The sequence below is a fragment of the Pyrus communis genome, chromosome 13 (genome assembly GCF_041283825.1).
Source record: "Pyrus communis isolate YQ-2024b chromosome 13, ASM4128382v1, whole genome shotgun sequence".
NCBI classification, from domain to species: Eukaryota; Viridiplantae; Streptophyta; class Magnoliopsida; order Rosales; family Rosaceae; genus Pyrus; species Pyrus communis.
This window is the reverse complement of record NC_142577.1, coordinates 30,598,601-30,720,274: the sequence shown is the minus strand read 5'-3', so window position 1 is coordinate 30,720,274 and position 121,674 is coordinate 30,598,601. Positions and strand designations below refer to the sequence as shown.

General features: G+C 36.1%; 14 protein-coding genes, 3 long non-coding RNA genes and 4 pseudogenes across 21 annotated transcripts; 2 read left to right on the top strand and 19 right to left on the bottom strand.

Moving 5' to 3' along the window:
• Nucleotides 1-1,766: 1,766 nt before the first annotated feature.
• On the bottom strand, nucleotides 1,767-3,259 carry LOC148692100 (uncharacterized). The gene is made up of 3 exons (XR_015954718.1): nucleotides 3,138-3,259; nucleotides 2,937-3,034; nucleotides 1,767-1,876 (listed from the first exon to the last, which is right to left on the bottom strand). It is a non-coding gene; the product is annotated as an uncharacterized LOC148692100 (long non-coding RNA).
• Nucleotides 3,260-6,078: 2,819 nt separating this feature from the next.
• On the bottom strand, nucleotides 6,079-10,405 carry LOC137737639 (DEAD-box ATP-dependent RNA helicase 32). Its single transcript, XM_068477180.2, has 7 exons — nucleotides 9,917-10,405; nucleotides 8,747-9,343; nucleotides 8,020-8,211; nucleotides 7,757-7,912; nucleotides 7,203-7,627; nucleotides 6,761-6,915; nucleotides 6,079-6,569 (listed from the first exon to the last, which is right to left on the bottom strand). The coding sequence occupies exons 1-7, from the start codon at nucleotides 10,283-10,285 to the stop codon at nucleotides 6,229-6,231; spliced, it is 2,235 nt and encodes a 744-aa protein (XP_068333281.2). The 5' UTR covers nucleotides 10,286-10,405; the 3' UTR covers nucleotides 6,079-6,228.
• Nucleotides 10,406-11,762: 1,357 nt separating this feature from the next.
• LOC148692099 (pentatricopeptide repeat-containing protein At5g13770, chloroplastic-like) lies at nucleotides 11,763-13,811 on the top strand (annotated as a pseudogene). Its single transcript, XR_015955212.1, has 2 exons — nucleotides 11,763-12,203; nucleotides 12,300-13,811. The product of XR_015955212.1 is annotated as a pentatricopeptide repeat-containing protein At5g13770, chloroplastic-like (transcript).
• A 962-nt stretch (nucleotides 13,812-14,773) lies between these two features.
• LOC137738246 (lignin-forming anionic peroxidase-like) lies at nucleotides 14,774-16,223 on the bottom strand (annotated as a pseudogene). The gene is made up of 2 exons (XR_015955213.1): nucleotides 15,875-16,223; nucleotides 14,774-15,684 (listed from the first exon to the last, which is right to left on the bottom strand). The product of XR_015955213.1 is annotated as a lignin-forming anionic peroxidase-like (transcript).
• A 5,967-nt stretch (nucleotides 16,224-22,190) lies between these two features.
• On the bottom strand, nucleotides 22,191-22,796 carry LOC137736404 (uncharacterized; annotated as a pseudogene).
• A 519-nt stretch (nucleotides 22,797-23,315) lies between these two features.
• On the bottom strand, nucleotides 23,316-24,685 carry LOC137738208 (lignin-forming anionic peroxidase-like). Its single transcript, XM_068477840.2, has 2 exons — nucleotides 24,343-24,685; nucleotides 23,316-24,171 (listed from the first exon to the last, which is right to left on the bottom strand). Exons 1-2 carry the CDS (start codon nucleotides 24,574-24,576, stop codon nucleotides 23,419-23,421), a joined length of 987 nt encoding a protein of 328 aa, XP_068333941.2. The 5' UTR covers nucleotides 24,577-24,685; the 3' UTR covers nucleotides 23,316-23,418.
• Nucleotides 24,686-27,812: 3,127 nt separating this feature from the next.
• Nucleotides 27,813-28,555, bottom strand: LOC148692098 (uncharacterized). The gene is made up of 2 exons (XR_015954583.1): nucleotides 28,283-28,555; nucleotides 27,813-28,029 (listed from the first exon to the last, which is right to left on the bottom strand). It is a non-coding gene; the product is annotated as an uncharacterized LOC148692098 (long non-coding RNA).
• Nucleotides 28,556-29,383: 828 nt separating this feature from the next.
• On the bottom strand, nucleotides 29,384-29,982 carry LOC148692097 (defensin-like protein 2). Its single transcript, XM_088682196.1, has 2 exons — nucleotides 29,824-29,982; nucleotides 29,384-29,716 (listed from the first exon to the last, which is right to left on the bottom strand). Exons 1-2 carry the CDS (start codon nucleotides 29,885-29,887, stop codon nucleotides 29,517-29,519), a joined length of 264 nt encoding a protein of 87 aa, XP_088538322.1. The 5' UTR covers nucleotides 29,888-29,982; the 3' UTR covers nucleotides 29,384-29,516.
• A 1,130-nt stretch (nucleotides 29,983-31,112) lies between these two features.
• Nucleotides 31,113-31,894, bottom strand: LOC148692096 (defensin Ec-AMP-D1 pseudogene; annotated as a pseudogene).
• Nucleotides 31,895-33,676: 1,782 nt separating this feature from the next.
• On the bottom strand, nucleotides 33,677-34,247 carry LOC148692095 (defensin-like protein 4). The gene is made up of 2 exons (XM_088683197.1): nucleotides 34,115-34,247; nucleotides 33,677-34,008 (listed from the first exon to the last, which is right to left on the bottom strand). Exons 1-2 carry the CDS (start codon nucleotides 34,176-34,178, stop codon nucleotides 33,809-33,811), a joined length of 264 nt encoding a protein of 87 aa, XP_088539323.1. The 5' UTR covers nucleotides 34,179-34,247; the 3' UTR covers nucleotides 33,677-33,808.
• A 2,223-nt stretch (nucleotides 34,248-36,470) lies between these two features.
• LOC148692094 (defensin-like protein 2) lies at nucleotides 36,471-37,089 on the bottom strand. Its single transcript, XM_088683136.1, has 2 exons — nucleotides 36,911-37,089; nucleotides 36,471-36,802 (listed from the first exon to the last, which is right to left on the bottom strand). The coding sequence occupies exons 1-2, from the start codon at nucleotides 36,972-36,974 to the stop codon at nucleotides 36,603-36,605; spliced, it is 264 nt and encodes an 87-aa protein (XP_088539262.1). The 5' UTR covers nucleotides 36,975-37,089; the 3' UTR covers nucleotides 36,471-36,602.
• A 7,877-nt stretch (nucleotides 37,090-44,966) lies between these two features.
• LOC148692093 (defensin-like protein 2) lies at nucleotides 44,967-45,549 on the bottom strand. The gene is made up of 2 exons (XM_088683165.1): nucleotides 45,407-45,549; nucleotides 44,967-45,298 (listed from the first exon to the last, which is right to left on the bottom strand). The coding sequence occupies exons 1-2, from the start codon at nucleotides 45,468-45,470 to the stop codon at nucleotides 45,099-45,101; spliced, it is 264 nt and encodes an 87-aa protein (XP_088539291.1). The 5' UTR covers nucleotides 45,471-45,549; the 3' UTR covers nucleotides 44,967-45,098.
• A 9,050-nt stretch (nucleotides 45,550-54,599) lies between these two features.
• LOC148692092 (defensin Tk-AMP-D1.1-like) lies at nucleotides 54,600-55,171 on the bottom strand. The gene is made up of 2 exons (XM_088683329.1): nucleotides 55,016-55,171; nucleotides 54,600-54,932 (listed from the first exon to the last, which is right to left on the bottom strand). The coding sequence occupies exons 1-2, from the start codon at nucleotides 55,077-55,079 to the stop codon at nucleotides 54,733-54,735; spliced, it is 264 nt and encodes an 87-aa protein (XP_088539455.1). The 5' UTR covers nucleotides 55,080-55,171; the 3' UTR covers nucleotides 54,600-54,732.
• A 938-nt stretch (nucleotides 55,172-56,109) lies between these two features.
• LOC148692091 (defensin Ec-AMP-D1-like) lies at nucleotides 56,110-56,430 on the bottom strand. Its single transcript, XM_088683586.1, has 2 exons — nucleotides 56,376-56,430; nucleotides 56,110-56,264 (listed from the first exon to the last, which is right to left on the bottom strand). The coding sequence occupies exons 1-2, from the start codon at nucleotides 56,425-56,427 to the stop codon at nucleotides 56,110-56,112; spliced, it is 207 nt and encodes a 68-aa protein (XP_088539712.1). The 5' UTR covers nucleotides 56,428-56,430.
• A 6,516-nt stretch (nucleotides 56,431-62,946) lies between these two features.
• LOC148692090 (uncharacterized) lies at nucleotides 62,947-65,025 on the bottom strand. Its single transcript, XM_088683269.1, has 2 exons — nucleotides 63,565-65,025; nucleotides 62,947-63,391 (listed from the first exon to the last, which is right to left on the bottom strand). The coding sequence occupies exons 1-2, from the start codon at nucleotides 64,901-64,903 to the stop codon at nucleotides 63,351-63,353; spliced, it is 1,380 nt and encodes a 459-aa protein (XP_088539395.1). The 5' UTR covers nucleotides 64,904-65,025; the 3' UTR covers nucleotides 62,947-63,350.
• Nucleotides 65,026-65,492: 467 nt separating this feature from the next.
• Nucleotides 65,493-66,047, bottom strand: LOC148692089 (defensin Tk-AMP-D1.1-like). Its single transcript, XM_088683268.1, has 2 exons — nucleotides 65,900-66,047; nucleotides 65,493-65,817 (listed from the first exon to the last, which is right to left on the bottom strand). Exons 1-2 carry the CDS (start codon nucleotides 65,961-65,963, stop codon nucleotides 65,618-65,620), a joined length of 264 nt encoding a protein of 87 aa, XP_088539394.1. The 5' UTR covers nucleotides 65,964-66,047; the 3' UTR covers nucleotides 65,493-65,617.
• A 4,797-nt stretch (nucleotides 66,048-70,844) lies between these two features.
• LOC148692088 (defensin-like protein 1) lies at nucleotides 70,845-71,424 on the bottom strand. The gene is made up of 2 exons (XM_088683182.1): nucleotides 71,260-71,424; nucleotides 70,845-71,176 (listed from the first exon to the last, which is right to left on the bottom strand). Exons 1-2 carry the CDS (start codon nucleotides 71,321-71,323, stop codon nucleotides 70,977-70,979), a joined length of 264 nt encoding a protein of 87 aa, XP_088539308.1. The 5' UTR covers nucleotides 71,324-71,424; the 3' UTR covers nucleotides 70,845-70,976.
• Nucleotides 71,425-74,361: 2,937 nt separating this feature from the next.
• Nucleotides 74,362-75,934, bottom strand: LOC148692087 (uncharacterized). The gene is made up of 3 exons (XR_015955091.1): nucleotides 75,709-75,934; nucleotides 75,349-75,583; nucleotides 74,362-75,245 (listed from the first exon to the last, which is right to left on the bottom strand). It is a non-coding gene; the product is annotated as an uncharacterized LOC148692087 (long non-coding RNA).
• A 514-nt stretch (nucleotides 75,935-76,448) lies between these two features.
• On the bottom strand, nucleotides 76,449-77,346 carry LOC137737923 (defensin Ec-AMP-D2). Its single transcript, XM_088682395.1, has 2 exons — nucleotides 77,086-77,346; nucleotides 76,449-76,969 (listed from the first exon to the last, which is right to left on the bottom strand). Exons 1-2 carry the CDS (start codon nucleotides 77,138-77,140, stop codon nucleotides 76,791-76,793), a joined length of 234 nt encoding a protein of 77 aa, XP_088538521.1. The 5' UTR covers nucleotides 77,141-77,346; the 3' UTR covers nucleotides 76,449-76,790.
• Nucleotides 77,347-78,334: 988 nt separating this feature from the next.
• Nucleotides 78,335-83,001, bottom strand: LOC137737237 (plant UBX domain-containing protein 7). Of its 3 annotated transcripts, none has more exons than XM_068476663.2 (11): nucleotides 82,919-82,985; nucleotides 82,685-82,804; nucleotides 82,363-82,487; nucleotides 82,148-82,270; nucleotides 81,374-81,527; nucleotides 80,942-81,019; nucleotides 80,783-80,851; nucleotides 79,911-80,054; nucleotides 79,672-79,768; nucleotides 78,951-79,222; nucleotides 78,335-78,860 (listed from the first exon to the last, which is right to left on the bottom strand). In XM_068476663.2, exons 2-11 carry the CDS (start codon nucleotides 82,784-82,786, stop codon nucleotides 78,696-78,698), a joined length of 1,329 nt encoding a protein of 442 aa, XP_068332764.2. In that variant the 5' UTR covers nucleotides 82,787-82,804; nucleotides 82,919-82,985; the 3' UTR covers nucleotides 78,335-78,695. The 3 variants fall into 3 exon arrangements, with proteins under 3 accessions (XP_068332764.2, XP_088538839.1, XP_088538838.1); XM_088682713.1 differs by having other exon boundaries at nucleotides 78,951-79,216; XM_088682712.1 differs by having other exon boundaries at nucleotides 82,685-83,001.
• Nucleotides 83,002-94,688: 11,687 nt separating this feature from the next.
• On the top strand, nucleotides 94,689-97,710 carry LOC137736509 (basic helix-loop-helix (bHLH) DNA-binding superfamily protein). Its single transcript, XM_068475772.2, has 7 exons — nucleotides 94,689-95,191; nucleotides 95,485-96,289; nucleotides 96,530-96,658; nucleotides 96,781-96,852; nucleotides 97,000-97,068; nucleotides 97,166-97,204; nucleotides 97,304-97,710. Exons 1-7 carry the CDS (start codon nucleotides 94,863-94,865, stop codon nucleotides 97,466-97,468), a joined length of 1,608 nt encoding a protein of 535 aa, XP_068331873.2. The 5' UTR covers nucleotides 94,689-94,862; the 3' UTR covers nucleotides 97,469-97,710.
• The last annotated feature ends 23,964 nt before the right edge of the window (nucleotides 97,711-121,674 follow it).

Genomic DNA, 121,674 nt, shown 5'->3' with positions numbered 1-121,674 from the left:
GGCCTTCCCGACGTCCAAATTCGTCCAACGAGCTACTCCGACGCTCCTGGGAACTGAAAATGGTATGGCTGAGCTCGCCTCGACCTCACAAGTCGAATGGTGTAGTTGGTTCCTTCGATCTGTGATGGTTTGAGTGTTTTTGATGTTTGTCCGTACGTCGAAGGAAGAAGAAGAAGAAGAAAGGGAGAGAGAGAGACACGGGACAGAGACAGAGAGAGGGTGAAGAGAGACAGTGTATGTGCAGGTGTGTGTGTGTGGCCCAACACATGCCACCACACACAAAACAACCCCACAACGTGACGAAAAACACACTAGGGGCAAAATTGTAATTTCATACGTACGTTTCGATATTTCCGGGACGGGATGTCACATGCACTATAATTTTTGTTTCAACGCAACGTTAATCAGTTAAATGACTTTTGTTTTGGTTGATTATTTTCATTGTATTAATTACAGAAAACTATGAGAATGTTGTAAAGAAAATGTACCAGTGAGAAAATTACTCCATGTGCCAGTGTGAATGTTTCTTTTCATTAGCTTAGGACTCGTCTGAATGTGCTCTTAAAATGATTGAAAACGTTTTAAGAAACAATATTTTTATGTTTTAAAAACACTTGAATTGCTGTAAGAAACATATAAAGTACTTCAAGTGTCTTTTTCAGAATTTACTTACATTTTTACTAAGAATCCTCTTTGTGATAATCCTATCCGAATCCTCTTTGTGAGGATCCTTTAATCGTGTCTATTCATCGTACAACGTGTAATCAGAAATCATTTTAAACTTTTCATTTAAAATTAAACACAAATAGTACATGACGTAAACTAACCGTACGATTTACAATGAACGGATACGATTAAAAGATTCCCTAGATTCTCACAAAGAGGATTTGGAGAGGATCCTCATTCTTTATTAAGGACTGATTTCAAAAGTAATTTTACCAAAAACGTTTTTAGTCATTTCAATAAGATTTTCCGTTTGGTACATGAAAGCGGGCCAAAAATCCCGGCCCAACCCATCGGGTCTTAGCCCTTTTCACATAAGGCAGACTTTTTCTCCGGTCAAAGCCAAGCTAGATAGGGCTGGGCACGGGCCGGGCCGGGCCCAATTTTGAAGGGACCGGACCGGACCTAGGTTCAAAGGGAACGGGGCGGGCCGGGCCGGGGATTACATTTTTTAATATAAGAACCGGACATTACCCGGCCCGGTTGAAACGGGCCGGTTCGGGCCGGGTCCACGGGTCCTTTTTTTTTTTTTTTTTTGGTTGTTTGAAAGAAAAAAAAAATTGTACATATTCACAGATTGCAATCTGCACAATTGCAAACTGCACAGATTGCAATCTGCACAAAACTGCACAGATTGCAAACTGCACAAAAAACTGCACAGATTGCAATCTGCACAAAACTGCACAGATTGCAATCTGCACAAACTTGTAAAACCAGCAAGAACTTGTAAAACCTGAGAGGGTTTAAACAAAAGGAATTTTGGAGCAGTGCAACACTTCTTAGCCACCTAAAATTTAATCAAATTGCTATATCAGAACCATCATCAAATTGCTATGCAGGAGAGATTCATCTCCAACAGAAACCACAGATGAATCTACAACAAAAACAACAGAACTGTAATATTATCCTTTCAAATTTTCAATATTATTTAAGAGCATCTATTACACTCACCTGCTATCTCGTTCAACCGTCAACTAAAGTTTGAAAATCCTCCCAACTTAATAAGGTACAAGATCATAAAAAGGGAATAGAACCGCAACCAGAAGTAGATCTCTTCAGTTTGATTGTAATGCAGCGTCCATTGTTCCAAAAGCCCCAACCCTATCTCGAGGAATCAGGCGTAGTTCAGAACCATGCTTGAGGAATACATTCCCTGAGAAAGCCAGTCAAAGGTTGTGTGAAACCAAGGGTCTAATCCATGCTAACAATAATGATGAATTCAGTACCACAATTATTCTAATTGACAATTTAATATCTATCTGTTTGGGGAGTGCACATAGTGACATTTGTTTTTTTGTGTACATGAACATACATCATAGCATAGCATTGAAACTAAGCACAACTAAATATTCTTCATAATGAGAATCCTTGAACTCCTATTTATACCCTGGAAATTGAGAGGTCTTGCAAAGTACGTTGCATAAATCTATACCATCCCTTGTGATTCCATCATACATTTACTTCTATGAGTCTATCAAATAAAAGCTAAAGCTATTATTGTTCACAGAAATCTTACTGTTTGTTAAAATTTCAATTGTCCAAAGATTGGACAGTATCAATTCTAATTTCATATTGGATCTTGGGATAGGAAAAATCGCACAGCAATTTAAACTAAAAAAACAAAACTCATTGTCCCTTGAAGTGACAAGGACTAAGATATTGGTATGTGTTGGGTGCACTTCAAACTGCCACAAACTTCATACAAAATGTAGGACATTTCATTTACGTTTCAGTTGAAGCAGAACAAATTATGCGCTCTTAATATTCTTGAGGAATTCTTGTGAACTCAATCCCATAAGACCAAATGATGAAACATTTTTCTAATATCAAATTCGAGAATGTCATCTGAATTCAATTCCCCATTTCCTTACCTCAGCTCTATACATTCCCTAATTTCAAATTTTGGTCTTTTTGTTGAGGTTTATATCGCTATTGCTCTACATAAATTATAAGCCCGAGCCGTCAGTTAAAAAGACCACAAGATCTAATCTTCATAAGCGTATTGCAATCTCATACTTTGGATCACAAAAAAAGGGATGCCCAATTTCCAGAAACCAAAAACCCTTATCGATTCCGATCAATGCCCACTAAACTCCACAAGCAAATCAATTGAAATTTCCAACAAAACCCAAATCATAAATCAGAAAGTCACAAACTTTACGAGCCAAAAATGAAATCAACAGCGACATGCAAAAGCCCAGAAGTCAAATTACCGTTGGTGATGATAGCGCTGGTTTGGGGAGGCACTTTGAATTCCTCGGCCGCGAATTTCAGCACGGCGGTGAAAGGGGCTGCTTCCGGCACGCTAAACCTAAAAAAAAAAATCACAAAAAATAGATTGAATTATAAAAAAAAATTATGGAAAATCGAAATAGGAATTGGAATAGAAATTGAGGGGGTTATGTTATACGAACACTTTGAAGAGGAGCTTCGGATCGGAGGTTAGAGTGACTTTGAAGGAGACCTTTCCAGATGTCGGACTTCAAGAAGAAAATCGAGGATGAGAGACGGAAAGGTCGAGGTCGATCGAGAGAGAGCAAAGACTCTATTAGGGTAAAACCTAAAACCAACGGTCATGATTGGAAGGTATGTCTATTTTCAATCTGGGCCGTCCATTTCAATTACAAACGGGCCGGTTCGGGGCCCCGTTTTTCTATAAATCTGGAACCGGCCCGACCCTAGAATGTCATTACCTAGGCCCGCCCCGCCCCGTTTCCCCTATTTAAAAACAGGACCCGCCCCGTACCCGCCCCGACCCGTCTATACCCGCCCCTACCCGCGGGCCCAAGACCCGTTTGCCCAACCCTAAAGCTAGAAGGTAAAACTTAGAAGGATGATATTGAAAAAAATCCTAAACCCTAAAGCTTAAAGGTTCGACCTTTACAAATACACATTAATAAAATCACCATAAAACTCAATGGATTATTGATAAAAGTGACCTTGACTGGGCTCTTGGGTCAACGAGGATTCGGCAAACTATTGAAGTTCGAATGTGAGGTTAAAACAATATGTGCATCATTATAAGGGTAGGTCGGTAGGTGGTAGATGATGCCTCATTCTTCTTCGAGGAAGAAGCATACTGGTTCTCAGTCACACTTCTTTTTTAATATCGGTGTTTTACTTAAAGAAAATTCCGATTTCAACAAATGCGTCGTTACGTTGTGTTATTGAGTTTAATACGTAAATAACCTAACCTTGATACTAAAAGAAATTTAAGATTTCAGACCAAACCAATTGTTAAAATAAAAAATAATAATCTAACTGCTTATGTATGTAATTATGTTTGATTCCAAAACTTAGGAATCAAACTCTCAACAATAAAAAATATCAAACGAAAAAAGTAACAATTTTCAAAATCACAATAAGAATCTTAGAAAGTTAAATCACCTCATGCTTGCACAATCTTTTGTTCCAAAACACACGTCAAAGCTAGTTCCTTTCCTTCTTAGAAAATAAGGAAAACTACTTGATAACTTTGAGTTTTAATAATAAGGATAAAATAAAGGGTAAAGTGAATAGTATCAGGATTGACTTTTTAGTATAAAAATATGGTTTTTTGTTAAAGTGAACAGTACCGTTAGCTTTTCGTTAAAACTCCCTAGAAAATAAAGCTCAAATTTTTTAGTGTGTCAAAAACCGTATGGTTCAATAATTTAAGAAGAGAGTACAAGCGATAATTTATATTGATATACACTAAAGGGAAAAAAGAGAATTTTAAGTGAGTATAAAAGAAAGACTCTAACCACATGGGAGAGAGCTTTTTGCTCACCATCCACAAGGGAGAGAGCTTTTTGCTCACCATCATAATTATAGTGTATGCTCATCATACACTTAATTGTTTGTCATGTGTCTTTTAACCTAATTCTAATTAACTTTCACATTAAATGTTATTTTTTCAATTTTGAAAAAAATTAACCAAAGTTAAGTGAATGAATACGTATCAGATGAGTAATGTTATTCATAGCATGTTTTTGTACCACATTTTCATACCATCTTAGGTGGCATTTGATGTGTACAGCCACATCCTTTGAATTAATCATATTTTTTAATTTAATTCATTATTTAATAAACTAATAATTAAGAAAAACTAATTAATTAAATGATGATTATGGTATACGATGAGTCATTCTCCTTCATTTCCTTGGGTTTTGCAAATTTTTCGAATGATGTGGCTATCCACATTAGATACCACTTAAGACGATATAGAAATATGATATAAAAATATTACATGAATAGCATTACTCGTATCAGATAATTAAATATATGACGAGTATATACCAATGTTTGGAATGATGAGCCAAAATACGAGCATTAAAAAGCTTTCATGTACTCAAAAACGTGTGTACGTTTGCTTGGGTTTGGTTGGCATTTAATTACTTATGACTTGTTGTTCACACTGATTCTCCCACATTTTTAACGAGGAGGCTACCAAGTTTCAACATTTACACGGAGAAGCTCGACGGACGATTGCCTTATGGGAATGCGGAATGCTAGCAACAGTTTTATTCCGACTTTTTATGTTCCATTTCTCACATACACTGTTACTCGAAGATGTGAACGGCTTATCATCCGTCAAAATAACTTATGCAAAATAAAATAATTAAATTTAAAATTGTTTAGTGATTTAACTATTATTTAATAAGGAGATGCACTATAATTTTTGTTTCAACACTAAAATTGTAACAACGTTAATCAGTTAAATGACTTTTGTTTTGGTTGATTATTTTCATTGTTATTCATTACAGAAAACTATGACAATGTTGTAAAGAAACTGTCTCAGTGAGAAAATTACTCCATGTGCCAATGCAAATGTTTCTTTTCGTTAGTATAGGATTCATCTGAATGTGCTTTTAAAATGACTGAAAACGTTTTTAGAAAAAAATATTATTAGGTTCTAAAAGCATTTGAATTGATGTAAGAAGCATATAACGTACTTCAAATGTCTTTTTAGAATTTACTTACATTTTTACTAACAATCCTCTTTGTAAGGAACTTCTCAGGATTCTAATAATTCTTTAATCATATCCATTCATCGTACATTGTACAGTAAAAATTCATTTTAAACTTTTTATTTAAAATTAAACACAAATAATACCTGATGTAAACTAACCGTACGATTTATAATGAACGAATACAATTAAAATATCCTCTGGATTCTCACAAAAAGAATTTGGTGAGGATCCTCATTTCACCAAAATCATTTTTTGTCATTTCAATAAGATTTTCTGTTCGGTACATGAAAACGGGCCAAAAAACCCTGCCCAACCTATCGGGCCTCAGCCCTTTTCACAGAAGGCAGACTTTTTCTCCGGTCAAAACCGAGCTAGAAGGTAAAACTTAGAAGGATGATATTGAAAAAAAAAAAGTATGATACTTCTAAATTCACCTTAAAATTTCAAGATCATTACATTTTAGTACTTTACTCAAGACACAGAAGGAAAAAATAAATAAAAAATAAAAAATAAAAAACTAGAAAACATCATTAAGCTTAACAAAGGTCAAAATTTATGAGTGCATGGAATTTAATAATTTGAGAGCCAAAGCTTCTTGTTCCTCTAAAGACATTGAGTCAGCAGTGAAACCCAGTTTCTTCTTACCTTCTTCTCTCTCACCTTCATCATCACTACCAAAGTATATCTTCGACTTTTTGCGGGGTCGATCCTCAGCTGGTTCTCCTTCTGAATCAGAAAGATTATCCTCCGAATCTTCTTCTGTGTTTCCTCTCTTCAACTTCATCTTATGCTTCAAACGTTTCTCACGGCGACGCTGGCGGTCTAGAACCTTGTCTTCCTTGTCCACCACCTTCATATCTTCCCTAAGCTTCTTATAATATTCGTTTTTCATGTCTGCAGCAAAAAATAAGATACGTCAGGACATGTTGTTCTTCAGAATAGGAGTCAGAAAATTCATAAATCTATTTGTTTACCTCAATTGTTCATTTCGAAATTAGGGCGTCACCCCAAGTTTATGCTATGCTTGTAATATTTTCAGTTATTCTGGTTTATATTTGATGTAATTCTAGAATCACAATACATACCATGAATTTCATCAGGCAGACCACTGTTATTGATATCAGCCAGCCTTGCTAATGGCGGTAGCGTGTTGCCTTCCTCATCAAAGACGACTCTAGTCCCCACTGGCCTATGGATATTGATCTTTAACTTCTTTTTCTTCGAAACCCGAGTAGCCGGTCTACAAGGAAAAAAAAAAAAAGTGATTGAACTCAAATTTCGCCAACAGATTGGGAAACAAATGGCACATGATAAAAGAGTGCATTAAGGTAGTCAGCATGGCATTGGTAATACATCCAAAACTACCACAGCTGGATGATATCATTTTAAGTTGGGAAGCACAGAAAACAGATTTATTACGAAATTGTCCATCCATTTGTGTATAATTTGCTTCTAATGTCAATCAGAATCTTGCAACTTAATCTTTAAGTTTAAATATCTATAAAATATAATAGACAAGCAACTTACATAATATCTCCGATTTTTCGTCCTTCCCCCTCTGCCTCATTTGCAGTAGCATTTCTTACAAGAGCGTCTTCCTCCCCTTCCTCTTCCATAAAATCACCAATATCGAGCTCCTCTTTTGGAAGCTCCAACCTATCCTCCTTGTCCCAACTTTCTGGTTCAACAAGGGGAGATAATTCAGGCACTTTCTTGGACTTGATTTTCTGGTTTGCAAAACGAATTTTAGGAGTCATTGGTAGACCCAGTGATGCTGAAAATTCTTCAATTGGTAAATTCGTAACATCAAAAATCTCTCTGTCCTTCTGCTTTTGAATAGACTTCACGTACGTGATAAATGCCCTTTTAGCCAGACCCTGAAGTGGATCTGGGTACTTGACTAGCAAAGATGCCAACAACCCAGACACTGGTTGCAGTTTATCCGGGTTAGCCTGAGAAATCAGTACAGCAGCTAATTTAGCATGGCCCACAAATTAAAATGGAAACAATAAAAATAAGTGGACAGTGGATTCTCCTACTCCCACCCCCGTCCTCCTAAGACGAAAGAAAGAATATTAAACCTGGGTGGACTTAATAGGTATTTTTGCCTCGTTTAATTTCTCAAGCATTTTTACTTCTGAAGGCATCAGAAATAAAAGTGATTGCCCTTTAGATTGATAACGAGCAGTTCGTCCAACTCTGTGTATGTAAGATGCAACATCGTCTGGGCAGTCCACCTACACATGGGGGAAAATATCTTTAAAACTGAGACCATAGACAACAAATTTCTTTTCCTTATATTTGTTATAACATAATAAGAATATTTTTGGAGATGACAACCCACCTGAACAACCCAGTCAACTGCCTTGTTGAAATCAAGGCCCCTTGAAGCCACATCAGTTGAGAAGAGAACACAACGTTTTTCAGAAAACTGTGAGTACGTTCCCATTCGTCCCTCTTGCTTCATCTTACCATGAAGACACTTCAAGGGTATTCCAGGACGGAGCTTTTTAAATGCTTCATAGACAAACTTTACCTATTAAAAAATGCAATTCAACATCATCAACAGTCGTAAAAATGGAGGTGAAACATGCACCCCACCCCCAAATATGATCCTGTGCCAAATTGGTTTGGGATCAAAACAGTACCACCTGAGTAAGTGAAGAAATTTCTTTCTAGTAAATGACTCGAGCCACTTAGGAGAAAGCTATATTCTTTATATATGTATGTGTAAGTATGTCTATAACTAGAATTACTGATATGATCAACATTTCCATGCTGGCTTGTGAAGGGAAAACAGGGTGAGTTAACAAAAGACATAAACATAGACCTCAATGCAGAACCATTAATTCAAACTCCAAGAGCATATAAAAAGTCTGCATCTTTCATTCAAGATTGAAGTTTATTGAACTATTTAACTGATTCTGTTGGGCGCACTCTCTCATTTCAAGGGCTTAAGCTGGCCTCTATCAATCAGATGAACTCGATGTTGAATATATTATGCTGAAATTATTAGGCATGACAAACTGGCATCTGAGCTACATAGACATAATTCAGAGACAAAATTGCACCTGTTTGCGGGTTGATAGAAACACTAGAATTCTATAATTTAGATGTGTCTTTATGAAGCTCCACAATACGTCTAATTTTTTGTCAAGTGAAACGATGACTGCCGCCTGCTGCAAAAGAGTAGGAGTCGCTGTCACAGCCTTCTCATGCACACTGAGATATTCTGGATCCTTCAAACTGAGTCTTGCAAGATCTTTAACCGACTTTGTTTGAGTTGCTGAGAAGAGAAACGTTTGTCTTTTTTTAGGTAGCTGTGAAATGATTGCATTCAGTGTGTCCTTAAATCCGACATCAAGAATACGATCTGCCTCATCAAGGACCAAAACCTGAAGTTGTGAGCAATCAAAATTTGGGGTTTCATCCATGTGCTGAAGAAGCCGTCCTGGAGTGCAAACCAGTATGTTCAGGTCATTTACGTGCTCCTTCTCTTCTTCAACTTTGCGACCACCAATTAGAAGGCCAGCACTAAAGTTATGGTGCCTCCCAACCAATTTTAACACATCAAAAGTTTGGTCAGCTATCTCCCTTGTTGGAGATATTATGATGCTGCCTACCCCATCCTGAGGTCCCCATCTTTCTCTATACAATTTTTCCACAAGCTGAAATAAAAGAAATGATACAGCATCAGAAAAGGGTTCTTTTTGTTACCAAAGAAGAATGCCTATCACTGACAAATGAAAGGAAAGTTTGCACAAATATATGTATGCACATATAAATGTCTCGATCATTAGCATGCTTAAGTGTGTAAACAGATACATATAAACTTAACCTAAACACATAACAACTCAGTTTCTTGTGGCACATTTGGTTTCAAATTCAACAAACTTAGTAGAAAAGAGGGAAAACCGAGGAAATTAACAATCATAATTGCGATAAGCATAACAGAAACTCAAGAAAAGTTCGCAGATCCAAATATGCAACAAACCAAGACCAAAAATTTTGTACCAACCAAAAATCAAAATTGTGAACAAATTTGAAGAAAATCCATTCACTTCCTCACAATTTCCAGCATCAATCATCTTCCTAAAGCACTCATTTTTCACACAGATCAAAAGCACTCATTTTTCAAACGGATCATCAAAAAGTGTAAAACTACACGCACCCAATTAAATTCTTTACACACACTGTCTCCGCAACCAAACCAACCCCAAAACAAAGCACGCCCAACTTACCGGAATAACAAAAGCCAAAGTCTTTCCCGACCCGGTCTTGGCGGCGCCGAGAATATCTCTGCCACACAGCGCGTGGGGCAAAGAAGCCCTCTGAATATCTGTCATTTCAACGTACTTGCACTGGCGAAGGGCGTCCTTTGTCTTCTTAGAGACGGGCAGCTGCTCGAATCTGGTGGCGCCGGCGTAGGGAGAAAAGAGGGTGTCACCGAGACGGCCGACGGGGGCGTCGGAGGGCAAGGCGGGGAGAGACATGGGGTTGGAGCCACAATCGGGTTTCTGGGATTCGATCCATGAATTTAGAAGCTCGATTTCCTGGAGCTCCGACAGGTCCTTTTGCTTACGGGAGCTCTTCGATTTGGCTTTTCTCATTGCGGCTGGATCCGGCGGCGTTGAAACTTTGGATTTCGGAGAGGGACGGATTCTTGTTTTAGGGTTTTAGGGTGACGTCCGTGAGGGGCGCTTTGGCAGCGACAAGGGTTTAAGGTGTTCTCTAACCGCGATATGGAAATTTGTAGTTTTTTTTTATTTACTTTTACCTATTTACATTGGTTGGTGATCCCATCACGGTCATTCATTTTTTGAGGGTCGGATAAATTTAAGCCGGTTTGGTACTGAGGTGATTCTAAAAAAATTAGTATAAAAAAAAGTTGGGCGCTGTTTTTGTGTTTGGTAAACATTCAGCTTCAGCTTTTTTTTACAGTTTTGGGTAAAAAAAAGCCAAAAACAAGAAGTTGCAAAACTCAGCTTTGAACCGACTTTTTTTCACATTTGTTTTACATAAAAGTTTATCAAACACTATAATACTAATTTTTTTTTCAAAAGCACTTTTACAAAAAAGTTTACCAAACATTTTGCTGTTTTATTTCACAGCTGTTTATTCTCACAGCACAGCAAAAACAGTTTTTTTTCAAAGCACAGCAATACCAAACCAACCCTTGGAGATATTTTAGCTTTTCATGACTTTTATCCTATGGTTTACCAACGTTAAAAATTGAATCTTATATGTGAAATACTAGCTTAAAATTCATTATCAAACATTACTATGTGGTGTTAACCATAATAATGAGATCAGTGCATTTTGCTCTTCGATCCGCTCTCCGGACCACGTGGCCATATGGCCCACAAACGCAAAAACATCCCTACCGTACAAAACCCATCCAAGATTTTCCCCAAGCAACTGATCACCATATTCATTGTTGTTAGATTAATTGGATTTAATTGGTTTAAGATAGAAATCTTAAAATGTAAACTAATCTAACAACAAAAATACCTTCTAAAAATTTGACATATCACTCCTCATCTAAGTTAATTGAACTTGAGATTTTTACATAGTATGTACTTACGACTCGTATATGAAAAGTTTCATTATATCACTCTCTCGCACAATATCGTAATATCACTTGTATCATAGTGGTTTATGTGTTTGAATCTCCCTCACACAATATCACAATACCGCGTGTAAGTAAGACAAGTATTTATTAAACATTTCCCACTAAAAACATAATATTGACTAAATGATCTTTATGTGTTTGAATCTCCCTCACACAATATCACAATACCGCGTGTATGTAAGACAAGTATTTATTAAACATTTCTTACTAAAAACATAATATTGACTAAATGATCGTCTTGGATTAGAAAAAAACCACATTTAAACTCTAAGATGAGTGATTTTCACACTCTTGTTGGTGTTATGTTTAAGAATCGATTGGAAGTCGCGTGGCCTTCGCTTTGGCAGGTATATCTCTATGTCATTGAACTATCCAAGTGGCGCATTACGAGTGGCTTATATGATTTAAACGCATGGCAAAAATCCAGTTGGGGATAAGGTATATATATACAGAGGCAGAGTCTCCGTCCCACTTATTTCACGCAAGTCTTCAACGGCCTTATCATCTCCTCCAATGTCCATCGCCAGTCCTGCTGCAACTTCAGCAGACTGGTCTTCCGCTTGCGTGATCTCATCCAAAAATCCTCACAAATTCCACGTCCTCGCATCATTCAAAACCCATTTATTCTCTTCCATTAATCCCACTTACTATAGCAATAATCTCCGGGTTTTCAATGCAAATTCAACCAATTTTCCCGTCATTGAATTGGACTTAAAGTTACAAAACTCCCCAGAAGAATGTCCAGCTCCAACGCTGGGTGCCGAGGACTTGAATGATTTCATATGTGGCTTGTTTCAGAATCCTCAGATGGAAGAATGCGCATACGATCACTACGAGAAAGCGCGAAAGAAGCCCGAATTCAGATCAAACAAATCGACAATGGAGCAGCTGATAAGGTACTTGATCCGTTCCAATAAATGGGGTTTGTTTATTTCGGATTTTGAGGATTTTAAGAATTATAAAATAGTGCCTGATGGTTATACTTTCTCTAGATTGGTCACTAGCTGCATTAGAGCTAGGAAGTTCAAAATTGTTAGGATTTTGCTTGATGTGTTTAGTGATCATGGAGATGAAGTTGCTGTCCCGGCTTTTGATTCAGCGATGAGAGGATATAATGAGCTTCATATGTTTAAAAGCACGATTTCCGTGTTTGAACGGATGGAATCCGATGGAATTACTGCGAATTCCGGATGCTATTGCCGGATCATGGAAGCTTATATGAAAAAGGGTGATTGCAGAAAAGTTAATGAATTGTTTGAAGAAATGAAAAGTAGGGAATTAGATTTGGTGCCTTTTTCAACTCAAATATACGGAATTTTATGTGAATCACTGTGCAAATTGGGACAGCCCTTTGAAGCTCTTGAGATTTTCCGAAGTGTGACGGAGAGAGGAGTTTATTTAGACTCTTCAAAGATTTACTCTGTGCTGATTTGTTCATTCGCAAGCATTCGAGAAGTAGGGATGGCTGAAGAGCTTTTTGAATTAGGAGAGTGCAAGAAATTGTTGAAGGATCCGAGTTTGTTTTTAAAAATGATATCAATGTATGTGGAAGAAGGGTTGACAGAGAAGACTCTCGGAGTAGTTAAGGCGATGAAGGGTGCGAATATCAGGGTTTCTGACAATATATGCTGTGCGGTTGTTAGTGGCTTCTCTAGGAAAAATCGACTCCTGACTGCTGTTAAATTTTTCGAAGATTTGGTGTCAATGGGCTGCCGGCCAGGGCAAGTGACATACGCGTCCATCGTCAATGTCTATTGCCGCCTAGGGCTTAACTCAAAGGCAGAAATGGTTTTTGAGGAGATGGAGGAAAAGGGGTTTGGTAACTGTGTAGTGGCATATTCTAGCATGGTTGTGATGTATGGGAAAACAGGGAGGCCAAGAGATGCAATGAGGCTCATGGCGAAGATGAAGAAAAGGGGTGTAAGCCGAACTTATGGATATACAATTCTTTGATGGATATGCATGGAAAGGACAAGAATTTGAGGCAGGTTTCGAAGATTTGGACGGAAATGAAGCGAAGGAAGGTAGCGCCGGATAAGGTAAGCTACACAACGGTTATAAGTGCTTACAACAAGGCAGGGGAGTTTGAAATGTGTATGAAATATTACCATGAGTTTAGGGTTCATGGGGGTGTTTTGGACAAGGCTTTGGCTGGAATGATGGTTGGGATTTTTTCGAAGACGGGCCGGATTGATGAGCTGGTGAAGCTTTTGAGAGATATGAAATCGGAAGGGACGGTGTTGGATGGGAGGCTTTACCGGTCAGCCTTGAATGCTTTGACAGATTCGGCCTCTTAAATCTTGATTCGATTTCGAAAATTTTCATTGTATAACTGTACAGATCGAAATCGAATTCCAGCGTTATGTAGAGATGAGACTCACATGTGTTTGTGAGCCCTACCTCTATTACAGAAGTGATACAAATGTGGCATGTACAATGTAGTAAGAGTAGCATTTTTTGCAAATATATATACACCAAGTGAGTAGTGCTACATTTACCATTTATTTGTATCATCTCTTAATAGAGGTAGGGTCTTCCAACATATGTGAGTCTCATCTCTATTAGAGAGATGATACAAATGATGGTACCACTAGATGATAAGAATAACATTTTTGGCACCAAATAATGTGGCTCTACACCATATAAATTATCACAACAAAATGCTATTCTTATCATCTCTCTAATAGAGATGAGACCCACATGTGATGGTGACTCCTACCTTTATTAGAGAGATAATATAAATAATAGTATAAATAGGTGGTAAGTGTATCACTATTCTTACCACAATTATTAATCAAATTTCATGTAGAGTCATATCGTTATTAATAGTTAAAATATATAGCACCATCATTCATAATTCATGAAATAAATATATGTCAAAAAAACTTCTTTCTATTATTGGAAAACAAATTTATTGAAAAATAATAACACTGTATAATTAAGGTTACATGTCACATCCCGGTCTCCAACCTCTCGGATATTGTCCGCTTTGGCATTCTGGGCCTGGACTATGTCGCAGCCACCCAGCTACCGCACGGTTTTGTTCTTGTGGCCGAGTGTTAGTCCGCAGACCACATCTCCCACCACAAAAGGCCTCTTCAAAGTTGAAGCACCAGGCATGGATATATAAGGCCCAAAGACCACGCCCTCACGGGCGATGTGGGATACTACAATCCACCCCCCTTAGGGAGCCCGACGTCCTCGTCGGCACACCACGACCGTGAGTCTGGCTCTGATACCAAATTGTCACATCCCGGTCTCCAACCTCTCGGATATTGTCCGCTTTGGCATTCTGGGCCTGGACTATGTCGCAGCCACCCAGCTACCGCACGGTTTTGTTCTTGTGGCCGAGTGTTAGTCCGCAGACCACATCTCCCACCACAAAAGGCCTCTTCAAAGTTGAAGCACCAGGCATGGATATATAAGGCCCAAAGACCACGCCCTCACGGGCGATGTGGGATACTACATTACATATGAATGAATCAATACAAAATAGACACTCGTAAAAAAAATAAAAAAAAATAAAAAAAAAATAAAAAAAAACTGAAAGAAATATTCGATATAGAGATTAAGTTACATTTTCATGTGTGGATACTCAATCTTGTGGCTCAAGTAAGTAAAAATTTAGTTGAGAGCACTGCAAATCCTTCTGACCTCTCCAGCTGAACCGGTGAGAGGATTAATGTCTCCCATTTTAATCATAGCGGTGATAAAATCAGCCTTAAAAGTTGCGGGCTTGGAACTGTACTCGGAGACGATGCTGTCTGTGGAACCTCCACTAAAAAGAACTTGATCCGATTCAAGAAGACCCTTCTTCTGAATCAAATTCTTGTAGTAATTGTTGTCAAATGAGTTCGGTGTCACCAACTCGAGCGGTGCCAAATTGGCATCGCCGTTGTTCGCGTCAGCTGGACAACGACGTTTGCGAGTAGTGGCAAAGTTAGAATCGATGTCACTTGCATTGTTCTAAATCCTGCCACGGAATGTAACGCACCGAGCCTGTCCAATTGTATGTGCACCTGACAGTGCAACCAAATCTCTCGCGTTGAGGCCTAAGTCGCCAAATCGCTCTCTAAGGCGGTCAAGGCTGTCTGTGAAAAGTGGAAGTGAACTTTCAGCTAGGCTTTGGCTTGCTGTGGTGGAATCTCTTCTTCCAAGTTTCACCGTCCAAGATGGACCGCTCACGGCAACGGATGCATCCCGAGCGGCGACAGCGAGAATATCTGCGCAAGATACAACACCAGGGCAGACCTTCTCCACTTCAGCTTTTGCTTTATCTATGACTTCAAAGCCTCTCACAGAACCGTTATTTTGAAATGCATCCTTTTCACTTGTGATAGAAGGAGCGTCATCAAGTAAGATTGATGCATCACAACCCTACAAATACAATTCATATATGCATCAAAAGCTAAGACACTCAATATTGCGCTACAATTTATAATTATATTTCACGAATAAGGTTAAAGTTTTATTAAAAACAACATGAAATGAGAACACCTACCCTAAAAATACATTGTGTGTGTGTATATATATATGTACGTATGTATATATGTCAAGTAATTAGTACCTGGACAAAGCAATCATGGAAATGGAGGCGGATTAGGGATGCGGCCATTCGCCTTTCACTGGAAACAGCTGTTCTTACGGCATTTTTTATAGTGGTAAGAGCGTTTGGACAGGTTTTGTCATAAAATGTAGAAGATAATTGTGCTTCGCTTGTTGTGCTCATGAAAACCAACATCACGAGTGCAACAGCCGCGACATTTCCATGGCCGGAAAAGAAAGGGAAAGACATCTTCATCGAGCTTAATTGAACTTAATCAATACAAGTAAGAAGCCACTAAATGAAAATATTTGAGGTGATGAACTGAATAAAGAATGAGATTGAATATTGAAGAAGTTGATGACGATTAAGCTTGTATGTCTTGTCTATATATAGTGCAGTTTCGTACGTACTCAAGCTGCTTTCCTTTGTCCAGGTCGCTATTTCCTGCGAACGCGTACGTCGCCTTCAAAATATACAAGAAAGGTATTCGTTTTTAATGGATTGTGGTTTGAAGTTTCTCTTGTTACTCTTAATATTACTAGTCAAAGGATGAAAAGTCGTCGTGTAATTAGTCTTATTTTACAGCTAGGTAATCTCTGTCCTGTTGCAAAATTGCATGGGTAATTAGAAATATTAATATAAAACGGTTGACGTGCGACTTTTGTGACCTCCATGCATGCATGCAATTGTTCGTTATATATGTAAAAGGTAGGTGCACTTTGTAGTTTCTCGGATTTGTTCTCTCTCTAGATGGATTCATAATTCTTACTTCATGCTCATAGGGTCGTAGCAGCCCACGCTTTTCGTTGTCCCAGAACATGAAATTTTGATTAAGACAAGACAAAATTAATTAAGGCCAAGTTTATGAGTAATCTTTTGTAGTGTATACAAGAGGTGGCCTTGGCTTAACACGTCTAAGAGATATAATTAACCCACCAATTCTTATTTCTTTTTCATATTACATTATGTACTATTACGAGTTACAACCCAAAACTTAAAAATTTAAAGGGTGCTTTAGATTTAATTGGGTCCTTACAATTCATGATTCCTAGATAAAACCTCATCTACATATAAACGTCCAATAAAAACCCAAATTTAAAATCTGCAGCCGCATCGGAACACTATTGACCTACTAATACAATTTATTTACACCCACGCCACTTTCCCAAATCCATAAATTTATTCGAAATTAAAAGTTGTAGAAGAAGTGAAATAAAATATATAAACTGTTGTATTGCATTAATTATATCCATATCACACCAAAAATTTACCTTATATACACACACACACACACACACACACACACACACACACATACATATATTGCATTAATTGGGAAGTAAATTAATTTGTTCCAATTATTAAAAAAAAATTATACTAAATCCGTATTATATATTTTGAATCAAATAACACTTCTCTAACTTGTAGGTAAATTATTTTTTATGTATTGTTACATATATTAGGCACGTTTTATTGTTGTAAATCCACTCTCCTGGGCAATGTGAGATGTTACAATCCACCCCCCTTAGGGGCCCGACGTCCTCATCAACACACTTCCGCCCAGGGGTTGGCTCTGATACCAAATTGTCACATCCCGGCCCAGGCCCCCACCACATCCCAGACTCGACTCCGCCGTAGCACGTTATTGTTCGCTTTGGGCCCCAACCATGCCCTCACAATTTCTGGGAACTCACGTACAACTTTCCAGTGGGTCATCCATCATGGGATTGCTCTTGCACGAACTCGCTTAACTTTGGAGTTCCGATAGATCTGATGCCAGTGAGCTCCCAAAAGGCCTCGTGCTAGGTAGAGATAAGAATATACATATAAGGCTTACAGGATCCACTCCCCTAGGCGATGTGGGATGTTACATTAGCCTATTAGGGGTGTTTTTTTGGTAAAAATATATAAAGTAATATGTATATGATTGTTTGTAGATAAAAGATAAAATCAAAAGCATGATCTAATTCCTAAGTTTATGCAATAGTTTGTTGTTGGTATACAATATTTTGCATAATTGGAAATGAACATTTCAAATAGTAGGTAGGTAAATTAATATGGTCTAATTATATAAATGCACACACACACGTGTATATATATATATATATATATATATATATATATATATATATATATATATATATATATATATATATATATATATATAGACACACATACCCACGTTTTGAATCAAATAACATTTTTGTACATGGTAGGTAAATTACTTTTTTTTTATGTATTATTACATATATTAGGTTTTTATTTTTTTTATGGTAAAAATATATATATATGAACTCATAATGCCATATACATAGAATTAAGCCAAAAATTGTCATATTTGATATTAATATGCAATGAATTTTTTAACATTAATGTCTTATTTTTCTTTTTGCAAAATCATTAACTCTCTCCTTACAATCTGTATAGAATTAATTGTGCGCATCAACTATGCAATAGGTGTGACATCCCACATCGCCCAGGGGAGTGATCCTTAAATATATATTCCCATCCCTACCTAGCACGAGGCCTTTTGGGAGCTCACTGGCTTCGGGTTCCGTAGGAACTCCGAAGTTAAGCGAGAAGGGGGCTAGAGCAATCCCATGATGGGTGACCCACTGGGAAGTTGCTCGTGAGTTCCCAAAAACAAAACCGTGAGGGAATGGTAAGCCCAAAGCGGACAATATCTACGGTAGTGGAGCGGGCCCGGGAAGTGATCCGCCCCGGGCCGGGATATGACAATAGGGGTATATTGGGCATCTAAAAAAATGTAAAATGGGTAAAGTAATATGTAATTAATGAATTCACTTAGGTGGATCCTAGTCACTGAAATTTTTTTTTTTGAGTAAAAAAAATTATGTCTGGTTTTATATGGAAAAAATTGAATTTGAGGGGTTAAAGTCATATTTTCAGAAATTTAAATGATTAGTTTAAGCTGTAATGTATGAAAAAGCTTTTAGAATTAAGCACATCGGTGATTTTAACAATTTCTAACAAATCATGCATAACTGGCAACCAATTAAGTACTAATTGTGGAGTGAGTGAGCCTTCAAACAAAAGTAATCATATGTTCACTTAAGAGCAATGTTGAGTAGGTCAACTTTTTTTACCAAAGTTACAAATTAACTATGTTGATGAGTCACCAATACAAAATAATTAAGCACGTTAATTAATATTTAAGTAATAATTCAATTGTCAATAACTACATCATATAATTTACGAAATGTAATCTAAATAGTTGATCTCCTTAGTCTTACCGGTTCACACCTAATGAAGATGAAGTAACTCTGCTCTCTGATGCGGCTTCTGAACTTGTATAAATGGTCAATTATGAAACAAATAGATATGTATTTAATGAGGCAACATTAAGCTTTCTAATGTAACATTAAGTAGGATATGGTCAAACATTTCAACTTATTAGTATACTTGTCGCTTTCTGACTTTTGATGCCTGCAGTCTTTTGTTTTCGAAATAAATATATTTATTAGACATTAAAATAAGAGAAGCTAAGAAACTGCATATGCATTAAGCTTTGTCCAGGTCTATAATTATTATTGGACCAATTCTCTAAAAATCAAGTAGTCAAGCATGCGATTTGTGAGCTGCACACCACAAAGTCAATCCACAAATTTAGAAGAGAGGAAAGCGATAGATTATGAGATTAACTAACTTTTTAATTAATATGATTCTCAATTTTTTAGGTGTTACATATCCATATCAAATGCAAGGAAGTCAAAAAATAGAAAATTTTGATTGGAAAATGATTATCAATCTCCCTTTATCGTCATGCACTTCTTTACTTTGTTTTTGTCACTTAATTCACTCATTCCTTAATTTACTGCATTGATTCAATTATGTGGTGAAAAATAAGAAAAGGAGTGCGGGAACAAAACGGGTCTAAAAAGTAACAACTTTCCATTTCAGTTCTTATTTCAGGTAAGTAAACACACCATAAAATATGAAGAAACTAAATTTATTATAGAAAAATCAAATGTGCTACGTCCACATGCAACGAATGATCACAAGAAACACTGTCACGGTGATTCGGTGGCTCCACCAAATAACTCACTTAATAATTATTCGTATTATTTGAAGAAACTATGCATTAAGAGAGGTGTATTCGATTGAGAAATTATGTTTTCAATTGAGATTTTGAGAGATTTTAATTCTTTTAATGAATATATTGGTATTCAAACAAGGTTTTAAGTGGTTTATGAAATTCAAAGTGAATTCTATCAAAATTTTAAGATAGTTTAAAAAAATCCTTAGAAATCTGGTCTATTCAATTAGGATTTTTAATACTAAAACCATCTTCAAATGATATGTCAAATATGCCAAATAGAATTAAAAGACATTCAAGTGTTCTCCAATGGATATGTCAAATATGATGTGGTAGTTGGGTCATTTGACTCCTTACTTTCTAGCTGTCTTTTTTGACAGCAAACAAAGAAGGAGTCAAATATTTTTAATTTAATTTTTTAATTCATGGGTCCCAAACAACCAATAGAATAAAAACTAAAATTAATTTTAATTATTTTTAATAGTTAATGTAACTCTGAGCCCAATAAAATAATAATATACATATTTGATGTCACATCCCGGGCTCGACTCCACCGTAGCACAATATTGTCCGCTTTGGACCCCGACCACACCCTCAAGGTTTTTTTTTGGGAACTCACACAAGAACTTCCCAATGGGTCACTTATCCTAGGAATGCTCTCGCCTTGTACTCGCTTAACTTCAGAGTTCCGTTGGAACCCGAAGTCAGTGAGCTCCCAAAAGGCCTTGTGCTAGGTAAAGATGGGAATATGCATATAAGATCACTCCCCTGGGCGATGTGGGATCTAACAATCCACCCCCTTAGGGGCTCGACGTCCTCATCAGCACACACATGGCCAGGGTTAGGCTCTGATACCAAATTGTCATATCCTAGCCCAGGCCCCTACCACATCCCAGGCTCGACTCCACCGTAGCACAATATTGTCTGCTTTGGGCCCCGACCACGCCCTCACGGTTTTGTTTCTGGGAACTCACACGAGAACTTCTCGGTGGGTCACCCATCCCGGGAATGCTCTCGCCTCATACTCGCTTAACTTCAGAGTTCCGATGGAACTCGAAGCCAGCGAGCTCCCAAAAGGCCTCGTGCTAGGTAGAGATGAGAATATACATATAAGGATCACTCCCCTGGGCGATGTGGGATCTAACAATGGTGTGCAAATGTGGTGGTTCTGACATATTTCACAAATGTAGGATCACCTTTAGGTATTGTTTAATTAGTACTTGTCCAATCGGACTGCACTTTGACTATTTATGCTCTGATTGTGTACTTCACACTTAATCTTGCACTAACACCTTATTTTAGCCAATACTTTTAGTAGTTTGGTTTTTATTTATTCGTATTTCCCTATATCATTTTGCTTCCACATTGTGCACATGGTTACATCGCTCTCACGTCATAGCCAGCATGCCCTGATTTAGGTCGGGGTGTGTCATTTGACACATCTATTGGAAAAAAGGATGAACTAATTAGCCATCAAATATAATTTTGACATATTATTTTTGACATCTCCTTTGGAAATGCTCTAAAGAAGTTTATAACATTCTACCTGTATTCAATTACTAATTTTGACATATTATTTTTGGAGTAAATTGTAGCAATGATCCCTCAACTTTAACTCAATTGGAGCAATGGTTCCTCAACTAAAAATCCATTACCATTGGTCCCTTAACTCATCAAAACGTGCAGCTATAGTCCTTCAACAAAAAATCCATTACAAATGGTCCCTCAACTTTAATCCAATTGGAGAAATAGTCCCTTAACTTTAACCCAATTATACCAATGGTCTTTCCAACATAACTCATTTTAACAAAATTCTGACAAAGTTGACTAAAATGACCATAGCTACATGTTTTGATGAGTTGAGGGACCAATGGTAATGGATTTTTAGTTGAGAGATCATTGCTCCAATTTGATTAAAGTAATTGAGGGACCATTGCTGCAATTCACTCTTATTTTTTTATATCTCAATTGGAGATGCTCTAAAGAAGTTTATAACATTCTACCTGTATTCAATTGTGAATTGATTTTAAATAATTACAAAAAGTTAAAGAATTAGAAAGAATTGCAGAGTTTTCGTAGCATATTTTAAACATTCATAAATCTCACATCTTCTTATGAAATTTCAAGAGAATTAAATCAAAATTCTAGAATTTCTACAAATTAATTAAACTCCATCAAAATTCATGGATTTATAAATTCACTCAAATTACAACAGATCAAAAGGGTCCCCAAAATTAAATAGAAAATCCAGTTTTTTTTTCATAAAAAACATGATCATGATCACAATCCAAAGGCACACGACATTGCAGTCAGAGCCGTGGTGAAAATTGGCCACAGACGACTGCTTCTAGACCAATCATCGGCACCACTGGCTGGGTGATTAGATTCACTGCAATCGTCATTAGCACCACTGAAGCATCGGGGCCTTGTTATTTTAGCCTCACCTCCCTCCGTTACAAAGGTACTGTAAGTTTTTCCGCTGCTGAGCAAAACGCACCAGAAATATGGAGCTCCACCATCACTGCCACTCGCAGCAGCTCCCACTTCAGTGTGGTTCTTAGCTTAGAGAATGTCCAAGACCTTGCTGTTTTCAATCAAGATTTTCGAAAATGCTTCGTCAGCGTGGACATATTTAGACTGGCAGCCAATTAAACGACCGGTGATTGGAGCGAGGGTTGAGGTTTGAACACCACGGTTGGGAGCAAATGTTTCGGCAAATGCAGAATCAGGAGGCTTCTTGGCGTCGGGCCCTCCTACAGCATCGCAGTCACCTTGGTACGCTTTTATGTACTGCAGGGCAATGCACGCCAAACCCTGGTTGTCGTAGAGGGATGATGCTTTGTGTGCAGTCCTGTTGCACCAAATGAGTAGTGCTACATTTACCATTTATTCGTATCATCTCTTTAATAGAGGTAAGGTCTTCTAACACATGTGGGTTTCATCTTAATTAGAGAGATGATATAAAAGATGATACAACTAGATGATAAGAATAACATTTTTAGCACCGAATAATGTGGCTCTACACCATATAAATTATCACAACAAAATGTTATTCTTACCATCTCTCTAATAGAGAAGGAACCCACATGTGATGGTGACCCCTACCTCTATTAGAGAGATGGTACAAATAATAGTATAAATAGGTGGTAAGTGTATCACTACTCTTATCACAATTATTAATCAAATTTCATGTACAGTTATATCGTTAATAGTTAAAATATATAGTGTCATCGATCATTCATAATTCATGAAATAAATATATTTCAAAATAACCGTTGGTAATCGACAATATAATAAACATCTGACTTCATTCTATTATTGGAAAACAAATTTATTGAAAAATAATACACTATATAATTAAGGTTACATATGAATGAATCAATACAACATAGACACTCGTAAAAAAAAAAAAAAAAAAAAAAAAAACCTGAAAGAAATTTTCGATATAGAGATTAAGTTACATTGTCATGTGTGGATACTCAATCTTGTGGCTCAAGTAAGTAAGAATTTAGTTGAGAGCACTGCAAATCCTTCTGACCTCTCCAGCTGAACCGGTGAGAGGATTAATGTCTCCCATTTTAATCATAGCGGTGATAAAATCAGCCTTAAAAGTTGCGGGCTTGGAACTGTACTCGGAGACGATGCTGTCTGTGGAACCTCCACTAAAAAGAACTTGATCCGATTCAAGAAGACCCTTCTTCTGAATCAAATTCTTGTAGTAATTGTTGTCAAATGAGTTCGGTGTCACCAACTCGAGCGGTGCCAAATTTGCATCGCCGTTGTTTGCGTCAGCTGGACAACGACGTTTGCGAGTAGTGGCAAAGTTAGAATCGATGTCACTTGCATTGTTGTAAATCCTGCCACGGAATGTAACGCAACGAGCCTGTCCAATTGTATGTGCACCTGACAGTGCAACCAAATCTCTCGCGTTGAGGCCTAAGTCGCCAAATCGCTCTTTAAGGCGGTCAAGGCTGTCCGTGAAAAGTGGAAGTGAACTTTCAGCTAGGCTTTGGCTTGCCGTGGTGGAATCTCTTCTTCCAAGTTTCACCGTCCAAGATGGACCGCTCACGGCAACGGATGCATCCCGAGCGGCGACAGCGAGAATATCTGCGCAAGATACGACACCAGGGCAGACCTTCTCCACTTCAGCTTTTGCTTTGTCTATGACTTCAAAGCCTCTCACAGAACCGTTGTTTTGCAATGCGTCCTTTTCACTTGTGATAGAAGGAGCGTCATCAAGTAAGATTGATGCATCACAACCCTACAAATACAATTCATATATTCATCAAAAACTAAGACACTCAATATTGCGCTACAATTTATATTATATTTTACGAAAAAAGTTAAAGTTTTGTTAAAAACAACATGAAATGAGAACACCTGCCCTAAAAATACATTGTATATATATGTATATATGTCAAGTAATTAGTACCTGGACAAAGCAATCATGGAAATGGAGGCGGATTAGGGACGCGGCCATCCGCCTTTCACTTGAAACAGCTGTTCTTACGGCATTTTTGATAGTGGTAAGAGCGTTTGGACAGGTTTTGTCATAAAATGTAGAAGATAATTGCGCTTCACTTGTTGCGCTCATGAAAACCAACATCACGAGTGCAACAGCCACGACATTTCCATGGCCGGAAAAGAAAGGGAGAGACATCCTCATCGAGCTTAATTGAACTTAATCGATACAAGTAAGAAGCCACTAAATGAAAATATTTGAAGTGATGAACTGAATAAAGAATGAGAATGAATATTGAAGAAGTTGATGAAGATTAAGCTTGTATGTCTTGTCTATATATAGGGCAGTTTCGTACGTACTCAAGCTGCTTTGGTTTGTCCAGGTCGCTATTTCCTGCAAACGCGTACGTCGTCTTTGTAGCTGTAGTAGTACCAATTCTGATTTGGTTGGCAAAATATATAAGAAAGGTATTCGTCTTTAATAGATTGTGGTTTGAAGTTTCTCTTGTTACTCTTAATATTACTAGTCAAAGGATGAAAATTCGTCGTGTAAGTAATCTTATTTTACAGCTAGGTAATCTCTGTCCTGTTGCAAAATTGCATGGGTAATTAGAAATGTTAATATAAAACGGTTGACATGCGACCTTTTTTGACCTCCATGCATGCATGCAATTGGGCAATATATATGTAAAATGTAGGTGCACTTTGTAGTTTCTCGGATTTGTTCTCTCTCTAGATGGATTCATAATTCTTACTTCATGCTCATAGAGTCGTCGCAGCCCACGTTTTTAGTTGTTCCAAAACATGAAATTTTGATTAAGACTAGACAAACTTAATTAATTAAGGGCAAGTTTATGAGTAATCTTTTGTAGTGTATACAAGAGGTGGCTTTGGCTTAACATGTCTAAGGGATATAACCCACCAATTCTTATTTCTTTTCATATTACATTATTACTAAGCTATTACGAATTACAACCCAAAACTTAAAAATTTAAATGATTAGTTTAAGCTGTAATGTATGGAAAAGCTTTTAGAATTAAGCACATCGGTGATTTTAACAGTTTCTAACAAATCATGCATAACTGGCAACTAATTAAGTACTAATTGTGAAGCGAGTGAGCCTTCATATAAAAGTAATCATATGTTCACTTAAAAGCAATGCTAAGTAGGTCAACTTTTTTTACCAAAGTTACAACTATGTTGATGAGTCATCAATACAAAATAATTAAGCTTGTTAATCAATATTTAAGTAATAATGCAATCGTCAATAACTACGTTATATAATTTACAAAATGTAATCTAAATAGTTGATCTCCTTAGTGTTACCGGTTCACACCTAATGAAGATGAAGTAGCTCTGCTCTCCGATGAGGCTTCTGAACTTATATAAATGGTCAACTTTGAAACAAATAGATATGTATTTAAGCTTTCTAATGTAGGACATTAACGAGGATATGGTCAAACATTTCAACTTATTAGTATACTGTCGCTTTCTGACTTTTGATGCCTGCAGTCTTTTATTTTCGAAATAAATATATTTATAAGACACTAAAATAAGAGAAGCTAAGAAACTGCATATGCATTAAGCTTTGTCCAGGTCTATAATTATTTTTGGACCAATTCTCTAAAAATCATGTAGTCAAGCATGCGATTTGTGAGCTGCACACCACAAAGTCAATCCACAAATTTAGAAGAGAGGAAAGGGATAGATTATGAGACTAACTGACTTTTTAATTAATATGATTCTCAATATTTTAGGTGTTACATATCCATATCAAATGCAAGGAAGTGAAAAAATAGAAAATTTTGATTGGAAAATGATTATCAATCTCCTTTTGTCGTCATGCACTTCTTTACTTTGTTTTTGTCACTTAATTCACTCATTCCTTAATTTACTGCATTGATTCAATTATGTGGTGAAAATAAAAAAAGAAGTGCGGGAACAAAACGGGTCTGAAAAGTAACAACTTTCCATTTAAGTTCTTATTTCAGGTAAGTAAACATACCATAAAATATGAAGAAACTAATTTTATTATAAAAAAAGTCAAATGTGCTACATCCACACGCAACGAATGATCACGAGAGACACTGACAAGGTGATTTGGTGGCTCCACCAAATAACTCACATAATAGTTATTTGTATTATTGGAAGAAACTATGCATTAAGAGAGGTGTATTCGATTGAGAAATTATGTTTTCAATTGTGATTTTGAGAGATTTTAATTCTTTTAATATATATGGGTATTCAAACAAGATTTTAAGTGATTTATGAAATTCAAAGTGTATTATATCAGAATTTTAAGATAGTTTAAAAAACATCCTTAGAAATCCCATCTATTCAATTAGAATTTTAAGACCATCTTTAAATGAGATGTCAAATATGCCAAATAAGATTAAAAGACATTCAAGTGTTCTCCAATGGATATGCCAAATATGATGTGGCAATTAAGTCATTTGACTCCTTACTTTCTAGTTGTCTTTTTTGACAACAAACAAAGAATGAGTCAAATATTTTTAAGTTAATGTAACTCTGAGCCCAATAAAATCATAAAATACATATTTGACACATCCATTGGAAATGAAGAGGATTTAACACTTGTATTGAATTTGCCACATCAATCATCAAATAATTTTGACATATTATTTTTGACATCCCCTTTGGAGATGTTCTAAAGAAGTTTATGACATTCTATTGTATTCAATTACTAATTTTGACATATTATTTTTGGAGTAAATTGTAGCAATGGTCACTCAACTTTAACTCAATTGGAGCAATGCTCCCTCAACTAAAAATACATTATCATTGTTCCCTCAACTCATCAAAATGTGCAGCTATAGTCCCTTCACTAAAAATCCATTACCAATGGTCCCTCAACTTTAATCCAACTGGAGAAATAGTCCCTCAACTTTAACCTAATTGTAGCAATGGTCTTTCCAACATAAATCATTTTGACAAAATTCTGACGAAGTTGACTAAAAGGACCATAGCTACATGTTTTAATGAGTTGAGGAACCAATGGTAATGGATTTTTAGTTGAGGGACCATTGCTCCAATTTGATTAAAGTTGAGGATCCATCGCTACAATTTACTCTTATTTTTTACATCTCATTTGAAGATGCTCTAAAGAAGTTTATTAACATTCTACCTGTATTCAATTGTGAATTGATTTTAAATAATTACAAAAAGTTGAGGAATCAGAGAGAATTGAAGAGTTTTCATAGCATATTTTAAACATTCACAAATCTCATATATTCTCATGAGATTTCAAGAGAATTAAATCAAAATTTTAGAATTTCTACAAATTAATTAAACTCCATCAATGTTCATAGATTTATAAATCCGCTAAAATCTATCAAAATTCCAATCAGATGCATACTTTAAGAAAAATTGGGTGTAAAAATTTCTAAAAGTCTAGGTGTATTAGATTGAGATTTTAGGAACTTTTAAAAGAATAAAAATAAATTGATAAAATTAAAAAGGAAATAATTCAAGTTCTTCACAACATTGCCACAAACGATAATCGATAGTAAAAATCCCCAAAGTTTTTTAGCAAAACAATTTGAATTGGCAAAGCAGAAAATACTAAGAACTGATCCATTCATTCTTTCTCAGGTTGCTTGCCGTTGGTTCCAGTAACGCCATCCACAGGAGGCAACGTCTGCACAAAAACGCACAGCTTCATGAAACCCTAATACTAGAGGAGAGAGCAACAAAAACAAACGAATATTGTGCCTCAGCGAAGGGAGTGAAACATTTCGTCGGACACCTTGCGTGCAAACATTCAGGGTGAAAGTATAGAACACAAATTAACGGCATATATCATTGGTTTCGTAATTAATCAACCAGGAATGTGTTTCCGTGTGTGAGAGAGTGACAGAGGATGAGAGAGTCAAAGAGGAGAGAGATCGTACAAGATCAGGCTTGCAGAGATTGTGGACAACGGAGGCCCCGGCGAGAAGAGAAAGTACAACGACGACGGAGGACCAAGCCAGTGACGGAGTGCCCGTCGGCGGCCTCCCTCCCCCAAATTTCCGATTCATCCCCAGACCAAAACAACACAGTCGGCGCCGCCGCCTACAGTTGAGATTCCGGCCCTGGTTTTTTTTTTTCTGTAATTAAATTCCCGCCCGCGGTTTTTTGTTTCCTTGGCACGCACGCTGTGTTCTCTCAATGGGCTTCAAGCGAACTTCATTTTCCTCCTTGGTGTCCCCAGGCCCTATAACATTTGTTTGTACGGCCCATGCAACAAAAAAGAAGAATAATTTTGTTGGTTTACTTTCTCCTCTACTTCTCGGTTAAAATCGAACCGTAGATAACCATAATTTTCTTCGACAATGGAGTATAGGAGAACGAGACCGATATTGGATAGCAGTTAGACAACTAGATTAATTGGTGACCTAGAAACAGACAGTGTCGAACTTTTAATTATCAAGTAACATTGCAGGATCGTTAAAAAATATAAGACTATGAGAATGCTTAAATGAGAAGGTTGCTTGCTTTTCCAAAATTGAAAAGGAAAATCTTTTTTACTAGCATCGCATTTTAATTTTATGCTTACACAACTACCTTCAGAGGTGTAGTGCAATATATTCGAAGTTTCATATAATTTTCCACTTACATATTCTAATTTATGATTTCTTATGCATTGACCAATATATGGAATAAAAAAGTATGTGAGTTTCACGTGGCAATATATAGTTCAATACATGGAAACTCGTAAATTAGTTTGATTATGGGCTAGTTTATGATGCTTATCTCATACACATTCAATTTTTCTCATATTTTCGAATTCCGTGATGTTTAGACGCATAAATCATTATATTATTGAATCTACCTAGTGTTAGTAATAGATTAGTTTTGTGTATCTAAAAATAAAGAAAGGAAAACATCTATAAGCACAACACAAGAATGTCAAGAAACAAGAGGAGTTTGAATGAAACCCTAAAGAAAAACATATAGGATAATAGGCGATTAAAAATAGGTAAGGCGCGATGAAAATACTACACAAGAAATAAGAATAATGATCCATGCAGGGTCATTGAGTTTTATTAGCAAAAGCAACCCTGTGAATACAGGGTCATATCAATCCATCTCATTACACAAACACAGTCCTTACACAGATTACATTGCTTTTTAACAAATTTATTAGCACTTTTTGTTGCACATGCATCTACGGCGGAAGCCACGACATTTGCCTCCAGTGAACTGCTCCCTTTTGCAAGTGTTTTTACAGTTAGTGGATGAAAAGCACAACCCCTTGAACTTGCCACTTGCAGCCTCGCAGGTCCTTTCCTGAACTTCCTTGCTTGACTTACTCCTTGCCTCAACACCCATTGGCCCCATCTCTGTCAAATCCAATTACATTAAATATAAAGATCAATTTTTATGGTCAAATAAGATGTGTTATTCAAAACATCATAAGAAATTAATTACTTAAAAGTGGTATAATTACCGGTAGTGGCTAAAAGCAGGACAAGAATGAAGGCAGCTGAAACAAGACGCATGGAACACTCCATTTGAATGTGTGTTTATGTGAGTGTGTGCTTGATCTGTGTGTTTGTGTGTGCGTGCTTGTGTATGATAAGAGGTCTTAGACGCTAATGCAAAGAACAATAACCATGCATGGCTTATTATATAGGGGATTTAGGACAGATTAAAGAGGATTGGTCTCCGTAAAAAGAGGTAACTCCATACCCAAAATAAGAAGTTGAAATTTTCAGCTTAATTGGCACCCTAAACCAAATTTCTAATTTTGTTGACTAAGTTCTCCGCCCTATATTTTTCTATGCACATTTAACTTTTGCTTTTAAAAGAATATATGGGTATTAAGAATATTTGAGTCTGGAGAAGGTGAGATGTGTGCATGTGCATGCATAGTAATATTATTGATGTTATCGGGCCATGCCTTTAAATAAACAAGGAAAGAGAAAGAAAGAGAAACAACAGGACCATGCATGCATATTTCTGCACTCAAATGAATGAGTGAGTCTTTGCAGCAGTGAAATCATATTTCTGCGCTCAACTGAATTGTCTTTCTCTGTCCGTTCTTCCCACACGAACGATGACAATAATCCTTTATTTCATATAATTTTCCACTTACATAATGTAATTCATAATCCTTTATTCAATACATGAAAACCCATGAATTGGATTGATTGGGGCTAGTTGATAATCTCATACACATTCTATCTTTTCTCAAAATTTTGAATTCTCTGATATTCAGACACACATACCTCATCATATTATTGAATATGAGCTTGTTTAAAAGCACTTTTAAAATAACTGAAAATGCTTTTGGTGAAGTTAATTTTGAGTTCTAAAAGCAAGTGCTTTTTGGACGAAGCATCAAATATATATTTCTTGCAGGAAACACTTAAATGCTTTTTAAGGATCTATTTGAATTTTTACTAAGGATTGGTTTCAAAAGCATTTTCATCAAAATCGCTTTTAGTCATTTTAAAAGTATTTCCAAACGAACCCTCTACTTGGTGCCAATAAGATGATTAATTTTGTGTATCTAACAAAGGAAAAAAAAAACATCTATAAGCACAACACAAGAATGTGAGGAAACAAAAGGAGCAGTAATGAAAGAAACCCTGTCGAAACGGGGTGATTTAGTTAATTAGCAAAAGTGGCCACTATATAGAAGGCTTAATAAATCTATCTCATTACACACAAGCACAGTCCAAAGTCCACAGACTCATCTCTCGCACACAGATTCCAAACTACTAGATAACAAAGTTAGCATTGTTTGGTGCACATACATCTACCGCGGAAGCCATGACATTGTCCTCCATTGAAGCCCTCTGACTTGCAGATGTTTACGCAGTTGCTTGTGAAAAAACACACTGCCTTGAACTTGCTGCTCTGAGACTCGCACGTCTTTTTCTGAGAGATTTTGGAATATGTGTGCTAAAAAGTTAATAACTTAAAAAATAAAAGTTCTCACTATTTATATTAAAACACGTGGTGTACCACTTATGTTCTCGTCACAACTTAAAATTTCTCTCTTTTCTCGACTGACTTGTTTGACGTAGCAATCCTTCCCTCAACAGCCATTGGTCCCATCTCTGCCAAATTCAAACTCATTAAAACGACATCAATCTTTAGCTTAAAATCATATTAATTAAGAAAAGAGACATGTTTAAGACTGCTTATGGAAGGCTTAAAGTGTTTTCTCACGACAAAAATGCTTCTAATTACGTTTGACAGAAATTAAAAGAACACTTTTGAGTCATGGAGGCATGGAGGGAGTCAGAAACAATTTTTTAGTGGAGACAACTTTTAAAGAAGTGAAACTTCAATACAATGTATTTACTTTTATCCAACTACATGATTTTGGAATTGGTGTTTAAAACGCTAAAATTGCCAACCATTAGCTTACATGACTAGGAAGGGTGAGAGGATAGGAAAGTATAGAACGTAAGAGGACAACTTATATTTTTAGTTGGAGCAATTTTCCATCATATAAAGAGTTGAGTGGTGGCAACTGCCTGCAGTGGGCATATACTGCCTCCGTCCATGCGTGGAAGTACTTCATGTTCAATAAATATTTGTACATATTTATAATATTAATTATAAAAATGTTTGGGCCCGAAATATTATTGCTGGGTCGAGCAGCAGGATGTGCTCGGCCCAAGGAGATGATAAATACTATGGGCCGAATAATAAGGCCCGGGCCAGCTGGCAGGGTTGGCCAAATCCCATCAGAAGTAGTCCAGATAAATAGAAAGGTCGGGGAAGTCCTGGTGCAACTAGGATTCTCGACCAGCAAGGAATGAAGTCCCGAAAAGAAGGAAAATTCAGAATCCCAGTAGGAGTAGGTTTGTTCGAAGAAGAAGCGAAATGGGACAAGGACTCCCAATCCAAATCGGAGTCGGTTTCAAGGAATGGGGCACTATAAATACAAGAAATCATGCAAGCAGAAAGGACCTTAAAATCAGCATACAATTGCCCTGCGCAAAACCTCTCAACATCTTGAGATTTTTTCCTTTTCTTTTTCTGCCGACACACCTTCAGTTTGGATAAACAGCACTGTGGAAGCGCCCGGCGAGCACCTTCAGTTTGGATAAACAGCACTGCTGCCGCAGAATCAGCCGACCGAGAAGCATCTTCAGTTTGGATAAACAGCACTGCGTCGAGGTCGACCGATTATCTATCCAAGTCTCGGTCGAGAAAGGTTTTCGAACCTTTGTTGGCAGAGGTTACCTTGCTAAGCTTTCTCGGCATAGTTAGGTGTTACGAATTACATTGCTCGGCGTACTGGTCGCCGAGTGGTTTTATGATTGGATACTCACAGGTGAGTTTCAGGGTTCGGCATTCCGACGGCCGAACTACGTTTACCATCAAGACATATATCACGTTCGAGTACCTGTGCCTATACACCTTGGTCTCGATTTGACGTGCTTATACTCTCACGAATATAATCACAGTGACCGAATCGGGCTCAGACGATTTGTGAACTCCGCAGAATTAGCAGCCTTGTCTTCAGGCTGTAGAACCCAGAGACCGAGAGTGTTCCTTCCTCGGTCGCAATCGCAAGTTAAAGAGGTCAGCAACGCGCTCAAAGCTACATCAACAAATTTTACTCCTCGGCCAGGCTCGGCCGACGAGTTGGCACGCCCCGCATTCGACCGAAGGACGTAGTTAGCTTATTAGTTATTCGGCCTGCGCGCCACGTAGGTTTTGTAATTTTTAGGGTCAACAAAAAGGCAAAAGGGTTTATAAGCATAATTGCTTCTTTCATACCAATAGTGGCAAAAAACAGGACATGGACGAAGTTGACTGAAACAAAATGCATTGAGGACTCCATGTTTGATCTATGCGTGTTATGTGAGTGTGTGCTTTATCTGCGCGTGTGTGCTTGTGTATGAATTAGAGATCATATTTTACTGATACAGGCAGCTATAACCATGCATAGCTTATTATATATGGAAAGAAGATCCATCTCCGAAAACGGAGCTCAGCTCCATAGCCAAAATAAGCCGTTGAAAAATTCCAGCTTAAAAGGCAACACAAACCAAATTCCTATTTTTGTTAACTAAGTTTTGGCTTCATAATTTAGATTACTGTAACCTAATTACAATTTTTATATACATAACAACTTTTTAACAAGTTTACAGTTAAGATTTCAAACTTAGGGTTGGTTAGAAACTTAGGGTTATAATATTGATAAATATAAGTTCTTATAAATGCATACTATAGCAATACCACACATACTATGTAGAGAATATGTAGAGAAGTGGGAGCAAAATGTGAAAGTGTTTTAAAAATAGGTAAGAATAATGAAAACACTACACAAGACATAAAAGTAATGATCCATGTAGGATCATTCAATTTATTAGCAAAAGCTACCCTGTGGATACAGAGTCATTTCAATCCATCTCATTACACAAGCACGATCCCAACACAGATTACATTTCTTTTTAACAAATTAATTAGCACTTTTTGTTGCACATGCATCTACGACGAAAGCCTTGACATTCGCCTCCGGTGAATTTCTCCATTTTGCAAGTGTTTTTACAGTTGGTGGTTGAAAAGCACAACCCCTTGAACTTGCCGCTTGCAGCCTCACATGTCCTTTCCTTAGCTGCCTTGCCTGATTTACTCCTTGCCTCAACACCCATTGGTCCCATCTCTGTAAAACCAAATTACATTAAATATAACAATCAGTTTTTTGTCAAATAAGATGTTTTATTCAAAACATCATAAGAAGTTAATTATTAAAAAGAGGTATAAATTACCGGTAGCAGCGAAAAGTAGGACAAGAACGAAGACAGCTGAAACAAAACGCATAGAATGTTCCATTTGAATCTGTGTTTCTTTGGTGTGTGATCTGTGTGTGTGCTTGTGTATGATAAGAGAGATCTCAATCGCTAATGCAAAGAATAATAACCATACATGGTTTATTATATAGGGGATATACGGCAGATTAAAGAGGATTGGTCTCCGTAAAGAAAGATAGCTCCACGCCCAAAATAAAAAGTTGAAATATTCAGCTTAATTGGCACCATAAACCAAATTCCTATTTTTATTGACTAAGTTCTCCACCCTACAATTTTCTATGCACATTATAGGTTTTCATTTTCAAGCACATTTAACATTTCCTTTAAAATATTGGGTTATAAGCACATGTGGCTTATTATTCAGATTTTTTTATGTAAACAAAGCATATATATCTCATCGGAAAGACCATAATTCTTATAACAATATAAATTAAACAAAAAATTGTTTGTTTATACCATAATAATAATTTAAATTATATAGATCAGGATTTGAACATTAGGTATAGAGAAGATTACGTTACATTAGCTAACTTGGCTAAGCCTAATAAAATGAATTTTAAAGTAGAATAGTTGAGGAAATAATGATTAATTGTATTTCAAACATAGGGCATTACAAAGACTTAAATTTGTTGACAAATAAAGAAGTTACATATAGCATGGCATATTGTATAAAATAATTCACGACGGTGCTACTTAACAAACAAGAACATTAGAAACCATAACAACGATACAATATTAACAATCCAACTATGAATTGGGTCCTTAATTTATTCCGGCTAGCTCCACACTAGTACCAAAGTACATACGTCCATGAACACACTGTTAATTGAGTGATTAGTGATCAACTTATCAATAGCTCAATTAATTAGCTAATTAACAATGTCCAGTGCAAAAGCATCTACGGCGTAATTAAGCCACAACAGTGGCCTCTGGGGAAGCCCTCAGTTTGGCAAACAACAACATAATTACTTTTTCTCACGTAGGTTCCCATGAAGCGATTAGTTTGAGACTCCAGGTCCTACCCTCAACAACCATCGTCCGTTTAAACAACTATCAAAACAAAATATGGTAAATATGCATGCTTAAAATCGTAATAATATATGTTAACAATGAAGTTGAGTAACAAGACTGAGGGAGAAGAAGTATTACTGGTGGCCACCAAAAGCAACAGGAAGACGCAGGTAGTTGGGAGAAAACGCATGGACCGTTTTCTATGTATCTGTAACAAGTTTGTAGTTAAGATTTCAAACTTAGGGTAACTCAGATTGATATTATTGATATATATAGGTTCTTATAAATTCATGATATAGGAATACCCAAGGATGAAGCCAGAGATCTATATGGACTTGGGCATCCTATAAAACAAAATCACATATTAAGAATATTAAGAAGCTCAAGAATTTACTAACAAAACACATATATTAACCCATAAAAATTTTCGTATAACATATTACAATATCCCATGACGCATTTTCAAGTTTTGAAAGTATTGCATGACAATTTCATTACCAATATCATCAAATATATCTTTTAAAAAAAATATCCATCTTATTATTCATCCATTAATTTCCTTCCGATTTTTGAATTGATTATTTGAAAATTTCATAGTTGAAAATGCTTTATCACGTGAAATTACCATATGTACATTTTTTTCACAAAAAAACTGAAACTGAGTTGGGGCATCCGGCTCTTGGGCCTAAGGTGGCTCCATCCTTGGCAATACCGCACATACCATGCAGAGAAGTGAGAGAAAAATATGAAAGTGTTTTTTTTTTTTTTCCAGAAAAAAATGTGGAAGAGTCTTTTGAAATGTCATCGAGAAAAAACATTATCTTTAAAGACTATTTCTTCTAAAATAAAGTAAAAAACAATTAATTAAGTCCTTGCTTAAAAGTTGCTTAAGCAACTTCGAACCTTACCTAATTTTTTTCTTGTGCATCAACCTCACCTTGTCTTACATATGTTATTACCGGTTTAAAAGTCAAAAGAATATAATACAACCGAAGGTGTGGATAAAAAAGTACATTTGAAATTGACAATGTGACTTAACAATTTTTCAAATACAAATTAAAGTAATGTGTTGAATCCAAGTACACTAAGTGAAATATTTTCAACAATGCCTTGTCAAAACGGCAAAAAAGTTTCGTTATTAGCGTTTGACGATAATTATCATGCACTCTTTCTTAATGGAAAGACAGTAAACAAAAGAAGAGTAAGTGGTGATTATCTGGAATGTTAACAATAACCCTGAAGAAAAATATGATAATAGGCGATTAAAAATGCGTAAGGTGCAGTGAAAATACTACACAATACATAAGAATAATGATCCTTGGAGGGTCATTCAATTTATTAGCAAAAGCAACCCTATGGATATAGGGTCATATCAATCAATTTCATTACACAAGCACAATCCCCACACAAATTACATTTCTTTTTACCAAATCAATTAGCACTTTTTATTGCATATGCATCTACGACGGAAGCCCTGACATTCGCCTCCAATGAATTTCTCCGTTTTGCAGGTGTTTTTACAGTTGGTAGACGAAAAGCACATCCCCTTGAACTTGCCGCTTGCAGCCTCGCAGGTCCTTTCCTTAACTGCCTTGCCTGACTTGCTCCTTGCCTCAGCACCCATTGGCCCCATCTCTGTCAAATTGAATTACATTAAAAATAAAGATAAATTTTTTTTTTTCAAATGAGACGCTTTATTCAAAACATCATAAAAAATTAATTATTAATAAGAGATATAATTACTGGTAGCGGAGAAAAGTAGGACAAGGACGATGGTAGCTGAAACAAGACGCATTGAACGCTCCATTTGAATCTATTTGTATGTGAGTGTGTGCTTGATCTATGTGTTTGTGTGTGTGTGCGTGCTTGTGTATGATAAGAGAGATCTCAGACGCTAATGCAAAGAACAATAATCATACAAGGTTTATTATATAGAGATCTAAAGCAAATTAAAGAGTGTTGGTCACCGTAAAAAGAGGTAGCTCTGTACAAAAATTATTATTTCGTTGAAATTTTCAGCTTAATTGGCACCATAAACCAAATTTCTATTTTTGTTGACTGAGTTCTCCATCTTATATTTTTCTATGCACATTAGTGTTTCTTTTTCAAGCACGTTTAATTTTAGCTTTTAAAACATATATTTAGGTGTTAAGCACATTTGGCTTATTATTCACTTTTTATATGAAATGAAGCGCCACATATAATTTTAGCTTTTAAAACATATATTTAGGTGTTAAGCACATTTGGCTTATTATTCACTTTTTATATGAAATGAAGCGCCACATATATATATATATATATATATATATATATTATACATATGGCCCACACTTGTCCTCTTCTTCTTGGACAGCTGGAGGTGATTTTTGGAATTGCAGCGTATGTCCGTTGCCCATGCCCAGGCTTTTGCCTACTATAGACTGGAGAGTCTGGAGAAGATAAGATATGTGCATGTGCCATGCAATGCATAGTAATATTATTGTTGATACAGGGCCATGCCTTCAAAATAAACGAGAAAAAGGAAAGAAAGAGAAATAATAGGAGCCATGCATGCATATTTCTTTGCTCAATGAATAAGTGAGTCAGTACTTGCAGCAGTGAATTGTCTCTCTGTCCTTTCTTCCCACACGATCGACGACAATTAATCCTTAACTTCACATAATTTTCTTGCCATTCTAATTCATAATTTTTTATGCGTTTACTAGCTAATACATGAAATACAAAAGTATGTGAATTTCACATGACAATTTATTGTTCAATACATGAAAACCCATGAATTAGATTGATTGGGGCTAGTGATTTCATACACATTCATGTATTTCCAAAGTTTTCAATTCCCCGATATTTAGAGACATATAACTCATCATATTATTAAATATGATCTCGTTTAAAAGTGTTTATGTTTTTTTTTTTTTTTTTTTGTTAAACGATAGATTTGTAGATTAGATGTTAGATTAGGAAGCCGACAAGGTTCGAACACACATCATGGTGCAAGGGCAACTTTCTCTTCACTATTGTGGTAGAGGGCCGCTTACGAAAATGCTTTTAAAATAACTGAAAACACTTTTGGTGAAATTAATTTTGGATTCCAAAGCACTTTAAATGATTTTTGGATGAAGCACCATGATATGTTCTTCTTGCAGGAAGCACTTAAATGCTATTTCAGGATCTACTTGGATTTTTAAAGATTTGTTTCAAAAATATTTTTATTAACATTGCTTTAAGTAATTTTAAAAACACTTTCAAACTAGCTTTCTACATAGAATCAATAATTTGATTAGTTTTTGTGTATCTAAAAAGAAAGAAAGAAAACATTTTTTTAAGCACAACACAGGAATGTTAAGAAACAAGAGGACGCAGTGATGAAAGAACCCCGGTCGAAACAGGGTGGTTTAGTTGATTAGCAAAACCAACCCCAATATATAGAAGGTTTAATAATCGATCTCATTACACACAAGCACAGTCCACAGATTCATCACTTAATCGATCTCATTACACACAAGCACAGTCCACAGATTCATCACTTCCACACAGATTCCAAAATATTATATGCAACAAAATTAGCATCGTTTAGCGCACATGCATCAACGGCGTAAGCCACGGCATTGTCCTCCATTGAAGCCCTGATTTGCAGGTGTTTACGCAGTTGCTTGTGAAAAAGCATACTGCCTTGAACTTGCTGCTCTGAGACTATCACGTCCTTTTTCTCGACTGGCTTGTTTGACGTAGCTAGCAATCCTTCCCTCAACAGCCATTGGGCCCATTTTTGCCAAATTCAAACTCATTATACTACTTCAATCTTTAGATTAAAATCATATTAATTAAGAAAAGAGACGTGTCTGCTTTATGGAAGGCTAAAAATGCTTTCTGACAACAAAAGATGATTCTAATTACGTTTGACATAAATTAGAAAAATACTTTTTGAGTCATGGAAGCATGGACGGAGCCAGAAACATTTTCTAGTGGGGGCAACTTTGAATCATGAAATTAAATTGAAAATTTGATAAAATGTTATCAACTTATCATCCAACTACATGATTATGGAGAAGTGGTGTTAGAACGCTAAAATTGTAAACCATTAGCTTACATGACTAGGAAGGATGAGAGGGTATGAAAACTATATATAAAACGTAAGCGGATAATTTATATTTTTAGTTGGAGCAATTTTCCATCGCAAAAGGAGTTGAGTGGGGCAGCTACCCCCAGTGGAAATATGCGGCCTCCGTCCATGCGTGGATGTACTTCATTTTTAATAAATTTTTTTTTTTTTTGGTTGAACATTTTTTAATAAATGTTTGTACATATTTATACTGATAATGGCCAAAAGCATGACGAGGATGAAGGCAGCTGAAACAAGACGCATTGACAGCTCCATGTTTGATCTGTGTGTGTTATGTGCGTGTGTCCTTGTGTATGAATTAGAGATCAGATTTTGCTGATGCAGACAACTACAATCATGCATAGCTTATTATATAGAGAAACAAGATCCATCTCCGAAAACGGAGCTTAGCTCCATATCCAAAATAAGCAGTTGCAAATTCCAGCTTAAAAGGCACCGTAAACCATCTTTCTATTTTTGTTAACTAAGTTTTGGCTTCATAATTTAGATTACTGAAACCTAATTACAATTTTCATATACGTATCACCTTTTTAACAAGTTTATACAGTTAAGATTTCAAACTTAGGGTTGGTTAGAAACTTAGAATTATAATATTGATAAATATAAGTTCTTACAAAAGCATACTATAGCAATACCACACGTATTATTAGGGGTGGATTCGGTTCCGTTCGGTTCGGTTTTTTTGCCAAAACCGAAAACCGAACCGAAATTACTGTTTGGTTCGGTTCGGTTCGGTTTGTGTTCGGTTCGGTTTCGGCCCAGTTCGGTTTTTTTTTTTTTTTCCAAGTAGCTAAAAAAAATTGTATGAAAACAACATTTTGTAATAAGTCCCATTTCAACATAATCGTCTAAATAAGCATTCCAAATTTCTAATATAATCAAAGACAATGAAAATAAACATTCAATTCAAAGTTCAATTATAATCAAGTGTTCCAAAGTCCAAAGTTAAATAAACATCAAAGTTCAAATCTTCCAAAGTCCAAACTTAAAATAAACATCAAAGTTCAAGTTTTCCACATCTAAAATAAACATTCCAAAATTCAAGTCTTCCACACCTAAAATAGCATTCTTTATGTGTTGAAGTGATTTTGGAATGTGCCCCACATCTGTCTTCGTAGTCTTATGACTTTTATCCCTCAAAACTCTTCTTATGCCTTAATGGTATGAGAGTGATCCACCTACTTTTTCAATGATAATTTGCTTGCTAACGCTTGGGTGGCTTAGGGGGGAACATATCACCTTTTTTTGAACTTCCACTTGCCATTCTACATACAAATAATAAAAGAAAAGATACTAATTAAAATGTTATTTAAAATAATCTAACAAAATCAAATGCAATAAATAAAATTACCTTTCTCAACTTCTTTACAAAACTCCATCTCCTCGATGGTTGGCTCATGATGTAATGCAACATGAATGGATCTAAGTCAATTTTGAGTACATATCAAAGCCTCCACCATTTTTGGACTTAAAGAACTACGATATGGATCAATTATCCGTCCACTTGTACTAAAGGAGGATTCCGAAGCAATGGTTAATACGGGAATAACTAAGATCTCTCTTGCAACACGTGCCAAAATAGGGTACTTAGAAACCCCATTCACTCTCCACCAATTCAATACACCAAAATTCTCCTCTTCTTCTCCTTCATTAGGATCGGAAAGATACTTGTCAACATCATTATGCACAACCCGGGCTCTCTTTGCTCTTCTCATTTCACTTTTTTCTTTCAACTTTCTTTCTATTTCGGTCATGCTTGATGAAGAGTCTCCACTTGTCGTTTGAGAACTACCACCACCACTTATACTTTGTTGTGTACTCAAAGACATATTTTCATGAATCTTGTAAAGATCAATCAATAAGTCATTCACCCCATTTGTGGCACTTTCAACCTTTTCTTCATCCTCACCAAATTATATCTCAAAATAATCAACAACTTTCTCTAATTTGTGGCGAGGATCAAGCACAAGTGCTATAAAAAGATATTGATTCATGTCCTTAAGTGAACCCCAATACTTGTCATATTTTTCTTGCATCAACTTGGAGATCATAGACAAAAGTTCATCATCTTTGTTTTCATGCAAGAGACTTTTGATCTTAAACAAATCACCAAAAGTAGTATGAACGGTTGGAGTATTAGAACAACATACTTTTAAAGTGACTTCATAAAAAGGTCTCAAAAATGTTGCATTGCAATATCCCCGCCTCACTCCAATCATCCATCGAAGGTGTCCCCTCCCTCATATTATCATGATTGTCTTTAACAAAGTACGGAAGGTAATGACCATCATCTACTTTTAATCTATCAAAAGCCATCTTAAACTTTAAAGCCGATTCCAACATTAAAAATGTGGAATTCCACCTAGTAAGGACATCCAAAATCACAAGCCCTTTGCTCTCTATTCTCACTTTCTCAACACACCTTTTAAAGTTTTCCAACCTTTGAGGGGAAGATCTTACGTACCTAACCGCATTACGAATGCTTTGTATAGCCGTATTCAACAATTTTATCCCATCATTCACAACCAAATTGAGGATATGAGCAACACACCTCATATGAAAATATTTTCCATCATGCAAGAGTGCATTAGGAATCCCCCACCCACTTATTCGGTGCACCAAGTCCCTTAAACCGGAATCATTTGCGGAAGCATTGTCAACCGTAATGGTTAACACCTTCTCTATACCCCACTCCACTAAACATTCCTCCAAAAGTTGAGCGATGGATTATCCTTTATGATTTGGAATGACACAAAAATTCAAAATCTTTTTATGTAACATCCAGTCATCATCAATAAAATGGGCGGTGAGAACCATATAATTGGTTTGTTGAATAGAAGTCCATGTGTCCGTGTGTCCGTTGTTAGACACACCCTAAATGTCTTCAATTGACTCTTCAATTTATCCTCTTCGGAATAAAACAAGCTAAGTACATCCTTAGCAATTGTCTTACGACTAGGCACTCTCCACATAGGATATACTTGCATGCAAAAACGGCGAAAACCTTCTCCTTCAACAAAAGTAAAAGGCAACTCATCTATAATTATCATCTCAACATAAGTCTTAGTTACTTCCTCTTGAGAAAAACCTATAGCTTCCAACTTATCTTTCGTGCCGGCAAAGGTTAAGATCTTTTGCCTATTTACGGCAAATATTTCCTTATTAGGACCGTAGCTTCTACATCTTGCTATATGGTTTCTTAAATTAGTTGTACCATTTTTATCTGGGTCGGCCATATATGATTGAGCGCAATACTTGCACAACCCCTTAACTCTACCACCCTCAATTTTTCTTTCAAAGTGCTCCCAAATTGTAGACCTTTCATGACTTTTTAATGATTCCAAAAGAGCTTCTTCTTTACTTACTTGGTCACTTTGGTCACCTTCTTTTGGAGTTGCATCGGCGGGATTTCCGGATCCACCAAGAGAACTAGGAGTTTGTCGAGGTGCCGCCATGGTGTTTTGAGGCGGAGTTGATTCACCAATGTCCATCTAAAATAAGAGAATCATACAATTAATTTTTCAAATAAGAGATTCATTACAATTAATGAATTAATTATTAAACACAAGGGCAAAAGTACTAGAAAGATATGACTACTTACTTCCGATGGTATACTCAAAGATGAGTTTGTTTGATCATGAGGGCTATTTGATTTTGATCGCATTGAGTTTGAACTTGAGCTTGAGGCCCTTGGGACCTTTGACGCCTTTGACTTCATCTAATTCACACAAAACAATAAGAGGATAGTAGTTAGTACTACAAACTTATACAAAAGTAAATATTAATCAAAACTGGCAAGCACATTAGTAGAAAACTAGCAAGCACATTATTAAATTTAAGTCATAAACAAAACCTTAACAGTCACTATGAGTTTGTTATTCTTACGCAACTTATGTCCACAAAACCAACACACTAGTTTTGAAACAATAAACATGTATTCAATGTCCTACTCGGCCAAACAATAAGCTCGGATTTCTCAAGAAAACAATTACCAGCAACCAAAACAGCTTTGATCAGTGATAAACCACTACCAGTTGAAAACTAATTTGAACTAATTTGCATGTATTCAACTTGAATACAATTCTGTTTTGAACAGTTTTGGCCATTGCTGTTTTGGCCGAGCTTATCGTTTTCAACTTAGTTTAATCTATACAACTTGAAAAACGGCAAAAACTTTCTCCATTGAATTGTATTCAACTTGAAAAATTAGTTTTGATTAGTGATAAACCACTGCCAAAACATTTTTGAAAACTAGTTTTGATTGGTAATTTCAAGTTGAATACATGCAAATTTGGATGGGATCACTCAATTAGTTCTGATCAGCGGCCAAAATTGCCACTTTGATTACCTGCCAAATTGCCAATCAAACAGACACCATCCTATTCCTAAGCAACCTCTCACAGTGAGAGCTCTCACTCTCAGTCCTCCATGGCTCAGATCAGTCCATGTACTTTTCAGTCTCCAACTTAAACATATACACATACACTTAAATATTATAGCACTTCTTCACAGATTCTTGGATTGTGAATAAACCCTCCAACTCACATTAAGAAATTGAAAGGCTTGACAAGCCCCAATTTTCACAACAAAATGAACACATAGATCACTTTGTTAATCATGGATTTAATTTTTCCGCACATTTTGATCCCAACAAGTAATTAGCCATTTTTAAATATATTGGGTAATATTCACCAAAATTCAATACAATCATGTATTTAAAAAAAAAAATGGAAGAAAACCCCTAATTTTAAACAAATTGAATGAAGACATGAATTGGGGGAAACAGATGGGTTTCAATCGAAGTTTTCAAACAAGAAATAATAGAGAATTTTTGAAGCACCTGAGTCACTTCCAATGCTAACTCGCCCACTGCCAATTGCTGATGAGAGAAATAATAGAGACCTGAGTCACTTCCCGTGCTCTGACCTGTTTAAGACTCGAGCTTTAGAGGTTTGGTTTGAATGTAGAGCAGAAAATTAAACATGAGACTAACCTTTTGCTATGAGTGAGAATGGTCACCACCGCTGGCGCTAGCTGGGAATGAAAATGGTCACGGTGAGAGCTTGAGAGAGGATGAATTGGGAATGAGAATGGTCACAGTGAGAGCTTGAGAGAGAATGAGATTGACAGAGTCTGAGAGAGAGATGAGGCTATACAAATTGGGAAAACAGGCGAGCGAGACCGAGAGACTGAGAGAGGATGAAGAAGACCCTAGGTTTAGGTTACACTCGAGGTAAAACGGTGGCGTTTTAGAATTAGGATTGTTAATTAATAAATAAGCATAAAACGACGTCATTTTGAAGACTTCGGTTCGGTTCAACAGATTCGGTTTGGTTTTTTTTTTCGGTTCGATTTTTTCAGCCTCGGTCTGGTTTTCGGTCCGGTTTTATTTGATTTACGGTTTTTCCAACCCACCCCTACGTATTATGTAAGAAATGAGAGAAAAATGTGAAAGTGTTCTAAGAAAAAACATATACGACAATAGGCAAATAAAACTAGAAAAATGGTTCGTTTGCATTCTCCGATAATTATCCTGCACTCTTCCTAAATTAAAAGTCAATAAATGAAAGAGAAGTCTCTGATGACTATCTAGAATATTAATAACAATCTCGAAGAAAGACATATAGGATAATAGGCGATTAAAATAGGCAAGGTGTGATGAAAACACTATACAAGACATAAGAATAATGATCCATGCTAGGTCATTCAATTTATTAGCAAAAGCAACCCTATGGATACAAGATCATATCAATCCATTTCATTACACAAGCACAGTCCCTACACAGATTACATTTCTTTTTAACAAATTAATTAGCACTTTTTGTTGCACATGCATCTACGGCGAAAGCCCTGACATTTCCCTCCAGTGAATTTCTCCATTTTGCAGGTGTTTTTACAGTTGGTAGACGAAAAGCACAACCCCTTGAACTTGCCACTCGCAGCCTCGCAGGTTCTTTCCTTAACTGCCTTGCCTGACTTGCTCCTTGCCTCAACACCCATTGGCCCCATCTCTGTTAAATCCAATTACATTAAATATAAAGATCAATTTTTTTTGGTCAAACAAGATACTTTATTAAAAACATCATAAGAAATTAATTATTAAAAAGATGTATAATTACCGGTAGCAGCGAAAAGCATAACAAGAACGAATGCGGCTGAAACAAGATGCATTGAACGCTCCATTTGAATATGTGTCTATGTGAGTGTGTGCTTGTGTATGATAAGAGAAATCTCAGACGCTGATGCAAAGAACAATAACCATGCAAGGGTTATTATATAGAGGAATGAGACAAATTAAAGAGGATTGGTCTCCGTAAAGAGAGGTAGCCATACCCAAAATAAAAAGTTGAAATATAAAAAGTTGAAATTTTCAGCTTAATTGGCACCATACAGCAAATTTCTATCTTTGTTGACTAAGCTCTCCGCCCTACATTTTTCTATGCGCATTAAGGTTTCTTTTTTAAGCACGTTTAACTTTTGGTTTTAAAATAATACTTGGGTATTAAGCACATTTGGCTTATTATTCACGTTTTCATATGTGAATGAAGGGCCATATATATTATACACATCTCGCTTAAACAGACCATAATCCTTATGACAAAATGATTGTTTTTTAACACAAGTTTTATTGTTAAGGGGCAATTTGATCCAGGTCCAAAGAATTCACCAGTTTTCAGATTGGGTCCAATTTTATTTGATTTTTTATTACACCTAATTTGCCCCTTGAAAATAAAAAATATTTAAATTCTTTATTTTTGAATTTAAAATTTTAAAAATTTGAAGCTTCAAATACCTTTATCTACCCGTTTTCTAATTAAAAATAGTTTAAAAACACATTACAACCAATCTTATAAGTTTATGAAAAATTAAAAGAAACGTTGTCGAGGTACATAAAAAATTTGTGATGTAGGTAGATAATATTAATTAATCTATGATATAGGTAGACTATGAATAAAAGCCTATCGTATAGATAGATAACACAAAATAATATGTGATATATAGATAGACTAATGAGCAAAAACATATCGTATAGGTAGATAACACAATTAATTTGAGATAGAAAAATTTGTGATATATAGGTAGATAAAATACAATTAATCTATAACACAGGTAGAATAAACAAAATATACAAATAAATTCATTACAAAAATATATAATACAGGTAGATAAACAAAGCAATGCATTTCCTATGAAGGTTGAAAAGAAAAATATGTATAATCCAAGTTCAAACTAAAAATTAGGAAGAAATTAATAGTGCACGCATGAAACTCATTTTCATGGCAATGTTCCCAATCAAAATGACCTAACTAGTGCTATTGTGGGAGGACCTAGTGGGGATGAAAAGTAGGAAGATGCAAGATTTGATGCTACAAAACCAAAACCAACCACGTACATCAACCCACCTTTTGTTGGTGTATTCGCATACTTCAAAGCTCTATACCACCGAAAAAAATTAGAAATTGTTACCTTGTATTTCAAAAAGGAGGAAGAAATCATAAGAGCTTGAAAGAAGAAGAATGAACAAGAAGGAAGGGGATCGGAGAACACAGCACAAATTGTATACGGGAGTTATGGAAGAAGAGATATACTTTAAAACAAATTCTACAAGTAGGGGATTATTTAAAGATAAATAATCAATTATACTACTTTATACCTATAAAGCAGATATATTCTACTTACTCTATATAAAGACAAAATTATTTTCTACGTCTACCTATGTATTAGGTATATAAACAAAATAAATAAAGTGCATTTGCTATAACGTTTTTACTTATAAAAAGAAAAGTTCATATAAACAAACAAAAAACTAAGAAAGAAATTAATAGTGAGAGCCTACAATTTTATATACACGTCAACACCCACGGTTATGGTTTAGGAGGCTTTCTTCCTAGCCCTGTGGATAAATGTTCCAACATGAACACACATGGTTATGGGTTCCAAGGAGGAAGAAGATCACCACGCATAAAAAATAATACTGTTTGTAGGGGAGTTATGAGGAAGAAGAGATAATATTATTTCAAACTAATCCTACAATTATGAGATTACTTTAATGATAAATAATCAATTATAATTAATTTTATAATACAAGTAAATCTAGAATTAAAAGATAATGTTAATAGAGGGGTAATTTTGACAAAAAATGATAATAAAATGACGTGGACAATGAGTCACTGGACTTAAACCAATAATTAAATAAAATTGGACTATATCTAATAATTGCTTACAAATTTGGACTTATTTCAAGTTTCCCCTATTGTTAAATTGGTTGACAAATATAGAAGTTACATAATGAATGTTAAAGTAGAATGGTTGAGGAAATGATGATTAATTATACATCAACGTAGGGCATTACAATTAAAGACATAAATATAGAAGTTACATAGTATGACATACTCTATAAAGTAACTCACGACGATGGTGCTTTAAAAAACAAGAACATTAAGTAACAGGGATACGATATTAACAACCAAATTATGAATTGGGTCATTAATTTATTCTAGCTTGTTCCACAGTAGTACCAAAGTGCGTACGCCCATGCTCCCACCAATAACTAAGTGATAATTGATCAGCTCATCACTAGCTTTATTAGCTAGCTAATTAACTAGGATTAGTGCAAAAGCATCCACAGCGTGAGCCACGGCACCCGCCTCCCGGGAAGCCCTCAGTTTGGCAAACAGCAGCACAGTTACTTTTAGTCTTTTACTCACGCATGCTCCCTTGTAGCGGTTACTCTAAGACTCGCTCTTACCCTCAGCAACCATTGTCCCTTTAAACAATTATTCCAAACATAATATGGTTAATATACATGCTTAAAATCCTAATTGCATACATTAACGATGAAGTTAATTAAGCGATCGAGTGAGAAGAAGTATTACCGGTGGCCACCAAAATCAACAGGTAGACGCAAGTAGTTGGGAGAAAACGCATGGACCATCTTTTATGTATTTGTAACAAGTTTACAATTGAGACTTCAAACTTAGGGTAACTTAGCATGATGTTATTGATATATATAAGCTCTTATAATTCGTACTATAGCAATACATCAGGGACAAAGTCGGAGATTTATATGAATCGGGACATCCTAAAAAATAAAGTCACAAATTAAAAAGCTTCATAATTAACTAACACAACACATATATTAATCCATAAAATATTTCATACAACAACATATTACAATATCTCACAACGCATTTAAGTTTTGAAAGCATTGCATAAAAATTTCATTACCAATACCATCAAATATCTCTTCCTATAAAAATAACCATGTTATCATTCATCCATTAAGTTTCTTACGATTTCTCAATTGATCCTTTATAAATTTCATAGCCGAAAATGCCCTATCACGTGAAATTATAATATGCAACATTACAATTTTTTCACAAAAAGATGAGTTAGAGGCTTAGAGCATCAGCCCCTTGGGCCGAAGGTGGCTCCGTTCTTGGCAATACCACACATACTATGCAGAAAAGTGAGAAAAATATGAAAATGTTTTAAGAAAAAAAAAATGGAAGAGTCTTTTAAAATGTTATCAATAAAATATTAGTCTTTAAGGACTATTTCTTCTAAAATAAATAAAAAGTAGACAATTAAGTCTTTGCTTAGCAATTTCGAACCTTTTCCTAATTTTTTCTTGTGCATCAATCTCACCTTGTCTTACATATATTACTACTAGTTTAAAAGTCAAAAGAACTTAATACAACAGACGGTGTGGATAGAAAAGTACATCTGAGATCGACAAATGCGACTTAAATAATCTTTGTGACACAAATAAAAGTAATGTGTTGAATCCAAGTACACTAAGTGAAAATTTTCAACAAAATGCCTTGTCAAAAAGGGAAAAAAATTTATTGTTATTAGCATTTGTTTAATTATCTATTACTCTTTCTTAATTGAAAGTCAATAAACAAAAGAAGAGTCTGTGGTGACCATCTGGAATGTTAATAATAACCCTGAAGAAAAACATATAGGATAATAAACGATTAAAAGTACGTAAGGCGTGGCGGAAATACTACACTAGACACATGAATAACAATCCATGTAGGGTCATTCAATTTATTAGCAAAAGCAACCATGTGGATACAAGGTCATATCAATCCATCACATTACACAAGCACAGTCTCTACACATATTACAATTCTTTTTAACAAATTTATTAGCACTTTTTGGTGCACATGCATGTACGGGTCAAGCCACTACATTTGCCTCTAGTGAATTGCTCCTTTATGCAAGTGTGTTTACAATTGTTAGATGAAAAGCACAACCCCTTAAACAAGGTGCTCGGAACCTCGCAGATCTTTCCCTCAACTGCCTTGCTTAACTCAGTCCTTGCCACAACATTTATTGGCCCCATCTCTAAAGATCAATTTTTTTGTTGAATAAGATGCTATATTCGAAACATCATAACAAATTAATTATTAAAAAGAGGTATAATTACTGGTAGCAGCCAAAAGCAGGACAAGAACAAAGGCAATTGAAACAAGACGCATTGAACGCTCCATTGGAATCTGTGTGTATGTGAGCGTGTGCTTGATCCATATGTTTCTATGTGTGTGCTTTTGTATGATAAGAGAGATGTCAGATGCTAATGCAAAGAACAATAACCATGCAAGGTTTTTTATATAGGGATCTAGCGTAGATTAAAGAGATCGGTCTCCGTAAAGCGAGGTAGCTCCATACCCAAAATACAAGGTTGAAATTTCCAACTTAAGAGGCACCATAAAAACAATTTCTATTTTTGATGACAAAGTTCTCAGCCATACATTTTTCTATCTATACTAGGGTTTCTTTTTCAAGTATATATTACTTTTGCTTTTAAAAGAATATTTGGGTTATAAGCACATTTTTATATGTAAATGAAGCGGCATATATATATCTCACGTAAAAGACCATATTTGTTATAACAATATAATTGTTTTTTACACAAGTTTTAGTTTGTCTGTACCAAATTAATCTAAATTATATAGATCAGGATTTGCACATTAGGTGTAGACGAAGATTACGTTGCTGTAGGTAACGTGGCTAAACCTAATAAAAATGTTAAAGAAAAACCTTGAAGAAATGATGATTAATTGTATTTCGTAGGGCAAACAAAGACTTTAAATTTGTCGACAAATAAGAAGTTGCGCAGTATGACATACTGTACAAAGTAACTCATGATGGTGATACTTAACCAACAGTGAATTATTTCAGCTAGTTCCACACTAGCACCAAAGTACATGCGTCCATGCACCCACTAATAATTAAGTGAAAAGTGACCAGCTCATCACTAGCTTAATTAATTAGATAATTAACAATTTTTTTGTGCAAAAGCATCTGCGGCATAAACCCAAGAACTACCACCAGTAAAGCCCTTAGTTTGGCAAACAACTGCAAAGTTACTTTTACTCATGCAAGTTCCATTGAAGCGGTTAGTCTTGAGATTCGCAGGTTCTACCTTCAGCAACTTTTGCTCCTTTAGACAATTATTCCAAACAAAATAAGGTTACAATGCATGCTTATAATCGTTTATAAGACATACATACATACATATATATATATATATATGTATGTATGTATCGTTAAGATCTTATAAATTCATACCATAGCAATACATCAGGGACGAAGTCTGAGATCTATATGACTCAGGATATCTTAAAAAACAAAGTCATAAATTAAAAGGCTTAAAAATTAACTAACGAAGGACATATATTAATCCATATTTATTTCATACAACATATTACAATATTTCACAATGTATTTTAAGTTTTGAAAGCGTTGCATAAATTTTTTATTACCAATACCTTCAAATATCTCTTCCTATAAAAATAATTATGTTATCATTCATCCATTAATTTTCTTACGATTTCTCAATTGATCTTTTAAAAATTTCATAGCCTAAAATGCTCTATCACGTTAAATTATAATATGCAATATGTATGATTTGTTTCACAAAAAACTGAGTTAGGGCATCAGCCCCTTGGGCCAAAGGTGGCTCCATTCTTAGCAATACCCCACATACTATGCAGAAAAATGAGAGAAAAATATGAAAGTGTTTTAAGAAAAAAAAAATGTGGAAGAGTCTTTTAAAATGTTAATTATCAAGAAAATATTAATCTTTAAGGACTATTTCTTCTAAAATAAAATAAAATAAAAATAAACAATTAAGTCTTTGCTTAAAAGTTGCTTAAGCAATTTCGAACCTTTTCCTAATTTTTTCTTCTTCTTGTGCATTAACCTCACGTTGTCTTACATATATTACAACTGGTTTAAAGGTCAAAAGAACTTAATACAATAGAAGGTGTGGATAGAAAAGTACATCCGACATCGACAATGCAACTTAAATAATCTTTGTGACACAAATAAAAGTAATGTGTTGAATCCAAGCACACTAAGTGAAAATTTTCAACAACATGCCTTGTCAAAATGAAAAAAAAAATTGTTATTAGCATTTAACGATAATTATCTATCACTCTTTCTTAATTGAAAGTCAATAAACAAAAGAAGAGTTTGTGGTGATTATTTGGAATGTTAATTATAACCCTGAAGAAAAACATACAGGATAATAGGCAATTAAAAGTATGTAAGGCGCGGTAAAAACACTACACCAGACATATGAATAATGATCCATGCAGGGTCATTCAATTTATTAGCAAAAGCAACCATGTGGATACAGGACCATATCAATCCATCGCATTACACAAGCACGGTCTCTACACAAATTACGTTTCTTTTTAACAAATTAATTAGCACTTTTTGGTGCACTTGCATGTACGGGTCAAGCCACTACATTTGCCTATGGTGAATTGTTCATTTCTGCAGGTGTGTTTACAGTTGTTAGACGAAAAGCACAACCCTTTAAACAAGGTGCTTGGAACCTCACACATATTTCCCTCAACTGCCTTGCTTGACTCAGTCCTTGCCTCAACACTCATTGGCCCCATCTCTAAAGATCAAATTTTGTTTGTTAAAAAAAATGCTTTATTCGAAACATCACAAAAAATTAATGATTAAATAGAGGTATAATCACCGGTAGCTAGCGGCCAAAAGCAGGACAAGAACGAAGGTGGCTGAAATAAGACGCATTGAACGCTCCATTTGAATTTGTGTGTATGTGAGTGTGTGCTTAAACTGTGTGTTTCCATGTGTGATAAGAGAGATCTCAGACGCTGATGCAAAGAACAATATCCATGGAAGACTTTTTATATAGGGATCTAGCGCAGCTTAATGAGGATCGGTCTACGTAAAGCAAGGTTGCTCCAAACCCAAAATACAAAGTTGAAATTTCCAACCTAAAAGGCACCGTAAACAAAATTTCTATTTTTGATGACTAAGTTCTCCGACATACATTTTTCTATGCTTATTAGGGTTTCTTTTTCAAGCATATTTAACTTTTTCTTTTAAAAAAAATATTTGGATTTTAAGCAAATGAAGCGGTATATCTCACATAAAAGACCATAGTTCTTATCATGATTTGCACATTAGGTAGACGAAGATTCCGTTGCTTTAGGTAATGTGGTTAAGCCTAATAAAAATGTTAAAGTAGAACCTTGAGGAAATGATGATTAATTGTATTTTGTAGGGCATTACAAGGAATTAAATTTGTTGATAAATAAGAAGTTACGTAGTACAACATACTGTACAAAGTAATTCATGACGGTGATATTTAATAAACAAAAACATTATCTGTTCATCGTACATCTTGCGGTCAGTTTTTATTAAGTACGGTTTATGTTTATTTTTAAATAAAAATATTTAAAATTATTCCTGATCGTATGATGTACGATGAACGGACACGAAAAACCATAACAAAGATACGATATTAATTAATAACCCAACAGTGCATTATTCCAGCTAGTTCCACACTAGCACCGAACTACATGCGTCCATGCACCCACTAATAATTAAGTGATAAGTGATCAGCCCATCACTAGCTTAATTAATTAGCCAATTAACTATTTTTTGTGCAAAAGTATCTGCGGCGTAAAGCCAAGAACCAGCCACTAGGGAAGCCCTTAGTTTGGCAAACAACTGCACAATTACTTTTACTCACGCAAGTTCCATTGACGCGGTTACTCTGAAACTCACAGGTCCTACCCTCAGCAACTGTCGTCCCTTTAAACAATTATTTCAAACAAAATAAGGTTGCTATGCATGCTTATAATCGTAATAATGTATATATATTAACGATGAAGATAGTTAACAGGATCGAGCAAGAAGAAATACTACCGCCGGCAACCAAAAGCAGCAGGTAGAAGCAGATAGTTGGGAGAAAACGCATGGAACTCTCTTTATGTATATATTGACACCTAAGATTTCGAACTTAGGGTAACCTAGAATGACACCATTGATATATATATATATATATATATATATATGCTCTTATAAACTCAAACAATAGTAATATATTAGGGACGAAGTCTGAGATCTATATGAATCGGGACATCCTAAAAAATAAAGTCATACATTAAAAAGCTTAAGAATTACAATATCACACAACGCATTTTTAAGTTTTGAAAGCATTGCATAACAATTTTATTACCAATACCATCAAATACCGGTTCCTATAAAAATTACAATGTTATCATTCATCCATTAATTTTTTTACGATTTCTCAATTGATCATTTATAAATTTTATAACCGAAAATGCTCTATTATGTGAAATTATAATATGCAATAAGTACAATTATTGCATCAGCCTCTTGGGCCCAAGGTGGCTCCGTTCCTGGCAATACCATACATACTATGCAGAAAAGTGAGGGAAAAATACTAAAGTGTTTTAAGAAAAAAAAATGTGGAAGAGTCTTTTAAAATATTATCAAGAAAATATCAATCCTTAATGACAATTTCCTCTAAAATAAAAAAAATAATAAAAATAAACAATTAAGTCTATCCTAAAAAGTTGCTTAAGAAATTTCGAACCTTTTCCTAATTTTTTTTTCTCGTGCATCAACCTCACCTTGTTTTACATTTATTACCACTGGTTTAAAAGTCAAAAGAACTTAATACAACAGAAGGTGTGGATATAAAAGTACATCTGAAATCGACAATTAATGCGACTTAAATAATCTTTGTGACATAAATTAAAGTAATGTGTTGAATCCAAGTACACTAAGTGAAATTTTTAAACAAAATCCCTTCTCAAAACGGAAAAAAAAAATTGTTATTAGCATTTGACAATAATTATCTATCACTATATCTTAATTGAAAGTCAATAAACAAAAGAAGAGTATATGGTGACTATCTGGAATGTTAATAATAACCCTAAAGAAAAACATACAGGATAATAGGCGATTAAAAGTACGTAAGGCACGGTGAAAACACTAAACTAGACATATGAATAATGATCCATGCAGGGTCATTCAATTTATTAGCAAAAGCAACCATGTGGATACAAGGTCATATCAATCCATAGCATTACACAAGCACAGTCTCTACACAGATTACGTTTCTTTTTTAACAAATTAATTAACACTTTTTGGTGCACATGCATGTACGGGTCAAGCCACTACATTTTCCTCTGGTGAATTGCTCCTTTCTGCAAGTGTGTTTACAATTGTTAGAGGAAAAGCACAACCCCTTGAACAAGGTGCTCGGAATCTCGCAGATCTTTCCCTCAACTACCTTGCTTGACTCAGTCCTTGCCTCAACACTCATTGGCCCCATCTCTAAAGATCAAATATTTTTGTTGAATAAGATGCTTTATTCAAAACATCATAAAAATTTAATTATTAAAAAAAGGTATAATTACCGGTAGTGGCCAAAAGCAGAACAACAATGAAGGCAGCAGAAACAAGACGCATTGAACGCTCCATTTGAATATGCGTGTATGTGAGTATGTGCTTGATCCGCGTGTTTCTCTGTGTGTGCTTGTGTGTGATAAGAGAGATCTAAGACGCTGATGGAAAGAACAATAACCATGAAAGGCTTTTTATATAGGGGTCTAGCGCATATTAAAAAGGATCTGTTTCCGTAAAGCGAGGTAGCTCCATACCCAAAATACAAAGTTGAAATTTCCAACTTAAGAGGCACCATAAACAAAATTTCTATTTTTGATGACTAAGTTTTCCGCCATACATTTTTCTATACATATTAGGGTTTCTTTTTCAAGCACATTTAACTTTTGCTTTTAAAAGAATATTTGGGTTTTAAGCACATTTGACTTATTATTCACATTTTTATATGTAAATGAAGCGGCATATATATATCTCACATAAAAGACCATATTTCTTACAACCATGTATGTTTTCTACACAAGTTTTGGTCTGTCTGTATCAAATTAATCTAAATTATATAGATCAGGATTTGCACATTAGGTGTAGATGAAGATTACGTTGTTTTAGGTAACGTGGCTAAGCCTAATAAAAAATGAAAACTAATAAAAATGTCTTGAAAACTTTGAGTTTTAACGATAAGGACAAAATAAAGGGTAAAGTGAATAGTACCAGGATTGACTTTTTAATGTAAAAATGCGATTTTTCGTTAAGGTGAACAATACCGAGAGTTTTTCGTTAAAGTTCCCTAATAAAAATGAATATTAAAGTAGAACCTCGAGGAAATGATGATTAATTGTATTTTGCAGGGCATTACAAAGACTTAAATTTGTTGACAAATAAGTAGTTACGTAGTACGACATACGATACAAAGTAACTCACGACGGCGATACTTAACTAATAAGAACATTAAAAACCATAACAGAGATACGATATTAATTAACAACCCAACAGTGAATTATTCCAGCTAGTTACGCACTAGCACCAAAGTACATGCGTCCTTGCACCCATTACGTATTAAGTGATAAGTGATCAGCTCATCACTAGCTTAGTTAATTAGCTATTTAACTATTTATGTGCACAAGCATCTGCGGCGTAAACCCAAGAACCAGCCACCAGTGAAGCCTTTAGTTTGGCAAACAACTGCGAAGTTACTTTTACTCACGCAATTTCCATGGAAGCGGTTACTTTGAGATTCGCAGGTCCTACCCTTAACAACTTCCGTCCCTTTAAACAATTATTCCAAACAAAAAAAGGTTACTATGCATGCTTATAATAGAATAATATATATATTAACGATGAAGTAGGTTAACAAGATTGAGCAAGAAGAAATACTACCGCCGGCGACCAAAAGCAGCAGGAAGAAGCAGATAGTTGGGAGAAAACGCATGGAACGCTTTTTATGTATATATAACAAGTTTACACATAAGATTTCGAACTTAGGGCAACTTAGAATGACACCATTGATATATATCGTTATATATATATATATATATATATATATATAAGCTCTTATAAATTCATACTATAGCAATACATCAGGGACGAAGTCTGAGATCTATATGAATCGGGACATCCTAAAAAATAAAATCATAATTAAAAAGTAAGAATTAACTAACAATGCACATATATTAATCCATAAAATATGTATACATCATATTATAATATCTCACAACGCATTTCTAAGTTTTGAGTGTTGCTTAATAATTTAATTACCAATACCATCAAATATGTATTCCTATAAAATAACCATGTTATCATTAATCTATTAATTTTCTTATCATTTCTCAATTGATCCTTTAAAAATTTCGTAGCCGAAAATACTTTATCACATGAAATTATAATATGCAATATGTACAATTTTTTTCACAAATAACTGAATTAGGGCATCAGCCTTGTTGGGCCTAAGGTGGCTCATTTGTTGGCAATACCACACATACTGTGTAGAAAAGTGAGAGAAAAATATGAAAGTATTTTAAGAGAAAAAATGTGGAAGAGTCTTTTAAAATGTTATCAAGAAAATATCAATCCTTAAGGACAATTTCTTCTAAAATAAAAAATAAACAATTAAGTCTTTGCTTAAAAGTTGCTTAAGCAATTTCGAACCTTTTCCTTTTCCTATTACTACTGGTTTAAAAGTCAAAAGAACATAATACAACAGAAGGTGTGGATAGAAAAGTACATCTGAAATTGACAATGTGACTTAAATAATCTCTATGATACAAATTAAAGTAATGTGTTGAATCCAAGTACACTAAGTGATTTTTTTCAATAAAATGCCTTGTCAAAATGGAAAATAATAATATTGTTATTAGCATTTGATGATAATTATCTATCACTCTTCCTTAATTGAAAGTCAATAAACGAAAGAAGAGTTCATGGTAATTATCTGGAATATTAATAATAACCCTAAAGAAAAACATACAGGATAATAGACGATTAAAAGTACATAAGGTGCAGTGAAAACACTACACTAGACAGATGATTAATGATCCATGCAGGGTCATTCAATTTATTAGCAAAAGCAACCATGTGGCTACAGGGCCATATCAATCCATCGCATTACACAAGCACGATCTCTATACAGATTACATTTCTTTTTAACAAATTAATTAACACTTTTTGGTGCACATGCATGTACGGGTCAAGCCACTACATTTGCCTCTGGTGAATTGCTCCTTTCTGCAGGTGTGTTTACAGTTGTTAGAAGAAAAGCACAACCCCTTGAACAAGGTGCTCAGAACCTTGCAGATCTTTCCCTCAACTGCTTTGCTTGACTCAGTCCTTGCCTTAACACTCATTGGCCCCATCTCTAATGATCAATTTTTTTTTTGTTGAATAAGATGCTTTATTCGAAACATCATAAAAAATTAATGATTAAAAAGAGGTATAATTACCGGTAGCGGCCAAAAGCAGAACAATAACCATGGAAGGCTTTTTATATAGGGCTCTAGCTCATATTAAAGAGGATTGGTCTCCGTAAAGCGAGGTAGCTCCATATCCAAAATACAAAGTTGAAATTTCCAACTTAAGAGGCACGATAAACAAAATTTCTAATTTTGATGACTAAGTTCTCCGCCATACTTTTTTCTATGCATACTAGGGTTTCTTTTTCAAGCACATTTAACTTTTGCTTTTAAAAGAATAGTTGGGTTATAAGCACATTTGACTTATTATTCAAAATTTTATATGTAAATGAAGAGTTGTGTATATATATATATCTCACATAAAAGTCCATATTTCTTATAACAATATAATTGTTTTTTACACAAGTTTTAGTCTGTCTGCACCAAACTAATCTAAATTATATAGATCAAGCTTTGCACATTAGGTGTAGACCAAGATTACGTTGCTTTAGGTAACGTGGCTAAGCCTAATAAAAATGAATGTTAAAGTAGAACCCTGAGGAAATGATGATTAATTGTATTTTGTAGGGCATTACAAAGATTTAAATTTGTGGATAAATAAGAAGTTATGCAGTACGACATATTGTACAAAGTAACCCACAACGGTGATACTTAACAAACATGAACATAAAAAACCATAACAGAGATACTATGTCAGTTAGTCACCCATCAGTGAATTATTCCAACTAGTTCCACACTAGCACCAAAGTACGTGCGTCTATGCATCCACTAATAATTAAGTGATAGTGATAAGTGATCAGCTCATCGCTAGCTTAATTAATTAGTTAATTAACCATTTTTTGTGCAAAAGCATCTGCGGCGTAAACCCAAGAACTAGCCACCAGTGAAGCGGTTACTCCGAGACTTGCAAGTCCTACCCTCAGCAATTGTTGTTCCTTTAAACAATTATTCCAAACAAAATAAGGTTACTATGCATGGTTATAAACGGAATAATATATATATATATATATATATATATATATATATATATATTAACGATGAAGTTAGTTAACAAGATCGAGCAAGAAGAAATACTACCACCGGCCACCAAAAGCAGCAGGAAGAAGCAGATAGTGGGGGAGAAAACGCATGGAACGCTTTTTATGTATATATAACAAGTTTACACTTAAGATTTCGAACTTAGGGTAACTTAGAATGACACTATTGATATATATATATATATATATATATATATATATATATATATATAAGCTCTTATAAAGTCATACTATAGCAATACATGAGAGACGAAGTCTGAGATCGATTTGACTAGGACATCCTAAAAATAGAGTCATAAATTAAAAAGCTTAAGAATTAACTAACAAAGCACATATAATAAACCATAAAATATTTCATACAACATATTATAATATCTCACAACGCATTTTTAAGTTTTGAAAGCGTTGCATAACAATTTCATTACCAATACCATCAAATATCTATTCCTATAAAAATAATCATGTTATCATTCATCCATTAATTTTCTTACGATTTATCAATTGATCATTTAGAAATTTCATAGCCAAAAATACTCGATCCCGTGAAATTATAATATGCAATATATGTAAAACAATTTCACAAAAAACGAAGTTTGGCCGGGCATCAACCCCTTGGGCCCTAGGTGGCTCCGTTCTTAGCAATATTAGACATACTATGCAGAAAAGTGAGAGAAAAATATGAAAGTGTTGTAAGAAGAAAAAAAATGTGGAAGAGTCTATTAAAATGTTATGAAGAAAATATTAATCTTTAAGGACTATTTCTTCTAAAAAAATAAAAGAAAACGATTAAGTCTTTGCTTAAAAGTTGCTTAAGCAATTTCGAACCTTTTTCTAATTTTTTTTTTCTTGTGCATCAACCTCACCTTGTCTTAGATATATTACTACTGGTTTAAAAGTCAAAAGAACTTAATACAACCGAAGGTGTTGATAAAAAAATACATCTAAAATCGACAATGCAACTTAAATAGTCTTTGTGACACAAATTAAAGTAATATGTTGAATCCAAGTACAAATTTTTCAACAAAAATGCTTTTTCAAAACGGAAAAAAATATGTTGTTATCAGCATTTGGCGATAATTATCTATCATTCTTTCTTAATTGAACGTCAATAAACGAAAGTGGAGTCTGTGGTGGCTAACTGGAATGTTAATAATTGTAAAGCATCAAGTGTTATTAAGAAAAGAGATTATACAGAAGCAAGAAGAAGAAGAAGATAGAGGAAGAAGGAGACGATCGGAGATATTTGAGAGAGAAGTTTGTTGTGAATTGTTGTATTCTTTTTCTTATTAGTTACAATGATTTGTTACAAGCTATATATAATAACATTTGGTAGCTTATACTCTAAGTAACAATATAACCAATGTAACTAACTTCATGATCTTTTGACACTTGTCCATTTCATAACCATTGGATCTTAATACTCCAAACATCCCCCCTCAAGCTCAGGGGCAGAGAATTGAAGCCTGAGATTGGCACAATGAGTCTGAAATAGAGGAGCAGATAATCCTTTGGTGAGTATATCAGCAAACTGCTCGTTGGAAGAAACAAAATGCACCTGCAGTTTCTGGTTTGCAACCCGTTCTCGAACAAAATGCACATCAACCTCGATGTGTTTTGTACGTTGATGCTGAATAGGATTTAAGGTCAAGGCGATGGCAGACAAGTTGTCACAAAAGAGAAGGGGCATGTCTTGAACTGGAACATGCAGAAAAAGCAACAGTTGATGGAGCCAATCAAGTTCAGCAGCGGTAGTGGATAATGCCCGGTACTCAGCTTCTGTGGATGAACGAGAAACAGTAAGTTGTTTCTTGGAAGACCACGAAATTGGATTAGATCCTAGAAACACAACCATCCCAGTAGTCGATCGCCGATCATTAGGATCGCCAGCCCAATCTGCGTCACTATAAGCAGTAATATCCAAAGAACCCTTGACATAATGAAGACCACAACCTCGAGTAGCTTTGAGATACCGAAGAATCCGTTTTACTGCCATGAAATGAGACTCCATAGGATGTTGCATAAACTGGCAAACCTGATGAACGGCAAAGGCAATGTCAGGTCTAGTGAATGTTAAGTACTGTAACGCTCCAACTAAGCTGCGATAAAGGGCAGGGTTATTATAAGGTTTGCCATCATCTTTGAGCAGCCGGTTGTATGGCAGGCATGGAGTTGCACAGGGTTTAGACAGTAGCATATCAGCCTTAGTTAACAAGTCTGTGACATATTTGTCTTGAGAGAGAAATAAACCATCAGGCTTCTGCACAATCTGAATCCCCAGAAAGTAGTGTAGGGTGCCCAGATCTTTGATATCAAACTCTCGTGTAAGGGAGTCAATGACCTCAGTAATTGCATGTGGTGCACTGCCAGTAAGAATAATGTCATCCACATACAAGAGTAAAATCACCACAGAGCTAGCAACAACCTTTACAAATAATGAGGAATCAGCATAAGTGGATTTGAACCCCAGAGATGGTAGAAAGCTCGTAAACCTCTCATTCCAAGCCCTTGGTGCTTGCTTTAAACCATATAAGGACTTATGTAAACGGCACACATAATCTTCATGTTTGGAATTCACAAATCCGGGTGGTTGAGTCATATATACTTCCTCTTGCAGGAGACCGTGGAGAAAGGCGTTTTTCACATCTAATTGCCGTAATGGCCAACCAAAATGTGCAGATAATGCTAGAACAAGTCTTACTGTCGTAGGTTTCACAACCGGACTAAAGGTCTCCCCAAAATCGATACCAGCTTCTTGATTAAACCCTTTAGCTACTAGGCGAGCCTTATACCTCCCAATAGAACCATCAGCATTCTTTTTGATCTTGAAGACCCATTTACAGCCTACTAAGTTCTTATGGTGGGGTAGAGGTACGAGAGACCATGTACCTTGATTTTGCAAAGCTAAAATCTCATCTTGCATAGCCGCAGACCACACCGGGGACTTTAAGGCAGACTTATGAGTGGCAGGCTCCACTTGACTCAGATCAACCCCTCCATGTTCATGCAGATCAGCGAAAAGGGCAATTTTCTTGGAAATACCATTCTTGGACCGTGTCTGCATAGGATGGAGATTCAGTGGTGGTATAGGTAGTACCACTTGCAGATGGTCAGGTTGGAATTCAGGTACCACAGGGAGAGTGGTAGACAAGGGCTGTGTAAGTGCAGCAACAATGGATTGACTAGAGCTTGAGTCTTCAGAGTTTGAACTTGGAGCAACAGCTGAGATGGAATGAGGCTAAGGAGAGGCTTGATGCATATCAGTATTTGACAGAGGACTAAGTGGAGCATTGGAATCAGGATGTACAGTACCATGAGATGAACCAAAACTAGATGAATTTGGAGGTGTTGGGAGACTGAGAACATTATTATGATCTGGAACTGGAAAATGGGAAGGTATGAGTGATGGTAATGGTGCAGAAGTGACAGATTGGTATTTAAGGACCAATGACTTGTAAGGAAACTCAGTTTCATCAAAAATCACATGTCTTGACACATAAACTTTCTTCGTAGCCACATCATAACAAAGATACCCCTTATACTTAGATGCATAACCTAAGAAGACACACTTTGTTGTTCTAGGGTCTAATTTAGTGCAAGTGTATGGTCTTAACCATGGATAACAAGAACACCCAAACACTTTCAAGTGTTGAATTTCAGGGAAAGAATGATACAGCAACTCAAATGGAGATTTATGATCTAATGTTGGGGATGGCATGCGATTGATCAAATAGACTGAAGCTTGACAGGCAAAGGACCAAAACAGGGATGGTAATGAAGCTGTCTGTAACAAGGTAATGGATGTTTCAACGATATGCCTATGTTTTCTCTCTGCTGTACCATTTTGTTCGGGTGTGTGAGGGCAAGACATCTGATGCTTTATTCCTTTATCAAGAAGAAATTGTTGAAGGACCTTACTTATATACTCACCACCACCATCACTTTGAAGAGCTTTTATAGTAGTATGAAACTGATTTAGAATGAAATTGTAGAAGGATACAAAAGTTGCAGAAACATCACTTTTATTGCAGATCGGAAACAGCCAACAGTACTTAGTACAATGGTCAACGAAACTCACATAATATTTGAATCCCTCAAAGGACACACAAGGAGCAGGGCCCCACACATCACTATGGACAATATCAAATGGGTGTACAGACTTTGAAACGGACGGAGAGAATGGTAGTTTACTAAACTTACCCTCTAGACAAGTTTGACACAATGAAGGAATACTATCAGCAACACAAGACACTTTGGAATTCCTTAAAATCTGAGAAACTATGGAATTAGAAGGATGACCGAGCCTCTTATGTCAAATACTGACTGTGACCTGTTTTCCAAGAAAAGCTACAGGTTGGCCTGTATAGTGGACTGAAGAAGCACGCGGTGAAAGGATGGGATACAATCCATTGTTACACAACCCTTTGTAGAGAATCCTCCCTGTGGCTTTGTCCTGAATCCAAAACGAAAAAGCATCGAAGATCAACCAACAGTTATTATCCAAACAAATTTTATGGACAGACAGTAAGTTTTGTGACAGTTTGGGAACATATAAAACAGAATTGAGCTTGATAGGCTGCATTGGAGTTTTTAGGAGAGAAGAACCAATGTGAGAGATAGCTAAACCTTCACCATTAGCTGTCTGAATTACTTCATTTGCGGGATAAGGAGTTGCTAAGGAAAGAGTGCTCAATTCGGAAGTCATATGGTTATTAGCACCAGAGTCAGTGAGCCAAACTTGTGGTTGTTGTGCTGGTGCAGATGGAACTGAGAATTGAGAAGTAGCAGCATGCATTGCATTCAATTGATTAGACGAATTCTTCTGAAAACAAGTTTCTGTACTATGATAAGAATTGCCACAATTCTGACAACCGGAAGGAGCAACAGCATTCCTATATCTGCAGGTATCAGCAAAGTGATTGTTTTTACCACAAATCTGACAACCTTGTAGGGTGATTGTATTCCTGAACCGGCAAGTAGACGCCAAATGATTATTCTTCCCACATATCTGACATTGGTGATTCTGAAAACCATAATTTGGAGCTCTTGGTGGAGATGTACCCAGAATTCCAGGAGCAGAATTCGAATGAAAATTCTTGTTGTTGCCAAACTTGGAGTGGAAGTTGGAATTGAACCGATTTCGACCCTTATTGTTATTGGTGAATGACTTGTAAGCAGTAGAATTAGGACTGCTATGAGTACCATCAGCAGCAGAAAAAGACTGATGCTTGGGAGAAAAACCATTACTTTGTGCCATTAATGCAGATAACACAGGAGAATTCGTGCCATTTTCAAGCAAAGCTTCTTCAGCAAGCAATTGAGATCGAAGATCTTTCAATGAGATCACAGTCTCACGACCCCTAATCACAGATCGTATGGTATTGAATTCAGAAGGTAAACCATTGAGTGTAAGAATCACCATGTCATCATCATCAAAAAATACACCAGCAGCAGACAATAAATCTCTTGCTTCTTTAATTTTCTGCAAATATAATGTGACAAAATCATTACCCTTCTTTATTGTCTGAAGCTCAGATTTGAGTTGAAAGATACTCGTTCTTGTGACTGTAGAGAACTGATCTTTAAGACGATTCCACAGTTCTTTAGAGCTAGTGCTTCCAATTACACAAGAGACTGCAGCCGGAGACAAAGTCGCAGTAAGTAATTGCATTAAGGCCTTATCATGCATCTTCCATATCTTGTAATCGTCAGACAAAACCCTAGCAGAAGAATCACCAGACAAAATAGCTGAATGATCAGAAGAATCTTGACTGAATTGAGCAGGACAAGGTATTGACCCATCAACGAACCCAATTATGCTATGGCCTTCAAGTAGGAGCTGCATCTGGAAATGCCAAGCCAAATAATTCGTCTCATCCAGTTTCACATTTACCGAACTCGAAACAGATGAGATCAAGGACGCAATCGGAGATTGTAAGATCTGTAGCTGAGACGCTGTTACCATTGTTGCAAATCGTCGAGAAATCACAGATAATCGTGTCTGAAACCAAATCACAAACAGTTGGTGTGCACGTTTGGAGAACGGAAGAACCAGACGCAGAGTAGCAGAGAACACTCGCCAACTACCAGAAACTGAACAGCAATATATCAATATACAAGAAGAACAATTACAGTAGCGGAAGCAATTGGAACCAAGATCGACACCACCGCCAAGTTGTTATGCGGATTTCGGCGAAGATACCATGTAAAGCATCAAGTGTTATTAAGAAAAGAGATTATACAGAAGCAAGAAGAAGAAGAAGATAGAGGAAGAAGGAGACGATCGGAGATATTTGAGAGAGAAGTTTGTTGTGAATTGTTGTATTCTTTTTCTTATTAGTTACAATGATTTGTTACAAGCTATATATAATAACATTTGGTAGCTTATACTCTAAGTAACAATATAACCAATGTAACTAACTTCATGATCTTTTGACACTTGTCCATTTCATAACCATTGGATCTTAATACTCCAAACAATAATAACCCTGAAGAAAAACATACATGATAGGCGATTAAAAGTATGTATGAAAACACTACACTAGACATATGAATAATGATCAATGCAAGGTCATTCAATTTATTAGCAAAAGCAACCATGTGGCTACAAGGCCATATCAATCCATCGCATTACACAAGCACGGTCTCTACACAGATTACTTTCTTTTTAACAAATTAATTAACACTTTTTGGTGCACATGCATGTACGGGTCAAACCACTACATTTGCCTCTGGTGAATTGCTCTTTTCTGCAGGTGTGTTTACAGTTGTTAGAGGAAAAGCACAACCCCTTGAACAAGGTGCTCGGAACCTCGCAAATCTTTCCCTCAACTGCCTTGCTTGACTCAGTCCTTGCCTCAACACTCATTGGCCCCATCTCTAAAGATCAAAGTTTTTTGTTGAATAAGATGCTTTATTCGAAACATCATAAAAATTAAATATTAAAAAGAGGTATAATTACCGGTAGCAGCCAAAAGCAAGACAAGAACGAAGACGGCTGAAACAAGAGGCATTGAACGCTCCATTTAAATCTGTGTGTATGTGAGTGTGTGCTTGATCCGTGTGTTTCTGTGTGTGTGCTTGTGTATGATAAGAGAGATTTTAGATGCTGATGCAAAGAACAATAACCAAGGAAGGCTTATTATATAGGGATCCAGTGCAGATTAAAGAGGACAGGTCTCCGTAAAGTGAGGTAGTTCCAGACTCGAAATATAAAGTTGAAATTTCCAACTTAAAAGGCACCATAAACCAAATTCCTATTTTTGTTGACTAAGTTCTCCGCCATACATTTTTCTATGCACATTAGGGTTTCTTTTTCAAGCACATTTAATCTAAATTAATTGTTTTTTGCACAATTATGTCTTATAAAGACCATATGTCTTATAACAAAATAATTGTTTTTTGCACAAGTTTACGTGTGTCTGTACCAAATTAATCTAAATTATATATATAGATCAGGATTTGCACATTGGTGTAGAGGAAAATTACGCTGCTTTTAGGTAACGTGGCTAAGCCTAATAAAATGAATGTTAAAGCATAATCGTTAAGGAAATGATGATTAATTGCATTTCAAATGTAGGGCATTAAAAAACTTAAATTTGTTGACAAATAAAGAAGTTACGCAGTACGGCATACTGTACAAAGTAAATCACAACAATGATACTTAACAAACAAAAGCATAAAATTATAACAGAGATGCGATATTAATTAACAAACCAACTGTGAATTATTCTAGTTAGTTCCACCTTCGTACCAAAGTACGTGTGTCCATGCACCCACTAATAATTAAGTGATCAGCGATCAGCTCATCACTAGTTTAATTAATTAGCTGATTAACGGTTTTGTGTGCAAATGCATCTGTGGTATAAACCCCAGCACCAGCCACCGGGGAAGCGCTTAGTTTGGCAAACAACAGCACAGTTACTTTTACTCATGCAATTTCCCTTGAAGCGGTTGTAAGAATTGCAGAAAACTTAAAGACGAAGAAAGAAGAAAGAACGCAGAAGAAAGAAGAAGAAATGAGAGAGAGAGAGTCAGGAGAGAAAACAAATTTAGAGAGAAGAAAAGACTTGTTATTTTTCCACACACTCTTTACAGTTTACAAAATTGTTATATGTAGTTACAAAACCTTCTTACTAAGCTAAGGACTAACTGCTGTCTAACTACCTTATACCAAACTATATAGGATCTTGACAAGTGTCATTCATTTCTGCCATAGATTTATCTTTCACTTGGAGGTTGGTTTTTCTTACTTCACTATTCTTACAGCGGTTACTCTGAGACTTGCAGGTCCTGCCCTACGCAAATGTCGTCCCTTTACACAAGTATTCCAAACCAAATATGGTTACTATGCATGCTTATAATCGTAATAATATATACATTAACGATAAAGTTAGTTAACAAGGTCGAGCAAGTGGAAATATCACCGGTTGCCACCAAAAGTAGGAGGAAGAAGCAGATAGTTGGGAGAAAACGCATGGAACACTTTTTATATATGTATCTGTAACAAGTTTACAATTAAGGGATCCCCATTTTTTTTTAAAAATGGGGACATCCTCTTAACCATTAGATTTAGCTTTAATGAAATCTTGTGGTTCCTGTTGTTGAGATTATGTGGCCTGTGATTTAATCTCAATCACATAATTTCATTAAAGTCAAATCTAATGGTCAAGAGGGTGTCCCCATGTTTTTTTGAAAAATGGGGATCCCTTCCCTTAAAGGGTATGTACATATACACACACACACACACACACACACACACACACACACACACACACACATATATATCTTTGCATATATAAGCTCTTATAAATTCATATTATAGCAATACATCAAAGGCGAAGTCTTAGATCTATATGAATTAGGACATCCTAAAAAATAAAGTCACAAATTAAAACGCTTAAGAATTTATTAAAAAGCACATATATTAATCCGTAAAATATTTCATACAACATATGACAATATCTCATGACACATTTTCAGGTTTTGAAAGTGTTGCATAACAATTTCAGAGTAATACCATCAAATATTTCTTTCTATAAAAATACCCATGTTATTATTCATCCATTAATTTTCTTACGATTTCTCAATTGATCCTTTAGAAATTTTATAGCCGAACATGCTCTATCTCATGAAATTATTATATGTAATATGTACAATTTTTTTCACAAAAAAAAACTGAGTTAGGACATCCACCCCTTGGGCCCCAGGTGGCTCCATCCTTGGCAATATATATACCAAACACACTATGCAGAAAAGTGAAAAAAAAATGCGAAAGTGTTTTAAGAAAAAAAAAATGTGGAAGAGTCTTTTAAAATATTATCTTTAAGGACTATTTGTTCTAAAATAAAATAAAAATAAACAATTAAGTCTTTGTTTAAAAGTTGCTTAAGCAATTTCGAACCTTTTCCTAATTTTTTCTTGTGCATCAACCTCTCCTTGTCGTACATATATTACTACTGGTTTAAAAATCAAAAGAACTTAATACAATAGATGGTGTGGATAAAAAAGTAGCTCTGGAATCGACAATGCGACTTAAAATAATTTTTGTGACACAAATTAAAATAATTTGTTGAAGCCAAGTACACTAAGTGAAAATTTTCAACAAAATCCTTTGTCAAAACAGTGAGAGAATTATTGTTATTAGCATTTCATAATAATTATCTTGCACTCTTGCTTATTTGAAAGTCAATAAACGAACAAAGAGTGTGTGGTGACTATCTAGAATGTTAATAATAACTCTGAAGAAAAACATATAGGATAATAGGCGATTAAAAGTACATAAGGCGTGGTGAAAACACTACACTAGACATATGAATAATGATCCTTGCAGGGTCATTCAATTTATTAGCAAAAATAACCATGTGGATATAGGGTCATATCAATCCATCGCATTACACAAGCACGGTCTCTATACATATTACATTTCTTTTTAACAAATTAATTAGCACTTTTTGGTGCACATGCATGTACGGGTGAAGCCACTGCATTTGCCTCTGGTGAATTGCTCCTTTCTACAAGTGTGTTTACAGTTGTTAGACGAAAAGCACAACCTGCCTTGCTTGACTCACTCTTTGCCTCAACACCCATTGGTCCCATCCCTAAAGATCAATTTTTTCTTGTTGAATAAGATGCTTTATTCAAAACATCATAAAAAAGTAATTATTAAAAAGAGGTATAATTACTGGTAGAGGCCAAAAGCAAGACAAGAACGAATGCGTTTGAAACAAGACGCATTGAATGCTCCGTTTGAATTTGTTTGTATGTGTGTGTGTGCTTGATCCGTGCGTTTCTGTGTGCGCGCTTTTATATGATAAGAGAGATCTCAGACTCTAAAGCAAAGAACAATAACCGTGCAAGGCTTATTATATAGGGAACTAGTGCAGATTAAAGAGGATCGGTCTCTGTGAGGAGAGGTAGCTCCGTACCCAAAATACAAAGTTGAGATTTCCAACTTTAGGCACCATAAACCAAATTCCTATTTTTGTTTACTAAGTTCTCCGCCATGCATTTTTCTATCCACATTAGGGTTTCTTTTTCAAGCACATTTAACTTTTGCTTCACATTTTTATTTGTAAATGAAGCGATGCATATATATATATATATATACATATATATATATATATATATCTCACATAAAAGACCATAATTCTTATAACAATATAATTATTTTTTACAAAAATTTTAGTATGTCTGTACCAAATTAATCTAAATTATATAGATTAGGATTTGCACATTTGGGTACAGAAAGATTACGTTGCTTTAGCTAACTCGGCTAATCCTAATAAATTGAATGTTAAAATAGAATCATTGAGGAAATGATGAATACCAGGGATGAAGTCTTATAAATTCATACTATAGCAAACCCAGGGACGAAGTCTTATAGAATCATTATTTTAGGTAAGTTCTTATAAATTCATACTATAGCAATATCCTGGGACGAAGTCCTATAAATCCGTCGTTGGCCATACCACACATAGTATGCAGAAAGGTGAGAGAAAAATATGATAGTGTTTTAAAAGCATCTCCAAATGAGATGTCAAAAAGTTCACATTAACAATAATAGTAATAAAATACATATCACTAGTGTTTTCTAACCAAAATGTCAATTTTTATGTGGCATGACATGAAATTTGACATATCAGTTAGAGAACAGCCATAAAAAGTAAATAATGTAAATAATGTTTTAAAATACTAATTACATGGAATTTGACATATTTGTTTTAAAATACTAAATACAATTATAAAAAGTAAATAATAGTTTAAATAATAGTTTAAATTTGACATATCGGTTAGAGAACAAAATTTATAAAAAGATCAATATGCCACATAAGCCTTCAAATTTAAATTTTGTGTTTAAAATAGGAGATGATCTAAGAAAAAAAATTGTGGAAGAGTCTTTTAAAATGTTATCAAGAAAATTTTATCTTAAAGGACTATTTCTTCTAAAATAAAATAAAAATAAACAATTATTTCTTTGTTTAAAAGTCGCATAAGCAACTTCGAACCTTTGCATAATTTTTTTTCTTGAGCATCAACCTCACCTTGTCTTACATATATTATTACTGGTTTAAAAGTCAGAAGATCTTAATACAATAGAAGGTGTGGATAAAAAAGTACAATGTGACTTAACAATCTTTGTGATACAAATTAATGTAATGTGTTGAATACAAATACATTAAGTGAAATATTTTCAACAAACGCCTTGTCAAAACGGAAAAAAAAAAAAGAATCATTATTAGCATTTCACGATAATTATCGTGCATTGTTCTTAATTAAAAGTCAATAAAACGAAAGAAGAGTATGTGGTGACTATAAAGAATATTAATAATAACCCTACAGAAAAACATACAGGATAATAAACGATTAAAAATACGTAAGGCGTGGTAAAAACACTACACAGGATATATGAATAATGATCCATGCAGGGTCATTCAATTTATTAGCAAAAGCAACCCTATGAATACAGGGTCATATCAATCCATCTCATTACACAAGCACGGTCCCTACACAGATTAAATTTCTTTTTAATAAATTAATTAGCACTTTTTGTTGCACATGCATCTACGGCGGAAGCCTCGACATTTGCCTCCGATGAATTGCTCCTTTTTGCAAGTGTGTTTACAGTTGTTAGACGAAAAGCACAACCCCTTGAATTTGCCGCTCGCAGCCTCGCAGGTCCTTTCCTCAACTACCTTGCTTGACTTGCTCCTTGCCTCAACACCCATTGTCCTCATCTCTGAAGATCAATTTTTGTTGTTGAATGAGATGCTTTATTCAAAACATCATAAGAAATTAATTATTAAAAAGAGGCATAATTACCGGTAGCGACCAAAAGCAAGACAAGAACGAAGGAGGCTGAAACAAGACGCATTGAACGCTCCATTTGAATTTGTGTGTATATGAGTGTGTGCTTGATCTCTGTGTGTGTGCGCGCGCGCACGCTTGTGTATGACAAGAGAGATCTCAGACGCTAATGCAAAGAACAATAACCATGCAAGGCGTATTATAAAGGGATCTAGGACAGGTTATAGAAGATTGATCTCCGTGAAGAAAGGTAGCTCCATACCCAAAATAAAAAGTGGAAATTTCCAACTTAAGAGACACCATAAACCAAATTCCTATTTTTGCTGACTACGCCCTTTGCCATACATTTTTCTATGCACATTAGGGTTTCTTTTCAAACACATTTAACTTTTGCTTTTAAAAGAATATTTGGGTTTTAAGCACATCTGACATATTATTCACATTTTTATATGTTAATAAAGCGGCCTATATATCTCACATAAAAGATCCTAGTTCTTATCACAGTATAATTGTCTTTCACATAAGTTTTAGTCTGTCTATACCAAATTAATCTAAATTATGTAGATCAGGATTTGCACGTTTAGTGTAGAGGAAGATTACGTTGTTTTAGCTAACTCGGTTAAGCCTAATAAAATGAATGTTAAAATAAAATCATTGAGGAAATGATGATTAATCGTATTACTTAGGGCATTACAAAGACTTAAATTTTTTGACAAATATAAAACTAGTACGACATTACAAAGTAACTCACGACGATGGTACTTAACAAACAAGAACATCAAGAACTATAACAAGGATACGATATTAACAGCCCGACTGTGAGTTGGGTCATTAATTTATTTTACCTAGTGCCACCCTAGTCCCAAAGTACGTACGTGCATCCATGCACGCACTGGTAATTAAGTGATAAGCTCATCACTAGCTTAACTAATTTATTTAATTAGCTAATTAACAATGTCTAGTGCAAAAGAATCTACGGCATAAGCCACGACACTGGCCTCCACGGAAGCCCTCAATTTGGCAAACAGCAACACAGTTACTTTTACTCACGCAAGTCCCTTTGAAGCGGTTACTCTGAGACTCGCAGGTCCTACCCTCTGCAACCATCGTCCCCTTAAGCAATTATTCGAAACATATATGGTTAGTATGCTTGGTTAAAATCGTAATAGAATATGTAAGAAGGATGAAGTTCAAGAGTGTGATCCAAGTGAGGAAGTTATCAATGGTCAAAACAAAGCCACTTGTCAAAAGATTAAATAGGTTGTTATACATATAGTTGGTTAGTTAGAATCTGTTGCTTTGGTTAGAGGGAGTTGGTTGATATAAGGAGGTAGTTAAAGAGGAGTACTTGCTCTGCAAGTTTGGCATTGAAAACTTCTATATAAGTGAACAATGTAAATAGTATAGTTTTCTAATGAAGAAAAAACATTTCTACTGATACAACTTTCTCTCATCTCCTTTATCTCTCTTCTTAAAACTGTTATTGTAGCTATCTCACCATTATTTCAGCACCATTGCAACAATCTGATGCTTAGTGTTCTCGAGCATCAGCTTGAGGGGGGATGTAAGAAGGATGAAGTTCAAGAGTGTGATCCAAGTGAGGAAGTTATCAATGGTTAAAACAAAGCCACTTGTCAAAAGATTAAATAGGTTGTTATACATATAGTTGGCTAGTTAGAATCTGTTGCTTTGGTTAGAGGGAGTTAGTTGATATAAGGAGGTAGTTAAAGAGGAGTACTTGCTCTGCAAGTTTGGCATTGAAAACTTCTATATAAGTGAACAATGTAAATCGTATAGTTTTCTAATGAAGAAAAAACATTTCTACTGATACAACTTTCTCTCATCTCCTTTATCTCTCTTCTTAAAACTGTTATTGTAGCTATCTTAACAGAATATACTAATGATGAAGTTAATTAACATGATCGAGGGAGAAAAAATATTACCGGCCGGTGGCCACCAAAAGCAACAGGAAGACGAAGGCAGTTGGTATTAAGATTGAAGAAAGCTTGATGAATGGTGAAGGATTTGTTTCAGAAAATACACAGAGAGAAAAGAGAGAGGGCTCGAGAGTTTGATGAAATGAATTGCTTTTCTTAATTGTCAAGTAATGTTTACAATGGTAGTTTATATATAGGGAGACGTTGGATGCGGTCCTTAGCTATGAATATTCTTTGATTGAAACCTTGTTGGTTTTTAATTTTTGATCGAGGCCCCTAAAATCAATGTGATCATTTATTTCTATGTACGTTACTATTTTTTTAAATTAAAAATTAGAAATTTTAGTTGTTTATATAAATGAGATTTTAAATAAAAAATCATAATTTGTGGGATTAAAAATATTAAAATATAAATATACTTTTGTGTGTATGTGTGTATATATAAACATGGTACATTCATCAAAATTAACCAAAAAAATTATTGTATCAAAACATGGGTACATTCTTCAAAATCACAAAAAAATAAAAATAAATAAAAAAAGAAGATATTAGGCTTAATAACATTAGTAAATTTCTTCGATTAAACTTGACATGGATACATTTTAAAATCAAAGAAAAAAGAATGTACCCATATAAGTTAAAAAATGGATTAAAAACAATTGAATAGATTTTATATAAAAAAAAGGTACATTTTACATATAACAATTTGGTATATTTAAGAATGAGTACATTTTAAGATTAAAAAGTTTTACATGAATGGGTACATATAATTAGCATGGGTACATTTAACCAAAAAAAAAATACAAATAAAAATATATATGGGTACAAATACAAATAAACTTTAAAAAATATGGGCACGAAAAGAAATTAATATATGAGTACAAATTAAAACTGGAAAGAAAATTAGAACAACTTAAAAAAGAATTATAAATTAAAAATGGGTACAAACTAAAACTAAAAATATATGATAAAAAATTTAGTCATAAATATAAATATACTAATTGTAACATTTTTAACATTAAATGAATATATTTAGAAATAAATAAAAAAATTATTATTGAAATAATTAATGATGTTATTAATACTCAAGGACCTTGATCAAAAATTGAAAGGCAATATGATTTTAATCAATGAAATAGTAAAATGAAGGATGAGAACCTAATTTCTCCTTTTATATATAACTATCGTACTTACAAAGCTTGTAATGAACGCTTTACTATTGGATTATATTCTAACCTGCTTATAACAACTTTTATAACTGCTCTTCTAACAACTCACAACTTCATATAACTACCTATTGACAAGTGACACTAGTTTGACCCTTGATCTCTTCTTGACTTGGATCCTTGATTCTTTTTTCTTCATCATTATGCTTACAGTTGGGAGAAGACGCATTGAACGCTTCATCTTAATTTCTATTTATCTGTAATGAAAGCAAATGAAACAATAGGAGCCATGCATATTTCTGTGCTCAAATGAATGGGTGAGATCAGTACTTGCAGCAGTGAATTGTTTTTCACTGTCAACCTTTTTCTGAGAACGTGAAAGTACACATTGATAAAAAGAAAAATCTTGTAAGAGCTTATAAGAAGTTTGACTACTTTTTATATTGCCAATTGGTTTAATGATAAAACTTCAACCTTAGGTTGAGCCACGTGTGAAGCCTAATAGCCAAACTTGCTCCTTATCACCTAGTTCATGTTGTTCACGTGTTTGGTTTAAAAATTCGACGTGAGGCATGTGAGAATGTGAAGATAAAGAGTTTCACATTGGTGAAAACAGAAACTTTGCAAAGGCTCACGCATTGTCACATTTGGGCTTATAAGATGTGGAGTTACTCTCAATATTGTGAATTGATTTTAGCACCGCCGTCATGCGCTGTCACGCATCGTCACGTTTCAGTGAGTAGACGTCGTACCCATCGTCGCAGATGCCGCGGGCCAGTCGTCGGGAAGTTTGACTCAGGGAAACGGAGGAAGTCTAACGGTGTCACCGCTGTCGCCGTCAAGTCTAACGACGACCGCCGTTGACCGTCGCTTGCTTGCGCTGGAACATCACCGGAAACTGCAGAAAAGCCCAGATTGTCACCAAGCTCGGATTTAACTCGTTTTCTAGTAATCAACCCAAATTTAGAATAAAACCACTCCTAAAACGTGCAAGAGCTTACCTTCAACGATTTCAGGTAGAATGGAGTTCGAATCCACCTCGGATTCGCCAGATTTTCTTCGAATGTGCTCACCGGATTCTGGAAAACCAACAGGGTCCATGCAGGGGTTAGAACCATCAGAATTTAACTCAGAACCTCATTACTTTCTTCCCAAGTTACAACAAATCAACCCAACAGGAAAGCACCCCCATCTGGCTTCGAACTCAACGGTTCTCACCGGAGTTCGTCGCCGGAACTGGACATGCATGCACAGAGGATGGCAGGGGTTAAAAACCCTTCATTCAAATTCTAATTTCACCAAACCACACCACAGAACACAGAATCAATCAAGTTCATAAGGAATGGAGCTAGGAACCTCACCTGAGTTCGAATAGGAACTCGGAGCTCCTGGGTTCTTCAGTTCAGTCCTCTCCCAGCCACCGATCACACATGCAATGGCGTCATCGTGATCCTCATGTCACGAGGATGCAGAAAATGGTAGTTTGGGGTTAGATTATTTAAAGGGGAATGGTGGTTGTGGGTGGTGGTTCTTGGTGAGTTAGAGAGAGTGAGGGTGACTTGCATAGAGATTGAGCTAGCGTAGAGAGGAGAGTGATTGAAAATGAGGGGAAAGAGAGGGAACGACAGTGGGTTAAATCCCACTTGGTAATTTCCTAAGTGAATTCACAAAAGTGCCCTCCATTACTTTAAATTTTACATTTTAACACTCAAGATTCCGATTTTAATTCCATCTTTGCCTACACAATTGTGAGTACGAGAACAATTTAAGAAACTAGGAAAATATGAGAAGTTGATATTTAAGCCATGACACTCAGTGAAGGGTATTTTGGTCATTTCACATGATTTAGAAATAATAACAAAATTTTAAAGTACGAGTTGTACATTATTTTAATTATAAAATTTCTAAACATGTAGAATTAGTATAATTAAAAGCTTTGTGGGAACATGTAAAATTAACCTTTTTTTCCCACTTCATCCCTATAGAGATCATGTGGCAGACAAATGACCTTTGCTCGTTCTTATATAATAAGGTCAAACTAATGTCCTTATTTTGCATCTACATGAATGGAGCACGATATCTCAATTAAAAAGACCAATCGTTAAAGTACAATGGTTGAGAAGAACATTTATTGCATCACAAAAGGTAGTGTATTACAAAGACATTGAGAAATATGAAAGTTACATAAGATAAACCCTAACTATACGAAATTACAAAACTGCTCACGCAGGTGGTACTTATAACAAACAAGAACACAAGAAAATTAATAACCCAACTGTGAAATATTGGGTTATTAATTTATTCTAGTAGCACACAAGCATGCATGTACGTACGTAGGTATTCATGCACGGAAAGATAATTAAGCGATTATTAATCTTAATTCCCTCACATGTCACACATATATGTCTTGATTCCCTCACATTGTTAATTAGTAGCTAATTAATTAACAATGTTTAGTGCAGAAGCATCTGCGGCGAAAGCCACGACAATGGCCTCCACGGAAGCCCTCAGTCTGGCAAACAGCTGCACAATTACTTTTACTCGCGCAGCTTCCCTTGAACCGGTGGCTCTGAGACTCACAAGTCCTACCCTCTGCAACCATTGGTCCCATCATCCGTGCCAATTGTATACATTCCAAACATATATGAGTGATCTGTATATTTTCTTAGGCAGCAATTACAATATTAACACGAAGCAAGTTAGCTATAGAAGAATATGTAAATTTATGTTACCGGTAGCCACCAAAAGAAGGAAGAGGAAGGCAGTTGAAAATAAAGGCATGGATCGCTCCATCTTTCTATATGAGTTTTGATTTTTTGTATGTTCTTGCTCAGTAGGAAGAGAGAGACCTGCAGTTGATGTAAAGATTAGTCAACATGCAAGTCCTTATATAGAGAGCTACCACTACCAGATCGGTGCCATGCCATTGAGAACAACCGAGAAAATTAAAGGTTACTAATTAAAATATAGTGTTCTGTATGAATGAGTCATTGCGAGTGAGGGCGCACTAGTGTTGAAAGTTGAAACAGTGATTTCATTGTCTGTCTATGTGCTTCTTGTCCACATATCATGTCGACAATCCAAGCTCTATTGAGCTGTCAAACGTCCTCTTTTCTTCGCCACTCCACTTTACTTCACTGTATCGGAATCGATCTCTTTAATTCAAAGAATATTGAAGAATTAATCTGGCAAATCATTTATAAAAAGGACACGTGGAATAATCACTTTGTTCATGGGGATATTTTTTGCCCACCAAATTTAAAATTTAAACTCATCTATCGTAATAAATAGAATGATGAATATTACCATCATTTGAAGGCCGTGAGAAAAAATGAACCAGTTGTTCACACTTCATAGTCACACTATCCCAACCCATGGAACCCTTGCTACACGAAAAATATTATATAAATTATCGTTTGACCCTCTAAAGTATTATTCTTGTAGAAGTTGACCCATTGAACTATTTTTTTTTTTGATAAGTTAACCACCTAAATTATTTGAAATTTTCCAATTAATCCCTCATCCTCAAATTCGATGAAATTTCATCTACTTTGCCATCAGATATAGTGGCACAATGTTATCTTCAAGACTGAATCACATTCTGGTCACGTGTCAATATTTCATGACAAAATAGATGAAATTACATCAAATTTCACGGTGAAAGATTTAATTGGCTATATTCAAATAATTCAGAGAATTGATTTACCAAAAAATTGTTTTAAAATGTCAATTTTCTCTGGAATAATAGTTCATAGTAAAAGCAGAGTTTACTGAAAAATGTTTTCGATGTGTCGGTACCGACTTTTCAAACTTCTAGAATTACTTGCATGTAGTCACTGTTGAAATGGTTAACTCCTTTTCCCAATTATCTGCTTTCCTTTCCTTTTTAATACATACAACAATACTCCAGTTCAAGTTCATTTCTTATTTAGGTTTGGGGGAAAATAATAGGAAAGGGGCATTGATCACAGTCCACGGTCCATTCCGTGAGAAAATTGCATATATCATTTGATTTCAAATTACCAGTGCTTTGGGAAGCACTTCAACTGGTAATAAAAAGTGTTTCTAACAAATGCGCTTACAAGCACAAGTGCTTTCTAGAGAAGCGCTTAGGCATAAACAAGTGTGGAGTGTAGATAGGTAGCATGCCCTTGCATGAGTATATACATAATAAATCGCACACAAAAAAATCTGTATCCCCAACTCCCCCCATCCACGAAACAAGACCTACCTAGTAGGTCCTGAAAACAAAAGTATAAACAAAATGACAACCAGAAAATTCTTCATCAGGCACAATCGTAACAGTTGGAGACGCGTAAGGCAGCCTACCGAGCATGAATTTGTCCATTCATTCCCAAGTAACCGAGACCATAGAGTTGGCCAGACCTGATTCTTCAAAAGTAGATTGACAATCATAATCCAGATTCTTTGAAGCTCCTGGGATTGCCTGTGTCAACTGAAATGGCCTTGCCTCGACTTCCGTTAGTTGGGAATAGCAGAATGACCACAACAGCTGCAAAACAAACAGTTCAAATTTACCAACCATAGGAAGGGAGGTCAAGCATAAACAAACTTTCTGCATAAAAATCTAAAATTTCCTCACCTGAATTGGATCAATACGAAGGAAGTTCCGCTGGACCCTGCGACCGTCTGGAAGACGGACTCCAACTCTGCATAGGAGGTTCCTGTCACCCTTGGGTTCTTCAGGCAAAGGTGGGTATGTAGGCTTCTTGATTGAGCTAGTTTCTTCCTCCTTGTCAGTGATAATTTCATCTTTGTCCTTGGATATTGTTCCACTGGTCTCCTTCATGCCTTCCATGGAAGCTGCCAATGCGCGCTGCATTTCCTCATCTTCTTCATTAGCTTCCTCTGCAACTGAAGCATCTTAAGTCATACATGCAGTTCGTCTAAGAAAAGGAAAGGGGAAAGGAAAATATATCCAAAATACAAGTCACTCTGCTGCTACCAAGTCAATATGGTATTGTCAAGGCTTAAGAACTTAGCAATATAAGCGTTCAGGTTCAAGAATTTACTGAAATCACTTCCACTACGGGAGTAAAAAGCACACACTGGTCTTGGTTTCTTCTGTATGTATATCAACTTTGAGTTCATATCACACTTCACACAGGGATTCTTTTTCCTCTCCCACACCCCCAAGCCCACTTTGTTAAGTTGGAACAAGGAAGCAATCCATTCAAAAGGTTCAACCAAGTGATAATACATGAGCTATAATTTGGAAAATAATAGAAGCGCAACAGACTCCACGAATAAAAAAGTTCACAGCAATGTAATGGAGCAGATGTTATTAAGAATCCCAAACATACCCTTAGATTTTTGTGGATGAGCAGTTTCTCTTGGGCGTTTATTGGACAAAGTTACATGATGATCCCTAGGGCCACCATCCAAGAAGAGTAGTAGATCCTACAGTAGCAAGGATGGTTTCATACCAAAACTTAACTTCAAAGTAAAATTTGATCACATTATGAAACGGTTTCTTAGGCACGCGAACAAGATAGAACTTAATACTCAACTGTGAAAACACAATGTGCACCATGACAATTACCTCTAGAAAACGATCCGGGTGAACCATTCCATTCCATGAACGCATTTTTTGTCCAGTAATTGGGTCAATAAGGAGCACTACAGGCATAGATTCCAACTTGTAGTATGTGCAAACCTTCTTGCCTTCAGTTGTATCATCATAGGTCTGCATTTTCAAACCAACATTATACAGGTGAAACACAAAAAATAAACAATTAATTTTTTCGGAATCATAAGGATGATGCAAAAGTTCATGCACGTGTCTGTTAAACAATTAGGAGGCAAAACCCTCACAAAGATACAATTAATCAACCTTGAGACACAATTAACAGTACCTCAAAGGTATGGTCAAGATGAGATCATGAGATACAACAAAACACAAACAAATTTATAAATAAGCTCCGTAAGTCTAAGTTCCAATAAGAGATCCTAAGACTATTGTTCTAAAGGTCAACCTCAGTCAAACTTTTGGTTCAAAGACAACAACATAATATAATCCTAACAAAAATTGAAACCATCATGGCTGCCTTGGGCAAAACTTACTTGCTTTTACAATTCTACAAAGGGTGCATGGTAATTTATATGTAATAACATCCAGTCACATACATGTTGACTTTATTTCTTTTAAAAACAAAACCACACTAATGCATATAAATATATATTAAACGGTATATATTGAGTAAATGTGCATATGTATATCAACAGCTTCCCATTATAACCAAAGAATAAAGTATATAGGAAAAATAAGCCCAAAATAAGTAAAAAGGATTTCTGAAAATTAAAGACCATCAGCCGTGCACTTGTATTGCGAATGTAAATATAATAGAACAGCCTGAAAACAAAATTTGACTTTTATTTAATACAAAGAAAGAACACCTAAAGCATGGAACTGACCTGCCAGAAGATAAAATTAGTAATAATGGTTTGCGAGACAGCTTCATTGGCCCAGGTGTCTCGATTAAGCTTCACAAAGAAAAACACACACACCAAAAGTGAACCCACATGCAGAGAACAACGAAACCAAAATAAAATAAACCAGAAAGCAAACAGTACCATATGCGAGCTGAACTCTTTAGTGGATTGCAAGTTCACCAGTAGCCATTTGTCCTGGACAGAAGCAGCACTTTTTGCCTGCATTAGTTAAAAAAATTAAATTAAATTATGTTCCATCAACAGTTATGAAATGCCAAATGATAATAATTCACTCAACATGTCCCTTTATGAACTAGGATTCTTTCTATGCTTATAATTTGGTAGAACAAATCAGAAAGGTTTTGAAAAGAGGGTTACAGCTGCAAAAATATGATCATATCTGATATATGTAATTTATTCAAATAAAATCAAAGGAAGAGCCTAAAAAATAAGGGATACTCCCAAAAAGCCCTTCCCAGCAACCTGCAACACCAACACTGAATATACCATTCAAGTTCAACTTCTACAATATACACACTACTGAAAAATTAACATAACATCAGAAGACCATACCTTTTCAAAGGAACCCTGGAACAGTATCTTAAAGGGAGGACGATATAAGGATGCAAGATTCTCTTGAGTAGCATTTTCTGAGGATGTAGCACCTTGGTCTGATTCCCATACCCCAGGACCCTGTTCATGTTGTGACAATCGAGCCCTTGGTGCTCTATATGAGAATGAAAAAAATAAAAACTAAATGTCACCGTTTAATAGAAAAAATCACGATTGTACATCACCATCTCACTTGAGTACACAAATGAAACGTGAATTAAGAAATGATAAAGAAACTAAAACATATTCCACAATCTACACTACCTTGTAGGTTGTCGAGAAAATAGAAAGGAGACTATTTGCACAAAATTAAAAGGAAAGTTGTAAAAATATCAGAAACACAGTACACAAAGCTCTTCAATTAAAATGAAATGAATAATTAGTTACATTCCTGGCCACGTTTCATTTCTCAAACTCCATGTTCCCAAATGGCATGCCAATTGCTAAAAGAATGAAGAAAGAACAATGAAATACCATGTGACTTCCCATAACTCATAATGCAATGCCTAACAAGTATAACCATAATGCATTAATACAGTTGTTGAGTAGATGCAAATCACAGTTCAAAGATCTTGAATTTAAAGACGAAAGATCACTTCCACTATAATATCAATTATACCATCCACTTAAGAAGCCGTGAAACAGAAGAAGTAATACAACTACAACCAACCAAAATTAAGTGAAAAGCTTAATAGTTCACAAGAAAAAAGCTAGAAATGGAGTGATAAAACATACCCATACAGTGCCATATCGTCATAAAGAACGTCCCTTATAACAGGCATAGGCGCGCGCACCTCATCTTCACTGAATTGTCCCACATTCTCATTCGCACCGGGAAGTGCCACATTTTCATTTACACTGCCACAAACCCAAGTCAAACAAGAAAAAAAAAAAAAAAAAAAAAAAAAAACACACCAAAAAGACATAAACAACTAAAGAATATGAAATACCCAGAAGCTTGATCGGCCAACCGATCAATATTTTCAGTCGGTAGTGGCGCCGCCTCGGCCATTATCCCAGCTTCATTACCCACATAAAAGAGCTGAATTGCTTCCTCAAGCTTCCACCCAGTGGCCTGTTTACATAAAAATTGAAGCTTTCAACAATCACGCATTGTACAAAGTCTAAATTCATCACCTTTCAATCAAATGAGCACCCAAATCCACTAATCCAACTCACTTTCCTTTTCCCAAAGAGCAAAACCACAACCCCCAACACACAAAAAGATCAATGCGATGCGTTTTGGGTACTAAATGAGAGATTGAAAGTTACCTGCAGAAACTGCCGGGCAGTATCGGCTGTCTGTCCGACGGCGATCTCCAAAAACGAAGACACCAGGCTCTGCTGGTCATTTGCTGACATCACACCCTCCATCCCTCCCGCTTGCTCGCTCTACAAACAACCACAACAACGGGATTCAAATTTCCATCTTTACTTGCTTCGATAGCAATTGGATTTTAAATTTTCATCTGGAAATTCTACGGTTGTGAGCAACACGAAACGTACCGATTTAGGAAAACCTTGGGATTTTGTTCCTCTATTTATTTTTTTATTTTTTTATTTTTTATTTTTTTAATAAATAGGCAACTTTCATTTTTATTTTTTTCGGAAAATTGTAATTACGATTTTAGACAGAGTTGGCAGCGGTATTTGTGTAGATATAGACGAACTTGAAGGGTGTTCTTTGGGTAGTCTAGGAGAATTGTGGGCTTTTCGGTTTGGACAGTCAGTGGTATCTGAGACGAGGCCCAAAGTTAGATACTGACTAATGGTCTTGAAAGGGCCCATATGAGAAAGGGTGGGCCACATACACGTCCTAGATTGAGATGAGATGAAGAGTTTGAACTCAAAAATAGTGGGTTTCTACATGATTATGAGAGGCATGTTCACTAGTAATCGAAGTCAAAATAAAAGGTGTTGTATTTTGATTATGTATTACTTTAGTGAATTTACCATATGGGAGTGAAAAACACGAGTATGATTCACACAATATCATGACTTCAAAGTCCTTATTTTGTACAAATTGGACACTAGTTAGGGGTGATATTTTGATTCTTGTAATCAACCCCTCAAAGGTTCATTTTTTTTCTAACTACGAATTAGTAAACTGTAAATATGTCATGCATAAGTTTTAGAGAGCAAAACAAAATATTTAGGTTATATCCCACAAAAGATAAGGGAATTTTAACGAAAAATCATATTTTTACACAAAAAAGTCAATTCTAGTACTATTCAATTTACCTTTTATTTTGTCCTTATTGTTAAAACTCAAATTTTTCAAATCATTTCCATTAATTCTATTTGAATATAATGGTGATGTGTGGATGGGATGTTGTGACATTAGCGCACAAAATTTTCACCGTCCAATTAATGGTGATTTGATCCAATAGTAAGTTTTGCCGTACTGGCGAAAGGTCAAGTGCTAGTAGGTATGTAGATTTACTCCGAACCAATCTTATGCATTTGTATTGGTGTGCCTGAGTGTTTGTCAATGCCTAATTCATCCTTTTGGCTCTTAACCACAACCACTCGTTTCAATGTGCACGCTTATTAGTTTTTTATCGGATAATCAAAAACGATTACAAAGGTTTTTATATAGGTAGGTCTGGTAAACAGGCTGTGTTTATCGTTTTTTATCGTTTTCATATCATACTTCTTATATTAAGAAGTTGTGTTGTGTTAAACTCATTATCTTAATCAGTTCTTAACAGATGACCCGATAAAGACCTTATTTGTTAACGGATTGGGTCGATTCATCTCAAATTAATAACTATGTAAGAAATTGTCACGTTTAATTTTAAATCTTGCAAACGATACCTTATTGGGTTCTTAATGGATAACTCGATAAAAACCCGACTCATTAAAGGATTCTTAACGAGTGACTTGATAACAACCTGGCTTGTTAACAGCTTGACCCGAAAACCTGTTATTTTCTATCGTTTTTGTATCGAGTCAATGAATCGTGTAAGAAATTGTCAAGTATATATGGCAGTACATTTTTTAACAATATTAATTTGAAGATAAACAAACATTTCAGAAAAACTCCTACACAATCGTCACAAGTACAAGCACAAGCGCAACAAGTATACGTCTGTAACAAAGGCAGTAGACGCAACAGAACAGTGAGATTTTGAAATCAAAATAAATAGTTGACGTTTATGAAGTCACTATCAAAATGCTGTTAAAGGAATTTGGAAATCACATACACCAAGTAAAATGACTTTTTCATGTAACTGTGTTTAGTGTGTAATTAGTCCTTAACATATTAAAGATGTCAAAATGTATTATTTAATCTCATGTGAGGTTTGCTAGCTAGAGCTACCTACATCTAGTAAAGAAAAGATGGAGCACCACTAAACCAAAAAATTAATACTTAACCATATATTATTCAACCTTTTGCTTCTGTGCAAATTCTTTAATCACAGATTATATAAAAAATATAATCTAGGTCCTTTTTATTTCATTTAATTAAAGGTCGCGTGCTATTAAACCAAATTAATTAGTTTGTCCCACCCCATCTAATTTTTTTTTTTCAAAAGTAGGAGACTCGTGCGCTTCAAGAACGCGTGTCGAACAACCCTTGCCATGGATGGAGCTTTCTCACAGGAAAATAATTGGAAAATGTCTAAGAAAGTTAGAAAGATGACAATGGCTACCACTATATATGCATGCTTAATGGACCTGTAATCTTTAATTATATGGGTTTTAGGCACTCTTTGGCCATATGTGTCCAATTCACCTAACTTTGGGGTGTGTAGCTGAATATCTTATGGGAACAATTTGCTAACTAATTACGTACTGTGCTATATATGTACTTGATACTTGGCAGGATCCGAAACAAATCTCTCCAACATTGGCGGAATCTTACGGTTGGAGTCGGATGTTGTTGATCAAAAAGTAATAAAGCGTCATGTTTTTTTTTTTTTTAAATTTTATTTTATTCAAAAGATGGTGTAAGATTTGAAATTATTATAATAATTTAAATAAAAAGGAATTGCGAACCAAGACACAAAAGAATTTCGAACATATAATCCAACAATTTCTGAAATGATAATCTATAATGGTTCAATCTATCGGTAGCTTAGCTCAACTTCCATCACCAACAGTGCACAATCCTAAGCATACGCTGCTAATTAATTATATGGATTTTCTCGTAAGGCACCTTTTTAATTTTTTCCTCATTCCTAATAAGTGGCCATTTTTGTTTGGTTGGTTTTGCCATCAGGTCTAAAGCCACCAAGGTTGATATATTCACCACAAAGTTAGCCAACTTTCTTGCTCCACTAAATCAAAATCAAATATTTAATTGCGTGCAGGTTTTTTTTAGGGGAGGCACCGAGCAGATTACCATTGGAAAAATATGCGCATGAAATCTTGATCATTGGCCTGAAAGTAGTGAAGTCAATCTATTCCAATTAAATTAACGTCAGATGAAACAATTGAGCAAGTTCAAGATGAATATGGCGGAAACCTAGTGCATGCATGTTCACTTTAATTAGTTTGTATTTCTTTTTCTTTCCTTTTTCCTTTGTATGTTGGTGCATGTATGAAAATTCCAAGGAATCTATATGTTGGTGTGTTGGAATTTTCGGAGGCAAAAAATAATCATTATTCTCATAGTTTGTGTCGTTTCACAAAAAACCTTTGGAAGGAAAGTTAGCAATGCTTAATCTCATAATTTGTGTGCATATATGCAAGTGCAACGACTAATAACAAAATATCGTGGGAGATTTCAGGGACATGGAGGGATATCTTTGATATGACACTTGGATTGTGTGAAATAGATAGAACAGAGAGGATCCAAAGTTAGAGATGGCTCACTGCAAAAAAATACCCACTAGCTATTGATTTGTAATTGGCTCTATTTATAGTTTTGAAGAGCTATTGATTTGTAATTGGTTCTCTTTATAATTTTGAAGATAAAAGACTCTGGTTGCATTCAAGGACGGAGACAACTAAAATCCATTGTTGGGAGTAGTTGTTTTAACTGAAGTTTTGTGTCGACACTACTATGAAAAACACTTTGCATGACAAAATAAGATTTGTTGCACAAAGTATGATTTCGTCGCTCAAAACCTTGCAAAACGAAATTTTTGTTGCACATGATTGGTCGCGCAAAGCTCATTATGATAGGGTTTGCGCAACAAAATATTTTGTCGCGCAAAGTTTTTGGTTTTTTATTTTTGGGGTTTTTGAACTTTAATCCTTGAAGAAGATTAAAATTCAATAAAGATTGGATATTGATTTTAGTCCTCTTATGTGTACTTAATTCAAATTTATATTATAATTTTGTTTTAATATTTAATAGATATCTTATTTAATGTCATTACATTAAAATTAAAATTATTTATTATTATACACATTTTAATTCATTATGTTTATTTTACTTCATCTAATTAGTGTACCTAAACGTCTCTATCATAATATATTTTACTAAAGTAGTGTACCGAAATGTCTGTACCAAAATATCTGATACTAAACTAGTGTATCGAAATGTTGGTATCTAAATATATTATAATAAACTAGTGTACCGAAATGTCCGTACCTAAACATATTATACTAGCCCAGTGTACCGAATGTTCGTACCTAAATATATTGTAATGAATTAGTGGCACATAAGAAAATATGCAAAAACATGTGTACCAAAAAATCTTTACAAAAACATTTCTTATATAAGATACTTACCATAATGAGAATTAAAATTTATAATATTTTCATAAAATTTAAATTATGATCACCATAAAATTATAAATAATAAAGAAAGATATTTAATATAATGTCATTAAATTGAGTCTAGGGACTAAAATCAATTTTTAATCTTGTATAAGACATTTTTCTAAACTTCATCTTATTTAAGGATTAAAATTTAGTTTTCTATTTATTTTTTTATTTAATTTAATTAATTTAATATTTTGCGCGACAAAATTAATTGTTTGCGACGACGAAATATTTTGTTGCACAAGGTATTTTATTTATTTTTTATTATTTCTCTTATTTTAATTTAATTATAGTAATTGTTTGCGCGACGAAATATTTGGTAGCGTAAGATTTTTCGAATTTTTACTTTTTAAATTTAAATGAATTGTATCTTTATGTCATATCCCGGCCCGGGGCAGATCACTTCCCGGGCCCGCTCTACCACCGTAGCACGATATTGTCCACTTTGGGCCTCGACCACGCCCTCACGGTTTTGTTTTCAGGAACTCACATGAGACCTTCCTAATGGGTCACCTATCCTAGGAGTGCTCTCGCGCGCTACTCACTTAACTTCGAAGTTCCCATGGAACCCGAAGTCAGTGAGCTCCCAAAAGGTCTCGTGCTAGGTAGAGATAGGAATATACATATAAGGATCACTCCCCTGGGCGATGTGGGATGTCAAAATCCACCCCCCTTAGGGGCCCAACATCCTCGTCGGCACACCACGCCCAGGGTTAGGCTATGATACCAAATTGTCACATCCCGGCCCGGGGCGGATCACTTCACGGCCCTGCTCCACCACCGCAGCACGATATTGTCCGTTTTGGGCCCCGACCACGCCCTCACGGTTTTGTTTATGGGAACTCACACGAGAACTTCCCGATGGGTCACACATCCTATGAATGCTCTAGCCCCCTTCTCGCTTAACTTCGGAGTTCTTACGGAACTCGAAGTCAGTGAGCTCCCAAAAGGCCTCGTGCTAGGTAGAGATGAGAATATACATATAAGGATCACTCCCCTGGGCAATGTGGGATGTCACATTTATTTTTGTAATGACTTTAATTTAAATTGACATATTCAAAATAAAACTACATATGAAAAATAGTGATCAAATTATACATAATATATATTAAGGTAAATTACATAAAACTACCTCAATTATTGGGCGAGTTACAGTGTCATACCCCATCTTTAAAATATTTCAATGTCATATCTCATCTTACGAATTTGTTACAATTTCATACCTTCCATCAGTTTGTCTGTCAATTCTTCTGTTAAATAGTGACGTGGCTTGAAACCGGGCCCACTCTCTATTAAAAAATTAATTAAATATTAAAAACTAAAAAAATAAAATCATTTAATTTTTTTTTTCCATGGGGGACCAGTGTTCTAAAAATGAGCCTAGGCATAAGGCGGTGGAGCTCCGACCTGATTTAGACCAAAACATTCAGTTAGGCAATGAGGACTCAGGCGGCGCTAGGCGGTAGTCTAGGCGGTTTGAATCTTGCTACAAATCCGATCTAAAATTTTCGATCTTGTACGTAACAGCAAAACCCCGGCAAATTTCTACAGCTCGTTGCTGTGAAGATGAGGGAAGAGAAAGTCCGAAGAGAAAGAGAGAGAGATAGACTATTAAACATTTCAATCTGTGGTGGCGCAAGTTGGATTAGAGATCCAATTTTGGTTCTAAAAAGGCGAAGAAGAAGAATGAAGATGAGGGAAGAGAGAGTGCGAAGAGAGACAGAGAGAGAGAAACTAAAAGATCCAATTTTAAGAAAGGGCAAAGAAGAAGAAACGAACAGGTTATACAAATGACATTTCACTTTCCAAGGTCAGAAGCTGGTGATGATTGGGGTCCGTCTTGGGTGATGTGAAAGAGGTAAGATGGACAACTACTACTTGAAGGATCATCAGATGGTTTTAATTATGAAAACCACCCACTTGCGTGGGCTTTTTATATTTTTAAAAGTTTGGGATATATATTAATATATATAAATGTTATATAAATTATTTAGATAATTTTTTTTTTCTTCCTAGGCAAGCATATTATATATGTACATAAAACCTTCACATATGTATGTTTTTCTATAAGAAATAACATATTATTCAATAATTATTTACATCTGATATAGTAAATTTAATTAATTCATATAATATATAAGAAATTTACCTAAATCCGCTTAGGCCGCCTAGGCGCCCGCCTAGACCCCGCCTAACTGCCTAGGCGCTAAGCGCCAGCTCATTGCCTAACTAGCGCCTAGCGTTTTTTAGAACCTTGTAGGGGAACCACTCCTTATCCTGCTTACCATTCTTCCCTACTCCCGTCTTCCCCAACCCAAAACCATAACTAGATCCATAAAGGTTCCAGATCTGAGAAACAAGAGTTGGTTGAACGCGGTGAAGATCTCGATCTCCACGCTCTTCAAGGGCGATTGAACCTTCTGCGACCACATGTTTCGTTCTCTACCTCGATCCACGAGTCATGTTTCACAGACATTTCTCGTGAGATGGCGACTTTGCTCATTCGACTTCCCGCAAGTTCTGGTGGCGGTGAAGAGCAAGAAGAACTCACCGTCTCTCGACATCTTCGGCCTCATCGACTTGTATACTGTGATCTCCAAGAACTGGCTGGAGATCGAATCCATCTTCGGCTTTGAATCCATGGCTGCCCTCTGTTCTTAGACGCTCAATTCACTCATCAAACTCAACGAATCGATGTTATCTCTACTCTCCAATTTCGAGTTCATGGTCCTGAAAGACTCATCAAAATCCGTCCCTACCGGCTACGGGATCCACGATCTGACTCTCTACGCGATGAATTACTTCTCGTTCCTCACCGATTACAGCAACATCCTCGCTAACATTATCACTGACTGGCCTCCGCCGATGAAATCATCCCATCCAGAATGATACTTCAACAGCCCTGTCTCCGATGAAGCTCATGCACCAGCTATCTTCGCCTGCACGTGGCTCGTCCTCGTCCTCCTCTACAAGTTCAACGACAAGGCCAAACACTACAAGGACGTCACACTCAAGAACCTCCTGATCCAGAATCATGCAAAAAAGGGTTTACGGTGGTTTTGGTTTTAGGTTAGGGGAAGATGGGAGTAGGGAAGAAAGGTGAGGGGATAAAGGGTGGGTCCCCCATGCAAAAAAAATTATTAAATGATTTTATTTTTTTACTTTTTATTATTTAATTAATTTTTAATAGAGAATGTGTCTGTCTCAAGCCACGTCACTATTTAATAGATAAATTGACAGACAAACTGACGGAATGTATGAAATTGTGACAAATTCGTAAGATGAGGTATGACATTGAAATGTTTTAAAGATGGGGTATGAAATTGTGACTGACCCAATAGTTGAGGTAGTTTTATGTAATTTACCCTATATATTATATTAAAAATGTACACATAAATTAACAAACTACAATATTAAAATCCTAATACAAGTCTAATGTGGTGGTAGTGGCGGGGGATATGCCAAAAAATGGGCATAATCTCCCCTAAAATTGGCCTACCCCAAACTCCACCCCACACCAAATCCAATTAATTAACTCCAAAAACACATATTAATGAAAAATACCTTCTGGCAAGATTGAGAGTGAATAAGAATGAGAAAAATGAGTGAGTGTGATAGAGTTAGAGGAGATAGTGAGAGAAAGATGAGAGAGTGAGTGAGAGTGAGAGAGATGGAGAAGAGAGAGAGAAGATTAAGTGAGAGGAGTGAGTCTGAGAGAGTGGGTCGGATTTGAGGAAAGGGAAGAAGATGAGAGGTAAGAGAATAGAGACAGAGATTCAGAAAATTGTGTAGGAGTTATTTTGGTTTTAAAAACGGCACTTTGCGGGACAAAATATTGGTCACACAAAGTTTTGCGTTACGAAATATTCGTCGCGAAAAGTCTTAAAAAAAATTCCCGCGTCCCATTTTTGGCACCCCCCCAAATTTAAGGATTTTGCCTAATGAAATATATGTTCGTCGCGCAAAATTTAAAAAAATAATTTTTATAAATAATAAAAAAGAATATAATTTTATTTTAAATTTTAAAATATAAATAAATTAAAGCAAATGTTGATTCGTCGCGCAAAGAAAATATTTTAGTTTAAAAATATAAATATAAAATTAAATAAAAAAACAAATGAATAGGGTTTAGGCGACGAAATATTGATATTCGTCAATCAAAGTTTTTAAAAAATAATAATTTTTTTTGAAAATAACTATATTTTAAAATTTATGATATAAAATTAAATAAAAATAAATAAATTGATTTAGGCGACGAAATATTTGGATTTCGTCGCACAAAGGTTTTTAAAAAATAATTTTTTTTATTTTTGTAAAGACTTTGCGCAACGAATTTTAAAATTTTGTCACCCAAAATGCCTTTGAGCGATGATTTTTGTTTTGTCACGCAAAGTGGCTATACGCGACGATATGTGTTTCGTCGCCCAAAGGCTTTTTTTTACTAGTGAGAGGAAAAAAATCACGATGCTTATAGAACTTGATTTTATCGTATTTAAGTACTTTAACTGATTAGTTGAATTTTCAGTAATATGTACAACAAGCTGTCATTGTGAAAAAAATGTATAAAAGTTGGCTAAATGAAATTTGAGAAGAAAGAGAAAAGCAATGATATTATAGAAGAAATTTTACTATCAAGAATTTTTTTTTTCTCAAGTATAACTAGAGGTTAAGGTCACCCCTACTAAAGAAAGTTTCTAACTCCATCCTTGGTCGCATTTGACATAAATAATGCAGCTATAATTTAGTCGTCTATTTGTTTCATCGGTGTTGATATTGATGTTTAAAGACGTAAACAAGTTGTTATATGCAGATACATGGAAAAATGCTTTCTTGTCTTACCCAGCATATCGTTTTACCAAAAAGATGGTAATAAACAAAGCTAATTTGACATGGTTCGATGGTTATCATCTTCATTTAGGAGAGATTTTTCAGTGTGACCGTCACACGAGGTGGTACATCACATGTCATTACATAAATAATGGGATATGTATGTCAAAAAGTTAATAACTTAAAAATATAATTTTCCACTACTTACATAAAAACACGTGGTGTACCACCTGTGTTCCCGTCACAATTAAAAATTTCTCCTCAATTAGATGGCTAGAATTTATATCCATATATCTTTTCTTTATGAATTATATGTAAAGCAAGAGAAATGCTAAGGAAACTCTTTCAAAGTGGGACTATCTATGAACTATCTGCCACCTCATAAATTAATGTTACTTTATGTGCTAACATTATAAAACATTGTGTTAAAACATGAGGTGGCAGAAAGTCCATGGAGAGTCTCATTTTTTAGAGAGTTCTCTTATCATTTCTCATAAAGCAATTGACGTCACAATACTAGTTATCTAAATCTAAACTACATATTAATAGAACTCTCTTTGTCAACCAAAAGAGGATGAAAAGATGAAAAGACTATTTAGTATTCTATCATAACAAAATAGGTAAAGGCAGTAACATAATTTCATAAGAACAAATTTTGGTTTTTTTTTTTTTTTTTTTTTTTTTGTTGTTGTTTAAGTCTCACTACATGTGACTTTAACCTCTCTAATTTACAAAAATTTCAAAAAATTAAAAATAAACCTCACTCCCTCCCTCCCCACTCCCACGTTCTCTCTCACTCTCTCACTCTCTTCCTTTCTCCTTCAATTTTAAAAACAAAAATAATATTTTCCACGCACATTTTGTGCGCGGCATATACTAGTTTATTTTTTTTAGGAAACCTCGACAGTGCAAGGGAAATTTTATTGATAACGAAAAAAGAAGTTACACCTAGTCATGGGGGACATAAACATTACCCCTCCTAAAATAGTGATAATAAAAACAATACACGAAAAAAAGGGGGGGGGGGACGTAAACCTTACCCTTCTAGAAACAAAACAAAGAAAGATACAAAGAAAAGAGGGGGAGGACATGAAACCTTACCCCTCTAAAACCAAACCTAAAGGTCTAAACCTGGATGCCTAAATTCACATTAATTTAAGAAACGGAAGCCAGGCAAGTCAACATAGTCTGAAAATAATGCAGCACGAGCCACTAATGGATGAGAATCATGCCAAGTTAAAGTTGGAGAAGACAAGCTCATGTTAGCAAAATTGTCTGCAACAAAAATTCGTTCCCAATATATGTGAAATGCGTAGAAAGTCATTTTCCGAATACAGTCCAAACAAATGGACCATTGCGTACGAAGAGGCCAAGGAGGATCAAAATCAGACAATTAAAGAGCAGAAATAACACTAGAGCGGTAACTTTCCAACCAAAGACAATGCCAACCCAGCTGATATGCAAACTCTACACCAATAATAATTACAAATAATTCTGCAAAAAAAGAGTTGCGATATTCATTGATAGAAACCACCAAGAAAATGACTATGGCAATAGTGTAGGCATATACTAGTTAATTATATAAAAGAATATGAACTTTTCAATATTGTCTAAATAGGAATCAAATTAAGTAATTTAAATGTATAACACCGTCTAACCTATGATATGTATCCAGTCCCCACCTATAATCAAACTTTCCACTCCAAGCCTAGAGATTAGAAATATTAGATAAATTGGGTGGATGATATTGAAGCTAGAGGTACCTAGCAAGAACATTTTAATTAAAAGCAAATACGGATCAAATATATGACCATGTATTCGTTCGCGTGACATTGTCTAATTAAGAAATTTAAAAATGCTTCCTTCCTTCAGCAGCCAATGGCCCTTAATTGTGGTAGAGAACGAAATTATAGAGGTGGAAAAAAATTCCCAAGTGGAACTTGATGTAGAGTGATGCAGATTGCCACTCAATAAAAACACCCACCAACTAGACCATGTTCACTGACATATATGCACAGGCCAAAAAACTACACCTTTCGTTTAAAAGGACTGCATTTGTTAAATATAAAATAAAAGTAAAAGATACTAAACATATTAATAAATTATAAAGCAAAAGCGATTTTAATTTCTGACCATTTTATCATCAAGGTCCAATTAGGTCCATTATTCAATCTTAGCACATTGTGTTGATCTCTAGTAGTAAAACACATAGCTTCTTCTGATATATAGAGAAATAAAATATACAAGTTCCAATGACCTAAAACTTGAGTACTAATCTTAAACTGTATAGGGCAAATTTGGTACACTTGATTAATTCAGTTATTGTGCTGGTACGTGTGTTTGGATATGCCTTTATCAACTTCTGCAGAACTAATGTCACGACTATTGTGATTTTTTTTTAAATATAAACTAATTTGCATTTGCGACCATATATGTATAAGTTGATCAATTGTATTTGAGAAATGTACTGAACGTACGTATTCCTCATTGCTTACGAATCAGTAATAGTAGTGTCGTGTCAGGCGCCTTATCAATATAAAAAAAGTTGTTTTAATTTCTTAGCGAAGAATAAAGAAAAATAAACCAATCGACAGGCATTAAGAAACCCTAACCCTAAAACCGAACTCTTGGTCTTGGGCATCGGGAAACCCTAAACCTAAAACCAAGCACTTGGGTATTGGGTTGTTATTTATGTCCTTATATAAATTAATAATTGCCCACGAACTTTAGTGGAAAAACTGAGGCCATATTTTATTGTCTCCCCTTGTTATGGATGGATAAAGCCTACAAACGCCGTACGTCACCACCCAACGGATATGCATATATATCCCAATCCCTTCCAAACCCTCCACCACAACATTCCATTACAGAGAGAGAGAGAGAGACTGAACAACGTTAAGAACAAATGGCCGAAGAATGCGGTGTTGCAATCTCTTCTTCCTCTGCGCAGCTAACGCAACAAAACTGGTGGGATCTCGTCAGCTCTACCAACCCATGGCAGCAGCAGCAGCAACTAAATCAGAAGTACTCCAACTCTTCTAATAATAATTGTGATGATGTTGATCAGGATGTTTCAATCTCCAGTACTTCCTTTACCAATGCCTCCAACCACTCAAGCCTCAGCGTCGACTCCTCTCGCAGACTGCTTGCTGATCAACGTTCTGCTTCTTCCAACGACGACCTGATTAATGGCGAACAGGTCTCTGATAATCATATTTGGAACCATGTCCTATTGTAAGTAACTAATTAAATTTTCTCTAACATATTTATTACTAATTAGCTAGTAATTAATCAAAAGAGTTACATAATCTCAGATAAACTTGAACTGTCCTTTTATTTTTCCTTACGTAGCAGGGTTCTACCCTTGAGCCTAGCATATCCTACCTATCACCATATCTATCCTCACCACATGGACTAACTCCAGTAGAACTTGAGCCGTGTTTATGTATATATATGCATCTCTACATTAATTTCGGCATATATATGGTACTTAATTAATTTAAATTTTGATTGAACCATGCATGCAGAAGCGTTAATGCAAACCATGATTTACGCAACAATGATCATGGTGTTGGAGAGAACTTCATAGATGCACTATCATCCAAGGGCTTGTCAACTCATCATGTTATGTACGATGAGCCTGCTTGTGACTACTTGAAGAAGTTGGACAACAATAGTACTTGGGAGTTCACAAACTCAGCCGCCTCCAATTTCAACAATTTTGAAAAGCAAATAAATGGAGGATTCATGGATAACAACATGAATATTAGTATTGAGAACGAAAGGTTAACCAAGTTGTCTAATCTAGTCAGCAGTTGGTCCATTGCACCCCCAGAACCACAACTAGTACTCAACAATTTTCCTCCTCATCAAGTAATGGATCATGATCGTCACTACTCACAACCAAATCTCTGTCACTTAAAGCCGCAACCGTTTTTTAATGATTCCACCTCATCATGCAATCCTCAGATGGGAATTACAAATAGAAACTCGGCATCCAGTTTATTTTCGTGTTACCGCAGTCAAAATATGAAGGTAGACGATCAGAACCATGGACACCCTAATGGCATTGAATATCAGATTGGCCTCGACAACCCAATGGCTGCAGATCATCATAATAGCAAGTACTTCAATGGAAATGGATCAATCTTGCCGGATTCTTATTCCTCATGCACTAGTACTAATGCTGCCAGAAATTTTGCAGATGTTATATCTTTTACAAGTCGATTAGGAAATAAGCCCTTGAATGACCTTCATGCTCCTAAGCCTTGTTTCAAAACTTTGAACTCTTCTGATCATTCTAAGAAGCAAAACCTGCAAACTTCTTCGTCGGTAAGCTCAATATTTAGTTAATTTAATTTTTTTGTTCACTTACTTAGAGCTAATGATTTTAAATTTGCCTCGTATATCTGATCCCTCGAGCTTCTTTATGTGTATGTGTGTGTATAATTGCGCGCCTAAGCTTATTTGAGCCATATCTGAAGCTCATTGTATATTATATATGTATATATAATTGAAAGGGTAGTGGAGGAGGACAGGTTCTAATTACATGTATATATATACTACACGCAGGCAAGAATGAGTGGTGGAAGAGGACTGGGAATTGCAAATGAAGGAAAAAAGAAAAGAACGGACGACACATCATCAGAAACAGTCGTGAAAAAGCCTAAGCAAGAAACTTCTACAGTTTCATCTGTAAAGGTACTCTAACATACAAAATAAAAAAGGCAAAAGACAATAAATCATGCTTGATCGTTGTTAATTAATTGATTACATTAACTTTTGCTCATGAAATTATAAACTAATGTATATTGGATCAACAGATGCAGGCACCAAAAGTCAAGCTTGGGGACAGGATCACGGCCCTTCAACAAATCGTGTCTCCATTTGGAAAGGTGAGCGGAAAGTAGCAGCACAAGTTCACCTGCTAATTATTTCATTTGAACTGGATTAATTTTTTATGCAGATGTTTCATTCCTTAATTAACTGCAGGTGATCATATTTGTCATATTTTAAACTATCATAATTTGATTAAATTTCAGACTGATACGGCATCAGTACTATACGAAGCGATTCAATACATTAAGTTCCTGCAAGAACAAGTGCACGTGGTATGCTATCATAATCTCTTGTTAAATTTGTTCTTTGAAAACAATTTTATTTTCCAACTAATAAGAATTAATCTACATTTCCATAATATTTTTGCAGCTATTGAATAGCCCTTATTTGAAGACAAATTCACCAAAGGTATATATATGTATATAAAACATATATAGAAACACACACACTCTAATCAATGTACTTCAACAATTTGTACATATAATTAACTAGTGTTATTTTAATTAGGATCCATGGGTGATGGAAAGAAAAGATCACAAGGGAGATACAAAGGTTGATCTCAGGAGCAAAGGCCTATGTTTGGTGCCTGTTTCATGTACGCCTCAAGTTTATCGTGAAAATACAGGATCAGACTATTGGACACCAACATATAGAGGAAGTTTGTATAGATAAACCAAGTGCATATAAATGATACATTTAAGTATATATGTTTCATATTTTCTTATGGCCAATGTAATAATTTTAATGTAGCGAAAAAATTGGTCAGTGCATGTAACTTATATCTTCTCAAAAGAATGGGAAGTAACTATATCTTTCGTATTATGGTTGTAGCCTAATTAAGGTCCCATGAAGCTGCTGCTAATCAATGTACTTCAGGTTTTCATATTAATGCTACGTATATTTTGATTAGGGAATTGTTATTAGTACTCCAAAAATCTTATTTTGTATCTCAAACTTTCTATATTTAGAAAGAAAAATACATTTGTGACTCAAAATGAGATTTTTTTTAAGTGTTAATAACAGTTCCCTTTGATTTTGCGCATCATGCAACTCATCTTTTGGGATTATGATTTTAAATATATATCGGTGTAGTGTTACGGAACTTATATAATTCTATGTCTATATGGATTAAGAGATGACTAACTCGATCTACATATAAGATGGTAAGATCTTAATATTGTGTGTTATTTGGAAGTCAACGGTTCATTCTTTCTGATCTGACATTCTTCTTCTTTTCGCTCTCTTCACGATCAGTTCTTGTAAAATTCTCACATGCAAAAGAACTAATGGAAGTTTATAGCCATAGCTGCTTCAACTGTGAGTTAGTGTAAGTCATGCGTAACCGATGCGTACACATTTGATTACAAATGAGAGTTTCAAATCCTGAATTTGTAGCTAAACCCCAATGATTTATATTTGTATTATCTTTCAAAAATGAATGTATGTGAAATAAATTTCTATATTGCATGTATTATAATGGAGAAGATCGAGATTCACAGTATTCATGATGCATGAGCAAACCATATATATATTCTCCTTTTTTTTTTTTTTTTTTTTTTTTGAAATGATCAACAAAGTAATCACCAAATTGTTGAATCCGAAATGGTGGAGAGGAGTAGTTGTACTTACAAATTGAAATGCTTGCAAGTTGGCCACTCACTTTGCTTTTGCCCTCACCGCAGCTCATGAAATACACAAGCTAAATAAATAGTATTTTCCAAAACCATAATTTCATGAATCCGAAGCCTCACAAATTTTAAATCTAGAAGCAAAGTTGACAAAGAGAAAAAGTGAATCCAACGAAGCAAAATTGGTCAAAGGAAAGATGAGCATAAAGTTCAAAACTCTTAGTGGTAGTGGTGCACTTAAGCATGTTGTTTTGGTACTCCTTTCAATCAAAACGATAGTAGACTATGTTATTTTGGTCTACCATAGAAAGAAAGAAACTAAAATGCATGATGTGCAAACCATTCAAAACCTCATCATACTATAATTAGCAAAGAAAAATGTTAAGGAGACTAAATTTGTACACAAAATTTACAAACCAAATGATGTGTCACCAGTAGGAAATGAACATATTTATCAACGTTTAAATAATAATCAAATCATCAACTTTTATGTCATTAAGTTTACAAAATTATGTCTACAAATTTATCTCCTTAGCATTACCCATTAGGAAATTCGCAAAAAACACTAATACTTGTTTTTAGTGGTATTCCAATAATTATTGACTTTGACTCGTCATTTTTGAAGACCCAAGAGGACGAAGAGCATTGAATTGTAATATTGTAAGGAAATTGTAGTTCAAGTGGTTAAGAGTGTTTACTCTGTATATAATATACACCCTGGTGCAAGTTTGACCTCCATCGATCTCACTCTCTCCTAACAATTTTACACATTGACACTATCGTTTATAAAAAACAGTGTGTAATACTAACTCCAAGTTAACCAAATTGTTGACACAAAAACAATGTTGCAACAAAAACTTATACTATCACTATACAGTCTGACACTCCGACAAAATTATTTTTCAAGAAAAGCCCAAACTGAATTTGTTACGTAGAAAATGAAAAGCCCCTAACTCATGCCCAAAATTTTGAACAATAGTGGGCCTCTTACTGAGTACCTGGTCTTGAAGTTAGCCCAATGAATGACACTTATGTTTTTGTTTATTTTTTTTATACAATTGAAATTAAGACTTTAAATGTATATGGTAAATGTTCGTAATCGTTTAAACTCCATAGTAAAATTTAACACTTTTATCTTACATTCTAGAAAACTACTTTGATAACGTGCTACCTTTTTTTTTAATAAAGTACTTATATCATATCATATAAAGCGATAGCGTACTTCTAATTCTAATTAAACAACATATCAATATTTTTATTATCCCGAATCACATAAGATAATATATTTTTAATCTTAGTCAAACAATATAGCAATATACTTATGATTTTGCATATTAAGAGACAACAACGTACTTTTAATTATGATAAAAAAGAATGCTAAAACAAAGTAAGATTGAAGTTTTTACTCCATTTTCCCTAAACCAACCCTTCCCGTTGCACTTCCAAAGTAGAGGAAGCTCCCACCTTTTATTATACTGCTACTAAATTAGTAACACTACAAACTCCCTCCCTCCTTCCTAATTTGCAATTAGGGTTTTCCATTGCCCCCATTTCCACCATTTTTTTAAACCCCTGACATGAAGCGCAGGTTCGACGATTTCAAAATATCTGACGAGGACTGGGAGTTGCATTCCTCCGCCTTCAACCCCTCCCGTGTCCTCAAGAAGTCTCGCACCCCAAGGCCGCCGCCGATCGAGTCTTTCGCCTTCCGATCAGCCTCCAAGCCCCAACAGCTCTCCCAAGACGATAAGGACTTCGATTCCAGTTGCGTCGAGATTAAACACGAACTGGCTGACGATGACTCCGATTGCGTCGTTATTCAGAACGAAATGGAGAACGATGACGCCGACGAGATCCCGGAGGCTAGGCCGATCAATCGTGGACATCGGTTTGTGGTCGAGGACGAGGATAGCGATGGGGATTGGACTAATATTGAGTCAACGAGTGAGGAAGAGGATGAGCAGGTAGAGGAGTTGGAGGACGACGATGTGGTTGGGAAGGCTTTGCAGAAGTGTGCCAAAATATCTGCGGATTTGAGAAATGAGCTCCACGGGAGTTCGACTGCAGCGGTTTCTAATTGGGCAGCTTCCACTCCAAGTGCCTTTTCTTACTTTTATTGAGCTTCTTGTGGTATGAATGACGTGGAGTTGGAAAGCTCTTACCTTTACTCATTCATAATTGGGCTAAAAAATATGGTATTCCTTTGTTTCCAATGTAATTAGTGAAATAAGAAAAATTACAGGGCAATAGAATGTAGCTGTATAAAAGTATGGTTCTTTTATGTCATTGAGCATTACTTGCGTGAAGGTTTTGTATTTCTTTTCAGTATGTGTTGAAAGGTCGTCATAAGCATAGAATTGGTTTCTCTTTTTTTTTTTTTTTTTTTTTTTTTTTTTTGTTTGTTGTTGTTGATGCTGGTGTCGTTATCGTCTTTCAATTGTTGCTGGTGTTGATCTGCCGATAGAGAAACTGCAACAGGAAACCTTTGTAATTTAGTTTTTGTATTTTTCCAGTCACACTGCAAGAGGTCCATTGTTGCAATGGTTAGGGATTTGAACAAAAAACTATACATAGTCGTAGGTAGGTATGCTATACGGGTGTAAATTGGTCCAAAAAATTCTTGTGGCAATTAAAAAAATTTTGTCAATAAAATGACAATGAATTAACAATGATTTTACGTAGCAAGCTGGAATTCTTTGAGTATATGGTCTATAATAACTAACAATTTAACTCAATAATGTTATCATTCAATCTTGTAAACTAATTGAGACCAAAATTGGAAAAAGAGATACGAATGGAGAGGAATAACCAATCGATGAAATAACAAGAAACCATTATGTTTCAATAGAGGTACGAGAAACGATTAGGGGCAATGAAGTAGGTAAAGTGGTTGGATTTTGCAACCTATTCCAACCATTGCTGGATGTGATTCCAAGAGCCCAACGAGAATGAATACCACACATAAGAGTCAAAACCGGTATGTAAAAATAAAAGTTTAATTAATTAACAAAATAGAAAATCTTATACGGGTTTGGGCTTAGGGCCTCGGGTTGAAGCTTAAAAAGTTTGGATTCTAAGGACAAACGGCATGAGTTGACCTTCAAACAACTTTAGGGCCTCCTCTTTGTTGGTATTTATTTGGTTGAAAGTGTAACCAGTTGGACCACTAACCCTACTGAGGTCCTGTGTAAAAGTGTGTCGTTACCTTTTTCTTAACATCCAATGTTCATGGGAATTGATGATGACTCCTAATCGATTTTTACTTAAGCCAATCTCTTAAGTATTAAACTCAAATTAATTCTATGCTCGTTTATAATTATCTACAACTGAAGTATATTGTGAACGGTTGGGTTATGAGTGAGTTGAACAAGGTCAATTACTGAGGTTCACTGAGCTGCATGCATGATCCATGAATGAAACAGAGTCTCACGTCGGAAACTTCACAAGATAAATTACAAATATATTGAATGGTTTCTCTTCTAATGCACTAAAGCCATTTGTGATAAAATCTAAACACGTGCTGAGCTATGCAACTAGTTAAGTTAGGACAATATCGGTGTGAGTAGTAGTAGACCGTTGACTTCGGCCCTAAAATCTTAACCAACTCATGTGTAAGATTAGATGTTTAAGCTCAAAACACATTGTGAACACGAAAGATTCCTTGAAACAAGAAACCAGAATAACGTGTACAAAATAATATTTTTGTGTTTATGATTTTGGGGTTACGATCTCTCTCAAATTTGGTCCTCTGATTCTATCTTCGTAGGGTGTAGGTTTGTGGATGAGTTGTTGATCCAAAGGGCCGTCGGGGCTTGATCTAAGGATGAACAGTTGATGAACGGATCTTCAAGGGGCGTTGGGCTTGATCTTGAAGAATGGGTGTATGGATTTCTTCAAGGGGCTTTTGGGCTTGATCTTGAAGGTTGATGGATGAGCAGATCTTCAAGGGCTTTTGGGCTTAGTCTTGAAGAACGATTGGATGTGTGGATTTGTTTGTGTTGTTGATCCAAGGGGCCGTTGGGGCTTGATCTTAGGATGAACGATGAACACTTTCTTCAAGGGCCGTTGGGGCTTGATCTTGAATAATGGTTGTGTGGATTTCTTCAAGGGCTTTTGGGCTTGATCTTGAAGGTTGATGGATGAGCGGATCTTCAAGGGCTTTTGGGCTTAATCTTGAAGAACGATTGGATGTGTGGATTTGTTGAGGTTGTTGATCCAAAGGGCCGTTGGGGCTTGAGCTTAGGATGAACGATGAACACTTTCTTCAAGGGCCGTCGGGGCTTGATCTTGAAAGAGGATTTAACGAAGAACGAAGAGAGCTTTCTTGATTCTTCGGAATTCTTGGGAATTTGGATGGTTGGAAGCTTTGGAGTTTCAAAGCTTCAAGGATTTGGGGAATTCTCTTCCAATTTGGGAGTAGAGAAATGTATTTGTGAATTCCTTGATGCTTGATACCTTGATGGAGAAGCCTATTTATAGGCTTTGAGAATGAATCACCACCACAAAATATTTTTTTCCTTTCCAAGCACCATTGCCTAATTTTCCCACTTAATGCAATATTGAAATTGAAGTGGTGTAACTTATGGCCTAATTTCCCACTTAATACCATTTTAAACTTGAAGTGGTCTAACTTATGGCCTAATTTCCCACTTAACACCATTTTAAACTTGAAATGTGTATGCTTTGTCATTGCCCAAATGAGAAAAACTTGCTTTGATCTGTAATGGATTGAAGTGTGCTTGCCTTGTCATTGCCCAACATGAGAAGAAAAACTTGTTTTGATCCTCAATGGATTGAAATGTGCTTACCTTGTCATTGCCCAAATTGAGAAGAAAAAACTTGTTTAATCATCCAAGGGTATTTCTTCCTATTTTGTTGAGTCACATGCCATGTATATAATTTGTACGACACGTGGCGTATGCCATGTATGCCCTGACATGTCAAAACTTTAATGCGTTGGTGAACATTTGTTTTACTGAAATTTCGATGTCTACAAATGCCCCCACTTCAAGGCGCGTCGTAGACATGTGCTTGTCACCTGTAGAAGATGCGTTTTGAAGTCCCTTAATGTAGATGTCAACCCAAGGGCCGTCGAGGCTTGATCTTGAATTGGGCTGGAAATTTCTTCAAGGGCCATTGAGGCTTGATCTTGAGTTCGACTGGAAGATTTTCTGGTTTCCTCCAATCGTTGATTTTCCACAGGCTTAGTCTTGAACTGGGCTGGAAATTTCTTCAAGGGCCATCGAGGCTTGATCTTGAGTTCGACTGGAAGATTTTCTGGTTTCCTTCAATCGTTGATTTTCCACAAACTTAGTCTTGAACTGGGCTGGAGATTTCTTCAAGGGCCATTGAGGCTTGATCTTGAGTTCGACTGGAAGATTTTCTGGTTTCCTCCAATCGTTAATTTTCCACAGGCTTAGTCTTGAACTGGGCTGGAAATTTCTTCAAGGGCCATCGAGGCTTGATCTTGAGTTCGACTGGAAGATTTTCTGGTTTCCTCCAATCGTTGATTTTCCTTTGTGCTACTCTTGAACTGGGCTGGAAATTTCTTCAAGGGCCATCGAGGCTTGATCTTGAGTTCGACTGGAAGATTTTCTGGTTTCCTCCAATCGTTGATTTTCCTTTGTGCTACTCTTGAACTGGGCAGCAGGATTCTTTTGGTCTCCCCCGAAGGTCTGAGCTTTACTCCTTTTTTCTGTTTCTTTGTTCAATCTCTCCAATTCATATTGAAGAGGGTTAGAGGATAGCTCAGCATATGCAGTTGTTGCTTGTCTCCACATGCTTTAATGTATCATTTTCACTTGCCTTACTTGCTCCCCTTTGCAGAAGTGGTCCCTTCTCTGGAAGTGTATCAACCGTTGAAGATGACTACTCGAGAGCAACACTAGGTAAGCAACCAGGGAATAGATTCCAGGCAGTCGGTTCCAGATCGGAAGACTGACTCCAAGTACCGGTTGATTGCTTCTTTCACTTTGCCATGCGAGTAAGAACAAGGACAAAGAAAAAAACAGGGAAAGAGCATGATATGAGATACTTTTGCTTTTGACCTTGATGATATGAGATACCTTTGCTTTTGAAGAAGCGGCGAATGGATCAGCACATGTATTTGTTGTGCTTGTCTCCACATGCTTCAATCTACCGTTTCCTCCTGGGTCATCTGTACTCCAGGCATCTGGTATCTTCTTTGGGGAAGAAGAAAAAATTGAGTATTTCGAAAGGCTTTGCTGGGAGTGCGCCCTCAGAGGTGAGGAAGAGTTGGGCATTTTTTTTTTTTTTTGTAGGTCTGCCTTGCCATAAAAGATGAAGGTTGACATATATAGGGATCTCCCAATAGCAAGTGGTGGTACTGTTCCTTTACCATTGTCGACAACTGTTGGGTAATTGAACAGTAAGATTCACGCGTTCTCAACTTTGTCAGAAATCTTTGACAAAGTTGCCCGTGATTTCTGCAAAGCTGGGGTTGCATATGAAGGGTGATGACAAATCTGGAAGAGCCCAGCTTTTGAAATTCAGAGAGTGATGACTCTTCGATCCTTGAATAAGCGGCCCAGCTTTTGAGGTTCGGAGGGTGTTACCTCTTTGATTTCTGAACAAACGCTTCTTCGATTTTTGAGCAAGCGTCTCTTCGATTTCTGAACAAATGCTTCTTCGATTTTTGAGCAAGCGCCTCTTTGATTTCTGAATGGCAAACAGTAGTGCGGATGCGGCTTTGTCAGAGATCTTTTGACAAAGTTGCACGCGTTTTCTGAAAAGCCGAGAAAGCGTCGTCTAACTTACACCTTTTATCTGGCTTTTGAGATTTTGAAGAGTGGTGTCGTTTGCTTTAGGGGTAGTAGCGCTTCAAAAATCTGCCGTTGATGGGGCCGATCTTCAACCCGTCTTCTGCCATGATTAAGTAAGCGCCATTGGTGTAGATCTCTTGTATTACGTAGGGTCCATCCCACTTTGATGTGAACTTGCTTTTTGTCTTATGAGTTGTAATGATAGGCCTACGCAATGCCATCACGAGATCTCCGGCTTGGAAAGACCTTGGGCGGACTTTCTTGTTGAATGCCTTGGATAACTGTGCTTGGTAGCATTCCAAGTGTTGTTGAGCTTCGAGCCTTCTCTCATCCAGCGCTTCCAACTCCTGAAGGCGCAACTTTGCATTTTCTTCATCAGTCAAGCCTTCTTGTATAGCCATCCTTAGTGAGGGAATTTGACTTTCGAGCAGTAGAACAGCGTCTACGCCATATACGAGAGAATAAGGTGTAGCTTGGGTAGGAGTCCTATGTGTAGTCCTATATGCCCAAAGTGCTTCACTTATTCTTTCATGCCAATCTCTCTTTGTTCGGCCGATTACCTTTTTCAGGAGGTTGCACAACGTCTTGTTGAATGCTTCCGCGAGGCCGTTGGCCGGAGCATGATACATGGAAGACTTGTACTGCTTGAACTTGTATTTGTCGCAAAGCTCGTCCACGAGTCGGTTGGATAACTGTTTTCCGTTGTCAGTGATAATGTAGCGAGGCACCCCATATCGGTGGATGATATGCTCCTTGATGAAACGAACAACAGTTTCCTTTTTTACTTCCCTTAAAGGGATGGCTTCAGCCCACTTGGAGAAGTAATCTGTTGCAGCTAGGATGTAAGCTTCCCCTGCAGATGACTTTGGCGTAATTGGTCCTACAACGTCCAATCCCCATGCGTCGAACGGCCATGAAGCAACTGTAGGGTGTAATGGTTCAGGCGGTTGATGTATGAAGTTGGCGTGGAATTGGCAGGCTTGGCACCTTTTGGCGTGTTCCAGGCAGTCCTTCACCATGCTCGGCCAGTAGTAACCCATTCTTTTAAGCCGAAAATGTAGCTTTGGTCCAGACTGATGTGCCCCACACACACCTGAATGTGCTTCTTCCATGGCTAAATTAACTTCTTCCTCACCTAGGCATCTCAGGAGCACTCCTTTCAAGAGAGCGTCGATAAAGTGTTCCTTTGTAGTAAAGGAAGCGAGGTGCTCGTCGACGTATTTCAGAACGGTGTCTGAGATCATCTGGAAGCTTTCCGTGCTCTAAGTAGTCGATCATCGGCTGTCTCCACTCTTCAGCATCGGCTGGAAGTACTGAGATGACATTTGTATCATCTAGTGACATTTCATTAACGAGCGGAATCACCCATCTTTGGCAAACTGGCACGTCTGCAACTTCATCTTTTCCTAGTGTCATACTCGAGGCTAGATTGGCGAGAGCGTCTGCCATTTGATTTTCCTTTCTTGGCACATGTTCTAGTGTCACAGCTTCGAACTTTTGTAGCAGTTGGGTCGCTAGCCGGAAGTATGGGACGAGATCATCTTTCCTCACCTCATATTCAGTTAAGAGTTGATTGATTATGAGCTTGGAATCGCCATATACCTCAAGAGCTGTGATTTCCATGTTGATCGGCATTTGGAGCCCGATGATCAATGCTTGGTACTCAGCAACATTGTTGGAGCATAGCTCATTCAGTTGGAAGGAGTAAGGTAGTATTTGCCTTTGTGGCGACATGAATACTACTCCTGCCCCCGCTCCGTCTGCTCGTGCGGATCCGTCGAAGAACATCGTCCATGTTGGGAAGATGTCGATGTAGAACACCTCATCGTCAGGCAAGTAGTGTTTGGTGCTGTTTGCAGTTTCAGCTCGTGCAGGCAATGAGCGTTTGGTGCCGTTTGCAGTTTCAGCTCGTGCAGGCAAGGAGCGTTTTGGTGCCGTTTGCAGTTTCAGCTCGTGCAGGCAAGGAGCGTTTGGTGCCGTTTGCAGTTTCAGCTCGTGCAGGCAAGGAGCGTTTTGGTGCCGTTTGCAGTTTCAGCTCGTGCAGGCAAGGAGTGTTTTGGTGCCGTTTGCAGTTTCAGCTCGTGCAGGCAATGAGCGTTTGGTGCCGTTTGCAGTTTCAGCTCGTGCAGGCAAGGAGTGTTTTGGTGCCGTTTGCAGTTTCAGCTCGTGCAGGCAAGGAGCGTTTGGTGCCGTTTGCAGTTTCAGCTCGTGCAGGCAAGGAGCGTTTTGGTGCCGTTTGCAGTTTCAGCTCGTGCAGGCAAGGAGCGTTTTGGTGCCGTTTGCAGTTTCAGCTCGTGCAGGCAAGGAGCAATTGATGTCGCCTTTTATGCTCGTGCAAACCAGGAGCGTTGGTTGTCGCCTTTTATGCTCATGCGGACCAGGAGCGTTGGTTGTCGCCTTTTAGGCTCGTGCGAACGAGGAGCGTTGGTTGTCGCCTTTTAGGCTCATGCGAACGAGGAGCGTTGGTTGAATTTGTCAAACGATCTTAAAGAGGCATTCCTTGCAATCTTCATAGCAAGGAGTCTTGACTGAGTGATTGAAGAAGTCTTCTGGGAAGAAATCGCGCATCGTGATGGCAACGGACGATCTTTGTGTCATAATTTCATCATTCTCAACATTTTCATGTAGCTTTGAAGGTTGACGGTAGCTGCTTTGCCCCCTTTCCGATTGGTGAACTTGTGGAGGAGACCTATGTTTCTTGTGCATTTTCTTTGGAGTGACATAAGTCCATCCTTCAACTTCACTTGACGTGACTGACATGGTTTTGGAGCATGCCCCCAACGGTTGAGGTGAAGATTTTGAGTTCAAAGAGCCAAAAGTGACGGTGGTATAGTTTGACTTCACCACATCATTAAGATCTAGCTCGATGATCCCTTTCTGAGCTAACTTCATGATGAGATCTTTTAGCACAAAGCACTTTTCCGTCGGATGACCAATGAAGCGGTGGAATTTACAGTACCTTGGACTGTCAGTACGGTTCATCTCTTCCGGCCGTTTGCACTCAGGTAGGTCGATCACCTTTTTGTCAAGCAAGTCTTTCAACATGGCAACCACGTCAGAGTCGGGGAATGGATATGTCTTCTCCTCAAGCTCCTTCAAAGTGCGTCTACGTATCTCTTGATCACGAAAAACTTCGGTTTGAATCGCCTTGCCTCGTGTATGGGTTTTGACTGGAGTTGTGTTGACCGTCATTGCTTCCTTGGTGGGTTTCCACGCAGCCTTATCCACCTTGGGCCCCAAAACTTTGTCATTCTTGTAGTCGGCGATCTGTTCTTTCTTCCCATGACGGGTGATGCTTAACTCCATATCATGGGCGCGGGTGGCTAACTCCTCAAATGTTCGTGGTTTGATGCCTTGAAGGATGTAGTGTAGTCCCCACTGCATGCCTTGAATGCACATCTCAATGGCAGAGGTTTCAGAAAGCCGATCTTTACAATCCAGACTTAAGGAGCGCCATCTATTTATGTAGTTGATGACAGGTTCATCTCTCCACTGTTTCGTACTGGTCAGCTCTAGCATGCTTACAGTACGACGAGTGCTGTAGAAACGGTTGAGGAATTCCCTTTCTAGCTGGTCCCAACTGTTGATAGACTCGGGTTCGAGGTCGGTGTACCAGTCAAAAGCGTTACTTTTCAGCGAACGTACGAACTGTTTGACAAGGTAGTCTCCCTCTGTCCCAGCATTGTTGCAAGTTTCAATGAAATGGGCGACATGTTGCTTCGGGTTGCCTTTTCCATCGAACTGCATGAATTTTGGGGGCTGATAACCCCTTGGCATCTTCAAAGCATCAATCTTCTTGGAGTAAGGCTTTGAGTACAGTACGGAGTCATGCGAGCTTCCTTCGTACTGTGTCTTGATAGTGCTTGCGATCATTTCCTGTAGCTGCTGGATAGAGAGAGATTCCATGAACGCCGTTGCTTGGTCTAGCTTCAGCTTCTCTTCGACTTTCTCCACTGGAGGCTCCTCTTCTTCGTCGACTTCTTTCTTTAATAGGCCAACATTTGGGTCGACTTTCACGTCGGGCAGCGCATCTAGTTGGTTGACAAGTGCGGCAATCTGCAAGTCCTTCTCTTCCACAGTCTGTGTAAGCTTTGCAATTGCTTTGCTCATCTGAGCCAGTTGTTCTTCAACAGAGGTGACGCCGATGGTCATGACTTGTGCAACCAATAGACATGACTTTCCTTCAGACATCCATAGTGCTGATGAAGAACCCCATTGGCCATTTTGGGGTGTCATCTTGTGTGCCTCAATAGCATGCTTTGGTGCCCCCATCAAGGTCAGGTGGATGACCGACTCGCGCCTTTGATGCTGCTCTTGCTTGCTTAGCAGTACCAACTTTGCAGCGGCATGTTGAGAAGTGGTTGTGGCACCAATGGATGCTCCATTTGTGGCGGAAGTGCTTATGCTTCTTCCCTTGGTGGTTGCAAGAACAGTTTGTCCCTTGCTTGATGCCATTGATTTTGGAGGTGTGCTTTGGTTGTTGTCAACTCCGTAACCATGCTCCTTCAACTTCTTTTGAGTCTCGGTGAGGTCGCGATCTTTGTCGTTGACGGTGTTTGAAACCTTCTTTCCAAGATTTGAAGAGGAGGCAAAGTCATGCCTAGCCTTTGACATGAGTTCGTAGGCATTTGGGTTAAAGCCTTCTTCGGTCTTCTTAGTTGGAAGAGAGCTTGGTTTCACTTTGACGCCATGCTGTGCCTCCAGACGGTTGATGAGTCCGACGGTTTGCAAGTTTTTCTCCTCTGCAGTCTTTATCAGCCTTGCAACTGTTTCCTTCATCTGAACCAACTGTTTTTCAATGGAGGTAGTGCCGATAGTCATGACTTGTTCTTTGTTTGAAGCCATGGACTGTGCTTGAATATCTTGAACGGAGACAGAGATGAGAGGTAGAGATTGTCCCACTGGGCGTGCCAAATTTGTGAACACGAAAGATTCCTTGAAACAAGAAACCAGAATAACGTGTACAAAATAATATTTTTGTGTTTATGATTTTGGGGTTACGATCTCTCTCAAATTTGGTCCTCTGATTCTATCTTCGTAGGGTGTAGGTTTGTGGATGAGTTGTTGATCCAAAGGGCCGTCGGGGCTTGATCTAAGGATGAACAGTTGATGAACGGATCTTCAAGGGGCGTTGGGCTTGATCTTGAAGAATGGGTGTATGGATTTCTTCAAGGGGCTTTTGGGCTTGATCTTGAAGGTTGATGGATGAGCAGATCTTCAAGGGCTTTTGGGCTTAGTCTTGAAGAACGATTGGATGTGTGGATTTGTTTGTGTTGTTGATCCAAGGGGCCGTTGGGGCTTGATCTTAGGATGAACGATGAACACTTTCTTCAAGGGCCGTTGGGGCTTGATCTTGAATAATGGTTGTGTGGATTTCTTCAAGGGCTTTTGGGCTTGATCTTGAAGGTTGATGGATGAGCGGATCTTCAAGGGCTTTTGGGCTTAATCTTGAAGAACGATTGGATGTGTGGATTTGTTGAGGTTGTTGATCCAAAGGGCCGTTGGGGCTTGAGCTTAGGATGAACGATGAACACTTTCTTCAAGGGCCGTCGGGGCTTGATCTTGAAAGAGGATTTAACGAAGAACGAAGAGAGCTTTCTTGATTCTTCGGAATTCTTGGGAATTTGGATGGTTGGAAGCTTTGGAGTTTCAAAGCTTCAAGGATTTGGGGAATTCTCTTCCAATTTGGGAGTAGAGAAATGTATTTGTGAATTCCTTGATGCTTGATACCTTGATGGAGAAGCCTATTTATAGGCTTTGAGAATGAATCACCACCACAAAATATTTTTTTCCTTTCCAAGCACCATTGCCTAATTTTCCCACTTAATGCAATATTGAAATTGAAGTGGTGTAACTTATGGCCTAATTTCCCACTTAATACCATTTTAAACTTGAAGTGGTCTAACTTATGGCCTAATTTCCCACTTAACACCATTTTAAACTTGAAATGTGTATGCTTTGTCATTGCCCAAATGAGAAAAACTTGCTTTGATCTGTAATGGATTGAAGTGTGCTTGCCTTGTCATTGCCCAACATGAGAAGAAAAACTTGTTTTGATCCTCAATGGATTGAAATGTGCTTACCTTGTCATTGCCCAAATTGAGAAGAAAAAAACTTGTTTAATCATCCAAGGGTATTTCTTCCTATTTTGTTGAGTCACATGCCATGTATATAATTTGTACGACACGTGGCGTATGCCATGTATGCCCTGACATGTCAAAACTTTAATGCGTTGGTGAACATTTGTTTTACTGAAATTTCGATGTCTACACACATATTTGAGTAGTGTGAGTAGTGTGAGTTGTGTAAGAGTGTGTTGACAAAAAAAGAGAGTGATGTAATAGTGTGGACAATGAAACGAAAGTAAGAGGAAGCTAGACAGCAAAAGTTGTTAGTTGATATGTCTTTTCGATGGAAATTCCCCTTTACAAGATAATTTTTCTTTCTTGCATCAACACTACCACTCCTAGCTGGGCTGCTGCTGCCTATTACTATGTATGTATTACCCATCATTCATCTCTCTCTCTCTCTCTCTCTCTCTCTCTCTCTCTCTCTCTCTCTCTCTCTCTCTCTCTCTCTCTCTCTCTCTCTCTCTCTCTCTCTCTCTCTCTCTCTCTCTTGTAGTTGCAGGTGAATCTTTCTTTTGGTTCCTTCCTTCCAAGTGAGTAGTTTGTAGCCCGTGAATTCGCTTTTTCTAGCTCCAAGGAAGTTTACCATCCCATTCCCAACCTCCCACCAAAAGCAACAACATGCAAATGCAGTACTCCTTCAAGCCCTACAAACTATAAATTGGATTTTTGTTATCTTGCCCTTTACAACATTAATACTATTTAAACATGTTATGATAGGCTTGCAGCTGGCTTTTAATTGAGGGAATGCATGATTCCCTTCAATAATATAGTATGATTAGATTAGATATTCATGCATAGGGCAGGGCAGAGGCCCCTCCCTTCCCCAACCCCTGTACTAGCAGTCACAGCATGTCTCTACTTTATGCTCCATCCAAAAGAAAGCCACAAAGGAATAGGACCCACCAATGACCCGGCACAACGTGTCCCTCCCATTGTCACCATCACTCACATGCATCGATCGAGCTGCAGGCAAATCACATGTTTCTGTATGTTGTCCATCTCGATCGACGTCCCACTTTCTCGCTATTTCAATCTTTCCAACCTTTCCCATGCATGTAAATTGCTAATCTACACCAGCTTCTATCTACTTGTGCTGCTCATCAAATATTAGTTACAGTCATAGAATGGAGATAGATTCATAGGATAAGAAAACCCTAAACATAACATTGCATATGCGCGCGGTAAATTAATTAATGTGTCAAATTAACAGTCATAGTGGAGATAGACTCGATAGACTCATCATGGAGTTAAAAAACCCTAATATTGAATAACATTGCTTGTGTGTGGTAAGGATTGTTGTTTGCACTTTTATTTTTTTTCTTTTCCACTCATTTTATCGTATTTGTCTCTCGATTATCCTTCAACTCATTCAATTCAAAGGTAAAGAAAACAAAAATCACTTATTGTACTATTAATGTATCAAATTTGCCAAGTTAAAGAAAAGAGAGGTAAAAGGACTTAATTAGCCAGGATTAGTATATGAGTTATGAACTTAAGCTTTGTAAACCTTTATCTTCTTAATTTATCTTCATGCATGTAAATTAAGATGTATACTATCAATTAAATAACACAAAACATGTAGTATAGTAGTACTAGAAACAAGGGAAAGGAAAGGAATAATATTTTGATTGGATTAAGGGGGGATGGGAAGGAGAGGGGCATGCATGTCATATATATATGATGTTCATATACTCCATATGGTGGCCAGCAACGATTCCTCACGGTACGGATGGGACCCACACAGCTCCTTCCAAGAAGAAGACTTGCAACCATGACTAGTGTACTACCACCACCACCAACAGTCTCCACTGTCTACTCATATGTACCTCTACAAGAAGAAGAAGAAGCAGCAGCAGCAGCAGCAGCAGCTAGGGTTGTGGCTTTCTGTGGGCCCAGTAGGGTTCGTAACTTCGTCATTTTCATGTCACTCCACCGTAGGCCACCGGCAATCCCGACAAACCGCAAAATTTCCTTCTCTAAAGATAGACATGACCCACAGAACAATTTGTTCCTCCAATCTATCTCTGGTAATGAATTTTAAATTTCAAATTTGACAACTATGTTTTACGAGTTTTCGGATTATTTTTATCCATTGGGAATTAATCTAAATTATGATGTGGAGCGTATCGACATGAATTTACGAAGATTATTACGCAGATTTTGGGACCCCATAGAGAATTGACATGGGAAATTGAATATTAGTTTTGAATGAAAAAGAATATTCAGTCTGAGTCATGACGATCAATGAAAATCTTGTTTAGCTTTATTTAATTGCAACTGTACATTTTAAACACGAAAATTGAGAAGGTGGGTTGTTGTCATTACGTCGATTATTGAGAATTTGGTGTGGACCATGGTCCTTCTGAGCTCTAACAAAATAATTGTATGTATGATCATGTGAATACAGCAATACAATATCCTAAATGAAGTTAGTATCAAATCATATTATATATTTTCATAAGAATAAGAAAATTATATATATTAGGCACAAAATGTGAAACTTGCCAAGATGCTAACGTAGAGAATATGTCTCCGGGGGACTGCAGCTGGTTTAGGGTTGAAAGGGAAAGGCACACTTTCTCTCTTTTTTTACCCAAAAATTATTTGATTTTAAATTCACCCAGGAAAAAGACTTTTCCTTTATACAAGGAAATTGTGGAAAATTTTCAAACTTTCATACGCCGTTAAATCGTAACTGGTTAATATGTTACTGTAGTTAAACAACCCCAATAATTAACTAGGGATTCTAAACATTTTCTCACAAAAAAATCTAAACATATTCACGCAAGATTGACCTTAATCCAACATCCTTAATTCTTTTGGTTAAATTAACCACTCTTCCAACCTGGAAAGGTTATAGGGAATTTCATTCTGCCTGTGGTCACTGTCAAGTAAACTCACCAACTCGAATCATCAAACCCGGATCGACCTTCCAATTTTCTTTATCGTTTTGAAAGCCGCAGTCTACGCCTTTACCGTTAGGCCACTTGTTATAGTTTTGGTTGAATTAAATTCAAACAGTGCTAAAAAAACTAATTAAAGGTTTAATGTTATAGTTTCCAATAATAATAAGGCATGAAAAGTTCTGGGAAATATTCTTTTATAATTGGAATATTTTTATCAACAACCCCAATAACTATGACATTTGATTACGGGAGGAGCGTGTGACTGTGAGCTTAATCTTTGTGAATTAGGACACGTTATACATGCAGCCAAACACATGAAGCTCATCAGCAGCCATTTTTTATTCTAAATGATCAGCTAATTTTGAACAATGATATTCTATATGGCACTTCACTATGGATATTTCACGAAGAATATTTATGCTAGACGGTAGATGGTGCATAAAAGGTATAACGTTTGGCTAAACGTCAAGGAGTTGATGATAATTCCATTCTCGTTTTTCCATATATGGAAATCATACATAATATAAAAATATAGACACAGCCAAACCAAGACCTGGAACAAACACTGGAATTTGGAGAATATATATCACACAAGATGATCAAACCTTAAAGTCAGTACTGGACAGCACCTGTTTACAAGCACAACCGAATAATTGTCAAGTTAGATTTCTTTCACATTCCCCACCATATGCATACGGTTCTATATATATCCTTAATTTCCCATGAGGCGACGGGGAGAATGTGAGGACAAAATCTCATATCAATGAGACTACATCATGCAAAAGCTTATAAGAGATTGAGCTATTTCTCATATTGTTAATTGGTTTTATGGTAGAACCTCGACTCTTCATGGTATCAAAGTAGTTTGACTTACGTGTCAAACCCAACGGCCACATGTGATCCACGTCACCACTTTGTATTATCTACGCTTAAAAATTTGTCACACATAAAAGGGCGTGTGAGAATGTGAGGACAAAATCCCACATTTTCACATCAAGGCTACATATTTATAAAATTATAATTCTTAGTTTTATTTTAATCTTCTTGCTTCTTTTTTTTTTTTTTTTTTTCCTGTTTTGCAGGTTTATATTTTTTTGAGTTTGTTTATGAGGGGTTAGGTCCTCTGTCCTTCCTCGTTCTTGTATCTTTCTTTTTTCTGAGAGGTAAAATTTATCTTCTAAAATAAATATTCCCCGTTAAAATATTTAGAAAAACATGAATGTAATTGGAAAAATTACACATAGAATATACTTTTAATACTTAATTATATATTGAGACAACATTTTTTAAACATTTTAAGGAGAGACAAAAGTTAATGCATATGGAAAATGACATCATTGACTTTTGTACTTTAGAGTGTAAGTTACGAAAATAACCTTTATATTAAAATTCAAAATGTGAGTTTTTGCTCAGCTTCCACCACTCCTCAAACCAGATCTAAAATGGCAGACCGAGCCCTCAAGAGGCAATCAAATCCCCAAAGAAAAAGATATGGATATTCTTAAATATAGTCCAAATTTGTCTCACTTGGTGGCTGGCTTTATGAAGCAAATATAAACACAAGGTGAAAAGGAAGCCACATTGAAATTGTTGTTGACTGCAACTTATTTCCATTAGTGGGCAAAATTGGTTAAATCTGAATCGGCCACTAAACTCTACTCTCTCTCTCTCTCTCTCTCTCTCTATCTCTCTCTCTCTCTACGATTCAAACATTTGAACCTCACTGCAACTTAATCCATGCCGTCAATCTTCAATAAAAATTTCACAGCCCAAATCTCAAAGGTACCTTCTCAAATTCCAGTTCATTTATAGGGTTTTGGTTCCAATTGATTTAAGGATCAAGATTAACCATCCAATTTTTAAATTTTCTTTCAAATTTTGTGATTGGAGATAAATTTGAAGCTCATAGCTTAGATAAAGCCCCATACACTATTAATTCAAAACAAGAAGAAGAAGAAGCCTACTCGAATCAGTACCATATATGCAATTTAATCATCGCTCTAGTCGCCTTGTCGTTATTCGCTATTTATATTGGTCCAGAAGGTAACATTTCAACTGGTATTTTCAAAAGGTAACATTTGAACTAGTAATTTCAAAAGTTTCACTTATTTCTAAATACAAGAAAAGGCACTTGAACATTCCGGCTCACGTTTCACCTTGCTTCTATGTGAAAGAGGGAAATTATGTTAGTATTAGCCCAAGACGGGTTGAATTGATTCTGCAAAAATAGTCGAGGACGGGTTGAACTGATGCTATGAAAATGGTCGATGACAAGTGAACTAATTCTGCAAAAAATGGTCGATGACGAGTTGAACTAATTCTACAAAAGTGGTCAAGGACGAATTGAACTAATTTTGCAAAAATGGTTATAGACGAGTTGAACTGATTATGTAAAAATGGTCGATGATTGGTTGAACTTTGAATCGATTCTGCAAAAATGGTCAACGAAGGGTTGAACTAATTTTGCAAAAATATTCGAAAACGGGTTGAACTGATTCTGCAAAAATAACCAACGATGAATTAAATTGATTCTGCAGAAATGGTCGAAGAATAGTTGAACTGATTCTACAAATGATCGAAGGCGGGTTGAACTGATTCTGCAAAAAAGGTTAAGGATGGGTTGAACTGATTCTGCAAAAATAGTTAAGGACGGGTTGAACTAATTCTGCAAAAATGGTCGAAGAGGGTTGGACTGATTCTGTAAAAATGGTCGAAAAGGGGTTGGAACTGATTATGCAAAAATGGTCAAAGAGGGTTGAACTGATTCTACAAAAATGATCGAGGACGAATTAAACCGATTCTACAAAAACAGTCGGTGACGGGTAGAACTGATTCTACAAAAATAGTCGAACATGGGTTGGCACATATTAATTTTATTGGAGTTGTAAGGGCTGAGTTTTATTAACAGCATAAAACCTTAGGGGTACAACTGATATTTTAAAACATTGTTTCTATGTTTTTGGGTTGGGCTTTAGTTGTTTTTATGTTTTGTTTCTCCTTGACATGTTTAAAAACTAGTGGAGTTCCTTGAAATATAGTAAAACTTTTTGTCTCTACATATAAAGCTCCCAATAGAATTATCAACTCCCTTAAGGTTTCAAAAAAGATTGAGTTTAATGTGTTTTGAAAGGTAAAGTTTATGTCTCTCAATTTATTATATAACTTCTTCAATTCTCTTCTCACTAAAATTTCATCGTGACTGCTAAGGGTTTTGAAAGAAAAAAAATGTATTAAGTTGACAAATTATTCCCAATGACTATTCATGTATTTATGAGTGCCACATAGCTAGGTTTATTATAAGATAGTGATATTTATACACTAATTTTTACTTCTCACACACTCTTGTAAATTTTTTATCATTGATCTTCTTTGATTGATTCGATCTGACGGTCAAAAATTAAGAAAGGTGTGTGAAAAGTAAAAATGGGTGTGTGGATAGCATTGTACCCTTATTTTAATTTGACTAGAAATGACTTGGGAGTACTCCGTTTCCTAACTTGAACAAGAATGGCAAATTTTTTAGTCGAGCAAATCATGTCCGTCTAAAGGAAATCCTGGTCCTGCTGCTTGAGGAGTTTTTCGGGATTGCTATGGTCAGTTTCTTGGTGGTTTCTGCCAAGAGATTGTTCATTGCAACTTTTTTTGCAGACTTTTCAGCAATTATTATTGGTGTAGAGTTTGCATATCAATGGGGTAGGCATTATCTTTGGTTGGAAAGTGACTCTTCTAGTGTTATTTTTGCCCACCAATCGACTAATTTTGATCGTCCTTGACCCCTTTGTATGCAATGGTTTACTTATTTGGACCATATTCGGAAGATGACTTTGTATGCCTCTCACATATGTCGTGAAGGAATGTAATTATGGACAATTTTGCTAATATGGGCTTGTCTTCTCCAACTTTGGTATGACACGATTCCCCTCTAATGACAATTTGTGTTGCTTTATTTTCAGACTATGTTGGTTTGCCTAGCTTCCGCTTCTCAAATTAATGTACATCTTGACATACAGGATTGTCTCACTCTTTTTTTATCTTAACCTTGGGATGTTGCTTTTTCTGTTGTACATGTTTAGACCTTTAGGTTTGGCTTTAGAAGGGTTATTCCTTGTATTTTTGTTGTTTTTGTTTCTAGAAGGTTAAGTTTTATGTCCCTCCTTCTTTTCATGTTTTTTTATCCTTTTTTCTTGTATTACGAGAGGTTAGGTTTATGTTCCCCCTGACTAGGTGTATATTTTTTTTTCGATATCAATAAAATTCCTCTCATACCGTCAAAGTTTTCTTTAAAAAAAAAAAAAAAAAAAAATCATGTCCGTCTATTCGGTTGCATATTTCATGATAACCCACCATGTCTAAGAGGTGGGCCCTAATGTGCGATATAAAAAAAAAAAAAAATATATATATATATGTATATGATGCCCTCCTAAAAGGGTCTTTAAGGACAGAAACCTCCCTGACTACTCCTGAGGAAGTTCTCTTTTTTCCTTGATCAATTTACATACATACATACATACATATACATATATATATATATATATATATATATATATATATATATATATATAGATAATGTCATCTCCTTTGGTCCCACTTATTGCTGAACATGTACATTATTGCATAAAGGGAATAAAGAGGTTGATAATATTACATGACTACTAGCTAAGTCATGCAGTACTGAGGTTGACAGAGGAAATACCAAAGAGTTTGGCTCTCTACCTCACAAGCCAACAAAAATTGTCCATTTCCCGGATAAATTTCAAGGAAAAAAAGAGAGAGTAAGACGACCACCTTTGTTTGATGGGTAAGGCAACTGAATGAAGCTTCCTTTGCTTGCAGGTAACAACAATTCTACTCTCAAATCAAAATGCAACCAATTAAGTTTGGAGAAAAGTGCTCGTTTGAAACATTTCGGCATGCAGCTTTAACCTTTCCACCCTTATTTCTTTTAACTATTTGAGATTCTCTCTTTTAGAAGTGTCTTTCCACATAGTTCAGAAGTAGTCGAATGACATGTTTACAAATCCATAATCGAAATTAGAGAAGTTCAATTGAGAAGGAATTAAATTTGTTGTATCCCTTTCAGACACATCTGACCCCTCTCTTGTGCCATTTAAATTTAAAGTTATTGTATCCTTTTCTTTGTTGTTGAAGACAAATCCGCTTTATTGAATTAAGTACCTAAAATCCCCCAACCTTTTGGTAGGATTCCAAATTAATCTCAACCTTTTCAAGCATTCCAATAGAGTATCCAATGTATAGGAAATATCACTTATGTTAGGTTCCAAGGTAAGAGAATCGTTAAGTGCCTACATGGCATTCATGGTTAGGTTTTTTAAATGACGTGATAATTTCCAAACCTAATTCCCACCCATTAAATAGATCTTGATGGAGGCCAAACCTCAAAATACTTCTTTGAAACCCCAACTTCTCTTTCGCCTGAAACTGCACGTAGGGTTGCAGACTTTAAAAAAAAAAAAAAAAAAATTGTGGTGACATGGCTTGGAGATTGGATGTCGACGAGAGGATGCCAATGACTGTCTACTGCACAGTCCAAGAGTGATCATGAGAAAGTTGCTAGGCCTATTGTTTCTCGGTCCCAATATGGGAGAAGCACTTGTTATACTCATAGTCATTCACGGATTTATATTCCTTGTAAATCTTGTTGTACAAACCAAATCTTATACGGATTAGTCCTGTGCATATATAGTTCTTTAAATGCCAAATTGCTCCCAAATCTTATTTGGCTTGAGATCATACAAATTCATGAATTTTATGATAAGAACTAATTAATAAAAACCCCAGATTAAAAGAAACTAAAAAGAGATAAAAAAATAAAAAATAAAAAATTAGCACAAGAAAGAGTGAGGCTTTTGGTCTCGAGGTTGTTCCGAAATGTTCGAATTCGAATACTGTACCAATTTGCGGCCATGTTTGATTAGGCGATCATTGTGTATTTTGGATTTGATTTTTTCTGCAGAGGATGATAAAGAAGGAGGAGTTTCAATCCCCCTGCAAATATGACAGATTGGGAGAGAGGGGAAGGATGAGAGAGTGCGAGAAGGAGAAATGTATTTTTTTAAAGGCTGTGACTAATTTGACCATGAATTAATGCCACGTCATTAAAGGTTATTTCATGGGATTTGTCCACGTTATTTAAAAAAAAAAAATTGACCATGAATGCCATGTAGGTACTTAATGGTTCTCCTACCTTGGGACATAATAAAAGTGATATTTCCTATATGTTGGGTACTCTTTAGGAATGTTTGAAACGGTTGAAACTAATTTGGAATCACACCAAAATGTTGGGGGGTTTTATGTATGTAATGCTTAATTATTTTGTATAGATTATATGGTTATAATATCTTATTTTCTAATTAACACAAGAAATATCTGTCAAAGGAACCATCAATCATCTTCCTTTATACGGAGAAGAAGTTCTTTTGATGTTGTTTCAATCGTGGTATAATCAATTTCGTCTGGTTATGACAGAGATAGACGCAAGTACTTACTTCATTAATCAGTGTGGACTAAGTCACTTACGAAATTTCTCTGTAAATCAGTCTGATGATAAAATGTTATTTTACTACAAAGTCAATTTTTGTTAGAAAAGTTAGCAAGTGGGTTATTTGTTTTATTTTTATGTTATGGTATATGGTATCTTTGACATTTTATGTCATAAGTTTACTATTATGATATCTTTAATATTTTGTCATAAGTTTACTATTATGATGAGGATTAAGATTGTTTTCCTATTTGATTATTGCTTTCTTGTTTCTCCAAATAAGGATTAAGATTATTTTCCTATTTGTCATAAGCTTTCTTGCAATCAGTTTATCGTGTTTCTTTGATTTGTTTACAATTTCAACTCTTAAAATGCTACATCTAATTGTAATTGAACTTTTCATATACTAGCCAACCTAACATGAGATCTGACCTGGTATGGCCTCTATGGCCTTCCAATACTTGTCGAATTACATCTCATCTTGTAATTGTCTCAACTTGGCTTTAGGGTATTTCACTCCAACAACATCGTTCATTGAGAAACTTTGGCTGTTCAAAGTTCTCTTAACTAGTTTAACATAAATACATGTAAAGTGAGACAATAAGATTACACAGATGCATGTGGAAGGAACTTTTAAAATTACAGGAAATGTGTATACAAATGTTGGCGATAGATGGCAATAGCAGTTTCTTCCTGACTTGCTTATTTATCAATGATTAAAATTCAAACCAGTGAGTCTCACATCTGTCTTCAAATAGATAAATACAAGACTCTCAAAGTTTAACGTTCTTTTTTTTCGTCGAAGAACCAAAATCTCGAACAATGTTGAAAGGTGTCACGCATTTGTATTGAACAGAACAGGTACAACGTAGAGATGAGCGCATAGAGAGAGAGAGAGAAGGCATATATGATGGTTGCAGAATGAAGGGTTT

Excerpts from the sequence above, each read along its gene's own strand:
- LOC137737923 (XM_088682395.1), bottom strand. The coding sequence starts at position 77,140 with ATGGAGCGATCCATGCCTTTATTTTCAACTGCCTTCCTCTTCCTTCTT. Across the intron at positions 76,970-77,085 it reads CCTCTTCCTTCTTTTGGTGG|TGGCACGGATGATGGGACCA; the intron begins CTACCGGTAACA and ends AATGTATACAAT.
- LOC137737237 (XM_088682712.1), bottom strand. The coding sequence starts at position 82,786 with ATGGAGGGTGTGATGTCAGCAAATGACCAGCAGAGCCTGGTGTCTTCG. Across the intron at positions 82,488-82,684 it reads CTGCCCGGCAGTTTCTGCAG|GCCACTGGGTGGAAGCTTGA; the intron begins GTAACTTTCAAT and ends TTATGTAAACAG. Across the intron at positions 78,861-78,950 it reads TTCGTATTGATCCAATTCAG|CTGTTGTGGTCATTCTGCTA; the intron begins GTGAGGAAATTT and ends TTTGTTTTGCAG.
- LOC148692091 (XM_088683586.1), bottom strand. The coding sequence starts at position 56,427 with ATGCGTTTTCTCCCAACTATCTGCTTCTTCCTGCTGCTTTTGGTCGCC. Across the intron at positions 56,265-56,375 it reads GCTGCTTTTGGTCGCCGGCG|GGACGGAAGTTGTTAAGGGT; the intron begins GTAGTATTTCTT and ends AATTGTTTAAAG.
- LOC148692094 (XM_088683136.1), bottom strand. The coding sequence starts at position 36,974 with ATGGAGCGTTCAATGCGTCTTGTTTCAGCTACCATCGTCCTTGTCCTA. Across the intron at positions 36,803-36,910 it reads CCTACTTTTCTCCGCTACCA|AGATGGGGCCAATGGGTGCT; the intron begins GTAATTATATCT and ends TCAATTTGACAG.
- LOC148692095 (XM_088683197.1), bottom strand. The coding sequence starts at position 34,178 with ATGGAACATTCTATGCGTTTTGTTTCAGCTGTCTTCGTTCTTGTCCTA. Across the intron at positions 34,009-34,114 it reads CCTACTTTTCGCTGCTACCG|AGATGGGACCAATGGGTGTT; the intron begins GTAATTTATACC and ends TTGGTTTTACAG.
- LOC148692088 (XM_088683182.1), bottom strand. The coding sequence starts at position 71,323 with ATGGAGCGTTCAATGCGTCTTGTTTCAGCCTCCTTCGTTCTTGTCTTG. Across the intron at positions 71,177-71,259 it reads CTTGCTTTTGGTCGCTACCG|AGATGAGGACAATGGGTGTT; the intron begins GTAATTATGCCT and ends ATTGATCTTCAG.
- LOC137736509 (XM_068475772.2), top strand. The coding sequence starts at position 94,863 with ATGGCCGAAGAATGCGGTGTTGCAATCTCTTCTTCCTCTGCGCAGCTA. Across the intron at positions 97,069-97,165 it reads TGCAAGAACAAGTGCACGTG|CTATTGAATAGCCCTTATTT; the intron begins GTATGCTATCAT and ends ATATTTTTGCAG. Across the intron at positions 97,205-97,303 it reads TGAAGACAAATTCACCAAAG|GATCCATGGGTGATGGAAAG; the intron begins GTATATATATGT and ends TATTTTAATTAG.
- LOC148692089 (XM_088683268.1), bottom strand. The coding sequence starts at position 65,963 with ATGGAGCGTTCAATGCCTCTTGTTTCAGCCGTCTTCGTTCTTGTCTTG. Across the intron at positions 65,818-65,899 it reads CTTGCTTTTGGCTGCTACCG|AGATGGGGCCAATGAGTGTT; the intron begins GTAATTATACCT and ends TTTGATCTTTAG.
- LOC137738208 (XM_068477840.2), bottom strand. The coding sequence starts at position 24,576 with ATGAGGATGTCTCTCCCTTTCTTTTCCGGCCATGGAAATGTCGTGGCT. Across the intron at positions 24,172-24,342 it reads TCCATGATTGCTTTGTCCAG|GGTTGTGATGCATCAATCTT; the intron begins GTACTAATTACT and ends TTGTATTTGTAG.
- LOC148692097 (XM_088682196.1), bottom strand. The coding sequence starts at position 29,887 with ATGGAGTGTTCCATGCGTCTTGTTTCAGCTGCCTTCATTCTTGTCCTG. Across the intron at positions 29,717-29,823 it reads CCTGCTTTTAGCCACTACCG|AGATGGGGCCAATGGGTGTT; the intron begins GTAATTATACCA and ends TGGATTTGACAG.
- LOC137737639 (XM_068477180.2), bottom strand. The coding sequence starts at position 10,285 with ATGAGAAAAGCCAAATCGAAGAGCTCCCGTAAGCAAAAGGACCTGTCG. Across the intron at positions 7,913-8,019 it reads CAGTTGACTGGGTTGTTCAG|GTGGACTGCCCAGACGATGT; the intron begins GTGGGTTGTCAT and ends CCCCATGTGTAG. Across the intron at positions 6,570-6,760 it reads TCTGCCTGATGAAATTCATG|ACATGAAAAACGAATATTAT; the intron begins GTATGTATTGTG and ends TTTTTGCTGCAG.
- LOC148692092 (XM_088683329.1), bottom strand. The coding sequence starts at position 55,079 with ATGGAGCGTTCAATGCGTCTTGTTTCTGCTGCCTTCATTGTTGTTCTG. Across the intron at positions 54,933-55,015 it reads TCTGCTTTTGGCCACTACCG|AGATGGGGCCAATGAGTGTT; the intron begins GTAATTATACCT and ends TTTGATCTTTAG.
- LOC148692093 (XM_088683165.1), bottom strand. The coding sequence starts at position 45,470 with ATGGAGCGTTCAATGCATCTTGTTTCAGCCGCATTCGTTCTTGTTATG. Across the intron at positions 45,299-45,406 it reads TATGCTTTTCGCTGCTACCG|AGATGGGGCCAATGGGTGTT; the intron begins GTAATTATACAT and ends TGGATTTAACAG.
- LOC148692090 (XM_088683269.1), bottom strand. The coding sequence starts at position 64,903 with ATGGTAACAGCGTCTCAGCTACAGATCTTACAATCTCCGATTGCGTCC. Across the intron at positions 63,392-63,564 it reads TCAGACAGCTAATGGTGAAG|GACAAAGCCACAGGGAGGAT; the intron begins GTTTAGCTATCT and ends TTTTGGATTCAG.